The sequence below is a fragment of the Oncorhynchus gorbuscha genome, linkage group LG18 (assembly GCF_021184085.1).
Source record: "Oncorhynchus gorbuscha isolate QuinsamMale2020 ecotype Even-year linkage group LG18, OgorEven_v1.0, whole genome shotgun sequence".
NCBI lineage: Eukaryota > Metazoa > Chordata > Actinopteri > Salmoniformes > Salmonidae > Oncorhynchus > Oncorhynchus gorbuscha.
Genome location: NC_060190.1, coordinates 55,148,878 through 55,293,056, shown reverse-complemented (window position 1 = coordinate 55,293,056; position 144,179 = coordinate 55,148,878). Strand labels below are relative to the sequence as shown.

The following is a 144,179-nucleotide window of genomic DNA, read 5'->3' as shown; positions in this document are numbered from 1 at the left end:
CTGGCGGCGCTGGGCAGAAGGGAGACTACGGCAGCGCAGGAGAGGAGAAAGGCTCTGGCTGCGCTAAACAGGCGAGGCGCACAGGAGGCCTGGTGCGTGGTGCTGGAACTGGTAGTACTGGATCGAGGACACGCACAGGAAGCCTGGTGCGGGGAGCTGCTACCGGAGGACTGGTGTGTGGAGGTGGCTCTGGATAGACCGGACCGTGCAGGCGCACTGGAGCTCTTGAGCACCGAGCCTGCCCAAGCTTACCTGGCTCGATGCACACTCTAGCCCGGCCAATAGGAAGGGCTGGTATGTGCCGCACCTGGCTCTGCACCCGCACTGGAAACACCGTGCGCTCTATAGCATGACAAGGTGCCTGCCCGGTCTCTCTGTCCCAACGGTGAGCACAGGGAGTTTGTGCAGGTCTCCTACCTGGCATAACCATACTCCCTTCTAGACCCCCCCCCCCCCCCCAATAATTTTTTTGGCTGCTTTTCAGGCTTCCAACCGCGTCGCCGTGCTGCCTCATACCAGCACCTCTCCGCTTTAACTGCTTCTATTTCTTCCTTGGGACGGCGATATTCTCCAGGCTGAGCCCAGGGTCCTTTACCGTCTAATTCCTCCTCCCATGTCCAATTCTCCAAGTGGTGCAGCCTCTCCCACTGCAACTGCTCTTCACGATTAACAGGGAGAGTTGGCTCAGGTCTGAACCCTGACTCAGCCACTCTCTCTCTGCGCCCTCCCCCAATAAATAATTGGGGGTTACTTTCGGTTTTCGCTCTGCGTCGCCGTGTTTTCCTTTTTGACTCCATTCGCCTGTAGCCCTCTTCGCACTGCTGAAGCGAATCCCAGGCGGGCGCCTGCACTCTCTCTGGGTCGGCCGCCCACCTGTCGATTTCTTCCCACGTCGTATACTCCATGCCTCTACCGTCCATAACGTTCTCCTTTTGCTCCTGCCAGTTTACACACTGCTCGGTCCGTGAGTGGTGGGTGATTCTGTAACGACGTTCGTCTGTTAAAGAAAGCGAGTCGGACCGAAATGCAGCGTGTTGGTTACTCATGACTTTAATGAAAGAAAACGCGGTACATGAAATAACTGATACTAAATACAAAAACAACAGAACGGAACGTGAAACTAATTACAGCCTATCTGGTGACTACAACACAGAGACAGGAACAATCACCCACGAAATACAAAGCGAAACTCAGGCTGCCTAAATACGGTTCCCAATCAGAGACAACAATAAGCACCTGACTCTGATTGAGAATCGCCTCAGGCAGCCAAGCCTAACAACACCCCTAATCAGCCGCGATCCCAAATAATACAAACCCCAATACGAAAACAACATATAAACCCATGTCACACCCTGGCCTACCCAAACATATACCAAAAACACAAAATACAATGACCAAGGCGTGACATTACCCTTATTTGATCTGTAGAGTAATATATGTTCCCAGAAGAAGTCACCGGTGCTGTTTGGTACTACCATGGTTTTGTATGGCAGTCTTCTGTGGTTTCGTAATAGTATTGGTACTGTTTTACATTTCAGTACTTTTTCAGTCCTGAGCTCTAGTAGTACACTGTCTCCTAAGCCATGTTTGGTGGCTCTCTAAGCCAAGCAAACACACACACACACACACAGTTCTTAAATGATCTCTCTGCCCATATCAGCACTCGCTATCTTAATGTAACACTTCCTATTTTCCCAATGACATTCACTCCCATTATTCTCCAGTAAATGTTGGTGCAGGGGAGGGTTTAGGGATGAAAGCTATCTTTATGTTGTTGTTATCAGCATGAAATAATATTACGATATTAATCATGGAACAGGATGTGGGGATGAGGATGTTTGGGTTAGTTTGGTCTCTTCTCTTTTCTTCTTGGAAAATGTGACGTGTTTGTACTGAGTCTGACATCAGAAAAATCATTAGCAAAAATTTTTTTTTTTAGGTGATTTTCCATTTCTCTATTCTGTCTTTTATCCTGCAGTATTTGCAATTACTTTTGAGCGCTGTGATTCTCCCATTGTAATTGCTCACTGCATCACTGCACTGCAGAGTATTACTAAGGATACAGGTCTCATATTAAACTCCCTCTTTCCAGTTAATGTAGAGGGTTAAACCAAGTCTGGCCCCATCAAGAGACAATGTATCATATTTATCCACAGCAAAGTGGAAGTGGCAGTGCTACTGTACACCAAGCACAATTGTAATATTAAAAGGCAGTAGTGCTATAATGTACTGATCATTAATTGATGGTATACTGCAATGTAGTTGTCAATTAAAAAGGTAGTAGAAGTAGAAGTAGTAATAGTGTAGAAGTAGTAATAGTGTAGAAGTAGTAATAGTGTAGAAGTAGCAATAGTGTAGAAGTAGCAATAGTGTAGAAGTAGCAATAGTGTAGTAGTAGAATTAGTAGCAGTAGTAGTAGTAGTCATCGTCGTAGTAGGAGTAGTACTGTAGTAGTTGTAGTAAGTGTTAATAGTTCTATAACTACAGCAGTAGTGATAGTAGTATAGTGGTAAAATACATCATATATTGCGCTACTGATAATATCAGAGTATTTCTAGAAATAGATTTAGTACATATAACCCATGACATCAATCCTGTATTGTTAGCAGCAAAAATATGAGTGTGTCCTCTGAGGAGGCTGCTGGCCATGTGGAATGAATTGAGTGCACTTTCGGGTAGGCAGGAAGGCTCTGGAAGCTTGACCACAGTGTCATCAGGTTAAATCTCAGAGGCCCAAACCACTCTCCCTGTGCCCTTGACCAAGGTTCCCTACCAGGGAGGATACTTGGGAAATTAGGCCGAACAGCAGAGTGGAAGATTTGTTTAGAAATGTCAGATGAAGCCTCTTTCAACCACTTGCAGGGTGATTTTGGTACTTGCTCCAAGAGACGAATGGATGGTTGCAAATTTTTGTTTGTCGTGCATTACCAACAGCTAGATTTATTTTTCACAGTCAGCAACTGGAAGAGTCACCAAAGCCTTCGACTTTCTCATCAGTACAACACTAGATCTGGGCCTGTACATGGCTGCACTCACTAGTTGGTTGACATTCTTTAAAAAAAAAATTCTGGTAATGTCTGCTTATCCCACTTTCACTCCCATCTGAGTAAGAAGCTACCCACTGGTGTCACGACTTCCACCGAAGTCGGTTCCTCTCCTTGTTCGGGTGGCGTTCGGCATCACCGGTCTTCTAGCCATCGTCGATCCACTTTTCATTTTCCATTTGTTTTGTCTTGTTTTCCTACACACCTGGTTTTCATTTCCCTCATTAATTGTTGTGTATTTAACCCTCTGTTCCCCCCATGTCTTTGTGTGGAATTGTTTGTTGTAAGTGCTTGTGCACATGTTTACTGGTGCACGTCGGGTTTTGTACCCATGTTGGTTATTTCTTTATGCTGTTGGTTTTGCAATTAAACTGCTCTGGCTATTACCTAGTTCTGCTCTCCTACGTCTGACTTCCCTGCCACCACACTTGAATGAATCAATGTTGTTTCAACCTAATTGACCAAAATGTGATGTGGAATCTATGTTGAAAAAACATAGATTCCACATCACATTTTGGTCAATTAGGTTGAAAAAACATTGTTTTTGAAAATGGAGACCACAGGATGAAGTCATCCTGGTAACTAAATTTCAGCATAAACAACTTCAGATCTTCAACTTTATATAAATTATCAGAAAAAAAACTATAGGCTGCACAGCACCTTCAAATGTAATATTTAGTGATGTTGAATTGTGTTTGGTTGTCAAGAAATATCAACATTTGAAGGTGATCAAATGTTTGAAGGAAATCAACCAGAACTTGAAACCCTAGGCCTTTTGTATGTCTATTTGTAGTTGAATTCTGGGTTGATTTGAAGCAAATGCTATGTAGGCCTAAACATCATCCTTGATGACATATGAGTGATAAATTATAGTCACATTAAATTAGCTCTGGTAAGCCTATCCTCTGGACTGACATTTGGGTGACAACTAAACCAAAAATTCAGACATTTTTTAAAATTGGAATTTGGTTATGCTTTTAGATGGTATAGTGATAACACATTGGAAATTCAACTAACTTTTGGCTGTCTTTTTGAGTGGGTGAATATAGGTTGTAATCCCATGACCAACATCAACCAAATATTACCCAATTATCCACTTTGAAAAGAAAGAGTGTGCCGAGTGGGTCGTTCAACGCTCTGGAAGGCACATCACAGCGCTGTTGCCTGATATGTAAACATCTAACAAACATTTTTTTCCAGTAACTTCCTCTCCCTGTCGTGCAACTCATTAAATGCATCTCTTCTCTCTGAGTGCAGGAGGATTTCGGCCATGTGTCGCCTATCTCCTCTGCCTCTAGTTTGTAGGCCTTAACATGCTTTGAAATCTCCTAAAGACAGTGATCATGCCCAAATACCCATACTAGTGTACTACATACTTAGACTGCATACTATGTACTCATCGTTGCATACTATTTAGCATATACCGTTTAGTAAAAAGTAGTATGCCATGGCCGAACGCAGTAGTGGCTCCTGACTGGCTGAGTAGGTCCAGGTGTGGGTGAATTCTTCCAAATTCAACAGATACGATTCCAATACGATTGATTTCTCTAGGCTCTGAATATACTAGGAATGTGATAGTCTGAGTAGGCAGACTATCACATTCAACCTATATCTGTAGCCCAGGACTTGGTTCCATTTCATCATATTTATTAGTGAAACCAAAGTGCTTAAAATATACTGAACAAAATTATAAAAGCAACATGCAACAATTTCAATGATTTTACTGAGTTCCAGTTCATATAAGTCAATCAGCCAATTCAAATTGTAACAGCGTTCGTCTGTTGATGGAAGAGAGTCGGACTGAAATGCATCGTGTTGGTTACTCATGACTTTAATGAATGAAATGCGGTACATGAAATAACTGAAAGACGAAAACAACAAACGGAACGTGAAACTATTACAGCCTATCTGGTGAACACTACACAGAGACAGGAACAATCACCCACGAAATACAAAGCGAAACGAAGGCTGCCTAAATATGGTTCCCAATCAGAGACAACGAGAATCACCTGACTCTGAGAATCGCCTCAGGCAGCCAAGCCTATACAACACCCCTAATCAGCCGTGATCCCAAATAATACAAACCCCAATACAAAACATATAAACCCATGTCACACCCTGGCCTACCCAAACATATAACAAAAACACAAAATACAATGACCAAGGCGTGACACAAATAAGTTAATTAGGCCCTAGTCTATGGATTTCACATGCCTAGGAATACAGACATGTTGGTCACAGATATCTTAAAAAAAGGTAGGGGCATGGATCAGAAAACCAGTCAGTATCTGGTGTGACCAGCATTTGCTTCACGCATCGCAACACATCTACTTCGCATAGAGTTGATCAGACTTTTGATTGTGGCCTGTGAAATGTTGTCCCACTCCTCTTCAATGGTTATGCGATGTTGCTGGATATTGGCGGGAACTGGAACATGCTGTCGTATACATCAATCCAGAGCATCCCAAACATGCTCAATGGGTGACATGTTTGGTGAGTATGCAGGCCATGGAAGAACAGGGACATTTTAAGGTTCTAGGAATTGTGTACAGATCCTTGTGACATGGGGTTTTGCATTATTATGGTGAAACATGAGGTGATGGCGGCGGATGAATGGCACGACAATGGGCCTTCCAAATCTTGTCACAGTTTCTCTGTGCATTCAAATTGCCATTGGTAAAATACAACCGTGTGCGTAGCTTATGCTTGGCCATACCATAACCCTACCACCACCATGGGGACTCTGTTCACAACTTTGACATCAGCAAACCGCTCGCCCACACAACACCACACATGTGGTCTGCAGTTGTGAGGCCGGTTGGACGTACTGTCAAATTCTTTAAAACGACGTTGGAGACAGCTTATGGTAGAGAAATTAACATTACAATCTCTGGCAACAGCTATGGTGGACATTCCTGCAGTCAGCAAGCCAATTGCAAGCTACCTCAACATTTGAGATATCTGTGGCATTGTATTGTGTGACAAAACTGCACATTGTAGAGTTGCGTTTTACTGTACCCAGATCAAGGTGTACCTGTGTCATACTGTTTAATCACCTTCTTGATAGGACAGACCTGTCAGGTGGATGGATTACCTTAGCAAATGATAAATGCTCACTAACAGGGATGTGAACAAATTTGTGCACAACATTTGAGAGAAATAAGCTTTTTGTGCATATGGAACATTTCTGGGATCTTTAAATTTCAGCTCATGAAACAAACACTTTACATGTTGTGTTTATTTTTGTTCAGTGTATATAAATGAAATCAAATAGCCTAGTACACACCAAAACTTTTCAAATGTTCAAATCAAAAGGCTATTGCACAGAAAAACATGGACAGTTGGGTGCATCGCAAATTCAGAACAGCTGGACATCAACACAATAAGCTGAAGAACTGATCATTGGGAACGAGATAAGAATGACTGCTAAGGCTTGATCCATAATTTAAAAATTAAATTAGGTAGCCTAGCCGACAAAACTAAAACAATCCTTATGTTTAAATCAAAATCCCTGATTAACATGACATCCATAACTCAGCAACATCCCGAGTCCCCTGTTCCAGCACATTCAGAAATCAAAAGGGTTTAGATTTCATTTAAAAGCTCTGATGAAGGCCAAGAGAACAAGACATTTTCAAAACAGAAATTCACTCTGGACAAAAATATATATTTTTAAAGATTTCTCTTTTAAAAAATGCAGCATACAATGCAATACTCGTGATCATATTAAGTAGCCTAGTAATTGTTGTTCGGCTTCTTGAATAGAACTAGGGCCTATCACTCGCAGTCCACCTTTTCAGTGCATTGTGGTAAAGTGTGCATCAAATTCTACTTCATTAAGAGCCGAAATGAGAATAACATCCTGGCATTTAAACCATACTCGTTTTTTCAAAAATTCACATAGGCCTACTATAAAACATTTATATTTTTGCATACTGAGAACGCGATTGTGTCGTTTCCAGCTATTTGTTGATTTCAGTAGCGCATCCCCATAACTAATTCATCAGCTGTTGTCAAAGCCAAAATGTGTATGACATCCGGGCTTTTAACATGTGCTAGATTTTCAAAATGTTGCATACTATTAAACTGTTTTTTTTTGCATAATCAAACGCCCTACTATTTAGGAAGTATGGGAATTCAAGTACTGTTATTCGGACAAGGCCACTGTCATAAAAAGGTTGTATTGTCTCAGTACTCCACTTCGTTTAAAGAAGCACCCAAAATCTATAGTACAACAATTTGTTCACTTTCTCCCTTCTCTTTATCTCTGTATGTTTGTGTGTGTGTGCCTTCCAGTATGACTCTCATCTTGTACTCATTCCACACTTGTCAGTATACTGCTAACTTACCACTACTTATAAATATGTTAATTTGCCCCTATTCACACATGTTCAACATCTAAAGAAGCTTGGGGCCATTGTGGGGGAGTTATATCAAAGTCTATAAAACCCTAAATAAAGCATTGAGGATTTATCAATCTTCTCTAATTGCTGTTTATTCAGTTTCTGGCTGATCTGTTGAGCTTGATGATGTCGATGTTGTTTTGTTATAACTGAGGCGTGGGCAGTGACGGTCCCCTGTTGTGGAAGACAAGCTGACAGGTCAGGAGCAGCCATATGCTGCATCTTCATTACCCTGTTGTAAATCAGCAATAGTAGAAAGAGTAATGTGCTTATGTCTCGATCACACCAACAGCGGCAATGCACAAAATGTTATGCTACATCATCTGGATATGTGTGCCACAAAAGTTCAACATTCACCTTCTACCATTTCTAACCAGCCGTCTGCGTATATAATTTGATAAATCCAAAGTATGCACAACAGAACGCACTGCAACTGCCCCTGCAATGCAATGCTGCAAGGCTAACGCAGCGTGCCATTGAAAACGCAATGTCGCTGTCAGTGTGATCGAGGCATGAGGCTGAAACAAAGGTGTGATTGTCTCCATTGTATAGGTTGTTTTCTGTGAGCTACAGAAACAGCAGGATGGCTCATCATCTCCTCCTACTGGAGAGTTGATCAACTTCTTATAACAGACCTAATGCATTCGATTTTCACAGGACAGCCTTGAAATAACCCTTCAACTCTTAATCTTCCCCAACCTCGCTCTACTCATTCAAATCCTCAACTGGAAAATGTTATTTAGAAGAAAAAAGTGTGAACCTTGGTGCAAATGAAGATAATGTCTGGAGATGCGGAGGGAGAACATCTGACAAATTGCACAGCGAGAAATAAATTAATAGATTACCCAATGTCAGACTGTGACTGTGCGAAAAATGTGCTGCCACTGATAAGTATTAATCTTCACTGACTAATTGGTACTTTTGTTAAAGAAATCAAGCAGCTATGGAAAACTATTGTGTCACATTCAGGATTCATGTCAACAACCGGTCAGGAAACAAATGTCCTGTTTGTGTTTGCTTTTTTGATGTCATTAAGAGCATGTTGATATGACCGAGGTTGTGAGAGGTGTGCTTATGTTGTTATTTTGACTTTCAGGGATAGTAAAAATAACAACTGATTTATCATGTCCAAAGATTTTAAGCTGGAGCAAACAACCAAAGCTCAGCACCTGAACCTAAAAGTTCCTATAAATGTCCAGCACTCGTTGTACAAAAGGATCTTTTCTTCAGTTGCTGGAAAATCAACCAAATGTTTTTACAGTCCAAATATTGGCTGTGAAACTCTGTAAGTCGCTCTTTTAGGGCTATAGAAACTAAAGTGACCTTGAGATCAGAATGCAGTCTTCACTCTAGTAACATGTCACAAGTTGTTACCATCAGCAGGACTCTGGTATTTCCCCAGTAAGCAGAGTAGTATTGATTGGCGGAGCACTCCTTTCACACCGCTGAGTGGGAGAATGGCTGGGTGAAGTTGTTTCACAAATGGCTGTGGCAATGTTTGGAAAAAGCTAATGCACACTGGCTGTGCACCTAGCCAGACCACAGCACAATTGTTTTCTATGAGCTCAAACGAGACTAAAAATCTACCTGCTGTTGCTCAGACTCAAATCACCTCCAGGCTACCATATCACACACATACACAAACCCAGAGAAATAGGAGAGAGAGTAACCAGTCCATAGTATAATTCCACTACTATTAAGTCATAGTCAGTGTGTCTCTGGCTGTAAGCAGTGGCCTGAGTAGAACATTGAGGGGACTCAACCAACCCAGTATCACAGATTATTGTGATAGACACAAATTGCTTATTGGAAATTTGCGACAGGCACACAAATAATACTTTTTTCATGTGCAGTACACAATTTTGTATACAGTGCATTTCAATCACATATCAACCGTAGGTAACAAATGATAGGAGGGAGATTGGTAAGGAAGGATGAGTGGGTGTATAATGGAAATGTCTATTAACCCAAAGGTTGCGTGTTATAATCTCATCATGGACAATTTTAGTATTTTAGCTAAAGGCAACTTTGCAACTACTTATTACTGTTTAGCTACTTTGCAACTACTTTAGCATGTTAGCTAACCCTTCCCCTTTAACCTAACCTTAACCCTTCAACTACTTAGCTAGCATGTTACCTAAACCTAACCTTAACCCTAATCCCTAAACCTAACCATAACCTTAACCCCTAATTCCTGACCTAGCTAAAGTTAGCCACCTAGCTACCCTAGCTAACGGAATTTGTGTAATATACACAAATGCGTTATGACTAAAGGAAATCGTGTAACACACAAAAAAGTGCCAGTCATTAATTTTGAATAAGTCATTTGTGTCTATTTTAGAATAAGCCGTTATAGTGTGTTTACTCAACAGGGAACCATCTTCAACTCCATCCTCAACTCCCCTGCACTTCCTCACAAATAATACAAAATAAAAATAACTCGAATCTGTGTCACGACTTCCGCCAAAGTCTGTCCCCGCTTCAGGCAGCGTTCGGCGGTTGACGTCACCGTCCTTCTAGCCATCGCCGATCCACTTTTCATTTGTTTTGTCTTTGTTTATCACACCTGGTTTCAATCCCCCAATAACTTGTTCATTATTTAACCCTCTGTTCACCCATGGGGTTTTGTGAGTAACTGTTTTGTATGTAGTAAGGTCTGTTTATGTGGACTCTCTTTTGTATCGCATTTGATGTTGAGTAAAGTAAGTTTATTTACTCATATCTGCTGTCCTGTGCCTGACTCCTAACCAGCTACACACAGAGCTCATTACACTGTGAAATATCCTGCAGTTGGAGTTACTTCAGATGAGATGCATTTGCAATTAGTCTCATTTTGGTTGGGACAAAATACTGTTCACATCCACGTCCTTCCAAATATTCATTAAGTTTCACAGTACCCTAAAAACACATTGTCTCCCACAGTGTTTTACTTTCACAATAACTCATGGACACAAACTGCTTATGGAATCTCAAAGCTAGATAATACATTTCTACACTGGTCATTGTGAAAACTAAGACTCTCACACTGTACATCAGGCAACATTGGATGCTTCACACTCAATTAAAATTACACTCAATTACACTCAATTAAAATCCCTATTTATAAAGTCATCTGAACTTTTCACATAAGCTGCTTTCCTCACCCACAGTAACATGATTATGCTGTTTGGTAGGTGTAAGACATAGTGAACATGAGGGGAGAGGTGGAGAAGTAGAGGTAGTTGAGACGCAATAAGAGGGTGATCTACAAATCTCCTGTTTTACTCCAGTCTCCCAGAAAGAGGAATAAAGTGTCACAATTTATTACCCCGCCCACGCCACATTCATGACAGTTACAATTCATAGCAAATTACATCCAACATGTGATAATTGTGGTAAACCAGCGTGTGTACAATACAATTGACATTACTGTATAGTTGTGTTCTTAACTCTGCCTCAGATCACAGTTATGACTATGAACATAACTCTGGATCAGCATTATAATACATTTTTTTATTGAGGAACATAGGATTCTCTAACAAGAGACCTGATTTGAGGAGAGTTTAGTTAAACCCCACACCATGCTGGAGGGCTTGTAAAGGTACATTTAATCAAGGGTTAAAAAGACAGGATGTAGACCTGGTCAACCATTAAAATGTTATACTTGGTGGGCTGAAACATTCCCTCGTCTCATTTCTTAAAGGCCCCTTTTTCACTCTGTACATCTCCACAGCCGTCAGCTAGGTTAATTAGTCCCTCACCCCTGCACTTCAGAAAGGCTGTGTTTTTAACCTTTGGTCTTATATCTAAAATTGATACAGTATACAGAGTATGGAGACTAATGTGTCCATGCACAAAGGTGTGTGCCAATTCACTATGCATGTCTGTTCCCCATCCATATACTCAAACCAAATCTATGTGAAGCCTTTTTCAGTTAAAAACATACTGTATGTTCTCATAGACCTTCTTTCTTACAGAGAGCTCATTTGAGGAGTGAAAAGCCAGCTAGAGCAGCAGTTGGTGTTTGACATCCAATGCCCAGAGGGACTCTATTAGCTCAACAAATCGTTATGTAGGCCAAGAGCACAGCCAAAATATCCCTGGATCTATCTAGCTCTGCTGAGACCTGCTTTAACATACAACATCTATAGACTTTTTGTCTTTTAAGACTAAAAACCTCTCCTTGTGGAACTGTTATCCGCTCTGTGTTTTAGCACCTTTTGTGTGTGTGTCATTTAAGGTGCCATCCCTGAAATGAAAAACCCTTGTTTCAGTGTCTTACCAGAGCCATCATGGCAAAACATGGAAATTCCCTGCCACAGTTTTCCCATGTGAATGGTGAGCCTAAACATGTTGTGTTGACTGTGACTGTACTGAAATATGCTTCTCGCAGTGTGGTCTTAAAGGGAAATAAACTAAAGGCAAATTAACTTTTAGGCAAATTAAGTTCAAGGCAAGAATCATGCCCTGAGTAACCTTACCTGGGACTTGGAGACATAAGTGTTAGAGTAATATGTAAATAAATGAGACTATTATGATAGAGTAATAGTGAAATTAGACTACAAACTGTTTTGAGAGCATGGAACTTTGTTCCCCACAATTAACTAAATCATTTGAGATGAATAACTGTTTCTGTCATGAGAGACTTGTGTATTTGGTGACATCACATTTCTTTGAATATAAAATGTGAATTCTAATATATCTGGTCTTAGCAATTAGGATCTGTTCTTCGGGGTGCTGAAGTATTTAACCTGATCAAGCTAAGCTATAAGTAGACAGACGAGCAGAACCAAAAGCAGGTGAAGGGTGGGGTGGTGGTAGGGAAAAGGCTCAGCAGCAACAACGTTTGCCCAAATACTGCTGAAGATCCGATTGAATGGACTACAAAATACAGTTGAAGACGGAAGTTTACATACACTTAGGTTGGAGTCATTAAAACTTTTCAACCACTTCACAAATTTCTTGTTAACAAACTATAGATTTGGCAAGTCGGTTAGGACATCTACTTTGTGCATGACAAGTAATTTTTCCAACAATTGTTTACAGACAGATTATTTCACTTATAATTAATTTAATCACAATTCCAGTGGGTCAGATGTTTATATACACAAAGTTGATTGTGCCTTGAAACAGCTTGGAAAATTACAGAAAATTATGTCATGGCGTTAGAAGCTTCTGATAGGCTAATTGACATCATTTGAGTCAATTGGAGAACATTTTGGAGAAATGTCCTCTGGTCTGATGAAACAAAAATAGAGCTGTTTGGCAATATTTACCATTGTTATATTTGGAAGAGAAAGGGGGGGCTTGCAAGCCGAAGAACACCATCCCAACTGTGAAGCACGGGGGTGGCAGCATCATGTTGTGGGGGTACTTTGCTGCAGGAAGGACTGATGCACTTAACAAAATAGATAATATCATGAGGGAGGAAAAACATGTGGATGTACTGAAGCAACATCTGAAGACATCAGTCAGGTTAAAGCTTGGTCGCATATGGGTCTAAATGGACAATGGACAATGACTCAAAGCATACAGTCGTGGCCAAAAGTTTTGAGAATGACACAAATATTAATTTCCACAAAGTTTGCTGCTTCAATGTCTTTAGATATTTTTGTCAGATATTACTATGGAATACTGAAGTATAATTATAAGCATTTCAAAAGTGTGAAATACGTTTATTGACAATTACATGAAATTGATGCAAAGAGTCAATATTTGCAGTGTTGAACCTTCTTTTTCAAGTCCTCAGCAATCTGCCCTGGCATGCTGTCAATTAACTTATGGGCCACATCCTGACTGATGGCAGCCCATTCTTGCATAATCAATGCTTGGAGTTTGCCGGAATTTGTGGGTTTTTGTTTGTCCACCCGCCTCTTGAGGATTGACCACAAGTTCTCAATGGGATTAAGGTCTGGGGAGTTTCCTGGACCCAAAACATTGATGTTTTGTTCAGTATTTATATTAATTAATTTATATTAATTAATTAATTTATATTAATTATTTAATGTATCGTCTATTTCTTCATTAACCACGCTGCATTTTGGTCCGATCCTTCTTCTACCTCTTCGTCAGAGGAGGAGATAGAAGAACCCCGTTACACCCAACTTATTGTGGAAGCTTGTGGAAGGCTACCCAAAAAGTTTAACTTCTTGCGTCAAGCCATCCCGGATCCGGGATCGTGACTACAGCCTCAAGCCCATTACCATAACGCAACGTTAACTATTCATGAAAATCGCAAATTAAATGAAATCAATATGCTAGCTCTCAAGCTTAGCCTTTTGTTAACAACACTGTCATTCCAGATTTTCAAAAATATGCTTCTCAACCATAGCAAACTAGCATTTAGCATTTAGCATTTAGCATTTAGCATTAGCAGGCAACATTTTCACAAACATTCAATAAATCATTTACCTTTTAAGAACTTCGGATGTTTTCAATGAGGAGGCTCTCAGTTAGATAGCAAATGTTCAGTTTTCCTGAAAGATTATTTGTGCAGGAGAAATCGGTCCGTTTTCTGCGTCATGTTTGGCTACCAAAAAAAAACTAAAATTCATTCATCCAAACGCCAAACTTTCTTCCACATTAGCTCCATAATATCGACTGAAACATGGTAAACGTTGTTTAGAATCAATCCTCAAGATGTTTTTCACATATCTCTTCATGATATATCATTCCTGGAAGTCTCCTCTGTCTCAATCACATGGAGGAATGCGAGCAGCTTGGAGATTACGCAACAATTTCAACAAAGGACACCGGGCGGACCCCTGGTAAATGTAGTCTCTTATGGCCAATCTTCCAATGATATGCCTACAAATACGTCACAATGCTGCAGACAACTTGGAGAAACGATAGAAAGGGTAGGCTAATTCGTGGCGCTTTCACAGCCATATAAGGAGACATTGAAAAACAGAGCGTCAAAAATCCAGCTCATTTCCTGTTTGAAGTTTCATCTTGGTTTTGCCTGTTGCAATCAGTTCTGGGGCACTCACAGATAATATCTTTGCAGTTTTGGAAACGTCAGTGTTTTCTTTCCAAAGCTGCCAATTATATGCATAGTCGAGCATCTTTTTTCGTGACAAAATATTGCGCTTAAAACGGGCACGTTTTTTAAATCCAATAATGACATAGTGCCCCCATAGGTTGAAGAGGTTAAAGAAGTTAGGGCATATTTTGGCAGCCTGTAGTTTGGCAGCCTGTAGTTTATCTATCTATCGTACATTCATCCTTGTGTTCATTCAATCCCTCAGTCAGAACAGAACATTCTCACGTGACCAAACAGTCGAGATGAGGTTAAAAAGGTGAGATGCACCATTACTAATGTCTGTGGTATATGGCTGCACATAATGTACCTGTACATAATGTATTTAGCCATTCAGCAGACAGGGTGAATGGAACAGAGTTTTACTCCACATATAACGATTCTGCATTGAATGACTAGAATTTGTCTACCATCAACAAAATTATATTTTAACCCCTGACATGCAGCCAGATATTGTTTAATCTATGTGTTGATCATTCCTGATGTCTCGCAGTGTTGACAGAAGCTGTGTATGTTAGGGTGCTGTTGGCCACACTCCTTTTTCTGTGCTTCACCTGGTCCAAGCCCTCCATGGTACAGCCAAAGACCAAAGCCATTCCAAAGTTTTTGGGTACAGGATTATTTTATTAGACTCATTTTAGTTTCAAATGCAAACTTCGAGGAACATAGCATGGTCAACAATATTTTCTTCTTGTCTGCTCTACCATTAAAAATGTTTAGGTTTATTGAAGAGTGAACAAACTCAATCAATGCAAGTAAGTATGACACCGACAATACAGACACTAATGAATTTGATTAACCAGACATGTTTGGAAAGAATGATTAGAATGATGAGGTTCACAAACCTTCTAATGACATACTGGAACAATTTCACTTTTAGTTAGATTCAAATAGTTAAACTGAGTCTGTTGCTTTAAGTTGTCCATTATTGACCCTTTTTCACTGGTTTTCCAGTAATGCAACCTATCATCATACCCTCAGTGACACAGTGGGGTTTAGAGCACAACCATTAATAAATGCATCCTCTTTCTTGTCAATATACTCAGTGCTTTGATGCTCTCCCATCGCTGAAGGTAACTCACTCACATTAATCACAGCAATAATTTGTTATTTAATTAACATTTAATTAAACAATTAAATGAATGTAACGGCAATGTTTAAAGCAGCTGTCCTAATCTGTCGCTAATGAGCACAGTAATTCCCTCACAGTTGAAATTCCCCTAAACTCATAATCATTGCTTATTTATAATCTGAAAAATTATCTGAAAAACAACCTGCAAATGCATCCAACAAGTTTTTAGAGTCACAAGCTTTATGCAGTCATTGCGTGCTTAGAATATCACACCAAATACTACACTTCTGACTATTTTATTTATAACAATCTTTAGTTGTGTCAATAACGTTGACCCCTACCTTTTTGAGAAAACAATTATTACTTGTTCAACAAAATCTCTTTCTCCGAATAATTGTATTAGTATAAAATAATATAGTAAATGGATAAAAAAAATGGATTTTATACAGTCATTATTGCTCATCCTTATCAAGGGTGTCAATAAATTGACCCCACTGTACATCAATAATTCAGGGTGACATGAAAAAACATTTGAGTCTCATAATGGCACATTACTGTTGTATCTGTGGGGAAAATAGTTTGTCTTCTTACCGGTAGATCCAGGAAAAGTCTAAACATGTATGGCAAGGCTATCCAGTTAAAAAGCTTCCGCCTATAGCTTAGACATTAATGGCATTGCTTGTTAAAATAACATTTTTCATATTTAATAAGCCCTTAATTGTTATTAATACATTATTTTCCATCTCAATTACCAGACCAAGTTGAACAGCAAGACAAAGGAGCTGATCGTAGACTACAAGAAATGGAGGGCCGAGCATTCCCCCATTCACATCGACGGGGCTAGAGTGGAGCGGGCCGAAAGCTTCATGTTCCCCGGTGTCCACGTCACTAAGGACCTATCATGGTCCAAACACACCAAGACAGTCGTGAAGAGGGCATGACAATGCTTATTCCCCCTCAGGAGACTGAAAAGATATGGCATGGGTCCTTAGATACTTATTTTCCAACATAATTTGCAAATAAATTCATTAAAAATCCTACAATGTGGTTTTCTGGATTTTTCTCATTTTCTCTGTCATAGTTGAAGTGTACCTATGATGAAAATTACAGGCCTCTCATCTTTTTAAGTGGGAGAACTTGCACAATTGGTGGCTGACTAAATACTTTTTTGCCCCACTGTAATTGACAGCTTAGGATAGAAAACACTCTAAAGTTTTCAAAACTGTAAAAATATTGTCTGTGAGTTTAACAGAAGTGATATTGCAGGCGAAAGCCTAAGAAAAATCCAATCAGGAAGTGACTCGTATTTTGAAACCGTTGTGTTCCTATGCATCCCTATTGGCCATTGAAAGGGATATCAACCAGATTCCTTTTTCTGTGGCTTCCCTGAGGTGTCTACAGCCTTTAGACGTAGTTTCAGGCCTTTATTTGGAAGAATGAGCGGAAACGACTACATTGTGTCAGTGGCCAACTGAGGGCTCTCAGAGTGATTCTTGCGTAAAAGACAGAGGTAGCCATTTTTCCTCTCGGCCCTACTGAAAAGCCAATTGTCCCGGTTGATATATTATCGAATAGATATTTGAAAAACACCTTGAGGATTGATTATAAAAAACGTTGCCATGTTTCTGTCGATATTATGGATATAATTTGGATTTTGTTTTTTTGTCGTGACCGCTATTTCCGGTGGATTTCTCAAAATAACATGACAAACAAACGGAAGTATTTTGGGTATAAAAATAATCTTTATGGAACAAAAGGAACATTTGCTGTCTAACTGGGAGTCTCGTCAGTGAAAACATCTGAAGATCAAAGGTAAACAGTTAATTGGATTGCTTTTCTGATTTTCGTGACCAAGCTTCCTGCTGCTAGCTGGACATAATGCTATGGGCTATCGATAAACTTACACAAACGCTTGTCTTGATTTGGCTGTAAAGCATAATTTCAAAATCTGAGATGACAGGGTGATTAACAAAAGGCTAAGCTGTGTTCCGCTATATTTCACTTGTGATTTAATGAATATTAATATTTTCTAGTAAGATTATTTGGCCGTTGCGCTATGCTAATTAGTGTAGTTGATGACAATTCTCCCGGATCCGGGATGGTTTTTAAGAGGTTTTTAACATCAGAAGCCTCCTCCCTAAGTTTGTTTTATTCACTGCTTTAGTACACCCCGCCAACCCTGATGTCCAAGCCGTGTCTAAATCCTGGTTTAGGAAGGCCACCAAAAAATCTGAAATTTCCATCCCAAACTACATTTTCCGCCAAGATAGAGCTGCCAAGGGGGGCAAAGTTGCAATCTACTGCAGAGATAATCTGCAGAGTTCTGTCATGCTATCCAGGTCTGTGTCCAAACCGTTTGAGCTTCTACTTTTAAAAATCCACCTTTCCAGAAATAAGTCTCTCACTGTTGCTGCTCGTTATAGACCCCCCTCAGCCCCCTGGACACCATATGTGGATTGATTGCCCCCCATTTATCTTCATAGTTTGTACTGTTAGGTGACCTAAACTGGGACATGCTTAACAACCCGGCAGTCCTACAATCTAAGATAGATGCCCTCAATCTCACACAAATTATCAAGGAGCCTACCAGGTACAACCCTAAATCCATAGACACGGGCACCCTCATAGATATCATCCTGAACAACCTGCCCTCTAAATACACTTCTGCTGTCTTCAACCAGGATCTCAGCGATCACTGCCTCATTGCCTGCATCCGTAATTGGTCCGTGGTCAAAAGATCACCCCTCATCACTGTCAAACACTCCCTAAAACACTTCAGTGAGCAGGCATTTATAATCAACCTGGCCCGGATATCCTGGAAGGATATTGACCCCATCCCATCAGTAGAGGATGCCTAGTTATTATTTAAAAGTGCTTCCCTCAAAATCTTAAATAAGCATGCCCTATTCAAAAAATTAAGCCCTTGGTTCACTCCAGACTTGACTGCCCTTGACCAGCACAAAAACATCCTGTGGCGTACTGCATTAGCATTAGCCCCCGCAATATGCAGCTTTTCAGGGAAGTTATTAAGAACCAATATACACAGTCAGTTAGGAAAGCAAAGGCTAGCTTTTTCAAAAATAAATTTACCTCTTGTAGCAAACTCCCAAAGGTTTTGGGACACTGTAAATTCCATGGAGAATAAGAGCACCTCCTCCCAGTTGCATACTGCACTGAGGCTAGGAAACACGGTCACCACCAAAAAATCTACGATAATTTCAATAAGCATTTTTCTACGGCTGGCCATGCTTTCCTCCTGGCTACCCCTACCCCGGCCAACGGCTCAGCACCACCCATAGCAACTTGCCCAAGCCTGCCCTGCTTCTCCTTCACACAAATGCAGATAGCTGATGTTCTGAAAGGAGCTGAAAAATCCCGGGCCCTATAAAATCAGCTGGGCTAGACAATCTGGACCCTCTCTTTCTAAAATTATCTGCCGCAATTGTTGCAACCCCTATTACTAGCCTATTCAACCTCTTTTGTGTCGTCTGAGATCCCGAAAGATTGGAAAGCTGCAGCGGCCATCCCCCTCTTCAAAGGGGGAGACACTCTAGACCCAAACTCTTACAGACCTATATCTATCCTGCCCTGCCTTTCTAAAGTCTTCTTAGGCCAAGTTAACAAACATCACTGACCATTTCGAATCCCACAATAACTTCTCCGCTATGAAATCTGGTTTCCGAGCTTGTCATGGGTGCACCTCAGCCATGCTCAGGGTCCTAAACAATATCAAAACCGCCATCGATAAAAGACAGTCCTGTGCAGCTGTCTTCATTGACCTGACCGAGGCTTTCGACTCTGTCAATCACCTCATTCTTATCGGCAGACTCAACAGCCTTGGTTTCTCAAATGACTGCCTCGCCTGATTCACCAACTACTTCTCAGAGTTCAGTGTGTCAAATCGGAGGGCCTGTTGTCCGGACCTCTGGAAGTCTTTATGGGGGTGCCACAGGGTTCAATACTCGGGCCGACTCTGTTTTCTGTATATATATCAATAATGTCGCTCTAGCTGCTGGTGATTCTCTGATCCACCTCTATGCAGACGACATCATTCTGAATACATCTGGCCCTTCTTTGGACACCATGTTAACAAACCTCCAGATGATCTTCAATGCCATTCAACACTCCTTCCATGGCCTCCAACTGCTCTTAATTGCAAGTAAAACTAAATGCATGCTCTTCAACAGTTTCCTGCTCGCACTCGCCCGCCTGACTAGCTTCAATACTCTGGACGGTTGTGACTTAGGTATTTGTAGTTGTCCACATATTCTAGGTGTCTGGTTAGACTGTAAACTCTCCTTTCAGACTCATATTAAGCATCTCCAATCCAAGATTAAATCTAGAATCGGCCTCCTATTTCGCAACAAAGCCTCTCTCACTTACACTGCTAAACCCTCGTAAAACTGACTATCCTATCGATTCTTGACTTCGGCGATGTCAATTAAATATTGCGTCCAACACTCTACTCAGCAAATTGGATGTAGTCAATCAAAGTGTCATCCGTTTTGCCACCAAAGTCCCACAACTGTGACCTGTATGCTCTCGTTGGCTGACCCTCGCTTTATATTCATCTCCAAACCCACTGTCTCCAGGTCATCTATAAATCTTTGCTAGGTAAAGCCCCACATTATCTCAGCTCACTGGTCACCATAACACACCCACCAGAAGCACGTGCTCAAGCAGATACAGCTGAAGTCGGAAGTTGACATGCAACTTAGACAAATACATTTAAACTCAATATTTCACAATTCCTGACATTTAATCCTTGTAAAAATCCCCTGTCTTAGGTAAGTTAGGATCACCACTTTATTTTCAGAATGTGAAATGTCAGAATAGAATGTCAGTCCCTTCTGCAGCAAAGCACCCCCACAACATGATGCTGCCACCCCCATGCTTCACAGTTGGGATGGTGTTCTTCGGCTTGCAAGCCTCCCCCAGTTCTATTTTTGTTGATTTGCCCTTTTCGCACCAAAGTATGCTCATCTCTCGGAGACAGAACGCGTCTCCTTCCTGAGCGGTATGACGGCTACGTGGTCCCATGGTGTTTATACTTGCCTTCTATTGTTTGTATAGATGAACGTGGAACCTTCAGGCATTTGGAAATTGCTCCCAAGGATGAACCAGACTTAGCCTATCAGAAGCTTCTAAAGCCATGAGAGCCAGGCACTGTCAACTTAATATATGTCAACTTCTGACCCACTGGAATTGTGATACAGTGAATGATAAGTGAAATAATCTGTCTAAACAATTGTTGAAAAAAAATTACTTGTGTATGCACAAAGTAGATGTCCTAACCGACTTGCCAAAACTATAGTTTGTTAAGGAATTTGTGAAGTGGTTGAAAAACTAATTTGAATGACTCCAACCTAAGTGTATGTAAACTTCCCACAACTGGTCATCCCCAAAGCCAACTCCTCTTTTGATCGTCTTTCCTTCCAGTTCTCTGCTGCCAATGACTGGAACAAATTGCAAAAATCACTGAAGCTGGAGACTTATATCCCCCTCACTAACTTTAAGCATCAGCTGTCAGAGCAGTTTACCGACCATTGCACCTGTACACAGCCCATCTGTAAATAGCCCACACAACTAACTCATCCCCATATTGTTATTTATTTTTGCTCTCTTGCACCCCAGTATCTGTACTTGCACATCATCGTCTGCACATCTATCACTCCAGTGTTAATGCTATATTGTAATTATTTTGCCACTATGGCTATTTATTGCCTTACCTCCCTAAAAAGAAATGGTCCTCTCACTGTCAACTGTTTTTATTTTCAGCAAACTTAACGTGTAAATATTTGCATGAACATAACATGATTCAACAACTTAAACAAAATGAACAAGTTCCATAGACATGTGACTAACAGAAATTTAATAATGTGTCCCTGAACAAAGGGGGGATTCAAAATGAAAAGTAACAGTCAGTGTCTGGTGTGGCCACCAGCTGAATTAAGTTTTGCAGTGTATCTCCTCCTCATGGACTGCACCAAATTTGCCAGTTCTTGCTGTGATATGTTACCCCACTCTTCCACAAAGGCACCTGCAAGTTCCCAGACATTTCTGGGAGGAATGCGTTACAGGCCCTCACCCTCCGATCCAACAGGTCCCAGACGTGCTCAATGGGATTGAAATCCGGGCTCTTCGCTGGCCATGGCAGAACACTGACAATCCTGTCTTGCAGGAAGTCACGCATAGAACGAGCATTATGGCTGGTGACATTGTCATGCTGGAGGGTCATGGTAGGATGAGCCTGCAGGAAGGGTACCACATGAGGGAGGATGATGTCTTCCCTGTAACGCACAGTGTTGATATTGCCTGCAATGACAACAGGCTCAGTCCGATGATGCTGTGACACACCGCCCCAGACCATGACGGACCCTCCACCTCCAAATCGATCCCGCTCTAGAGTGCAGGCCTCGGTGTAATGCTCATTTCTTCGACAATAAACACGAATCCGACCATCACCCCTGGTGAGACAAAACCGTGACTCGTCAGTGAAGAGCACTTTCTGCCAGTCCTGTCTGGTCCAGGGACGGTGGGTTTGTGCCCATAGGCGACGTTATTGCCAGTGATGTCTGGTGAGGACCTGCCCTACAACAGGCCTACAAGCCCTCAGTCCAGCCTCTTTCAGCCTATTGCAGACAGCCTGGGCAGTAATGGAGGGATTGTGCGTTCCTTGTGTAACTCGGACAGTTGTTGCCATCCTGTATATGTCCTGCAGGTGTGATGTTCGGATGTACCCATCTTGTGCAGGTGTTGTTACACGTGGTCTGCCCCTGCGAGGAAGATCAGCGGTCTGTCCTGCCTCCCTGTAGCGCTGTCTTAGGCGTCTCATAGTATGGACATTGCAATTTATTGCCCTGGCCACATCTGCAGCCCTCATGCCTCCTTGCAGCATGCCTAAGGCACATTCACGCAGATGAGCAGGGACCCTGGGCATCTTTCATTTGGTGTTTTTCCAGAGTCAGTAGAAAGGCCTCTTTAGTGTCCTAGGTTTTCATAACTGTGACCTTAATTGCATACCATCTGTAAGCTGTTAGTGTCTTAACGACCGTTCCACATGTGCATGTTCATTAATTGATTATGGTTCATTGAACAAGCATGGGAAAAAGTGGTAAATGCTGTACAATGAAGATCTGTGAAGTTATTTGGATTTTTACAAAATATATATTTTTTAATTTTAGTTCACCTTTATTTAACCAGGTAGGCTAGTTGAGAACAGGTTCTCATTTGCAACTGCGACCTGGCCAAGATAAAGCATAGCAGTGTGAACAGACAACACAGAGTTACACATGGAGTAAACAATTAACAAGTTTATAACACAGAGAAAAAAAGGGGAGTCTATATACAATGTGTGCAAAAGGCATGAGGTAGGCGAATAATTACAATATTGCAGATTAACACTGGAGTGATAAATGATCATGTACAGGTAGAGATATTTGGTGTGCAAAAGAGCAGAAAAGTAAATAAATAAAAACTGTGGGGATGAGGTAGGTGAAAATGGGTGTGCTATTTACCAATAGATTACGTACAGACATTTAAGTCATTTAGCAGACGCTCTTATCCAGAGCGACTTACAAATTGGTGCATTCACCTTATGACATCCGGTGGAACAGCCACTTTACAATAGTGCATCTAAATCTTTTAAGGGGGGGGGTGAGAATGATTACTTTATCCTATCCTAGGTATTCCTTAAAGAGGTGGGGTTTCAGGTGTCTCCGGAAGGTGGTGATTGACTCCGCTGTCCTGGCGTCGTGAGGGAGTTTGTTCCACCATTGGGGGGCCAGAGCAGCAAACAGTTTTGACTGGGCTGAGCGGGAACTGTACTTCCTCAGTGGTAGGGAGGCGAGCAGGCCAGAGGTGGAAGAACGCAGTGCCCTTGTTTGGATTTAGGGCCTGATCAGAGCCTGGAGGTACTGAGGTGCCGTTCCCCTCACAGCTCCGTAGGCAAGCACCATGGTCTTGTAGCGGATGCGAGCTTCAACTGGAAGCCAGTGGAGAGAGCGGAGGAGCGGGGTGACATGAGAGAACTTGGGAAGGTTGAACACCAGACGGGCTGCGGCGTTCTGGATGAGTTGTAGGGGTTTAATGGCACAGGCAGGGAGCCCAGCCAACAGCGAGTTGCAGTAATCCAGACGGGAGATGACAAGTGCCTGGATTAGAACCTGCGCCGCTTCCTGTGTGAGGCAGGGTCGTACTCTGCGGATGTTGTAGAGCATGAACCTACAGGAACGGGCCACCGCCTTGATGTTAGTTGAGAACGACAGGGTGTTGTCCAGGATCACGGCAAGGTTCTTAGCGCTCTGGGAGGAGGACACAATGGAGTTGTCAACCGTGATGGCGAGATCATGGAACGGGCAGTCCTTCCCCGGGAGGAAGAGCAGCTCAGTCTTGCCGAGGTTCAGCTTGAGGTGGTGATCCGTCATCCACACTGATATGTCTGCCAGACATGCAGAGATGCGATTCGCCACCTGGTCATCAGAAGGGGGAAAGGAGAAGATTAATTGTGTGTCGTCTGCATAGCAATGATAGGAGAGACCATGTGAGGCTATGACAGAGCCAAGTGACTTGGTGTATAGCGAGAATAGGAGAGGGCCTAGAACAGAGCCCTGGGGGACACCAGTGGTGAGAGCGCGTGGTGAGGAGACAGATTCTTGCCACGCCACCTGGTAGGAGCGACCTGTCAGGTAGGACGCAATCCAAGCGTGGGCCGCGCCGGAGATGCCCAACTCGGAGAGGGTGGAGAGGAGGATCTGATGGTTCACAGTATCGAAGGCAGCCGATAGGTCTAGAAGGATGAGAGCAGAGGAGAGAGAGTTAGCTTTAGCAGTGCGGAGCGCCTCCGTGATACAGAGAAGAGCAGTCTCAGTTGAATGACTAGTCTTGAAACCTGACTGATTTGGATCAAGAAGGTCATTCTGAGAGAGATAGCGGGAGAGCTGGCCAAGGCCGGCACGTTCAAGAGTTGGAGAGAAAAGAAAGAAGGGATACTGGTCTGTAGTTGTTGACATCGGAGGGATCGAGTGTAGGTTTTCAGAAGGGGTGCAACTCTCGCTCTCTTGAAGACGGAGGGGACATAGCCAGCGGTCAGGGATGAGTTGATGAGCGAGGTGAGGTAAGGGAGAAGGTCTCCGGAAATGGTCTGGAGAAGAGAGGAGGGGATAGGGTCAAGCAGGTAGGTTGTTGGGCGGCCGGCCGTCACAAGACGCGAGATTTCATCTGGAGAGAGAGGGGAGAAAGAGGTCAGAGCACAGGGTAGGGCAGTGTGAGCAGAACCAGCGGTGTCGTTTGACTTAGCAAACGAGGATCGGATGTCGTCGACCTTCTTTTCAAAATGGTTGAAGTCATCTGCAGAGAGGGAGGAGGGGGGGGAGGATTCAGGAGGGAGGAGAAGGTGGCAAAGAGCTTCCTAGGGTTAGAGGCAGATGCTTGGAATTTAGAGTGGTAGAAAGTGGCTTTAGCAGCAGAGACAGAAGAGGAAAATGTAGAGAGGAGGGAGTGAAAGGATGCCAGGTCCGCAGGGAGGCGAGTTTTCCTCCATTTCCGCTCGGCTGCCCGTAGCCCTGTTCTGTGAGCTCGCAATGACTCGTCGAGCCACGGAGCGGGAGGGGAGGACCGAGCCGGCCTGGAGGATAGGGGGCATAGAGAGTCAAAGGATGCAGAAAGGGAGGAGAGGAGGGTTGAGGAGGCAGAATCAGGAGATAGGTTGGAGAAGGTTTGAGCAGAGGGAAGAGATGATAGGATGGAAGAGGAGAGAGTAGCGGGGGAGAGAGAGTGAAGGTTGGGACGGCACGATACCATCCGAGTAGGGGCAGTGTGGGAAGTGTTGGATGAGCGCGAGAGGGAAAAGGATACAAGGTAGTGGTCGGAGACTTGGAGCGGAGTTGCAATGAGGTTAGTGGAAGAACAGCATCTAGTAAAGATGAGGTCGAGCGTATTGCCTGCCTTGTGAGTAGGGGGAAGGTGAGAGGGTGAGGTCAAAAGAGGAGAGGAGTGGAAAGAAGGAGGCAGAGAGGAATGAGTCAAAGGTAGACGTGGGGAGGTTAAAGTCGCCCAGAACTGTGAGAGGTGAGCTGTCCTCAGGAAAGGAGCTTATCAAGGCATCAAGCTTATTGATGAACTCGCCGAGGGAACCTGGAAGGCGATAAATGATAAGGATGTTAAGCTTGAAAGGGCTGGTAACTGTGACAGCATGGAATTCAAAGGAGGCGATAGACAGATGTGTAAGGGGAGAAAGAGAGAATGACCACTTGGGAGAGATGAGGATCCCGGTGCCACCACCCCGCTGACCAGAAGCTCTCGGGGTGTGCAAGAACACGTGGGCGGACGAAGAGAGAGCAGTAGGAGTAGCAGTGTTATCTGTGGTGATCCATGTTTCCGTCAGTGCCAAGAAGTCGAGGGACTGGAGGGAGGCATAGGCTGAGATGAACTCTGCCTTGTTGGCCGCAGATCGGCAGTTCCAGAGGATACCGGAGACCCTCCACGTGGGTCGTGCGCGCTGGGACCAACAGATTAGGGTGGCCGCGGCCACACGGTGTGGAGCGTTTGTATGGTCTGTGCAGAGAGGAGAGAACAGGGATAGACAGACCCATAGTTGACAGGCTACAGAAGAGGCTACGCTAATGCAAAGGAGATTGGAATGACAAGTGGACTACACGTCTCGAATCTTCAGAAAGTTAAGCTTACGTAGCAAGAATCTTATTGACTAAAATGATTAAAATGATACAGTACTGCTGATGTAGGCTAGCTGGCAGTGGCTGCGTTGTTGACTTTGTAGGCTAGCTGGCAGTGGCTGCGTTGTTGACACTACACTAATCAAGTCATTCCGTTGAGTGTAATAGTTTCTACAGTGCTGCTATTCGGGGGCTAGCTGGCTAGCTAGCAGTGTTGATTACGTTACGTTGCGTTAAAAGAACGACAATAGCTGGCTAGCTAACCTAGAAAATCGCTCTAGACTACACAATTATCTTTGATACAAAGACTGCTATGTAGCTAGCTATGTAGCTAGCTACGATCAAACAGCTGCAGCGATCGGTTAGCTGCTCAGCTAGCTGATGTTTGAAGTTGGTGAGGGAGATAAGTCTCCAACCTCAGCGATTTTTGCAATTCGTTCCAGTCACAGGCAGCAGAGTACTGGAACGAAAGGCGGCCGAATGAGGTGTTGGCTTTAGGGATGAGATCTTTGAAAGGCAGGGTCCTGAAAAAGGGACGTTTCTTTTTTTGCTGAGTTTATTTCCTTTTTTCCTTATTTGCTAGTCTTTTCTTACTTATTAACTCTGCATTGTTGGGAAAGGGCTCGTAAGTAAGCATTACACCAAAAAGTCTACACCTGTTGTATTCAGGGTATGTGACAGATAAAATGTGATTTGAACAACCGTGAACCCAGTGTGCTATTCAAAGTGAATGCACACCAGCTTACTTTGCCTTTCTTGTAAGAAGTGTGGGCTGCTTCGATGGCAAGATGTGAGTTAATAGTGAGAGGTACTGAGAACAGGTCATTTTGGAACTGAGCACACATCTCAATTGTGAGTGACTGCCTCGATTTTCTTAGGGCTAGGCGTCCCGTCAGCGGAACACCAGTCGAATTTTGAGGGTGCGCAATTCAAATAAAAAAAAATCATAATATTAAACATTTATGAACATACAAGTATCTTATATCGGTTAAAAGCTTAAATTCTTGTTAATCTAACTGCATTGTCCGATTTACAATAGCTTTTACAGCGAAAGCATACCATGAGATTGTTTGAGGACGGCGCACCACATCAACATATTTTTCAACCAGCACAGGCTTCATAAAAATCACAAACAGCGATTAAATAATCACTTACTTTTTGAAAATCTTCCTCTGTTTGCAATCCCAAGGGTCCCATCTACAATATGCATGGTCGTTTTGTTAGATCAAATCCTTCTTTTTTCCCAAAAAGTCAATTAGGTTGACGCCATCGATTTCAGTAATCCACTCATGCAGACAAAGGAATCCAAACAGCTACCGCTAAACTTTATTAAAACAAGTAAAACTGCATTTCTATTTAATACTCAGGTACCCTAAAGTGTAATTAAACTATAATATTTTATACAGAAAGAAGTATGTTCCATAGAAAAGTACAATTAGAAAGTGCACGTCCTCTTCGTTGCAAAACTGAAAATTCTTACTCAATTTGGAAGAAACAAGCCTGAAACCTTGAACAAAGACTATGGACATCTAGTGGAAGCCATGTGAATTGCAATCAGTGAGCTGGAATTGCATAGGACTCATAGCTTTCCATTGAAAGAGCATGGAATCTCCCAAAAATTTCTGGTCTGTTTTTATTTGGATTTATGGCTACCATATCAATTGTGTTATAGTCTCATACATTATTTTAACATTTCCACAAACTTCAAAGTGTTGTCTATCCAATGGTACCAATTATATGCATATCTTGGCTTTTGGGCAAGAGTAACAGGTAGTTTACTTTGGGCACGTAAGTCAGGCAAATATTCTGAAAAAAGGACCCTAGATCCTCAGACCCCATGTGAGACCATGGGGTATGCTGGTGCGGTTGGCCCTGGGTTCCTCCTAATGCAAGACAATGCTAGACCTCATGTGGCTGGAGTGTGTCAGCAGTTCCTGCAAGAGGAAGGCATTGATGCTATGGACTGGCCCGCCCGTTCCCCAGACCTGAATCCAATTGAGCACATCTGGGACATCATGTCTCGCTCCATCCACCAATGCCACGCTGCACCACAGACTGTCCAGGAGTTGGCGGATGCTTTAGTCCAGGTCTGGGAGGAGATCCCTCAGGAGACCATCTGCCACCTCATCAGGAGCATGCCCAGGTGTTGTAGGGAGGTCATACAGGCATGTGGAGGCCACACACACTACGGAGCCACATTTTGACTTAGTTTAAGGACATTACATCAAAGTTGGATCAGCCTGTAGTGTGGTTTTCCACTTTAATTTTGAGTGTGACTCCAAATCCAGACCTCCATGGGTTGATAAATTTGATTTCCATTGATCATTTGTGTGATTTTGTTGTCAGCACATTCAACTATGTAAAGAAAAAAATATTTAATAAGAATATTTCATTCATTCAGATCTAGGATGTGTTATTTTAGTGTTTCCTTAATTTTTTTGAGCAGTGTATATTTTATGAAAAAAATGTCATTATTAGATGATAGTGCCTGCTAAATCAGGGCATCAATATTGTTGAGAAAAAATAGCAAAACGTTTGTAAATAATATAAAAATATATGCCATTTAGCAGACGCTTTTATCAATGGCTAATTCTACGTTATATCCCTTTACAAAATGCTCTATGAGCTACACAGGACCACTAATGTTATATCTTTCAAAAATGGCGTGGTAGAAAGGACTGTCAACACATACTGAATAGCTCACATTATAGACAGAAGCATGCTACATGGCAGACCAATCCAAAGTCATCTCCTGTCATGTCCAGCCCATCCATTATCACAGCCAATCAAGGCTAGCGGGAAGGTTCCTGTCTTTCTTTGTCTTTATGGATGAAATACAAGTTTGTTATTAAGGCACTTGAAAGTTCACATGTTCCAGAAGGCATTTCTGCCAGAAAAATAAAATAAATAATAATATTTATGTTCAAATGCCACTCTTGTGAAGTAGTGACGTGCGACATACGCCTAGTTTCCTGAAAGGAGTCACAATTTAACTGCAGTGTCTGTGAAAGAGCTGAATTGAGCACACAGCCTACAGATGGCAGTAGAAACTCACTATGTGGCATGGTTGCCCAGTCTGTTGCACTGAGATAGCAGAGATTACTACAATCGAATAGAAAGTCTAAATATGTATATGTAAGAGGCTGTGCCCGAACAGTCTTAACAGTCTTAACTAGCTGACTTTTCTTGCCTCTCATTCTGCATGACTTCTAATCTGAAAATGAATTAAACAATCAAATATAATTCAAGGTCAAGGCCACTCACCCATTCCGTAAGGGAGCAGCACCGGGAAAGAATACTACAGTATTCCACAGTATTGGGACATAGTCTGGAAATGTATACTGTACAGTTTTAAACAGTGTGTAATAGCTCAATGTGACACATTTGATTCATTTTAGCAGCACGAGTAGCGTTTACAACATCACGGTTGAGCTGAATATTGTCCTTGTGAATGGTGAGTTTCATTATAGAAGCCCTTCTATGTAATAGAAAAGGCATACACTTTAAAGACACTTAAAGGCACTTTGACAACTTTTGAATAGTTTTTCAGTAAGTTCATTCAAATTGTTTGTTTCTTTCAAGGTGAAAGTGGGGAGATTGAAAAGATTGATTCCGTAAACATATATTCTGAAAGTAAGTGCCTCTGGTCTCTGCATATAAACAGGAATTCAACATAATAAAAAAATACAATGTTACTTCCTGGTACTATTTTGGTGCATCCTAAAGAAATAAGCTTTAGGTAATTATCATTTTACATTGGAATTCGTAGGTACCCGGTAAATAGTGCACTGTAAAACCATGCATAAAAAATGCTTCCTGCATTTAGGTGAGGACTCGTTGGTGTTTCCTGAGGGAGATTAAACTCCAAATAATTGTTCTGGTGGCCTCAGATGATCCAGCGACAAAGTAAGTTGAATTGACTTAATTGATCCCAACCCTTCACAGTAACTCCAACTCTGGATCGGGAAAGACTAAAAGGACTTTTCTGACCAGCATCCCATTAACAACCCAATTAGACAAAATCACTGTCACTGTCACTGTCGGAGCAGGTGATATGAATGGACAGAGCCCCTTTGAGAAGGTACAGTAAGAATGTACTTTTCATTTCAAGGTTATAAAGTTGAAAAAAAGCTAATTGTATCCACTTTGTGTCAGTTAATCATACATTTTCTTGTTCGTTAGTGTACATCCTTCATATAGGTTGTGAAGAACAATGTTGAGACAAATGTGTATGATGGCTGGCCAGGTGTGGTGGAGGTGGGAGGCTGCATTCCGAGGAGGAGCAGAGAGTAAGGAATATGATGGTTGCACGGAAGAGTTCCTTTACAGAGCTGCCCTCATTATTTGATATGTAAAATATTACTTGTTGATGTCTATTTCTAGTTTACTTAAACTCTATCAGTTTATTTATCCTTTTAGAATTGATGTATGATTTTAGAATACTTGCGTATAATAAATCTATTGATTGTACATCATCTATAATCTTTGACAGATAATGTACAAAGGGACTTCTCTTTTTCCACCAGTCTTACCCTAGAGGCTGTTAAGCAAATGGTAGAAGCAAAGTTGGGAGTTAAAGTTTCAGAGCTACATGTAAACTTAGGAACGCAAGTAAGATGGAGTAAGGGAATGAGAACAAGAACAAAGACATTGTGTGTACAGTAGGAGTGAACCAAACCAAAGGTGGCCTTTGAACTCTCTGTGGGCTGCCTTAGCTGTGTCTGCAGAGCTAGCCCTCTGTGATTTCATAAGCTTGCCCGATCTGTGGCATCTGCTGCTACTGGCCAAATTCCCAAACAGGGAAAGGGAAGACACTCAGAACCCAGGGCTGTATTTCATTCAGTGAACAAGGGACAAGGGAGTAAGCAAGGGCATAAGCAATGGAGCAACTTTCTGGAATGAAATGCAGCCCTAGCAGAGCCTGAGAAGGTGAGAAGACAAAAAGACCATAAACAGCTAGAAACTCCCTCACACACACACACACACCTAGGTATAGTCCGTCCAGCCCAGTGCTGTCCAGCTCCTGAAAGTAGCCAGGGTGGTGACTGGTGACAGTGACAGCCATGACACAGTGTGCTCTCTTCCTGGCTTCCTGCTCTGTCAGGCCCAATTACCATAATCCCCCTTCTGTCCTTAAGTCCGCTAAGAGTGGGGAGTCAGCCAGCAACAGGTGGCTGAAAAGGGTCAGCTCTTCTACAATGGCCATGCTCAGAAGTCCTTCCCCTCACTCACACACATACAGTACACACACTCCTATCTCTCTCTCCCTCTCTCACACACACACACTACCCAGCCTTCTTTCTCTCCCTCTTTTTATACAATCTGACCCATAGCATGACCTTGCAATAGTTGAGATTTGATTTGTGGCATTATGGATCCCTCCTCAACCAGCCAGGACAGCCAGTCTTAAGGAACACCTTGTAAACTAGTATTGTCTGGAGTACAGTACAGCACCCCTGTCTGTTGTTGTCACGGTGCCAGAGGGAGAGCTAGGAGGCTCCTCTTCGCCCCCGTCCATCTGCCCCCTCCCTGGAGCATGCAGGAAGGGTGGACAGAGCAGAGCTGAGCTGAGGGAGAGCCTGGAGCCTGGCCCTGCCTAGAGGAGTGGAGGGACTTAGAGGAGATACACCTGAGCAGGCATACGGAGTAGAGCGACCAGCACATCCAGCAGTATGGGGGCATCTTATTCAAAGAAGGTAAGTCGACTTCCTATTCTAAGACAGATTGGAGTTGCTGTTCAACACTGTTAATTTGTCATACTATACTGCCCAAATACATCTTCTTAACCATATATATGTTTGTTTGCATATTTATTTATTTACCTGTTGATGGTGTAGTTTAGGTATAAGGGGGAGTCACATGAGTGGGCCTTTGTGCTAGACTACAACTTATAACTAAGCTGTTATCTAATTTGCTGAATACTTAGGATTTATTTGAAGACTCATCAAGAACCAAGAACACCTTTTGGCTTAAAATAGACAGAGACACTTGTGTCTGTTTACAATAATACTATATTCAGTGTATGGTAACTGTGGACATTACAGACTAACAACATAACTTAATCACTTGGCTGAACTTCACATAGAACATAACTTGTATTACTTTGTCTTATTAGCGGTTTGAATGGCAGGATTACCAACCTTGACCTTCCCATTGTTTCCCATCACGCAGCCATGCATGAATGTAACTGTGCATAATGCTGGGTATGAAGGCATTTATAGAGAATGTAAATTCTGCAAATACTCCAGAGGTTTCTCATTATCCAGGGAACCTCTTTGTTGGCTGTTGATCAGGCAGATCATGTCCAACAGAGTATGCACACTGCTGCATTCACAAATATTTGAGCTATGAGGTGGGAGACGCCTGTTTAAGGGTGTGGATTGGGGTGTGTTGACACCATGGAGCCACCGAATGTGAGCTGACAGCTGGGGTTCCCAGAGGGTTACTAGGGCATTATGGGATGCATGCATGTGTCTTCTCATCAGGGGTCTTGTGTCATATCTGAGGGGAATTTATGACAGTCAGATTAATGAGAGTATATCTGACTGATTCATACAATATATATTTCTGTGCTATGGTGAAGCCAGCCTGGAGTCAACAAGTGTTAATTTGAATGAGCTGTGAAGTTAAGAATTTTGTTAAAAGAGAACACATTACAATATCACCTACATCAGACACCTGCAGGTGCTTTACCCTCATTGATATAGATTCACTGGAGTTTGCTGCAAAATTTTTTGCATTGCTTTGTTTACCATGCCATTGTCTGTTATGTTATGAAATACAACCATCATGACATTCACAGATCTCAACACAGTGTGACTGTATCTTAAGGTATCTCTTGTCATTTTCACCAATGAAATGACTCAACCTTGCCCAACACCACCACCATTTCAACTACACAAAGTCCAAATCAGAATTACCCCCATGGGTAAATATGAGGAGGAGGCATATGCGCTCGCTCTCTATTTTTGCCCCACACATCCATTAGTGGAGGGGAGGATGGAGAGATAGAGGGAAAGAGCACTGAGTGATCGAGTGAGAGAGGGAAAGAGCACTAGGCTCTCAGAACAGTGAAAATGTCACTGCACGACCAGGCTGTAATTTCATCCCCTCTGCCAGTTTCCGGGCCCCGCTTGGCACCATGTGAATACCCGGTCAGCCTGGACCTCACAAAACAGCGCCGGTACCAGCCATCAGCCCCACCAGCACAAAACAACACTCCCTTTCACTGCGACTAGCACAGAGACCGGAGGGGAATGGAGGAGGAAACTATTTGGCTGGTGCTTCCCCTCTTCTTGTGTTGCTGGGATGGGTGGGTGTTGGGTGGTATGGCCTAAATGTAGCAAGCATAAACAACGTAAGAAGTGAGGCGTTAAGAATCATACTCACATGCTTCGCTACACCAGCTAAAGGAGGCTGTAATTATAATGAGGAAATTTTGCTCTGATTAATTTTCATAACAATTTCTGGTTATTTAATGTAATAGAATATTATGTAATAGAAAACAGTTCATTAGACAACTAGCTGTAACGTGAGAAACTATTTTTTTTTCATCTCTCCCATTGGATGGCTGGCTTAGTTTTATAAATCTATAACCTATAAGAAAACCTGTCTCAGGAACCATAACAAACTCCTCTTAATCACAGAGAGGACGAGATGGATGTAACACCATGGGGAAGAGATTGATGTAACACCAAGATATTTGATTTGGCTGCACCCATGATGAGAGCAGCATAGTTATGGCACTCCGTGTCTGCACTGATAATACTGTGATTGCTCTACTGCTATCTGGGACATCAAGTAGAGTTAAATCCGTCTTGTGCCAAAGACCCACTGAGGCAGATTAAGGCAATCAGAGAAAATCCCTGTCTACATTAACCAACGGACAGGCTAAAAATACTGGTTACCTCTTAGAAAGAGTTTTACTGTGAAGTACCTGGTGTTATGGTCTCAGGCATACAGAGAAACGATACAGTATCAGTGATTTGTTTCCTCAAGGATCTAAAGTTATCCTAAATCTTGCCATCTTCTTTTCAGACTTAATTGCAAAGTAATGTGATATAACAGCACTATAAGAATGCCGAATAACAACCATTCCTCTGTTACATTTCCTACTACACAACCAGAAGAGTAGGTTATGTGTAGGTATTTGTTGCATAACTGTTTAATTAGACTTCCAGACATATGAACAGACCCATGCAGCTATTTGGAATTATTTTCTATGCAACTGTCTGGCTCATCAAAGGGGTTCTTTAGTCACTATTGTCTGTGGCCACCAACACTGTCTAAATCAGAGAGGGAGAGAGATGTTTGATGGAGATGCAACTAGGTGGTTAGTAGCCTACAGGTCCTTAAAGTGCTGGGTCATGGCTAAGTACATGTGTGTATGTGCTACGAGTGTTTAAAGGAAAGTGTAGTGTCTTAGCTCTTATAATACAATACAATAAGAAATACTCTGAATACAAGGAATTGAACTGGAGCTTCACATTTACTAAAACGAGTTAGTACCAGAATAACATAGAACACTGCGCATGACCAAGGGTGCTCCATTCTTAAAGGGGACATCAGTAATTAACAGAACAGAAAGTATTCTGAATCCCCAAACAGTTGACAGTCAATGCACAATTGAACTAGAGTACACAGGGTACAAAACAAAACATTAACAACCTATTTTGAAATGTACTCACTACTCTCAATGTTATTTTCCATAAGTACCATTAGATCAGTTGTGGAGTTTATGTAAACAGTCACACCATTCTGATTGAGAGCTTTGGGAGTAAATCCATGCATGGGTTGAGGTGAAACACGGTATGTTTAACATCTGTATTGATCTGGCTGTAGTGAGAAAGTAAGGGCTAGGTTATCGTAGGCAGATGGCTACACAGACATAGGAAACATCCATTAGTTAAGTTTGGCACACCAGATATACTGCTTACGTATTACTCACACAGAGATGGTAATGACGCTAGGACTTCTGACTAAACCCCTCAAGACCAACAATAACCTCAGATTCTGTAATGCAACGGTTTCCTGTTACACCATTCAATGTTCAAGACGCTGAGAAAACCAGGACAAATTCCATGCTTGAAAACAAACGTGAGCTACAGTGGGGCAAAAAAGTATTTAGTCAGCCACCAATTGTGCAAGTTCTCCCACTTCAAACGATGAGAGAGGCCTGTAATTTTCATCATAGGTACACTTCAACTATGATAGACAAAATGAGAAAAAAAATCCAGAAAATCACATTGTTGGATTTTTAATGAATTTATTTGCAAATTATGGTGGAAAATAAGTATTTGGTCAATAACAAAAGTTTCTCAATACTTTGTTATATACCCTTTGTTGGCAATGTCAGAGGTCAAACGTTTTCTGTAAGTCTTCACAAGGTTTTCACACACTGTTGCTGGTATTTTGGCCCATTCCTCCATGCAGATCTCCTCTAGAGCAGTGATGTTTTGGGGCTGTTGATGGGCAGCACGGACTTTCAACTCCCTCCAAAGATTTTCTATGGGGTTGAGATCTGGAGACTGGCTAGGCCACTCCAGGACCTTGAAATGCTTCTTACGAAGCCACTCCTTCGTTGCCCGGGCGGTGTGTTTGGGATCATTGTCATGCTGAAAGACCCAGCCACGTTTCATCTTCAATGCCCTTGCTGTTGGAAGGAGGTTCACACACAAAATCTCACGATACATGGCCCCATTCATTCTTTCCTTTACATGGATCAGTCGTCCTCGTCCCTTGGCAGAAAAACAGCCCCAAAGCATGAGGTTTTCACCCCCATGCTTCACAGTAGGCATGGTGTTCTTTGGATGCAACTCAGCATTCTTTGTCCTCCAAACACGACGAGTTGAGTTTTTACCAAGAAGTTCTATTTTGGTTTCATCTGACCATATGACATTCTCCCAATATTCTTCTGGATCATCCAAATGCTCTCTAGCAAACTTCAGATGGGCCTGGACATGTACTGGTTTAAGCAGGGGGACACGTCTGGCACTGCAGGATTTGAGTCTCTGGCGGCGTAGTGTGTTACTGATGGTAGGCTTTGTTAATTGGTCCCAGCTCTCTGCAGGTCACTCACTGAGGTTGTGGACAGGTGTCTTTTATACTGATAACAAGTTCAAACAGGTGCCATTAATACAGGTAACGAGTGGAGGACAGAGGAGCCTCTTAAAGGTCTGTGAGAGCCAGAAATCTTGTTTGTTGGTGACCAAATACTTATTTTCCACCATAATTTGCAATTAAATTCATTAAAAATCCTACAATGTGATTTTCTGGATTTCTTTTCTCATTTTGTCTGTCATAGTTGAAGTGTACCTATGATGAAAATTACAGGCCTCTCATCTTTTTAAGTGGGAGAACTTGCAGAATTGGTGGCTGACTAAATACTTTTTTGCCCCAAACTGAGACAGAAAACTAGTACCTACTACTTCAACTGAACACAAGCCATTCCCAAGATTAAGGTTAAAGATTAAGCCACACACTAACCTTTCCCTGACCCATGACCCTTGGTGATACAGTGAGAAAGACACATGAGAAGGCATGTGTGAGTTCAGCCCTCTTTAGGGCATGTAAAGTACACAGCCCCCTTGAGGGATTTGCACATGGTGTTGAGTGTGTCCTGTTGGATGTGTTGTGATGAGGGAGGAAAGGGTTGAGAACACCTCAGACACAGCTTGCCCTGGCAGTGTCCGTAAGACTTCATTAAACAGGAGGAATTTAGGATCAGTCTCAGTGAGCTACAGAGATATCTGTGGATAATGGGTTTAAATATGTCCAAAACAGTAGGTTGTGTCCCTGTGAATTTCCTTATAAGGCAATTTGGAAAATATAATAATACACCGAGGTAGACACTTGTCAAAAGTGAATGAGGAGAATTGGAGGTATCTGCATCTGTTGCTATTAGGGGTCACTGAAAGTTTAAAAGGGAAGGGTTGACCTTTGCCCTCTGGGTCCTGAAGTTTGACCAAATGCTTTTGATCCATGTTGAGTTCTAACCAACCCAGGGCATCCAATCACCAGTCAATCCCTCAACCATGACGCCAACCATGTCTGGTACTGTATAAGACTCGAAGCAGGAGACTCATAGCCTTCATAATAATTACCACAGGGAGAGACAACAGAGAGAACCATACAATGTAGCTGAACTGGGCTGAACAGCTTGTGCTGTATCTGTGCTTTGCCTTTATATCTTGTAAAGCTGCAGAGGGTAATGGAACAAAAACTAATCTAACTACTACTTCAATAAACTATAATTACTGTTATTGTTATCAAGCAGACTGAAATCATCCATTTCAGTCTGTTTTTGCAACAAACTAAATGGCACTCTGCCTTATGTTATGGTAACAGTAATCATTACTGTGCTGATTAAACATCTTTCACATGACATGAGAACATTACAATGACTGTCTGTCCTTGAGATCATTAGAGTCGTCTAGAATATGCACCAAAAACAGGGGAGAATGATGTCTGTCATGGCAATAGTGAAAAGATATAAAAAGTGGAGTACCCAAAGATTCCGATAGATGCAGTAAAGAGGTCAATGGAATACAGACCGTGGGGGATAGAAGGACGCTAGATTGGTGCACATTCAACAAATCTGATCTAGCAAAGTAGATAATTATCAAATCTGTCGATTGATGTATTGTAACAGGCCTACAATGTGGTTACTAAGTCCAATTTGGATATATTTGTCTGTTTTCTATGCATAACATTTAGAAGTGCATGCTAAATACTAACTCTTGTTAGTGTAAGCTGGTAGCATCGCTAGCATACAGAAATCGGTGGTGGTAGACAAAATCGTTTTTAACTGCAAAGAAGATGATTGGTGAAGATGACATGTGTTTAGGTTGACATCCATACAAGCATTATACTCAGATTGTTACCTCAGATTGTTATACTCAGATTGTGAAATACACATGTAAACAATAGCCTAAATGTGGGTTCATTTTGCTGGGGGGGCAATGAGAAGATTTGGGATCTTTCTCCCACGGCATATTCCCCCCACACGTTTCCATGGCATTTCTATTGTTTGGGTCTAGTTCCATTGACCTATTTACCACATCTACTGTAAATCAAATTGAGCCCAACCCTGATGGACAAGCAATTGATAAGAGGCTGGCAGAGCAGCAAACCTAGACAGAAGGCTGTACCAGCCAGGCCACTCACCTTTCACCTGTGGGTCACACTTTGATCCCAGACCATGCCAGGCTGAGGCTGGTGTCAGTGCAGCCTGTGATGGAACTACAACATGTCCTGTGTCATCAGTCCTTGCTGTCAGACATCTGTACCTGGCATGTGACCCAGTGTTGTAGTACTCTAAACCGGTCTCACTGAGACACTCAATACGGTTGATCAAACTAGCATGGGCAATGATCACAAACCAGTCATAACGTGGCTAATAGGCTAGCCTATCTATTTATGTAGCAAGCTAAAAACATGGAGACTAACGTTAGTTAGCTAGCTGTTAGGAGGATGTCATGCCATTGGAGGAGTGGGTGAGTGACTGACTTTTTCCCCTCATATCGTTTTCAGTGGCTATACACAGCTAAAGATGCAGGTGTCATTTGTTTAGCTAGCAAGAGCTTGAACAACTATTATCCAGTTATCATATCTCTTGGGTTCGCAAATTCACTCTGGTTATCTACTCCAATCTCAGAGCACTTTCGTCGGAGTGTGCCAGAGAGCAGAGGAGCTGATGAATTTACAAACTAGCAAAACCCAGTTTAATATGACCAGTGTCAGTAAACGTAGGCAAAATAAGTAATAGTTAGTCAAGAAATCTCTATATAACATGTAAACAGACTAACCAGCTCTGCTACAGCGAGTAAAATGGGTAGTGAGGTTTAATTTGTGTCTGGAAGAAGCTATCTAGCAAGCTAGCCAACGTTAGCCAGTTAGCTTGGGTGCTTGGTTGGGACAAGCATGCATTAGCAGACAAGCTGCAGAAGGACGGGGAGGCTACAATTCCCCATTGTTTATCAGTGCAATATTGAAAGCCAACTAGCTGAAAAAGTTTGAGTATTTATCGAATGTTCCTTTGTTAGATTTTGGCTCATTTTGCTTTGGCTAGCATTAGTTGTTTAACTTGTTGTTGATGTGCATAACTGAGGGAGAGAGAGAGCCTACCTTTTCATAGTTGTTTCATCAATAGGACTGTAAAGATGACTTCCACATATAAGAGGACTTCCATGGTGTTTACATATATGCAGAAATCCAGTCAGGTGATTTTTTTGGGTGAATGCATTCTAATGATCTAAAGTTGCACTGTTGCAACTGCTTGTAAACACACAGTCCAGTTCAAAGTGAATAATGGAAGGCCCAGTGGCAAATGGCTTGTTTGTATAAAGCCCTACTGTAGCTCTGATTGGCTATAGCGCACCGGTATGTGTAAACTCCGGTTTTATTTCCTGCAGTGTCTATTAATTGTCCACACGCACGGCCACTTTCCCACTCTATATTGCTATAGAAATTTCACAAATGCCTTAGTACAGGTTTTGCCTGTACTAAGCCACGCAAGTTTTTTGAGCGAGAATAAAGACGACTTTCGAGTAGTAAGACATGTATAAATGCAACAGATACCATAAATAAGAAGGGGCTAGAAGTGTCTTATATGGTGAGCTACCGTGCGGCTAGGACAGGCAAGCCCCATACAATTGTGTAGGACTTAATTCTTCCTGCTGCCATGGATATGGTGGATATGGGGGGACAATGCTGGGGGGGAAAGGCAAAAAAACTATACAGACAGTGTCTTCATCAAACAACACTGTTTCACGACGCATCAGTGACATGGCAGGAGATGTTTTGAAACAATTGCTGCTTCGCATACAAGCCTGTGAATTATATGTGTTACAGCTGGATGAGTCAATAGACGTGGCGGGCCTGGCACAGCTCCTGGTATATGTCCGTTACGTTTATGGGGGGTCAATTAAGGAAGAGGATATTTGTATACATGAGAGGATATTTTTAAAGTACTGTACAGCTTTGGGACATCAAATGGACGGTCAATGGTGGTCACGATGTGATGGTGTCTGTACTGATGGTGCAAAAGCCATGACAGGGAAACATCGTGGAGTGGTAACGCACGTGAAAGCAGTTGCTCCCGACACCACTTGGGTACACTGCAGCATCCACCGAGAGGCTCTTGGTGGCAAGTGAATGCCTAACAGCTTGAAAGATGTTTTGGACACTACAGTGAAAGCAAGGTCCCTGAACTCTCGTGTATTTTCTGCATTATGCAATGATATGGGCAGCGACCATGTAATGCTTTTGCGACATACAGAAGTGCGCTGGTTATCAAGGGGCAAAGTATTGGCACATTTTTTGAATTGAGAGACGAGTTTAAAGTTATTTTACTGACTGTAAATTTTCACTTGTCTAACCGCTTGCATGATGACGAGTTTCTCACACAACTGGGCAATCTGGGTGATGTTTTTTCTTCCCTGAATGATCTGAATCTAGGATTACAGGGACTCGCCACAGCCATATTCAATGTGCGGGACAAAATTGAGGCTATGATTAAGATGTTGGAGCTCTTCTGTCTGCATTAATCTGTTGCGACGAGCAATCCCATATCCGGGATCTTAAGTATAGCCTCAAGCTCATTAGCATAAAGCAATGTTAACTATTCATGAAAATCGCAAATGAAATGAAATAAATATATTGGCTCTCAAGCTTAGCCTTTTGTTAACAACACTGTCATCTCAGATTTTCAAAATATGCTTTTCAACCATAGCAAAACAAGCATTTGTGTAAGAGTATTGATAGCTAGCATAGCATTAAGCCTAGCATTCAACAGGCAACATTTTCATAAAAACAAGAAAAGCATTCAAATAAAAGCATTTACCTTTGAAGAACTTCGGATGTTTTCAATGAGGAGACTCTCAGATAGCAAATGTTCAGTTTTTCCAAAAATATTATTTGTGTGGGAGAAATCGCTCCGTTTTGTTCATCACGTTTGGCTGAGAAAAAAACCCAAAAATTCAGTCATTAGAACGCAAACTTTTTTCGAAATTAACTCCATAATATCGACAGAAACATGGCAAACGTTGTTTAGAATCAATCCTCAAGGTGTTTTTCACATATCTATTTGATGATAAGTCACTCGTGGCAGTTTAGTTTCTCCTCTCTTCAAAATGGAAACATGCACGCACCTGGAGATAACGCAATAGTTTCGACGGAGGACACCGAGCGGACACCTGGTAAATGTAGTCTCTTATGGTCAATCTTCCAATGATATGCCTACAAATACATCACAATGCTGCAGACACCTTGGGGAAATGACAGAAAGTGTAGGCCCATTCCTTGCGCATTCACAGCCATATAAGGAGACATTGGAACAAAGCGCCTCCAAAATCTGGGGCATTTCCTGTTTGAAATTTAATCTTGGTTTCGCCTGTAGCATCAGTTCTGTGGCACTCACAGATAATATCTTTGCAGATTTGGAAACGTCAGAGTGTTTTCTTTCCAAAGCTGTCAATTATATGCATAGTCATGCATCTTTTCATGCCAAAATATCTTGTTTAAAACGGGAACATTTTTCATCCTAAAATTTTAATAGCGCCCCCTAATGCATAACTGGTTAAACTTCTCTAGGAAAGGGGGCAGCATTTGGAATTTTGGATGAAAAGCATGCCCAAATTCAACTGCCTGCTACTCATCCCCAGAAGATAAGATATGCATATTATTAGTAGAAACTCTGAAGTTTATAAAACTGTTTGAAACATGTCTGTGAGTATAACAGAACTTATGTAGCAGGCGAAACCCCAAGGACAAACCATTCAGTTTCTCTTTTTTTTAGGTCACTCTTTTCAATAAGATTTCATTGGGAATCCAAATTTCTAAGGGACTTGCTTGCAGTTCCTACCGCTTCCACTGGATGTCACCAGTCTTTAGAAATTGGTTGAGGTTATTCCTTTGTGTAATGAAGAAGTACGGCCATCTTCAACGAGGGTCACTTCATGTGTACTGTTTGATAGAGGCGCATGACCAGAAAGCATGCGTCAGTTTGTTTTCTTCCTGTATTGAACACATATCATCCCCGTCTTCAATTTTATCGATTATTTACTTTAAAAAATACCTAAAGTTGTACTACAAAAGTAGTTTGAAATGTTTTGGCAAAGGTTACAGGTAACTTTTGAGATATTTTGTAGTCACGTTAAGCAAGTTGGAACCAGTGTTTTCAAACGTGCCAAATAAATGGACGGAATTAATCGAACAAAAGGACCATTTGTGATGTTACATTTTTATTTCTGCATTTTGTGACGCGCCTGCAGGGTTGAAATATGTTCTCTCTTTTGTTTATGGAGGTGCCAACAAGAGAGCCTCATCGAAATTGCAACAAGCGGTTCGGTGAAAATTGTATTTAATCAGAGGACACTGCCATATTTCTGGATAGGGCTGCGCTCAGAGTTTCTTGCCTTAGCAAATCGTGTTAAGACACTGATGCCCTTTGCAACCACGTACCTATGTGAGAGTGAATTCACGGTCTTCACTAGCATGAAAACTAAATACAGGCACAAACTGTGTGGAAAGACTCTCCAATTACAACCCAACATTGCAGAGTTATGTGCATCCTTTCAAGCACACCCTTCTCATTAACCTGTGGTGATTTATTCACAATTTTTCATGAACAAATAAGTTTTCATATGTAAGCTGGCTAAATAAAGTGCAAAATTATTGATTATTGTTATATTATTATTTGTGCCCTGGTCCTATAAGAACTCTTTGTCATTTCCCACGACCCGGGTTGTGATAAAAACACTCATTCTTATGTTTAATAAATATATTGTATAGTGTGTATGTATGTATGTGGCAGGCTTACAATGGTGGCAAAAAAACAACATTTGAGAGTGAGCTGACCCTGGTACTAGAGGGGGTATGCAGCTGGAGGTTGAACATTTGAAGGGGTACGGGACTATAAAAACGTTTGGGAACCACTGCCTTCGTATACATAATTCCCCAAAATTCTAAGAATTTATGAAATCTTGAAAATGACCATATGTGACCGAGCTCCTCGATTTGGTCCTATCTAGAAAAATGTGATTTAACAAAAATACATTGGATAAAAGTAGAGAGTTGGGGCAAGAAAATGTCATGTCATACACTGCAGTTGAGGAACAACAGGAAAGTAATTCTGCTTTGTAATTTGATAAACTTCTAACTACACTTTTGAGAAAATGGCCTTTGAATGTAATGGTACACCTACACCTACTGGAGAGCTCTTCTTGGTTTACACCCATTCAGCATCGTTCACACCCTCTTAACCCTTAGCCCCACCAATCTCTTTAAAGATTCACAGTTGGCCATGTGGTAAACACACGCTACATGAAGTTTATTTGTCACATGCACAGGATACAATCACCAGGGCAGTGATTGGGGACACTGCCCTGTGTAGGGTGCCATCTTTCGGATGGGACGTTAAACGGGTGTCCTGACTCTCTGAGGTCATTAAAGATCCCATGGCACTTATCATAAGAGTAGGGGTGTTAACCCCAGTGTCCTGGCTAAATTCCCAATCTGGCCCTCAAACCATCACGGTCATCTAATAATCCCCAGTTTACAATTGGCTCATTCATCCCCCTCCTCTCCTCTGTAACTATTCCCCAGGTCATTGCTGCAAATGAGAACATGTTCTCAGTCAACTTACCTGGTAAAATAACAAATAAAAACGGTACACTGAAATGGTTAATTGCATAGTAGCCATATCAAAAACAGAAAGTGTCCAGATAAAAATATTTTATAATTATTATATGACGCTCACCCTACACATGTCTCTAAATTGATGGGACATGTGAAGGAAATGCTATAACCATCCCCCGGCCACATCTAGCTGTGTATGGGTCACTACTGTCTAGACATTTACGTTCAAATGCCGCTCCTGTAAAGTAGTGATGTGCAACATACGCCTGGTTTCCTGAAACCAGTCACATCTTAGTGGTCGGTTGTCAGAAAATGTTTTAAAAAGTGTCATATTCTTCCCAGTGGTGTACATTAAAAGATTTTAATGAGATTTCAAGTTGCTAAAATGCTGTCAGTTCCACTTTAAATGCTACAATGTTTCACGCACGTAAGTTATTTTCAAAGAGATGGCGAACAACAGTAAGCACGCTGTAATAAAAAAACAGTTTCACTCACCAGATGTCAATCATTTGAAACATAACTTCTTGTTGAAAGTTATTCTTGAAAAGGCAGTTGCTAACAAATTTGCAACAATATCCTTTTTGATAACACCTACTGCAGCCGCTGCAAACTAGCCAACAACAAAAGCTAGCTAAAAGTTTCCATATGTTTTAGTAAAAGCAATCCCACCCCCACAGTCAAAATGTGATAAGTTGATTCCACTGTCACTCCAAAATGTTGCCCTAATATAGTTGAATGGCAGATGTCTTTATATAGCTAGCCAATGGCTGACATTGCTAGCTCGATTTATCTCCCCAGTGACCAGCAAAGAAAAATCCTGATTGGATATTGTTTTCTATTCAGTGTTAACCCTTTCCTTTCCAACAAAAACTGAACAGATTAAATCAGATCATTGAAAAATAATAATATAATTATTATAATTACTGTAGAAATCCTTAAACCTTCTCTGAAGGCGTAGTAGGCCCATTGTTCTCCACTGTGTTTGGGTTACTAATCATTTGTAGACCCTCTCTATTTTCCCTCAGCATACATTTTTTCACTATTCTGAATGTCTGAAGAATCCATACATTGTTCTGAAATATGAACACAGAAATATTGGACATGTTGAACTCTGTTATGGTGGTGATTTGAAAAAATTACAGTCATGGTCTTGAATTGGACTCTCATTTTTCTGGTCTCTGTCTTGCCTCGGTCTCGAACCCCTTGTCCCCCTCCTGGTCTCGGTCTTGAATTGGTCTTGCTTTAGGTGGTCTCGAACACAACACTGATGTGACCTACAGGGGCCCAGCTGCAGATTTATAGGGCCAGGTGGTGTTTGTGTTTACCTGCATGGCCCTGTCCTCATAACAAGCTCTTCTGGCTCCAGCATATAGGACATTATACTGAAAACAGTTCAAATCCCTCAGAGATCTGTTTATTCACTGAAGCATATGGTTAGTGCCCGACAATTACATGACCTGAAATGGTACTGTAGCTGTAATGAGCTTAGTTATCTTTAGCGTGCCTTGATCTGAAGTTAATTACTGCCACCACGATCTGTAGAGAGCAGAGAAGTATACCTGTTTCTCCACTAGGTGGCAGACTCAACTCAATCTGATCATGTAAGAATCTGAATCAGTACCATTGGGTTTATTGTGTGTTGTTGTTGTTGAGTGTCTGTTCGTGTACGTGTGCGTGTACATGTGCTTGTGCGTGTGTGTGTGTATCGTGCATGTTAAAGCCTGTTGCAGGAAAGGGAACGCTTTGTAGTTTACAAGGCCTCCCAGATCTGAATGTTACATCTTAAAACCATCTGTAAAACATTGTGTTCTGTCTAAGTGCATTATTTTTCCTTCCTGGAGGGTAGCTGGAATAGTGGAACATGGTTCATGTTGAGCTGTGATGACCTGTGGTGCAGAATCTGCCTTCCTGAGAAGACAGGGGGAGGTGAGAGTGACTAATGTACTGGCCTGAGGTGGGCACTGTCCCTAAGAACTGATCTTGGATCCGCTTCATGGCATGGTTCCCATCTTTGTTGTGCTGTGACCATCGAAGGCTGGGATTCAATCCGACCGGCAGTAGATCTGGGGCAGCAGGTAGCCTAGTGGTTAGAGAGTTGGGCCAGTAACTGAAAGGTTGCTAGATTGAATCCCTGAGCTGACAAGTAAAAATCTGTCGTTCTGCCCCTGATCAAGCCAGTTAACCCACTATTCCTAGGCAGTTATTGTAAATAAGAATTTGTTCTTAACTGACTTGCCTAGTTAAATAAAAAATAAAATAAAAAATACAAATCTGCGTTACAGCGCACTTGGCATTTAACGGTAATTTCCAATTGAGCCGACATATGCAGCATTTAATGTGATTGCAGTCTCCGTGAATGTGGGAACATTGTCTTATAGACTTATTTAGGAAAAGATAAGGACAGAGAGGGGCATGGAAAAGTGTATTTAGTAGCACAGACACATGCTGGTGACAGGCCCTTCAGCAGTGTACAACATGGTCAGTGTTTCAGTTTGCCCACTGATTACTCCAGTTAGGATTTGGAAAAGCTATGTTAGTTCCTTGGTAAGTCAGGATGTACATGAGGTTTGTTTTGGGTTGCTAACTGGGTCTCTATTTACAGGGTCCTGACTGTTTTTGTTTAATGAAAACTTTGGGTGGGTTTCAAACCGATCGTACTTTGCACCTTTTAAATAAACAATGCATTTGTTATGGTGAGTGAGCGTTGCGCCTTTTCCTTTTCAATGTCTTACTACAGGTGTCAGGTTCTAAATCTGCATTTTGGAGAGTATGTCAAGCCAACAATCTCTGGGGCAGTAGTTCCCTCTGTCTCATCTAATGATAGTGTCCTGAATGCCACTGACAAGCTCTCTCCTTTTACTGCGCTTTCATCTCACTAGGAGAGCACTACGTTAAGGGGCTCATGTGACTCAGGGGGGCGTAAAACAAAAACAGTTGGTGAAGGCTGTCACCTTTCACCTTTCATCTCACTAGGAGAGCACTACGTTAAGGGGCTAATATGACTCAGGGGGGCGTAAAACAAAAACAAAACCTTTCACATCTCACTAGGAGAGCACTGGGGCTCATATGACTCGGGGGCGTAAAACAAAAACGTCAAGGCTGTCCTTTCACCATTCATCTCACTAGGAGAGCACTACGTTAAGGGGCTCATATGACTCGGGGGCGTAAAACAAAAACGTTTGGTGAAGGCTGTCACCTTTCACCTTTCATCTCACTAGGAGAGCACTATGTTAAGGGGCTCATATGACTCAGGGGGGCGTAAAACAAAAACAGTTGGTGAAGGCTGTTACCTTTCACCTTTCATCTCACTAGGAGAGCACTACGTTAAGGGGCTCATATGACTCGGGGGCGTAAAACAAAAACGGTTGGTGAAGGCTGTCACCTTTCATCTCACTAGGAGAGCACTACGATAAGGGGCTCATATGACTCAGGGGGGCGTAAAACAAAAACGGTTGGTGAAGGCTGTCACCTTTCATCTCACTAGGAGAGCACTACGTTAAGGGGCTCATATGACTCAGGGGGGCGTAAAACAAAAACGGTTGGTGAAGGCTGTCTCCGACATCTGTCTGTTTGCTCTGACCTCTGCTGCTAAAAAAATACATTGAAACCTAAAGAATATATCTTGCCTCCCCCCCCGGTCCAACGCTGTGAGCGCACCTAGACAGGGCACATCATGGACATGCTTAAGAGTCTGTGTGTTAAGCTCCCTTCTTCGCACTGCTGGACCGTTCACTCATCGATGATTTCCTCCGTTCGCGGGGCCAGGGGAGGGTTCCTCCTCGGAGTGCGCCAGGATTTTTGAGAGTGGGGGGGGTACTGTCATGTTTGTCATTTATTATCATGTCTTGTCCCTGTGCTCCCCATGCTATTCGTTTCCCTCTGCTGGTCTTACCTTTGGTTCTTTCCCCCTCCTTCTATCCCTCTCATCCCTTCTCACTCTCTCGCACTCTTCTCTCTATCGTCTTCCTGCTCCCAGCTGTTCCTATTCCCCTAATCATCATTTAGTCTTCCTGGACACCTGTTCCCCGATCCTTTCCCTGATTAGAGTCCCTATTTATTCCTGTAGGTTTAGCGTTCTGATTGGGGACAGTAAAACGTAGGGAACACAGTGTACTGTACTGAGGCAGTGTCAGCTACAAGACTTGATTTTGTAATTAGAGAAATGTATATTTAAATGTATTTATTTATATCCATGGTTGAAATTACTCGTGTTGACACAGTGTCCAATATTCAAATATTCAGTAAGACTCTATTCAAAAGGATAATCCAAACATAATCATAACTTTGTGTAATTATCATGATATACTCACATTTTGTGTGGGTGCATGTGTGCCTGCATACATGTTTGCGTATGTGTAACTGAGTGCTTAACTGGGCGTGAACGGATAATCAGGCAATATCAAGGTTATGGTTAAGGTGCGGGTTCAAGTTAGAGTTAGTAGTTGGAAGGTGCATTGCGTGTGTACTTTTCTAGCAACCTTACTCTCCTGTCCACGTCTTCTGCTAACAGCCTGTGTCATCTGGGTAACCTGACTACCCTGAGGGGTGAAACCAGAGCACCAGATCACCGGATCAGGGTCCAAATTGATTTGACAAAAAAAGGTCAAACCTCTTTGTCTCACCCCTTATTATAGGGTTAGAGGTATAGAATCACTTTCTGAGTCTGCTTAATAAAACATGAGGGAAATCAAACAGGACTCTGATTGGAAAGGTCAAATGACCACTAATGGTAATGAGACACTGGGCCAGGGAAAAACACAACACAACAAACACATTCTAGACCCAGGTCAGCCAGCCTGCACAGTAGGGACTTGGTCCAGTGCTTCCAGAACGGATTTAGACCAGGAATCCTCCAACTGGGATTTCTGGAAAGTTAGCAGAATTTTGCAGCCCTACTGAGACCTGTTTGGATTTAAATGTCCACTTGAAGAGGCAAGCCACGAACCTTGATACACTCCTGGGGCAGGAAAATTAAGAGGATAAAGTTATGGACACTCATAATCACCGAGATCAATACGGAGCTTACTGTTCTTTATTCACACAGCTCATAGACGTTGTGAGGTGACTCATCAATGAGAGAGGGGTTTATGCAGTGTGGCTGTAAATATGGAGTTTTTATTCCCTCTAAGCTCATTTAAAACTTGACTCAAGTGTTATTAGAACAGGCTTTGCTTCTTATATCTTCTTAGTGAGCCCCTGGGAATCATAATACTGCTTAGAGCAACTATGTTGTACTTTAAAGCAATGAGAGAGAGCATGAATATTAGGAGCAATGTGTTGTAGAAAAAATATATTATTTCCATTACTATTACATTTTACACAACATAAATGTATTCCATTTACCAATTGAAAAACTAGTCTCTAGACATTATCATGACTGAAGCCTCTATTTTGATCATGTTAGAAAAAATATCATGCATAATAGTACATGATACAATCAACAGAGTTTAGGTATTTTCCACGTGAGGTCATCTATTATTCATGTTTGTTGCTGTTTGTCATATTTACAGAACATTTTTTAGAGTACATGAGGAACACCCTGTCCCAACACAGTGACAGAGACACATTTAGGAGAAAGAGATCATTCATTCCCTCCCCAAACCTCCATTCCCCCAAACTCTCCATTTCCATGCACGACACAGAATTTACCCTGTACCCCACCAGTGGATTAACAGAAATGCCCCCACCCCCAGTAATGCCAGGGAGGTAGGGGATGGGGGGGACTCAAGACAGTAAGGGCCTTGTCACCAAACCAAGCCTGAGAAAGCCTCTCCTAGCAACCGTAGACGGCAACACAATATCCTTTCACACAGCCGAGAGGGCGTCCAAAAGGACCTTTGAATGGAGCTCAGCTCACCCCTGTGAAGAGGCTGTGCTGCAAGGCTTCAGTATGGACAACCAGGCCTCTGGGGCCCTGTCAGAGAGAGAGGGATGGGGAGGGCGAGAGATGGAGGGGGAGGGAGAGAGAGAGAGAGAGAGAGAAAGAGAGAGAGGGAGGGAGGAGAATGATGAACAGGAAGGGATGTGGGGAGCAGAAGGAAAGGGGGAGGAGCAGTAACACAAGGGGTGTAGAGGTATGGGGAAGAGGAGGGATACAGGTGAGGAGGAGAAGGGAGAGAGGATGGAGGAGGAGGATGAACAGGAAGGGGTGTGGGGAGCAGAAGGAAAGGGGGAGGAGCAGTAACAGAAGGGGTGTAGAGGTATGGGGAAGAGGAGGGATACAGGTGAGGAGGAGAAGGGAGAGAGGATGGAGAAGGAGGGTGATGAGAGGAATGGATAGAAGTAAAAGGAGTAAGAGGAGTAGAAGTGAGAGAGATGGAGGAAGAATGGAAGGGTGAGAGTGCCAGTTTAATGCCTGCTGTCACTGTGTGCCAGTGGCCTTTAGCTGTTTATAGCCCCCAAACCGGTAATGTCCATTTAAAATCAATGAGGAGACACTAATGACATCACAAGCATGCTGGACGGATGTGAGAAATGGCAATGATCAGGGTCTGATGTATCGTCTGAACCCATTTCTATTTCTCTCCCATCCCACCCATCTCTCTCTATTCTTCTTTCCCTCTCTCTACAGAAGACGTATAACATCAACCAACAGCAGCAGCAGCAGCAGTGTGTGAAAAACGGAAAGCACAGGAATGGCAGAGGTACGTCTGCCCCTCTCCGGTTACTGTGTCATGGAACAATAACATGCCTGGGAAGTAAAGCCAAGCATCTCTGAGTTACCATCTTGTGTTATCACTGCCTCTCATTGTACACAGCAGAGTAATGGACCTGGCCCTCCAAACGCTGTGACCATACCAGCCAGGTAGAGGTACTTCCGCACACTTGGCACGTTTGGCTGTCCACTGGTCTGGTTACACTGTTTGTGTTATGTATAAAAAAGGTTTTTTAAAGGGCTCAAAGCATCCAGTAAGAACCTTAAGAGTCTTAAAAGAGTCTTACAATTTAGTGCCTGTGCTAACATGATAAACTCTGATTACGTTGATTTTGTGAAAGGGATTTCGTGGTACTCGACATAAACTAAAGTGTCCAACTTTGAGATCAACATGTCTTGGAGAGTTTTCATCAGTGCTGAAGAGATTTACATTTCTTCCTAATCCCATGTCTTACTTTGTTGACAAATTTAGGATATTTTTTATCAAAAGCATTATTTATAGCTAACAAATAAGTCAGTAAACACCTTGTCACCTGTCACTCAGTTATTTTCTATAGTGGTAAGTGGACCTCTCTTTGTCAGGAAAAAAATATCACATTGATACTGACATCCCTCATAATCTCTATCTAGCTAACACTGTATACATTCTACATCCCCTTAAAGCAGAAGCATTGGGAAAGCCATGTGTAGATGAACAGCCCAGTGTGCTCTCTCCCAGTACTGCCATCCTGGCTACTGTACTACACTGCTGAGTATGAAAGCACCCAGATGATTTATGGTTAATATGAGCATTAGACGAGAGAGCTTAAGCCTTCTGCTAATCCTACCAGCTACAGACCACTGAGGATCAGAGAGAGGGAGAGAGAGAGGAGTGAGAGTGTGAGTGAGAAAGAGGGGATAGAGTGGAAGATTGAGAGAGAAAAGAGAGGGAAGGAAAAAAAGAAAGAAAGAAAGAATGGAGGAGAGAACTAGAGAGATTGAGAGTAGGGGAGAGAGGGAAAGTGAGAGCATAGAGAAAAAGACAAAAGAAAAAGAGGGAGAGAGAGTATCTAACAGCAGGCTGGAGACAGAGGGGAGAGGCAATAGATAGAGTAATAATATTAGAGATAAAGAGAGTGAGAGAGAGAGAGAGAGAGAGAGAGAGAGAGAGAGAGAGAGAGAGAGAGAGAGAGAGAGAGAGAGAGAGAGAGAGAGAGAGAGAGTGCGATGGGTGTGAGAGAGGGAGGGGCGGGCAGTGGAATGCCTGGGGGTCATGTGACTGTTTACTCTAGCCTGGGCAGAGAAGCATGCTTAAAGGAGTGCTGAAGCAGGACACACACAGATACACCCGGACACAGAGAGAGGGAGACAGACAGACAGACACCAAGAGAGGCATGGCACAAAGAGTCACCCACAGTCACAGCCTGTTCCCTTCTGGCCAGGCTGAGAGGACCAGGGACGTACTGGTCAAGTCAGGTAAGACCCATGCAGAGCTATGCTCCACTCTGTCACTATGACAGAACAGCAGGGCTGACACAGAGGCTTTGGCAGAATCAGATTTCGCAGGACAGTGGTTAATATGTTCTAGGCTCTGTTTATTTATGGGAAAGGGAAATTGTGCAAGTAGAGAGAAGGTGGGGGAACAGGAGGGAACTTTGTAGATACTAGATGTTGTTATCTGCTACAATTGTCTCTACTTATGGGGGAGAAGGTATTTTAGACAAATTTAGGAGGGCTCATTGTTTGGGCCTGGAACAGACCAACATGAACTGAAATGTACTGTACATATATGTGTACTTGAGACACAGAAAGCATCAGGGGGCGGCAGAGGCAGCAGGGTAGCAGGGGGCACCTGGGGCGGCAGGGTAGCCTAGTGGTTAGTGCATTGGGCTAGTAACCAGAAGGTTGCAAGTTCAAATCCCTGAGCTGACAAGGTACAAATCTGTCATTCTGCCCCTGAACAGGCAGCTAACCCACTGTTCCTAGGCCATCATTGAAAAAAAGAATTTGTTCTTAACTGACTTGCCTGGTTAAATAAAGGTAGAAAAAAAGATCAGTTTCATAGAAAAATCCACTGAGGACAGGTAGCTATGTCTATAACTTATGCATTGGTACAGCAGCACAGATTGTCATGTTAACAGTTTGGGAACGATGTGCTGGACACACCAAGGTATCACCGGGCACAATGACTTCACATAGCAAGAATAATTCAGATAATGTAATTATAATGCTTAAGCAGGATTTGCTTGTTTTGTACTCTTGAGTCTTGGGACATTACATGTTCTTTGTGTAGAAGAGCCATCTGTCCTTCAATTGGACAATACAGGACCACTTACAGTTGAAGTCAAAAGTTTACATACACCATAGCCAAATACATTTAAACTCAGTTTTTCACAATTCCTGACATTTAATCATAGTAAAAAATTCCATATTGGGTCAGTTAGGATCACCACTTTATTTAAGAATGTGAAATGTCACTATAATAGTAGAGAGAATTATTTCTTTCAGCTTTTATTTCTTTCATCACATTCCCAGTGGGTCAGATGTTTACATACACTCAATAAGTATTGCCTTTAAATTGTTTAACTTGGGTCAAACGTTTCGGGTAGCCTCCCACAAGCTTCCCACATTAAGTTGGGTGAATTTTGGCCCATTCCTCCTAACAGAGCTGGTGTAACTGATTCAGGTTTGTTGCTTCTTGCTCGCACAAGCTTTTTCAGTTCTGCCCACATATTTTCTAGGGAATGAGGTTAGGGCTTTGTGATGGCCACTCCAATACCTTGACTTTGTTGCCCTTAAGCCGTTTGCCACAAACTTTGTCCATTTGGAAGACCCATTTGTGACCAAGCTTTTAACTTCCTGACTGATGTCAGGGGTGGCAGGGTAGCTTAGTGGTTAGAGCATTACACTAGTAACTGAAAGGTTGCAAGATCAAATCCCCAAGCTGACAAGGTAAAAATATGTTCTACCCCTGAACAAGAAAGCTAGCACACTGTTCCTAGGCTGTCATTGAAAATAAGAACGTGTTCTTAACTTAGTTGCCCAGTTAAATAAAGAAAAATGTCTTGAGATGTTGCTTCAATATAGCCTCATGATGCCATCTATTTTGTGAAGTGCACCAGTCCCTCCTGCAGCAAAGCACCCCCACAACATGATGCTGCCACCCCCGTGTTTCACGGTTGGGATGGTGTTCTTCGGCTTGCAAGCCTCCCCCTTTTTCCTCCAAACATAACGATTGTCATTATGGCCAAACACGTCTATTTTTGTTTCATTAGACCAGAGGACAATGCTCCAAAAAGTACGATCTTTGTCCCCATGTGCAGTTACAAACCTTTGTCTGTCTTTTTCATGGCGGTTTTGGAGCAGTGGCTTCTTCCTTGCTGAGCGGCCTTTCGGGTTATGTCGGTATAGGATTCATTGTACTGTGGATATAGATACTTTTGTACCTGTTTCCTCCAGCATCTTCACAAGGTCCTTTGCTGTTGTTCTGGGATTGATTTGCCCTTTTTGCACCAAAGTACATTCATCTCTAGGAGACAGAATGCGTCTCCTTCCTGAGCGGTATTTTTTATTTTATTTTACCTTTATTTAACTAGGCAAGTCAGTTAAGAACCAATTCTTATTTTCAATGACGGCCTAGGAACAGTGGGTTAACTGCCTGTTCAGGGGCAGAACGACAGATTTGTACCTTGTCAGCTCGGTATGACAGCTGCGTGGTCCCATTGTGTTTATACTTGCGTACTATTGTCTGTACAGATAAACCTGGTACCTTCAGATGTTTGGAAATTGCTCCCAAGGATGAACCAGACTTGTGGAGGTCTACAATTGTTTTCCTGAGATCTTGGCTGATTTCTTTTGATTTTACCATGATGTCAATCAAAGAGGCACTTAGTTTGAAGGTATGCCTTGAAATACATCCACAGGCACACCTCCAATTGACACAAATGATGTCAATTAGCCTATCAGAAGCTTCTAAAGCCATGATATTATGTTCTGTAATTTTCCAAGCTGTTTAAAGGCTCAGGCAACTTAATGTATGTAAACTTCTGACCCACTGGAATTATTTGTCTGTAAACAATTGTTGGACAAATATACTTGTGTATGCACAAAGTAGATGTCCTAACACTTGTCAAAACTATAGTTTGTTAACAAGAAATTTGTGGAGTGGTTGAAAAACGAGTTTTAATGACTCCAACCTAAGTGTATGTAGATTTCCGACTTCAACTGTATGTGCATTTTAAACTGATCAATGGCAGCTCCGTTGTCATATGTCTCAAACGTATTGAGCCACATTTCGCAAATGATGTGGGTTCACTTGCAGTATCTGGATGTCTTGTTTATTTAAATAGTATAACACTGGGTTCACCTCTAAGGTATGGCTGAGTTGTGATCAAGTCAAATAAACTGTGCTGCCTGCCGTACATGTTTGAACAGTTATCAGGGGATTGTAACTGACTGTCCTGAGTACAGAAACAGAAAATAGTGTACTTAAACAAGCACACCATGTACTGGGGTCCCTTATTCAAGCAGCATGTCTGTACTGTTCTGTCTGTATAACTGATTCATTCAATTCCATGAAGTTTACTGTATGTTCTGTATGATTCTGCTGGCATGTCTGGTTAGTGGCCTAACGTGCGTCCTCGTTGGCTTCTGCTGTTATGTTAGACCCTTGCCTATTTGAATGATAATGACTTCATGGAGCCTCCGTCTGAATTTCATGGTGTGTCAACAATCTGTATTCACAGTGTATTCTGGGAAAACAACTCCCCCGCCCTGTCCCTTGGGAGACTGGGTGCTTTGGTCATCTTAGGGGCTAAGCCTGCGTTGCCACGACGACAACCAGTGTTCTGTTGTATACTATCTGAGAACCCTTTAACTCTCAGATTTTTCCTCCCAAGGAGCATAGCGTCATAAAATGAGACAGGAATTAAATCATTTCCCTACCCATCTGCATTCACCTGTTGGGGTAGCAGTGAAGTAAATATCACATAACAAATGTGAATGTGCTTTGGCAAAAGTCAAAAGGAAATAGTTGGTTGACAGACCAAGCTATTTCACCATAATTTCCCATACTCATTTATAATCAAACGATGTGTAGCCTGCTTTGACTCCAATAACCACTTACTCAGAATATGCAAACATAACCTAATAGTGACATTATAAAGCATTTCAAAGAACAAACAGCGACTCAAATGGCATTTTACCTTAAAATGGTTTACTGCAAAGATTGTGGAATAATGAAGATTGAAAAGGCTCCTGTTTCTCTAGCCACTCTGCTGTAGCCTAAGCCTCATCCCCTGTCATAGACACCCAGAGGAAAATATGATTTGCCATACTCCTCCAGGGTTATAAGAGATCCATCTAAATGCATTGTGCCAATGTAACTGGATGATGGACTCAGTGCACACAGATATTATTAATTTACCCAGGGTGCACTGAGATGACATCTAGCATGTCCTAAATGTCAAATCAATACAACCACAGCCAGGATTATATGACTCAAGAACTACCGAATTATCGTACATGTCTGTCTCTTATGTGACTAGGGTTGCAAAGGAAGTGTATTTTACTGGAAATAAATGTTTTACATTTACCAGTAACCTACCAGAAATTTGTAAATGTTCAAGGATTTTATGAAATCTATCACATCTAGTGGCCCTTTTGCGAACTTCAGATTTTTACAGTTGTTAGTAATTATCTTTGGTCCTCTACGAAATAATTCAATACGATTAAAAAAAAACTAATAGAATTACAAAGCTCTAAAACATCATCCTAAATATAAACCATGAACTTAGTGAATACCATTGGTATTTAATATGAGTCTTTCAGCAAGAAATATAAAAAATTACACAATTGTATTTATTTTTTGGAAGGACAGGGAGACAAGAAGCAAGTATAGGGAGGGGACGTTTAATAAATAACCGACATGAAACAAACAAGGACAGCATCTTGACTGGAAGCATAACGTCAATAATGCTGACACGGGGATCAAACCGAGGAACAGACAGATATAGGAGGGGCAAAGTAATGGAGTCCAAAGATGTGCTGGTGCGCGTAATAATGGTGTCGTGTCTTTACAATCATTAACTAAAGACTTTTAGTTTTTTATCAAAGATTCTCTGTAATTAGCATTTCGTGATTAACTAATCAGGCAAATGTAAATAACTAGGAAGTCAGGGCACCAAGGAAAATATTCTGATTACAAAGTTATAATTTTCCTAGTACAACTTTTCAGATATTTTAATATCTGATCAATTAGTCTTCTTAATTAATGAATTATTAATTTTACCTCACGTTAGTCTCATTCCAAATGTCGTAAATGGTTGGCTATCTGCACAAACCAAGTCTTCACTATGAGTCATCCATACATCAATTGTCTTAAATCATTTATTTACTAACTTAGTAATTCACAGAAATGCATAAACAAACAGTAGATAGTTATAAGGAAATGATAACGGAGTTTCCCTAGTGGGATAAACCGGCATCGTGGCTTGGTGTACAAAAGGGAAGTGGGGGTCGACTGAGATAAGACACAGAGTTGATAATTATAACAATTAAAATGCTAATCCTTTGCACATGAATGCTCACTCATTCGGGAACAATTTCAATCAATCCATATATTTACGCTCTCAGTGTGTCGTCGGGATCTCAGCTGAAAAGTTTGTTTCTGTTGGAGAGTTTGTCCTCCCTCTCTGTCATGGTTAGAATGGATAGTTCAGAGTGACATTCATTCATGTCGTTATAGGATAGATGGTTCGGTGGTTGTCGGTCTTCGCGTTCAATGATACCGAATTCCTAGACTTGTTCTTATTCTGTGGGTATCGATAGTCTAAGAGTTTAACCATGTGGGATGGTTAAAAGATTCAGCAGTCTGGTCTCAAACCTTGGTCCTCTCGTTATCGAGGTAAGCTGGTCTGCAACCTTTGTCCTCTCGTAATTGAGAGCAACATGGTCTGTTGAGAAATGCTCATGGTGGGGGTTTTATTCGGAATTGCAGAAAAAGCTGTCTCATGACGTCAGGTCCTAAATGTGCTCATGGGCGGTCCTCTGATTTTGTCATGTTTGTCATTTATTATCATGTCTCGTCCCTGTGCTCCCCATTCTATTCGTTTCCCTCTGCTGGTCTTATTTGGTTCTTTCCCTCCTTCTATCCCTCTCTCTCCCCCTCCCTCTCTCACTCTCTCGCTCTCTCTTCTCTCTATCGTTCCGTTCCTGCTCCCAGCTGTTCCTATTCCCCTAATCATCATTTAGTCTTCCCACACCTGTTCCCGATCCTTTCCCCTGATTAGAGTCCCTATTTATTCCTTTGTGTTCCGTTCCTGTCCCGTCGGTTCCTTGTTTAGTATTCACCATGCTGTGATTGCGTTTCGCCCTGTCCTGTCGTGTTTTTGCTATGATTGTGTATCGCCCTGTCCTGTCGTGTTTTTTGCCTTCATCAGATGCTGCGTGTGAGCAGGTGTCTCTGTCTACTACGGCCTGCGCCTACCCGGCGACCTGCAGTCTGTGGCCGCTTCTCCAGTTATTCCCCTCTACAGACTAGAGGATTTCTGTTATTCCCTGTTTGGACTTAAATAAACTCTGTTTCTGTTAAGTCGCTTTTGGGTCCTCTTTCACCTGCATGACAGAAGGAACCGACCAAGGAATGGACCCAGCGACTACAGACGCTCGTTACACTGCCGTCAAGATCCAAGGAGCCATGCTCGGCAGACACGAGCAGGAATTGTCTGCTGCTCGCCATGCCGTGGAGAACCTGGCCGCTCAGGTTTCCGACCTCTCTGGACAGTTCCAGAGTCTACGTCTCGTGCCACCTGTTACTTCCTGGCCTGCCGAGCCTCCAGAACCTAGGGTTAATAACCCACCTTGCTACTCCGGGCAGCCCACTGAGTGCCGCTCCTTTCTCACGCAGTGTGAGATTGTGTTCTCTCTCCAACCCAACACATACTCTAGAGAGAGAGCTCGGGTTGCTTACGTCATTTCACTCCTTACTGGCCGGGCTCGAGAATGGGGCACAGCTATCTGGGAGGCAAGGGCTGATTGCTCTAACAAATTCCAGAACTTTAAAGAGGAGATGATTCGGGTTTTTGACCGTTCAGTTTTTGGTAGGGAGGCTTCTAGGGCCCTGGCTTCCTTATGCCAAGGTGAACGGTCCATAACGGATTATTCTATTGAGTTTCGCACTCTTGCTGCCTCTAGTGAGTGGAACGAGCCGGCGCTGCTCGCTCGTTTTCTGGAGGGACTCCACGCAGTGGTTAAGGATGAGATTCTCTCCCGGGAGGTTCCATCAGATGTGGATTCTTTGATTGCTCTCGCCATCCGCATAGAACGACGGGTAGATCTTCGTCACCGGGCTCGTGGAAGAGAGCTCGCATCAACGGTGTTTCCCTGCTCCGCATCGCAACCATCTCCCTCCTCTGGCTTTGAGACTGAGCCCATGCAGCTGGGAGGGATTCGCATCTCGAATAAGGAGAGGGAACGGAGGATCACCAACCGCCTGTGCCTCTATTGCGGAGTTGCTGGACATTTTGTTAATTCATGTCCAGTAAGAGGCCAGAGCCCATCAGTAAGCGGAGGGCTACTGGTGAGCGCTACTACTCAGGTCCCTTCATCTAGATCTTGTACTACTATGTCGGTCCATCTACGCTGGACTGGTTCGGGTGCTACATGCAGTGCTTTGATTGACTCTGGGGCTGAGGGTTGTTTCATGGACGAAGCATGGGTTCGGAAACATAACATTCCTTTCAGACCGTTAGACAGGCCTACGCCCATGTTTGCCTTAGATGGTAGTCATCTTCCCAGTATCAAATTTGAGACACTACCTTTAACTCTCACAGTATCTGGTAACCACAGTGAGACTATTTCTTTTTTGATTTTCCGTTCACCGTTTACACCTGTTGTTTTGGGTCATCCCTGGCTAGTATGTCATAATCCTTCTATTAATTGGTCTAGTAATTCTATCCTATCCTGGAACGTTTCTTGTCATGTGAAGTGTTTAATGTCTGCCATCCCTCCCGTTTCTTCTGTCCCTACTTCTCAGGAGGAACCTGGCGATTTGACAGGAGTGCCGGAGGAATATCATGATCTGCGCACGGTCTTCAGTCGGTCCCGAGCCAACTCCCTTCCTCCTCACCGGTCGTATGATTGTAGTATTGATCTCCTTCCGGGGACCACTCCTCCTCGAGGTAGACTATACTCTCTGTCGGCTCCCGAACGTAAGGCTCTCGAGGATTATTTGTCTGTGTCTCTTGACGCCGGTACCATAGTGCCTTCTTCTTCTCCGGCCGGGGCGGGGTTCTTTTTTGTTAAAAAGAAGGACGGTACTCTGCGCCCTGCGTGGATTATCGAGGGCTGAATGACATAACGGTTAAGAATCGTTATCCGCTTCCCCTTATGTCATCAGCCTTCGAGATTCTGCAGGGAGCCAGGTGCTTTACTAAGTTGGACCTTCGTAACGCTTACCATCTCGTGCGCATCAGAGAGGGGGACGAGTGGAAAACGGCGTTTAACACTCCGTTAGGGCATTTTGAGTACCGGGTTCTGCCGTTCGGTCTCGCCAATGCGCCAGCTGTTTTTCAGGCATTAGTTAATGATGTTCTGAGAGACATGCTGAACATTTTTGTTTTTGTCTATCTTGACGATATCCTGATTTTTTCTCCGTCACTCGAGATTCATGTTCAGCACGTTCGACGTGTTCTACAGCGCCTTTAGAGAATTGTCTCTACGTAAAGGCTGAGAAGTGCTCTTTTCATGTCTCCTCCGTTACTTTTCTCGGTTCCGTTATTTCCGCTGAAGGCATTCAGATGGATTCCGCTAAGGTCCAAGCTGTCAGTGATTGGCCCGTTCCAAGGTCACGTGTCGAGTTGCAGCGCTTTTTAGGTTTCGCTAATTTCTATCGGCGTTTCATTCGTAATTTCGGTCAAGTTGCTGCCCCTCTCACAGCTCTTACTTCTGTCAAGACGTGTTTTAAGTGGTCCGGTTCCGCCCAGGGAGCTTTTGATCTTCTAAAAGAACGTTTTACGTCCGCTCCTATCCTCGTTACTCCTGACGTCACTAGACAATTCATTGTCGAGGTTGACGCTTCAGAGGTAGGCGTGGGAGCCATCCTATCCCAGCGCTTCCAGTCTGACGATAAGGTTCATCCTTGCGCTTATTTTTCTCATCGCCTGTCGCCATCTGAGCGCAACTATGATGTGGGTAACCGTGAACTGCTCGCCATCCGCTTAGCCCTAGGCGAATGGCGACAGTGGTTGGAGGGGGCGACCGTTCCTTTGTCGTTTGGACAGACCATAAGAACCTTGAGTACATCCGTTCTGCCAAACGACTTAATGCCCGTCAAGCTCGTTGGGCGTTGTTTTTCGCCTCGTTTCGAGTTTGTGATTTCTTACCATCCGGGTAGCAAGAACACCAAGCCTGATGCCTTATCCCGTCTGTTTAGTTCTTCTGTGGCTTCTACTGATCCCGAGGGGATTCTTCCTTATGGGCGTGTTGTCGGGTTAACAGTCTGGGGAATTGAAAGACAGGTTAAGCAAGCACTCACGCACACTGCGTCGCCGCGCGCTTGTCCTAGTAACCTCCTTTTCGTTCCTGTTTCCACTCGTCTGGCTGTTCTTCAGTGGGCTCACTCTGCCAAGTTAGCTGGTCATCCCGGTGTTCGAGGCACTCTTGCGTCTATTCGCCAGCGCTTTTGGTGGCCGACTCAGGAGCGTGACACGCGCCGTTTCGTGGCTGCTTGTTCGGACTGCGCGCAGACTAAGTCGGGTAACTCTCCTCCTGCCGGTCGTCTCAGACCGCTCCCCATTCCTTCTCGACCATGGTCTCACATTGCCTTAGACTTCATTACCGGTCTGCCTTTGTCTGCGGGGAAGACTGTGATTCTGACGGTTGTCGATAGGTTCTCTAAGGCGGCACATTTCATTCCCCTCGCTAAACTTCCTTCCGCTAAGGAGACGGCACAAATCATTATTGAGAATGTATTCAGAATTCATGGCCTCCCGTTAGACGCCGTTTCAGACAGAGGCCCGCAATTCACGTCACAGTTTTGGAGGGAGTTCTGTCGTTTGATTGGTGCGTCCGTCAGTCTCTCTTCCGGGTTTCATCCCCAGTCTAACGGTCAAGCAGAGAGGGCCAATCAGACGATTGGTCGCATACTACGCAGCCTTTCTTTCAGAAACCCTGCGTCTTGGGCAGAACAGCTCCCCTGGGCAGAATACGCTCACACCGCTTCCTTCGTCTGCTACTGGGTTATCTCCGTTTCAGAGTAGTCTGGGTTACCAGCCTCCTCTGTTCTCATCCCAGCTTGCCGAGTCCAGCGTTCCCTCCGCTCAAGCGTTTGTCCAACGTTGTGAGCGCACCTGGAGGAGGGTGAGGTCTGCACTTTGCCGTTACAGGGCACAGACGGTGAGAGCCGCCAATAAACGCAGGATTAAGAGTCCAAGGTATTGTTGCGGCCAGAGAGTGTGGCTTTCCACTCGCAACCTTCCTCTTACGACAGCTTCTCGTAAGTTGACTCCGCGGTTCATTGGTCCGTTCCGTGTCTCCCAGGTCGTCAATCCTGTCGCTGTGCGACTGCTTCTTCCGCGACATCTTCGTCGCGTCCATCCTGTCTTCCATGTCTCCTGTGTTAAGCCCTTTCTTCGCACCCCGTTCGTCTTCCCTCCCCCCTCCCGTCCTTGTCGAGAGCGCACCTATTTACAAGGTACATAAGATCATGGACATGCGTTCTCGGGACGGGGTCACCAATACTTAGTGGATTGGGAGGGTTACGGTCCTGAGGAGAGGAGTTGGGTTCCGTCTCGGGACGTGCTGGACCGTTCACTCATCGATGATTTCCTCCGTTGCCGCCAGGATTCCTCCTCGAGTGCGCCAGGAGGCGCTCGGTGAGTGGGGGTACTGTCATGTTTGTCATTTATTATCATGTCTCGTCCCTGTGCTCCCCATTCTATTCGTTTCCCTCTGCTGGTCTTATTTGGTTCTTTCCCTCCTTCTATCCCTCTCTCTCCCCTCCTCTCTCACTCTCTCGCTCTCTCTTCTCTCTATCGTTCCGTTCCTGCTCCCAGCTGTTCCTATTCCCCTAATCATCATTTAGTCTTCCCACACCTGTTCCCGATCCTTTCCCCTGATTAGAGTCCCTATTTATTCCTTTGTGTTCCGTTCCTGTCCCGTCGGTTCCTTGTTTAGTATTCACCATGCTGTGATTGCGTTTCGCCCTGTCCTGTCGTGTTTTTGCTATGATTGTGTATCGCCCTGTCCTGTCGTGTTTTTTGCCTTCATCAGATGCTGCGTGTGAGCAGGTGTCTCTGTCTACTACGGCCTGCGCCTACCCGAAGCGACCTGCAGTCTGTGGCCGCTTCTCCAGTTATTCCCCTCTACAGACTAGAGGATTTCTGTTATTCCCTGTTTGGACTTAAATAAACTCTGTTTCTGTTAAGTCGCTTTTGGGTCCTCTTTCACCTGCATGACAGATTTAGTTCAACTCAAAAGGAAATTGGAGTTTCCTTCATCAAACAGTCCAAAATCACATTACACAATTTTACAAACAGTATCATCCTCAGTCATTCATCTTATACAACGATTAGATGTAAACCTCATATCTGAGGCTATTATATAAACAGCGTTATGGTAATGTGGCCGTATTGCCTCCCATGAGTTTCACAAAATTGTACCAAACGGACCAGTTCGTAGCTGGATTCTTCACCAATCTTTTATACCTTCTCCAGAACCTAAATGTTAGTCGGACCTCAAGTTCTGTGAGGCGGAAGAAATTCCTTTGTTCTCTTCTATGAAAACTCTACTCTCTCTCTATACTGTGGCCATGAGGAGATAATCTCCTCCAGGATTTTACGACCTCACTCTGACCACAGCAGCCTGGGTGTAGGAGACAGGGAGAGGGGGATGGGGCTTGCTGTACCCAAAGAGGGAAACGTCATGACAATGGGCAGCCTAGTGCCCTCGAGCGCCAGGGAGGGGAAGGAGGAGTAGGCGTGACAGTACCCCGCCGCTAGTGGCGCCACCCTGGGTGAGCCTGATGGGCTTGCCGAGACATGAGAGTTGGCTGAGGCGTGGATGCCCGACGAGCCGGCTGAGGCGTGGGAGCCCAATGAGTCGGCTGAGATATCGTGTGTGACTAAATAGTTAAAGATCATTACTATATCTCCTGTGTTGGGCCAATGAGTTTAATTTTGTAAATACCGGATCTCTATGGCAAGATACATCATTCACTCAAGTTTAGTAAAAATCGGCCCAATACTTTCTGAGAGAACGCGCGTTACTAACGAAAAAATGGATGAATGAATGGACGGAGACAGATTTAAAAGTTATACAAGTATGAATTACCAAATTTACGATAGATTGTCATAATTTTCTGTTAGTTACCAAAATGATTCCGGTAACATTGATAAACGACAGGTAGCTTTGTAACTCTATATGTGACACTGCATGTCTGTCTTGATCTTTTGAGGGAGACTTGTCTATTTTTATGAAGGATAAGCAAACATTCCACACAGAACTTTGTCGACTTACATTGCATAACAAATTATACAACTGGCCTTCCTTTTATGTCTGTTGCCAGCCTGGTCTCATAGACAAGTCGTAACATAGTAAATGTAAATCCGGGACACTCAAATTAGTATGATACGTAACGTTTGGTGTGGTTACATAAGACAGATTTGACCTTTTATTTTACTAGGCAAGTCAGTTAAGAACAAATTCTTATTTTCAATGACAGCCTAGGAACAGTGGGTTAACTGCCTGTTCAGGGGCAGAACGACAGATTTGTCAGCTCAGGGATTTGAACTTGCAACCTTTCGGCTATTAGTCCAACGCTCTAACCACTAGGCTACCCTGCCACCCCAGTTAGTTAACACAGTGTCCAAAGAATGGCAAGAAGTATACAGAATGGTATCGTCTGCGTAGAGGTGGATCAGAGAATCACCAGCAGCAAGAGCAACATCATTGATATACAGTATACAGAGAAAAGAGTCGGCCAGAGAATTGAACCCTGTGGCACACCCATAGAGACTGCCAGAGGTCCGGAGAACAGGTCCTCCAATTTGACACACTGAACTCTATTTGAGAAGTAGTTGGTGAACCAGGCGAGGCAATCATTTGAGAAACCAAGCCTGTTGAGTCTGCTGATAAGAATGCAGTGGTTGACAGAGACGAAAGCCTTGGCCAGGTCGATGAAGACGGCTGTACAGTACTGTCTTTTATTGATGGCGGTAATGATATAATTTAGGACCCTGAGCGTGGCTGAGGGGCACCCTTGACCAGCTCGGAAAACAGATTGCATTGTGGAGAAGGTACGGTGGGATTCGAAATGGTCTGTGATCTGTTTGTTAACTTGGCTTAAGAATATTTTAGAAAGTCAGAGCAGTATGAATATAGGTCTGTAACAGTTTGAAGAGGGGGATGATAGCGGTAGCATTCCAATCTTCGGGGATCTCAGACGATATGAAAGAGAGGTTGAACAGGCTAGTAATAGGGGTTTCAACATTTTTGCCGGATAATTTTAGAAAGACAGGGTCCAGTTTGTCTAGCCCAGCTGATTTGTAGGGATCTAGATTTTGCAGCTCTTTCAGAACATCAGCTGTCTAGATTTGGGTGAAGGAGAAGTGGAAGGGCCTTGGGCATGTTGCTGCAGGGGGTGCAGAGCTGTTAGCCAGGGTAGGGGTAGCCAAGTGGAAAGCATTGCCAGCCCAAAAAAATGCTTATTGAATTTTATTGATTATCGTAGATTTATCGGTGGTGACAGTGATTCCTAGCCTCAGTGTAGTGGGCAGCTGGGAGGAGGTGCTCTTATTTTCCACGGACTTTACAGTGTACCAAAACTTTTTGGAATTAGTGCTATAGGATGCACATTTCTGTTTGAAAAAGCTAGCCTTAGCTTTCCTAACTGACTGTGTATATTGGTTCCTGACTTCCCTGAAAAGTTGCATATCGCAGGGGCTATTCGATGCTAATGCAGAAAACCACGGAATGTTTTTGTGCTGGTCAAGGGCTGTTAAGTCTGGGGTGAACCAAGGGCTATATATGTTCTTAGTTCTATGATTTTTGAATGGGGCATGCTTATTAATTTATGATGGTGAGGAAAGCACTTTTAAAGAGCAACCAGGCATCCTCTACTGACGGGATGCGGTCAATATCCTTCCAGGATACCCGGGCAAGGTCGATTAGAAAGGCCTGCTCGCTGAAGTGTTTTAATTTGTGTGAGATTGAGGGCATCTATCTTAGATTGTAGGACGGCCAGGGTGTTAACCATATCCCAGTTTAGGTCACCTAACAGTATGAACTGATAAATGACTATTGTAGCTTGAAACAGCTGATTTTTTATGGAATATCTATGTAGGCGTACAGAGGCCCATTATCAGCAACCATCACTCCTGTGTTCCAATGGCATGTTGTGTTAGCTAAGTCAAGTTTATCATTTTAAAAGGCGAATTGATCATTAGAAAACCCTTTTGCAATTATGTTAGCACAGCTGAAAACTGTTGTCCTGATTAAAGAAGCAATAAAACTGGCCTTCTTTAGACAAGTCGAGTATCTGGAGCATCAGCATTTGTGGGTTCGATTACAGGCTAAAAATGTCCAGAAACAAAGCACTGTCTTCTGGAACTCATTTGTCCATTCTTGTTCTGAGAAATTAAGGCTATTCCATGCGAAAAATTACCAAGAAACTGAAGATCTCATGCAACGCTGTGTACTACTCCCTTCACAGAACAGCGCAAACTGTCTCTAACCAGAAAAGAAAGAGGAGTGGGAGGCCTCAGTGCACAACTGTCTAGTTTGAGAAACAGACGCCTCACAAGTCCTCAACTGGCAGCTTCATTAAATTGTACCACCAAAACACCAGTCTCAATGTCAACAGTGACGAGGCGACTCTGGGATGCTGGCCTTATTGGCAGAGTTGCAAGGAAAAAGCCATATCTCAGACTGGCCAATAAAAATAAAAGATTAAGATGGGCAAAAGAACACAGATACTGGACAGAGGAACTCTGCCTAGAAGGCCAGCATCCCGGAGTCGCCTCTTCACTGTTGATGTTAAGACTGGTGTTTTGTGGGTACAATTTAATGAAGCTGTCAGTTGAGGACTGGCAGTTTGTAAGTAAGCATTTCACTATAAGGCGAATACGTACGTGACAAATAATATTTGATTTCATTTGAACCTTTTTAGCTAACCCTTTTCTAACCCTAACATAACTCCTGAACTTAACCCTAACCTTAATCCCCAGCCAAGCTAACGTTAGCCAGAATTTGTAACATATTGTAAATTCAGCAAATTCATAACATATAATAAAAATTGTAATTCGTATCATACGAATTTATCATACGTAATGGGTCTTCGACAAACACAAATTAATACATACCATACGAAATGTAACATATCATACTAAATAGAGTGTCCCGGAATTATGTATGTAACAATACGAAATTCTCTGAGACCAGATTGTTGTTGCTGGTCAAAACGAATGCACAGGAAAACAAGACCAGCACAATATGTTGCACATACAGATGTGAATGTACACCCAAACAGTACAATACATACTCTCAGCATGCATGTTCATTAGTATGTCCTGTAAGTGTTACAGTATAGCCATAGAGAGGGTATGAGTATTAGTGATTGTGTAGGGATCCAGCAGAGAGCTGGAGCACAGTAAGCTGCTTTAGACATCGCTACTGCTTTAGAAACCTCTCCCTCCATTTACCTCCAAGGCATTAGAAGGCATCTGTGATTACAGTGAGTCTGCATTGCTGGACCAGCGCTCATAAAAAAAAACAATTACCCTGGGCTTCTCTTTCTCTCTCTCTCCCCCATTCTATTTCTTTCTACGTGTCCCTCCCCTTCTGTTGCTCACGTTCTTTTATGACCTTTTTATCCTGTCTCTCTCTGTTCCCCTGTCTCTTTCATTGTAATACTTCTGTTATCTCCAGCTCTCTGTGTATTGCTCTCTTTCTTTTGATTACTTTCTCTTTCATTTCCTCCTCTGTATTGCTTTCTCTCTTTCTATTACCTTCTATCTTTCCCTCTCTATGAATTGCGTTCTCCCTGTGCTCTCCCTAATGCCCTATTAATCCTCAGACAAATGACACAGTCTGGATCACATGTTTCTGCTGTTGTTCCTTCAGAGTTACTGCAAGTTACTGCACTGTACAAGGCTAAAAAGCAATAATTGTACTGTAGTTGTCAATCTGCTGTTAGTGGCATTCTGTCAGAATGAGAATGAGGCAGATAAACAAAATGGCCCAACTAGCATTTCAAGCAATGGCCTGAATTCATTTACCTGTATTTGCTAATGCAACACAGGAACCAGATGTATTTTTCCATCTAAAATGTGTTGATGTGTTTGTTACTGTTTCCAATGCCCAAATCATCTCCTGTTGGCTCCAGCCTATCAACAACCTGTCACGAGCCCTGATTGGGAAGAGCTGGGACAAGACAACCACAGCTCATTTCATTTTTCTGAAATATTAAGTAGCAGAGATCGTATCTGGTTGCACTTGAGAAAGAGTCATTGTTCTGAGCTGGCCTGCTTGCGTATGACATATGATCTCTCTCCAGAAACACTCTAGCACATATCAGGTGCCTCTTAATCTGTCTGTTCTGATGGAACAAAACCCACTGAAATATGGAAAATACAATGGGAAAATACAATGGGCTGGGACATTTGGTACAGACATTACGAAACCATGTCTATGCTTGAATGTATCTTTGTATGTTCTGATGGGACCATTCACATTCTAACAGCGGAACCAGCATTCTATGAATGATCCTATCACTTCCATTGAGAGTGCTGCAGAATGACTAAATCCCATGCACGTCACAGATGTCACTGAGGGAATGAGTGGTAGTTGCCCCACCTTTATGGAGTCCCTAATAATTGATGCAGAAAGTTAAAGCTCGGTGAACATGACATTCCCAAAGGGGGTTGCTTGCGTGCATGGTTTACAGTGAGAAAAGAAGGTGTATCCTAGTGTGTCAGCATCTCAACCCACAGCAGAGAGGGGAAAGGGGATATGGAATTTCCTCTAGCTCTAAAGAACACAAACGGAGCCAAGTGCCTGGCGGCTCACCTGCCCTTGCTCAGCTGCTGCCCGGCTACTGTGTGAAAATGAGCAGGATCCAGAGATTTCCCCATGATGGGACTTTGGAACCTCTGCTATGGGCACCTTCCTGTTACCTTCAGTCATGCCTCAATTTCTAGGATACGTTTCCACTGTTTGTTTCTTAATCACTAACACTGGTGTCTTTCTCTGTCCATTTCTCCTGTCCCACCCTCTCTCCTCCTCTCTGTCATTCAGCGTCAGCCTATGCGGACCTGCAGTGGGAGCAGCAGCCCAGGCAGGATGGGGGCCACCCACCTCAGGACTACCCTCACAGGGACCACCCCCCCGTGGCTGGCTATGTCCCCCAGCCAGATTACATGGAGGGAGATGATGATCTCATCAAGCCCAAAAAGCTCCTTAATCCAGTGAAAGCCTCCAAAAGCCACCAGGAGCTCCACCGAGAGCTGCTCATGAGCCAGAAACGGTACAACTCCCACCCAACAGAGTCCCATACAAGATCTAAAACTAACAGATGATTTAGCTTATTATCCAACAATCTAGCTATTGGTATGATTTCAACACTTTCACTGTGCTTGTTTGCATGTTTATGCATCTGTGTGTGCACACAGACAGTCAACCTGACAAGTCATTCAGAATTCTCAGCCAAGCCCTCTGTAATGTTTTGCCTCACATATACTTATATTATATCACAGAGGATGGATATTTCCAACCGTAATTCCCAATTATAGATTCATATGATATGATATTTTAGGCACATACCCATATCATGGCATTACGTAAATAAAGAAATACAGGATTTCTAGTGATCACTGTACATGCCTCAACATGTATGGATTTACATAAAAGGAGAAGTACATTCGAAAACATAAACATTAGTCATGAAAGGTCAGATGACAAAGGTGTAATCTAGCTTCTCATTTATATAAGCCAAAGGTACTGTATTGTAACAACATAACAAACAGAAAGGATAGGTTTAAAAAGGGTCATAATGATCTAAACAAAGTGTGATCGTAGGCAGCATTCCCATTTACCCTCTCACTGCCCCTCTAAAATGCTTTCTGAAAGTGGTATTGGTCATCCACTCACAACATAGGCTAGTAAGTACACTTAAAAGTTCCAGAAATATTTCGCTAGCTACTGCAGCACTGGAAGTAAGAGGACTGTTCAAAGCAGCAGATGCCTCCCTTTAAACTAAGGAAGCAGGATATATTCAGCATGCAGGTTTGGGTATGGGGGATGGAAGGGGAAAACACCCCCTATTTAAAATGTCTCAAATAGGAATTCTAAATGGGCTTCAAAGAATCAGCTCTGTTTGGAGTTTGGTATGAAGAAAAACATGCCAGCATTTAGGAAAAATTTGCAAGTTCATTACAAGTCCAGCTGTGATTGTAATAGTGGTGGGGTGAACAGAAAAGTGTGGTTCAACTTTATACTGCTGCTAAGCATTCTAAATAAATACTGCACAGACAGTATATGGCATATCAAATAGCAACTACCCAAACAGAGCAGTATTTTCTCTCCATTGAAGCCTGTCGTCTGTCTCTCTTGATCAACATCTCTTTAATTAGCAGGCCCATTAGAAGCCAGTTGTTGCTAGGTGACAGCCCACCACGATCCTGTCCCTATCACTGAGTTGTTGGGATCTGGGCAAATCCCCATGGCTCCAGTACTCCAACCCTCCATGAGGTGACAGTGGGAACTCAGACCCTTAAGAGAGTGGGCAACAGAGGACCGTTTATGCCCCTCCAGCCCTGCTGTTTCACTGCCATTGAAGAGTAGGCCCATTGAAAACCAGGCTCTGGAAGTAAAAATGACATTCTTCTAGTGTTCTTCTTGTTTGTGTCATTATGCAGTCGGATTTCTCTTTATAATCATGGTTTTCAGTGATCATAAACATGAATCCTAATATTCTCTAATACGCAAGAAAAATGTCATTGTAGAATGCCGTAGAATGCCGTAGAATGTCAAAGATTGCCATTGCGCGGAAACCCAATTTCCAGGAATATGAAATGCAGTATACAACAGGCAAATATCTCCCTTATCTGCTCTTAACTTCCCTTTCTGTAATCTCTCTACAGTACGATAATTTCCCGTCTTATCTGTGTGGTGTGTCTGACCTGTATCTGAACTTGTTTACTCTGTAGCATTGGTCAGTTAATCAGTCAGGCGCTAAATAGGTTATAATAACAATATCCTACAGAAGAGCCAGACCAATCAGTCATAACCCACTAGTCTACTAATAAATCATTCATTGTGAAGCAAATCTGGTAGAAAAGGACATGCATGTCACATCTGCTGTCTGTCTATCTTCTAGTAATATGACTCTTATCGAATATATCCACATCCTAGTATTGATCTGACAGAGAGAAAGTCACAGTACACTAAAACCTGGAGTGTAATTAGTGTGAGAAATGGGAAGAATATAAAACATAAATGTTAATAGATAAATATAGCAGAACATTCAAGTCTAATTTACAGTATCCAATATCTTCCCACATAACAAATACTACAGTTTACTATAGAACACTATAGTACTTCATTTAGAATTCTATAGAATTCTGTAGTAAAACTGTAGTACACCGTAGAATCCTATACTCCACACTGTAGTATCAAATCAAATCAAATCAAATGTATTTATATAGCCCTTCGTACATCAGCTGATATCTCAAAGTGCTGTACAGAAACCCAGCCTAAAACCCCAAACAGCAAACAATGCAATGCAGGTGTTGATCACGTAGTGCTTACTTTAGAATGTTTTGATCGATTGGACTGCTGGCCAGCTTTACTGCTAGCTGCTAGCCAGAGGTGGTTACATGTACTTCAGTACATTCTGGTGGCGGATGAATGGCACGGCAATGGTCCTCAGGATCTCGTCACGTTATCTCTGTGCATTCAAATTGCCATCGATAAAATGCAATTGTGTTAGTTGTCCGTAGCTTTTGCCTGCCCATACCATAACCCCACTGCCACCATGTGGCACTCTGTTCACATGGTTGATATCAGCAAACTGCTTGCCTACACGATGCCATATGGACGACAAGCATGCAGATGAGTTTCCCTGAGTCCGTTCCTGACGGTTTGTGCAGAAATTCTTCAGTTGTGCAAATCCATAGTTTCATCAGCTGTCCGGGTGGCTGGTCAGACAATCCCGCAGGTGAAGAAGCCGGATGTGGAGGTCCTGGGCTGGCATGGTTACACGTGGTCTGTAGTTGTGAGGCCGGTTGGACGTACTGCCAAATTATGATTATTTATTTATTACTTACATGATTCTTATCGGAATTCCTACCTTGATGTTTATTCCATGCTGAAAGGTGTCTGATTTGCATACGAGTAACATGATTGATAGTGACATTTCAATATTGTTATTTGACTGTTTTACCACTTACCTGATCCTCTTGATATTTCCTTCTGAGTTAAAAATAATTAAACATCACACTTGGTGTAAATATTTTTAGCAAGCATTCACCATCACATGTACTTGAAATTATAGTGACATTCATTTTCATTAATGTTATTAATTTACCTTTTTATGAAATTGAGCACATTGATAGATATTAAGTCAACATTGAATAGGACCGTAGTTTAAACTGTACAACCTACACACACACATTCAGAGGTAAGCTGGCAGGGTGTCATGCTTTCAATTAAGCATCTACATGTATCTACTGGGCTTGGGTTGGCACTGCTACTAGTGCTAAAAGGGGTACGGCTAAAGCCCAGAACAGGCCATCTGTGTTGGGCACCATGACAGAGAGAGAGAGCCCTTACAGCGCTGGGAGATCAGCCACACCACTGGGATGGGAGTGCAGGTCATCAACTTGAACAGTCTTTCTCATTCTTACTGAGTGGTCTCCATTTTCTCTGATTGCTGTTTCGCTACCTCTCTCGTTCACTCTCTCACTCTAGATAAGTATTTTTGTGTCATTGAGCATTGATGACCAATACACGCAGTCAGTCAGGAATGCTAAGGCCAGCTTCTTCAGGCAGAAGTTTGCATCCTGTAGCTCCAACTCCAAAAAGTTCTGGGACACTGTGAAGTCCATGGAGAACAAGAGCACCTCCTCCCAGCTGCCCACTGCACTGAAGCTAGGTAACACGGTTAAATCCATGATTAACGAAAAATTCAACAAGCATTTTTCAACGGCTGGCCGGGCCTTCCGCCTGGCTACTCCAATCTCGGCCAACAGCTCCACCCCCCCCCCCCCCCGCAGCTACTCGCCCAAGCCTCTCCAGGTTCTCCTTTACCCAAATCCAGATAGCAGATGTTCTGAAAGAGCTGCAAAACCTGGACCCGTACAAATCAGCTGGGCTTGACAATCTGGACACTCTATTTCTGAAACTATCCGCCGCCATTGTCGCAACCCCTATTACCAGCCTGTTCAACCTCTCTTTCATATCGTCTGAGATCCCCAAGGACTGGAAAGCTGCCGCAGTCATCCCCCTCTTCAAAGGGGGAGACACCCTGGACCCAAACTGCTACAGACCTATATCCATCCTGCCCTGCCTATCTAAGGTCTTCGAAAGCCAAGTCAACAAACAGGTCACTGACCATCTCGAATCCCACCGTACCTTCTCCGCTGTGCAATCTGGTTTCCGAGCCGGTCACAGGTGCACCTCAGCCACGCTCAAGGTACAAAACGATATCATAACCGCCATCAATAAAAGACAGTACTGTGCAGCCGTCTTCATCGACCTTGCCAAGGCTTTCGACTCGGTCAATCACCATATTCTTATCGGCAGACTCAGTAGCCTCGGTTTTTCAGATGACTGACTTGCCTGGTTCACCAATTACTTTGCAGACAGAGTTCAGTGTGTCAAATCGGAGGGCATGCTGTCCGGTCCTCCGGAAGTCTCTATGGGGGTGCCACAGGGTTCAATCCTCTTTTTTCTGTATATATCAATGATGTTGCTCTTGCTGCGGGCGATTCCCTTATCCACCTCTACGCAGACGACACCATTCTATATACTTCCGGCCCGTCCTTGGACACTGTGCTATCTAACCTCCAAACGAGCTTCAATGCCATACAACACTCCTTCCGTGGCCTCCAACTGCTCTTAAACGCTAGTAAAACCAAATGCATGCTTTTCAACCGTTCGCTGCCTGCACCCGCACGCCTGACCAGCATCACCACCCTGGATGGTTCCAACCTTGAATATGTGGACATCTATAAGTATCTAGGTGTCTGGCTAGACTGTAAACTCTCCTTCCAGACTCATATCAAACATCTCCAATCGAAAATCAAATCAAGAGTCAGCTTTCTATTCCGCAACAAAGCCTCCATCACTCACGCCGCCAAACTTACCCGAGTAAAACTGACTATCCTACCGATCCTCGACTTCGGTGATGTCATCTACAAAATTGCTTCCAACACTCTACTCAGCAAACTGGATGCAGTTTATCACTGTGCCATCCGTTTTGTCACTAAAGCACCTTATACCACCCACCACTGCGACTTGTACGCTCTAGTCGGCTGGCCCTCGCTACATATTCGTCGCCAGACCCACTGGCTCCAGGTCATCTACAAGTCCATGCTAGGTAAAGCTCCGCCTTATCTCAGTTCACTGGTCACGATGGCAACACCCATCCGTAGCACGAGCTCCAGCAGGTGTATCTCACTGATCATCCCTAAAGCCAACACCTAATTTGGCCGCCTTTCGTTCCAGTTCTCTGCTGCCTGTGACTGGAACGAATTGCAAAAATCGCTGAAGTTGGAGACTTTTATCTCCCTCACCGACTTCAAACATCTGCTATCTGAGCAGCTAACCGATTGCTGCAGCTGTACATAGTCTATCGGCTTATAGCCCACCCATTTTTACCTACCTCATCCCCATACTGTTTTTATTTATTTACTTTTCTGCTCTTTTGCACACCAATATCTCTACCTGTACATGACCATCTGATCATTTATCACTCCAGTGTTAATCTGCAAAATTGTAAGTATTCGCCTACCTCATGCCTTTTGCACACAATGTATATAGACTCCACTTTTTTTCTTCCTATTGTGTTATTGACTTGTTAATTGTTTACTCCATGTGTAACTCTGTTGTCTGCTCACACTGCTATGCTTTATCTTGGCCAGGTCGCAGTTGCAAATGAGAACTTGTTCTCAACTAGCCTACCTGGTTAAATAAAGGTGAAATAAAAATAAATAAATAATGTCTGAGGTGGTAGATGTAAGATGAAAGGGGGAAAAAAGCATGGACCACAACACAGAAAAAAACATGTTTTGTTTCAAATGTCAATGCTGTTTACAATGCTGAGTAGTAAGAAAGGACTGTGAATATTGATTTTTGAGCAGTGAGAAGGTATAGAGGAGTCAGAGATCCCAGAGTATGTTATGAATAGGACTATGGATGACAACAACCAGAAAGTAATATAGTGGACTCAAATATTAGCCCTTTCACTGTGCTATTCTTGTCCTGTGCTTGGCGATCAAACTATATCTTCTACAGATTTTTTGGTAGTGTGTTTCTTTCATAAACTATCTACAGTACACAGGCTACTGCTATAAACTGTGCGTGCGTGCGTGCGCGTGCGTGCGTGCGTGCGTGCGTGCGTGCGTGCGTGCGTGTGTACACCGCTCTGACTTATTTGATGAGCAGGGACAAAATGAACAAAAACACTAATCACACCTCAATAGCAGCCCTCACTCTCTCTACCAAACAAAAACTACGGTGACTGCACCTCCCTAAGGGGGCCAAAGGCACGAGATTAATTGAATTAGCAGTCTCAAAGAGGAGAGGTGAGAGGAGGGTTACAAAGAGAGCTCAACACTTTCTATCTTATCCTGAGTATAATGGCATTTCACTGAAGAGGTCTGATGTGAGATATTGGGGGGAGATATTGAATGAATTCTTGATGAGTTTTAGAGGGCATATACTGTGATTGAATAAACTCAAAGTTGATTAACAATTGAGAAAGATGGTTTTCTTCCTTTCGGATAAAACAAAACAAGGCTCCCACCACCAAACCTCAGCGGTGTGCTTCCTGCTGTCTTTTTCTGTCTAATAAGAAAACAGGATCCTAATTAATCTGGCATCACCATAGAGATTTAGAGACAAACACCGGTCTGTGGATCACAAGTCCCGTAGCCCTTGTTAGGACTACAGGAGCATTTATGAGCAGGGAAATAAGCTTTACTTCTATGCAATTGTTATTTGCTAAAATGCAACATAATCCTTTTGCATTTTATTTTTGTCATATTAATATAATTGAATCCTGAAAAAAAATCAATGGGTGAGCAGTGGTGTGTATTTATGGATGTCAAGGGGAGCCAGGTTTCCCCCAAAATTTGACCAAGAAAAAAGTATTTTAAAAAACATACACAATAATTTTTTTGATCTCTGAGTTTTACAAATGTCCTTCAAATCGCAAGAGGCTGAATATACAGTATCTCACTGGAGAAAGCATCCGAACTAACAAAACTGTGCCCCTGTCTCAGTATGTGTTGTCCATATAACTGACGCCGTCAGGTCGAAAAGGGTATGACACTGTTGTCAGCAAGCATTTGGCCTCCCTTGAAAACAAAATATATCAAATATAGCCAATCAGCGTTAAGCTAAACTGAGTGAGCTCAGCTGTGAATAGTCCTGGCACACCAAAAAAAAGGGAAGCCAGTTTGGATTTGGCTTCACACCAATCACATTACATCTGAAGCCAAATGTCATTGACAGAAAAAAAACTTGAATTGTTGCGTCTCATTGTGTTGCTGTCCTCAGGTGGCTAGCTGGCTAGCTAAAATCGTCCTTTTCTTAAATTAGACAGGAATATATATAGGGATTTGGACTTGTGGTTTTACCTAATTCTCCATAGTAGCATCTACATGTGATTTATAACGCAGATTCCGATCAAACCATTAATTCATACATTGTGCCCCTGGCCAGAGAGGATGGAAGTGCAACATGTGGTTAGATGTACTAGGCTAATGTTACCTAGCTGGGCTGGCGCATCGTTGCCCATGAAAGGCAGTTAGGCTAGCGAGCAAGCGTAGGAAAACAAAAACTAAAAGTATGTACTGTGTGACCGAGTTATAGACCATTTAGCAGTGGTGTAAAGTATTTAAGTTAAAATACTTTAAAGTACCACTTAAGTAGTTTTTGGGGGTATTTGTACTTTAATTTAATATTTATAGTTTTGACCATTTTTACTTTTACTTCACTACATTTCGAAATAAAATAATGTACTTTAACTCCATTCATTTTCCCTGACACCCAAAAGTACTCGATACATTTTCAATGCTTGGCAGGACAGGAAAATGGTCAAATTCACGCACTTATCAAGAGAACATCCCTGGTCATTCATATTGCCTCTGATCTGGCGTACTCACTCAACACAAATGCTTAGTTTGTAAATTATGTCTGAGTGTTGGGGTGTTCCCCTGGCTATCTGGTTTGCTTAATAAGGAATTTGTAATGATTTATACTTTTACTTTGACTTTGACTACTTGAGTTATTTTCTATTAAGATATCTTTACTTTTACTCAAGTATAACAATTGGATACTTTTTCCACCACTGCCGTTTAGGGAACATAAAAGAGGAGGATGGTGTTGGCTTTTCTCTACAATTAGGCTGAGTCAACATGTTTTTTCTTTGCATGAACACACACACACACACACACACACACACACACACACACACACACACACACACACACACACACACACACACACACACACACACACACACACACACACACACACACACACACACACACACACACACACACACACACACAAACACAAACAGAAATCAGTAACATGGTAACATGGACAGTCACATCATATTTAGCTTACGTTGATTGGAGTAAATCGTTATTGGTATCTTTTAGTTGTAACTGTATTAGACTAAGCATAGGTGTTTAGATGATGTTGAAACATTATCATGGTGCTGGAAGAGTGGCAGCAGCTCCTGTTTTCTTTGCAACTTGCGGTAACTCTCTGTGGTTCTAAATCAATAGTTATTTAGTGGTTTGAAAATGTCAGAAACATTAACTTGCTCTACCATGCTGTATGTCACGTAACTGTTTGTGGACTTCACCGGACAGATGTTGAATTTATTCTGCTCACTGTGTCTTCTTATTGTCTCAGCCATAGGCCTATACAGTTGAAGTCGGAAGTTAACATACACATATGTTTGAGTCATTAAAACTCGTTGTTCAACCACTCCACAAAATTCTTGTTAACTTCTTAAGGTATAGGGGGCAGCATTTTCACTTTTGGATAAATAGCGTGCCCAATTTCAACCTCCCGCTACTCATGCCAAGAATATAAAATATGCATATTATTAGTATATTTGGATAGAAAACCCTCTGAAGTTTCTAAAACTCTTTGAATCATGTCTGTATAACAGAATAACAGAACTTATGTAGCAGGCAAAACCCTGAAGACTAACCGTTCAGATTTTTTGTTATTGAGGTCTCTGTCTGTTCAGTGAGTTCTCATTGGGAAACGATATTTCTTAGTAACTTGTTTTCAGTTCCTACCACTTCCTCTGGATGTCACCAGTCTTTGGAATTTGGATGAGGTTATTCCTTTGTGCAATGAAGAAGTACGGCCATCTAGGAACTGCGTAATACTGTTGAGAGTTGCGCAAGACTTGAAAAGTAGCTTGGTTTGTTGTCTTCCTGTATTGAACACAGATAGACCCGTCTTCAATTTGATCGATTATTAACGTTTAAAAATACCTAAAGTTGTATTACAAAAGTAGTTTGAAGTGTTTTGGCAAAGTTTACAGACAACTTTTGAAATATTTTGTAGTGACGTTGCACAACTAGGCAGGGTAGCCTAGTGGTTAGAGCGTTGGACTAGTAACCGGAAGGTTGCAAGTTCAAATCCCCAAGCTGTCAAGGTACAAATATGTCATTCTGCCCCTGAGCAGGCAGTTAACCCACTGTTCTTAGGCTGTCATTGAAAATAAGAATTTGTTCTTAATAACCTCTTAGAGCAAGGTGAGACGCTAGTGGAAATGCAAATGTGCAACGCCAAATGCTAATAGTACTCGCTAAAACTCAAACTTTCATTAAAACACACATGCAGGGTACTCAATTAAAGCTACACTCGTTGTGAATCTAGCCAACATGTCAGATTTTTTAAATGCTTTTCGGCGAAAGCATGAGAAGCTATTATCTGATAGCATGCAACCCCCCCCCCCCCGAAATACCTGAAGGGTACGTAAAACAAAAGAATTAGGGTAGCCGGCGCTACACAAAACGCAGAAATAAAATATAAAACATTCACTACCTTTGACGAGCTTCTTTGTTGGCACTCCTATATGTCCCATAAACATCACAATTGGGTATTTTTTTCGATTAAATCCGTCCATGTATACCCAAAATGTCCATTTATGAAGCCCGTCTGATCCAGGAAAAAACAGTTTTCCAAAATGCGACATAATTTTTTTTAAATTAAAAAAGTTGCCTATAAACTTTGACAAAACACTTCAAACTACTTTTGTAATCCAACTGTAGGTATTAGTAAACGTTAATAATTGATCAAATTGATCACGGTCGATATTCTCTCTTTCATAACTTCCTCCGGTGTACCTGATGACAGGAAGTGCCTATTCTTCATTTCACCAAGGATTAACTTCAACCCAATTGCCAAGACTGGCGACATCGTGTGGAAGCTGTAGGCTTTGTAAACTGGGCGCTATCTATTTTCCCTTGCCATAGACAATACAGACAACTGGTGGAGGGATGTATATATTTTTCTTTTGGTGAACAGTTTTCCTTGGGGTTTTGCCTGCTACACACGTTCTGTTATAGTCACAGACATGATTTAACCAGTTTTAGAAACTTCAGAGTGTTTTCTATCCACACATACTAATCATATGCATATACTATATTCCTGGCATGAGTAGCAGGACTTGAAATTTTGCGCGATTTTTAACAAAAAGTTGAAAAAATTCACCCGATCTTTAAGATTAACTGACTTGCATAGTTAAATAAAGGAAAAATTAAATAAAAATTTGGAAGCTGTTTTTTTCTGGATCAAACATGCCAAATAAATTGACATTTTGGATATATATGGACGGAATTTATCGAACAAAAGGACCAATTGTGACGTTTATGGGACATATTGGAGTGCCAACAAAAGAAGCTCGTCAAAGGTAAGGCATGTTTTATATTTTATTTCTGCATTTTGTGTAGCGCCTGCAGGGTTGAAATATGCTACCCTCTTTGTTTACTGTTGTGCTATCATCAGATAATAGCTTCTTATACTTTCAGCAAAAAGCCTTTTTAAAATCTGACATGTTGGCAGGATTCACAATGAGTGTAGCTTTAATTTAGTATCTTACTGTATATATGTGATTTAATCAAAGTTAGATTTTTATATCATTTTATTTGAATTTACCACTCTGCATTTTCCCTGGCTTTTGGTCAAGTGGGATGCAAGCGTCCCCTATACCATAAGAAGTTAACAAACTACAGGTTTGGCAAGTCGGTTAGGGCATCTACTTTGTGCATGACACAAGTAATTTTTCCAACAATTGTTTACAGGCAGATTATTTAACTTCACTGTATCACAATTCCAGTGGGTCAGAAGTTTACATACGCTAAGTTGACTGTGCCTTTAAAGAGCTCAGAAAACTCCATAAAATGATGTCATGGCTTTAGAAGCTTCTGATAGGCTAATTGACATAATTTGATTCAATTGGAGGTGTACCTGTGGATGTATTTCAAGGCCTATTTGCTTGACATGATGAGAAAAATGAAAGAAATCAGCCAAGACCTCAGAAAAAAATTGTAGACCTTCACAAGTCTGGTTCATCCTTGGGAGCAATTTCCAAACGCCTGAAGGTACCACGTTCATCTGTACAAACAATAGTACGCGAGTATAAACACCATGGGACCACGCAGCTGTCATACCGCTCAGGAAGGAGATGCGTTCTGTCTCCTAGAGATGAACATACTTTGGTGCGAAAAGTGCAAATAAATCCCAGAACAGCAGCAAAGGACCTTGTGAAGATGCTGGGGGAAACAGGTAGAAAAGTATCTATATCCACAGTAAAACAAGTCCTATATCGACATAACCTGAAAGGCCGCTCAGCAAGAAAGTAGGCACTGTTCCTGCCATAAAACTGCCATAAAAAAGCCAGACTAAGGTTTGCAACTGCACATGGGGACAAAGATTGTACTTTTTGGAGAAATGTCCTCTGGTCTGATGAGACAAAAATAGAACTGGGGGAGGCTTGCAAGCCGAAGAACACCATCCCAACTGTGAAGCACGGGGGTGGCAGCATCATGTTGTGGGGGTTCTTTGCTGCAGGTGGGACTGGTGCACTTCACAAAATAGATGGCTTCGTGAGGAGGGAAAATTATGTGGATATATTGAAGCAACATCTCAAGACATCGGTCAGGAAGTTAAAGCTTGGTCGCAAATGGGTCTTCCAAATGGACAATGACCCCAAACATACTTCCAAAGTTGTGGCAAAATGGCTTAAGGACAACAAGTCAAGGTATTGGAGTGGCCATCACAAAGCCTGGCCTCAATCCCATAGAAAATGTGTGGGTAGAACTGAAAAAGTGTGTGCGAGCAAGGAGGCCTACAAACTTGACTCAGTTCCGCCAGCTCTGTCAGGAGGAATGGGCCAAAATTCACCCAACTTATTGCGGGAAGCTTGTGGATGACTACCCAAAATGTTTGACCCAGTCAAACAATTTAAAGGCATTGCTACCAAATACTAATTGAGTGTATGTAAACTTCTGACCCACTGGGAATGTGATGAAAGAAATAAAAGCTGAAATAAATCATTCTCTCTATTTTTCTGACTTTTCACATTCTTAAAATAAAGTGGTGATCCTAACTTACCTAAAACAGGGGATTTTTACTAGGATTAAATGTCAGGAATTGTGGAAAAACTGAGTTTACATGTATTTGGCTAAGGTATATGTAAACTTCCGACTTCAACTGTATATCAGGTTGTCAAGCAATATTATCTAACACGATACAGCAACCAACGCAATTATCACTACACATAGGTTATAATATGGCTTTTTTCCCTCAGTGATTTTACCCACACACCACTGCTTTGGGTGAGGAAAGGATGTTGTTTGAGAGAGCAAAATCAGAACATAGCATTTAGCATGATTAGAGGTCCCTCTGCTGGAGACAAGAGTAAAACACTGAAGTTAAATTAAAATGCAGATGACCTTAGTAAATACCTTCTCTCTCGGTCTCTCAGGAGTGGCGGTGTTGGGATGGAGTCTAAGCCGGAGCTGCAGCGTGTCTTGGAGGCCAGGAAGAGGGAACAGATCATCAAGCAGAGGAAGGAGGAAGATGAGGCCAGAAAGAAGATCTCCCCTCTGGAACAAGAGCTCCTCAAGAGGAAGGAGAAGCTAGAAGAGGTAGGAGAGATCATCAATCGGTCAATACAATTATATTGCTATAGAGCTTTTTACAATTTAATCTAATCGTAATTGATTGAATTAACACCCTTTTGTTTCTGATTCAGCTGGAGAAGGAGCAGGGGAAAAAAGAGGAGACTGTGAGAGCCCCAGAGTTTGTCAAGGTCAAGGAGAACTTGAGACGGACGTCCTTTCACAATAATGGAGAGAAAGAGGTGTAGGGACAAACCGGTCCAAGTATACCATTGAGTTGGAATCTGCTGAAGTTTGTACACTTGTGTGTATTATGCGTGTGAGTGGACACAGAACAGCTGTGTTGTGTTGCTCTGACTGCACCACTCAAGACAACAGCAAGGAACTTCTACCTACAAGGACTGGTCGGCAAGCCATGACACAATGCCTTCACTAACCCACTCAGAGCAGAGACACAGCGGGAGAGACAGAGAAGGAAGGTTGACTCTGCAATGGCTACTGTTACAGGGATAGGTCAAACTGTATCTGTGATATCTCAATCCAGAGTAACTGACATGAGAGTGAGTGTTAGGGTCAAAAAGGACAACCTGGACTCGGGGGTAGACGTAACATAGTAAACGTAATTCTGGGACACGCCAAATAGTATGATATGTTACATTTCGTATGGTATGAATTAGTTTGTGGATGTCCGTCATGCATTTCGTATGATATATTACGAATGACAATTCATACGATATGTTACGGATTGTAATTTGTACAATATGTTAAGAATTTGCTGAACATATGATACGAATTCCAATTTGTTTTCGCTAACGTTAGCTAGGTGGCTAGCGTTAACTAAGCTAACGGTTAGGGTTAGGGGTTAAAGATAAGCTTAGGAGTTAGGTTAAAGGGTTCGGGTTATGGGAAGGGTTAGCTAACATGCTAAGTAGTTGCAAAGTAGCTAAAAAGTAGTAAATACCTGCAAAGTTGTTAATTAGCTAAAATGCTAAATGTTGCCCATGATGAGATTTGAATACACAACCTTTGGGTTGCTAGACATTCGTGTTATAGGCCTACTCATGCATCCCGACCAACCACCCTACTTTTGTTTTGACCTTAAGTAACCTTCTGTCTTATGGAACCATACCATACCAAACATAACATATCATACAAGTGTCAAATGTACGTTTACTATGTTACTTCTAGTCTATAAGATCAGGCTGAAGAAGAGGGGAGAAGCTATTCACTAGTGGATGTAGTGTTCCGTACTGCAATGACTCTAGAAACAAGGACACGTAAGGTGTTAAGAGACAAAGCCAAAGTTGGTTGTTTTTCTCAAGTGTGTAACAAAGCAGTGGTCACTTTTCATCTTAGGCTGTGTATATCCAATAGTAATTCTCTAGGTTACCGTATAAGAAGCACACTGTACCTGCACACACAATCAGTACAGATTGTTAATAACAGTAAACAATCAAATGTTCCTCCTACTAATGGCATTTATCTGAAATTCAAGGTCACATGTCTCAATGTGAAATCTCTCACTGAGAAAGCACCTATCTCTAACAGTGCCTTCCTACCTCTAGCTGCATGTCATCCTAATCAAAAAGTTCAAACCAACGCTATCTTTATGAAATGGTGGTGCGTGTATCGCTTATACCAACGGTATACTATCAAACCACATGATCTGAGGAATCAGATAAGAGTATTTGTACAGTATGTAGGTGAGTGTGAGTGGTTGTGTGAATGCATGTTGAAGACACAAGAGACTGACAGATATGGCGGTCCTTTGTAGCTCAGTTAGTAGAGCATGGCGCTTGTAACGCCAGGGTAGTTTAATTCCTGAGACCACCCATATGTACAATGTATGTGCGTGTGAGATTGTATAAAAGCATCAGCTAAATGGCATACGTTTTATTAAAGATTTTTCTCTAACCCCATTTCACCATTTTTTTGTAACATATACATGTTTTGAAAAGGGATATTTATGTTTTGTGCTTAAGGTCTGAGACCAGGTAGATATTCTCACATTTGTAATTGCATCACAGCGCTTTTTAAATAGTATTATGTAGCGATACAAAATCAAATGCAATCATTTGAATCTTATTTCCATAAGGCACTTTAGAACATTGAAATTATGTATCTGAACATTTATTTTACCAATCAATTATGCATTTGTCATTTTTGAAATGTCTTTAATATGTTTTTATCCTGATTGCATATAGATGGCCATTTGTATTTTGGTGTTTTTTGCACCAAATATTGTTCTACTTGTATGAAATATCTGCCTTTACTGACTCCTGAAGCCACTTAAGATGTTTAATATTACAAAACTGCACATGTTATAAACATGAATACATTATCTCATTTCTTTTTCAGTCTCTTCATTGCATAGAAGCATGAATATATTAATGTATGAATATTTCAATAGCTTTCACAATGACAGAATGATTGTTATGAATAACAAAGGTTTGTACTTCAAATTACTATGGTACATGTTTGAGAAGAGAGGTACAAAGAGTTGGAGAAAATTGTATTCCTTTCTAAGAAAATAAATAAAGGACAAACACTGCATTGATAGTTGCACTGTGACTTTTCATTTGGTCTGATAATGTCTGGATCATTCCACAAAAATAGTGGCTTTCCTGTCGCCCGCCTTCACCACCTGGAAATCACTTAAAAAGGTCAGATAATAACACAAAATACATTTTTTTTGTTTTAATTTTAGTGTATTATTGTTAATAAAACATATGTAAGACAGTTACATTGCAAAACATTATTGTATACATCATAGAACAGGGTTTCCCAAGCTCAGTCCTGGGCCCCCCCTGGTTGTACGTTTGTTTTGGTTTTTGTCCCAGCACTACACAGCTGATTAAAATAATCAGGTTATTTGAATCGGCTCTGTAGTGATAAGGAAAAAACCAAAACGTACACCCAGGTGGGGCCCCAGGACAGAGTTTGGTAAACCCTGTCGTAGAACACGGTCAGTTTTATGAAAATGGCTTGTCCCTCGGGTCATGAGTCGTAGTTTAGTGACATATTATTGAGTTAAAATATATTGTTTTATGTCATAATACAAAGGAAAGTATTACAGTTATTTAGTAGATTACCTGAAAAACTAAAAGATCAACTAAATATTGTAAATAATTTACAGGGAATAGTTGTCCCTCAATTTCATGCCACTGGTGGTACATCCATTATAAAAACAGCCATTTAAAAAAAAAACATTCTTTCCAACTAATTCCTGGGTCAAAGGTTCATTGGAGGTGGGGCTGTTATGAAAAGCACATGGTGAGTCTGCACTCTCTCTTCATATGTTAGCAACTTGATTATTAATTTGGTAATTCCATGAGAAGCATAAAGATGTGTCACTGGTGTTACACAGTTTATACTAAAGGGAACAGGAAATTTTATTCAACTAATTTATCAAATCACATGATTAAGTCATTTATTTACAATTTAAGTACTGTGGTTTGAACAACTGTGGCCGCCTTCTTAGATATTATATATTTTCTGCAGATTTGTCACTGGTGTTACTGTTCCTGCTGGATGTAATAGAATAGTCTGAAGATACTGTCAGTGGTGCTATTATAGAAAAATGTGTTTTGTTTAAAACCACTTAAGCCTAGGGCTGTATACTGCCCCCGTTGGAGAAAGTGCGTGCCCATAGTAAGCTGAAAATATTTTCCCCCAAAATTGCTAATATATGCATATAATAATAATTATTGAATAGAAAACACTCTAAAGTTTCTAAAACCATTTAAATTATGTCTGTATGTAAAGCAGAACTCTCAGGGCAGCCTTTCTCCCAAACTCTCTCTTGTGGAGAGAAAAGTTGGGTCAACTTTGACGTCATCGCCCCCACCCTTCCCAGGCAGCTACCGATCTGGGAACAGTATGTATTTCTTCAGCGCGATGCCTGCTTTCAAATGGCGCATTCATTGTGAGAATCCCATGAGCCCTCGACGTTTGGCGGGCGATATTGCTTGTGTCCCTTCGAAAAACATGCACTCTATTGCACGCGGCCGATTTGGAGTACGTTCTTTTCCATGATCCAGCATTTGAAGCCGGTTTGTCTGTTCGCGCTGATCTTTGTTCTACATGCTAAAAACATCATAAAGCTCGATTTGTCACATAGTTTGACCAGTTTAGTCGACATATAATATGTAAATTGGAAGTTTTGATGCGCAAGAGTGCTGGACCAGAAGTCATTTTGGATGCATTTCAGCTGAAGCTGTTAGCATATGCTAATACAGAGACACACAACGTGAAACCAAATGATGTATTGGGTAAGTATGACTCCTTCTACGTCTTCTGATGGAAGAACATCAAAGGTAAGGGAATATTTATGTGGTTATTTTGGGTTTCTGTGGACTCCAAACGCAGAGGAGACATACTGCTAATATCTGAGCGCCGTCTAATTGTATAGCCCAGTGAACGATGTCTGTAACGTTAAAAATAAATGTAATACAGCGGTTGCATTAAGAAGAAGTGTATATTTGTAAATATATGTAGAACATGTATATTTAGTCATGTTTATTGCTTGTTATCTGACGTTATCTGTCGGAGCTATCATCATTTCTCCGGACATTTGAGTAGCATTTTTTGAAATGTCGTCATTGTAAACAGAGATTTATGGATATAAATGGCATATTATTGAAAAAAAAATGTACTGTGTAACATGTAATATTACTGTCATCTGATTAAGATTTTCAAAAGGTTAGTGTATTGTTTATTTTTTAATCCTACTTTAAAATTGTATTTTTTCTGGGACAAAATGGCCGCCGCTTGTCTTTTGTTTCGGTGGTGATCTAATATAAATATGTGCTATGTTTTCGCCGTAAAACATTTTAGATGAACAAGGTGTTTATCTTTCATTTGAGCTATTGGACTTGTTAATATGTGGAGGTTAAATATTTCTAAGAATATTTTTTTGCATTGTGCGTTATGGTAATGAGCTTGAGCCGTAGTCACGATCCCGGATCTGGGATGGGGAGTTCTAAAGTAAATTATTACTCATTTTAAAAAAAAATCTATATTATCAAATACCTTTTCTGTCTTAATTATATATGCAAAGTAAATAGTCAAATTACTTTCTGGAAAGCCTGAATTGTCATTAAAATATACAGTATGTAACACAAGGCAACACAATAATTTTTAAAATGTAATGTAGTAGAAAATATAAAAATACATTAAGATTGAATTCATGTTGATAAAGGGGCTTATTATTATCTAAGTCAAAATAAATCAATAATAATAGAACAACCCGTCTAGACTCATCGATTGTTTATTGAATGATGTTGAACAGGAGATTAATAATATTATTTGGTGAGCTAAGTTACAGAGACAAACACACAAAGTTCTAGAAAGTTTTAGCAAACAACGTTCCATCAGTATGCATCATCAGTGACCCTATTGGGTCCATTTAGGGAGAGCCAGGGAGCTGTCTCTTTTGCCAAACAACCTCAGTGCACTCATTCCACTTCCTATATAATGTTACAAACCAGAAAATGAAACGTGAGTAGCAGTGTCAAGGCTGGAATTCTGAACTGGTGACACCTGAACAGGTAACAAACCAATTCCTAATATTGAGTTGCACCCGCCCCCCCCTCCCCATTGCCCATTCACCCTCTGAATAGCACACATACACAAGCAATGTCTCAATTGTCTCAAGGCTTAAAAATCATTCGTTAACCCGTCTCCCATTCATCTACATTGAAGTGGATTTAACAAGTGACATCAATAAGGGATCATAGCTTTCACCTGGATTCCCCTGGTCAGTCTATGTCATAGAAAGAGGAGGTGATCTTAATGCTTTGTACACTCAGCATAGATTCATACTACACACACACATCTCAACTGATCCTACCAGACTCTTATTATACTGCTCAATTTATACACTTGCCCCCCCATCCCCCCATCCCCAATACACATGTAAATATTGGAATATAAATAGTGCCTTCCAGTATTATACTTATGCTAAAATGTTTATTTTATTCTACTGCCATTTACATTATGTTCATATTCATATTTTTGTTTATGTCTTAATGTTGATGCATTGTCGAGAAGGAACCTGCAAGTAAGCATCTTGTTGGACAATGTATACTACATAGTGCATTCGGAAAGTATTCAGACCTCTTGACTTTTTCCACATTTTGTTATGTTACAGCATTATTCTAAAATGGATAAATAAAACAATTTCCTCATCAATCTACACACAATACCCCATGATGACAAAGCGAAAACAGAAATGTTTGCAAATGTATGTAAAAAAAAAACGTATTTACATAAGAATTCAGACGCTTTGCTATGAGACTCAAAAATTGAGCTCAGGTGCATGCTGTTTCCATTGATCCACGAGAGGTTTTTACAACTTGATTGGAGTCCCCCTGTGGTCAACAAAATTGATTGGACATGCTTTGGAAAGGCACACACCTGTCTATATAAGGTCCCACAGTTGACAGTGCATGTTAGAGCAAAACCAAGCCATGAGGTCGAAGGAATTGTCCATAGAGCTCCGAGACAGGATTGTGTCGAGGCACAGATCTGGGGAAGGGTACCAAAGAAAATTATGCAGTATTGAAGGTCCCCACGAACACAGTGGCCTCCATTTTTAGATGGAACAAGTTTGGAACCCCCAAGACTCTTCCTGAAGCTGGCCACCTGGCCAAACTGAGCAATCAGGGGAGAAGGGCCTTGGTCAGGGAGGTAACCAAGAACCCAAAGCTCACTCTGTGGAGATAGGAGAACCTTCAAAGAAGGACAACCATCTCTGCAGAACTCCACCAAATAGGCCTTTATGATAGTGTGGCCAGACGGAAGCCGCTCCTCAGTAAAAGGCCGCTTGGAGTTTGCCAAAAGGCAAAAGGGATCTCAGACCAAGAGAGAGAGACTTTTGAAAAAAGCTGTGGAGTATAATTGAATACTAATTTACTTAGTTCTATCACTATCAATAGTGGACATGTTATTTGTTGTCATCGAATAATAAATTTGATAGTTAAGTAACTTAAGATATTATTCCTAGATAAACACAGCAAAAAAAGAAACGACACTTTTTCAGGACCCTGTCTTTCAAAGATAATTTGTAAAAATCAAAATAACTTCACAGATCTTCATTGTAAAGCATTTAAGCACTGTTTTCCATGCTTGTTCAATGAACCATACAGGGAGACAGGACGGACAGCTGATTGTCCTCGCAGTGGCAGACCACAGGATCGGTACAGGATCGGCACATCCAAACATCACATCTGCGCGACAGTTACAGGATGGCAACAACAACTGCCCGAGTTACACCAGGAACGCACAATCCCTCCATCAGTGCTCAGAATGTCTGCAATAGGCTGAAAGAGGCTGGACTGAGGGCTTGTGGGCCTGTTGTAAGGAAGGTCCTCACCAGACATCACCGGCAACAACATTGCCTAGGGGCACAATCCCACCATCGCTGGACCAGACATGACTGGCAAAAAGTGCTCTTCACTGATGGCTTGCAGTTTTGTCTCACCAGGGGTGTTGGTCGGATTCACGTTTATCGTCGAAGGAATGAGCGTTACACCAAGGCCTGTACTCTGGAGCAGGATCGATTTGGAGGTGGAGGGTCCGTCATGGTCTGGGGCGGTATGTCACAGCATCATCAGACTGAGCTTGTTGTCATTGCAGGCAAGCTCAACGCTGTGCGTTACAGGGAAGACATCCTCCTCCCTCATGTGGTACCCTTCCTACAGGCTCATCCTGACATGACCCTCCAGCATGACAATGCCACCAGCCATACTGCTCGTTCTGTGCGTGATTTCCTGCAAGACAGAAATCAGTGTTCTGCCAGTCAGTGTTCTGCCATGGCCAGGGACGAGCCTGAATCTCAATCCCATTGAGCACATCTGGAACCTGTTGGATCAGAGGGTGAGGGCTAGGGCCCCCCAGAAATGTTCAGGAATTTGCATGTGCCTTGGTGGAAGAGTGGGGTAACATCTCACAGCAAGAACTGGCAAATCTGGTACAGTCCATGAGGAGGAGATGCACTGTGGTGTTTAATGCAGCTGGTGGCCACACCAGATACTGACTGTTACTTTTGATATTTACCCCTCTTTGTTCATGGACACATTATTCCCTTTCTGTTAGTCACATCTGTGGAACTTGTTCAGTTTATGTCTCAGTTGTTGAGTCTTGTTATGTTCATACAAATATTTACACACGTTAAGTTTGCTGAAAATAAATGCAGTTGACAGTGAGAGGACGTTTATTTTTTTGCTGAGTTTTTATTCAGTACTGTGTTTTTCTTTTTGTTAGATCTGCTGAGGAAATACACAGCTTCTGACTTCCTGAGACCAGTGAGAGAAAAGTGTGCTGCAGGGTGTTTCCCTGCACGCTACAGTATGGAGGACAATGAGGCTGAGGAGCTAGTGGAGGCCGACTTCTTGAGTTCAGGCTGGCAGACACACATTGAAGTATAGACAGTACATATGGGTCACTCTATATCATAGTATTACTCAAATTTCAAAATACTGCACTTGAGACCAGCAAGTAGAATGGCTTAGTTAAAGCAAGAACTAATCAAATCTGTTTCAGCTAACTGGGTCTCTCCTGAAAAATTGATGTTTATCTCTGTAACTATTTGTTCCGGAGTTCTAAATTGAGCAGCTGCTGAAAAATGAGCTCCTGTATATATTGAGATTTAAATGGTTTTTTAGAGTGAAGTACATCAACAAAATCAAGAGAAAACTGCAAGACTCAATAGAAGACAAAACAAGGAACAAACCAAAAAGACAGGCTTTTGAAAAATTAACTATTTTTCATAAAATTGTACAGTTATCTTAGCTAGCTGAATTGCTAGCAGAATTGTTTACTTGTTGCTAAGCAGTTGCTAGGGACTCTCCTGGAAGAAGCTAGCTAGCTTACAAAGAATAACAACAAAAAATATCTAGTTAACAGAAGAAAGGAAGACAAAATAAGGACAAAAGAAGGACAGAAGAAAAAGGAAAAGAAAGAGGACAACATAGTGAAACAGTCAGCACTTCTATTGCAACTTGTATTTCGTCGTCCTAACGTAGTCTACACTGCTATCTGCCCAGCAGCTAGCCAGCTAGCATACGTCCACCGTCTACCGAATAGCAGCACTGTAAAAACTATTACACTCAACTGAACGACTTGATTAGTGTAGTGTTAGCTAGCTACATAGTTGTCTTTGCTGTCTTCGTATCCAAGATAATTGTGTAGTTTAGAGCGTGTAGTCTTAGAGTGATTATCTTAATTTACTGAGGTTAGCTAGCCAGCTATTTGTCGTCCTTAACGTAGGAGACACTGCTAGCTAGCCAACAGCTAGCCAACGTCTACTGAATAGAACTTCCGCACTCAACAACCTGGTCGCATTCCGCTTCGCTCCACAGGTAGTATCACATTTTTCATTTCATTTCATTACAGCACAACGGTTTGATTTGTTTGATCGTAGCTAGCTACATAGCTAGCTACATAGCCGTCTGTGTATCAAAGATAATTGTTGTCGTTCTTTTAACGCAACGTAACGTAATCAACACTGCTAGCTAGCCAGCTAGCCCCCGAATAGCAGCACTGTAGAAACTATTACACTCAACGGAACAACTTGATTAGTGTAGTGTCAACAACGCAGCCACTGCCAGCTAGCCTACAAAGTCAACAACGCAGCCACTGCCAGCTAGCCTACTTCAGCAGTACTGTATCATTTTAATCATTTTAGTCAATAAGATTCTTGCTACGTAAGCTTAACTTTCTGAACATTTGAGACGTGTAGTCCACTTGTCATTCCAATCTCCTTGCATTAGCGTAGCCTCTTCTGTAGCCTGTCAACTATGTGTCTGTCTATCCCTGTTCTCTCCTCTCTGCACAGACCATACAAACGCTCCACACCGCGTGGCCGCTGCCACCCTAATCTGGTGATCCCAGCGCGCACGACCCACGTGGAGTTCCAGGTCTCCGGTAGCCTCTGGAACTGCCGATCTGCAGCCAACAAGGCAGAGTTCATCTCAGCCTATGCCTCCCTCCAGTCCCTCGACTTCTTGGCACTGACAGAAACATGGATCACCACAGATAACACTGCTACTCCTACTGCTCTCTCTTCGTCCGCCCACGTGTTCTCGCACACCCCGAGAGCTTCTGGTCAGCGGGGTGGTGGCATCGGGATCCTTATCTCTCCCAAGTGGTCATTCTCTCTTTCTCCCCTACCCATCTGTCTATCGCCTCCTTTGAATTTCATGCTGTCACAGTTACCAGCCCTTTCAAGCTTAACATCCTTATCATTTATCGCCCTCCAGGTCCCCTCGGAGAGTTCATCAATGAGCTTGATGCCTTGATAAGCTCCTTTCCTGAGGATGGCTCACCTCTCACAGTTCTGGGCGACTTTAACCTCCCCACGTCTACCTTTGACTCATTCCTCTCTGCCTCCTTCTTTCCACTCCTCTCCTCTTTGACCTCACCCTCTCACCTTCCCCCTACTCACAAGGCAGGCAATACGCTCGACCTCATCTTTACTAGATGCTGTTTTTCCACTAACCTCATTGCAACTCCCCTCCAAGTCTCCGACCACTACCTTGTATCCTTTTCCCTCTCGCTCTCATCCAACACTTCCCACACTGCCCCTACTCGGATGGTAATCGCGCCGTCCCAACCTTCGCTCTCTCTCCCCCGCTACTCTCTCCTCTTCCATTCTATCATCTCTTCCCTCTGCTCAAACCTTCTCCAACCTATCTCCTGATTCTGCCTCCTCAACCCTCCTCTCTTCCCTTTCTGCATGCTTTGACTCTCTATGTCCCCTATCTTCCAGGCCGGCTCGGTCCTCCCCTCCCGCTCCGTGGCTTGACGACTCATTGCGAGCTCACAGAACAGGGCTCCGGCAGCCGAGCGGAAATGGAGGAAAACTCGCCTCCCTGCGGACCTGGCATCCTTTCACTCCCTCCTCTCTACATTTTCCTCCTCTGTCTCTGCTGCTAAAGCCACTTTCTACCACTCTAAATTCCAAGCATCTGCCTCTAACCCTAGGAAGCTCTTTGCCACCTTCTCCTCCCTCCTGAATCCTCCTCCCCCTCCCCCCCTCCTCCTCTCTGCAGATGACTTCGTCAACCATTTTGAAAAGAAGGTCGACGACATCCGATCCTCGTTTGCTAAGTCAAACGACACCGCTGGTTCTGCTCACAGTGCCCTACCCTGTGCTCTGACCTCTTTCTCCCTCTCTCTCCAGATGAAATCTCGCGTCTTGTGACGGCCGGCCGCCCAACAACCTGCCCGCTTGACCCTATCCCCTCCTCTCTTCTCCAGACCATTTCCGGAGACCTTCTCCCTTACCTCACCTCGCTCATCAACTTATCCCTGACCGCTGGCTACGTCCCTTCCGTCTTCAAGAGAGCGAGAGTTGCACCCCTTCTGAAAAAACCTACACTCGATCCCTCCGATGTCAACAACTACAGACCAGTATCCCTTCTTTCTTTTCTCTCCAAAACTCTTGAACGTGCCGTCCTTGGTCAGCTCTCCCGCTATCTCTCTCAGAATGACCTTCTTGATCCAAATCAGTCAGGTTTCAAGACTAGTCATTCAACTGAGACTGCTCTTCTCTGTATCACGGAGGCGCTCCGCACCGCTAAAGCTAACTCTCTGCTCTCATCCTTCTAGACCTATTGGCTGCCTTCGATACTGTGAACCATCAGATACTCCTCTCCACCCTCTCCGAGTTGGGCATCTCCGGCGTGGCCCACGCTTGGATTGCGTCCTACCTGACAGGTCGCTCCTACCAGGTGGCGTGGCGAGAATCTGTCTCCTCACCATGCGCTCTCACCACTGGTGTCCCCCAGGGCTCTGTTCTAGGCCCTCTCCTATTCTCGCTATACACCAAGTCACTTGGCTCTGTCATAACCTCACATGGTCTCTCCTATCATTGCTATGCAGACGACACACAATTAATCTTCTCCTTTCCCCCTTCTGATGACCAGGTGGCGAATCGCATCTCTGCATGTCTGGCAGGCATATCAGTGTGGATGACGGATCACCACCTCAAGCTGAACTTCGGCAAGACGGAGCTGCTCTTCCTCCCGGGGAAGGACTGCGCCATCACGGTTGACAACTCCATTGTGTCCTCCTCCCAGAGCGCTAAGAACCTTGGCGTGATCCTGGACAACACCCTGTCGTTCTCAACTAACATCAAGGCGGTGGCCCGTTCCTGTAGGTTCATGCTCTACAACATCCGCAGAGTACGACCCTGCCTCACACAGGAAGCGGCACAGGTCCTAATCCAGGCACTTGTCATCTCCCGTCTGGATTACTGCAACTCGCTGTTGGCTGGGCTCCCTGCCTGTGCCATTAAACCCCTACAACTCATCCAGAACGCCGCAGCCCGTCTGGTGTTCAACCTTCCCAAGTTCTCTCACGTCACCCCGCTCCTCCGCTCTCTCCACTGGCTTCCAGTTGAAGCTCGCATCCGCTACAAGACCATGGTGCTTGCCTACGGAGCTGTGAGGGGAACGGCACCTCAGTACCTCCAGGCTCTGATCAGGCCCTACACCCAAATAAGGGCACTGCGTTCATCCACCTCTGGCCTGCTCGCCTCCCTACCATTGAGGAAGTACAGTTCCCGCTCAGCCCAGTCAAAACTGTTCGCTGCTCTGGCTCCCCAATGGTGGAACAAACTCCCTCACGACGCCAGGACAGCGGAGTCAATCACCACCTTCCGGAGACACCTGAAACCCCACCTCTTTAAGGAATACCTAGGATAGGATAAAGTAATCCTTCTCACCCCCCCCCCCCTTAAAATATGTAGATGCACTATTGTAAAGTGGCTGTTCCACTGGATGTCATAAGGTGAATGCACCAATTTGTAAGTCGCTCTGGATAAGAGCGTCTGCTAAATGACTTAAATGTAAATGTAAATGTCTATATTGGCCATAAACACTGCAACCTGGACTCAGGTAAAATCAAGGACACACAAATGAGCGTAATGTGTTACATTTGGTATAGTATGTATTAATTTGTGCATAATACATGTATTTTTATTTAACCTTTAGTTAAGTCAGTTAACAAATTCTTATTTACAACGACGGCCTACCCAGACCAAACCCCAACTAATACTGGGCCAATTGTGTGGCACCCTAAAGGACTCCCAATCACGGCCGGTTGTGATACAGCCTGGAATTGAACCAGGGTCTGTAGTGACGCCTCTAGCACTGAGGTGCAGTGCCTTAGACAGCTGCGCCACTCGAGAGCACAATCCATATGATATGTTACGGATTACAATATGTTCAAAAGTTGGAATTTGTTGTGGCTAATGTTAGCGAGGTAGCTAACGATAGCTAGTTGGCTAACATTAGCTAGACTATGGGTAAGGGTTAGGAGGGTTAGGAGTTAGGTTAAATGTCTAGAGTTAAGGGAAGGGTTAGATAACATGCTAAGTAGTTGCAAAGTAACAAAACAAGTAGTAAGTAGTTGCTAATTAGTTAAAATGCTAAAGTTGTCCGTGAGGAGATTTGATCACACAACCTTTGGGTTTGCATTATAGCCCACTCATCCACACCAACCAACTACCCTCCGTCCTTTTGTTTTTGCATTAAGTAACCTTCTGTCTTATGTAACCATACCTAACATAACATGTCATACTAATTTGAGTGTCCTGGATTTTCGTTTACTATGTTGTATCTAGTCTATGAGGTCAAGCTAGACTGACAAACATTACTCTGGAAGTTGAACCTCCAGGGCAGTGGTGCAGCTCCCACTACTGTGCTCTGACATACAGAGGAACAAAGACAGCTCAGGACATTGACCCTGACGTTGGTACAATCTGTTTCATTTGCACCCGCCTCAAATATCACATTAGATTTCTAGTATGAGAATCGTTACTTGTCCTGAACTTGAACAACTGTGGCTAACTCAACAGACAGTAGTAATATGGAGTACTTCATATTCTGTAATACATTAAAGCCTGCTATGTGTAGCACAATTTGTGAGGATTACATTACTTTTTCAATTCACATGAGGACAGTTCAAAGATGCTGTTGAATGGCGATACTGTGGCAGTGGTGAAATCGTTAAGTTACAAGTTTTTCAAACTTTTGATTGAAAAGAAGGTGCACAGTCCATAATTTTGTTTTCTGTGTCTTTTTTTCAGAGCCCTAGCAGTGGGGCTATGCTGGAAGGCTCAGAGATGTAGCCCTGGGGTGTAATGTAGCATAATCAGGCCAGGCCAAGGCCAGGAAAGCTGGAGCGGAGAGAGAGAGAGGAGAAGCTTGGGTCTTATCTATAATGAATGACACAATGGAAGGCCAAATATTCCACTTTATTCACCATTATCTCTTGGGGTGGGAGGAACCATTAAACATTTAAATACAGGAAGTATATAACTGCAAGGTCTTTGTGAAATATGGATGTAATTCTAATATTGTTATTCTATCTGCTTTGTCAAACCATTTGATTTATGATGTGGTCCTTCTGTAGCTCAGTTGGTAGAGCATGGCGCTTGTAACGCCAGGGTAGTGGGTTCGCCACCCATACGTAGAATGTATGCACACATGACTGTAAGTCGCTTTGGATAAAAGCATCTGCTAAATGGCATATATATATATATATATGATTTGTGCGTTTTCAAAGTATTTTTTATTTATTTCAACAAAATAACTTCTAACACTTGTTTTATCAGTTAACCTTAGAAAGGTTATATAAATGCCTTATTGGTGCTTTGTAAGAATGGTGCTCACTTAATTTATTTAGCAAGTTATCATTGTATCGTCATAGATCTTAAATTGCATAAGTACAATTATTTAGAAGCCATGCATTGTCTAAAAAAAACTATTTTTCCATTTGAAAGTTAAGTGGTAAAGCATGATCTACAAGAGAAAACTTGAAGTGCAATAATAATATTATGTGATGCATTAGAAAATGTTCTTTTTGCAGATTTTGCTGAAGATTTTTTGTAGAGTAATGTTTTGGAATGAGCCAACTCCCAAGTAAAATTGTTTACTTATGGGAATTTATAATGTACAATTAAATTCACCCTAGACTGTATTACCTGTACTTAAACATCCAGCTTACTGGTTTAGAAATAAATAGGCAGGCCTACCTTGATATGTCTGTGTCAAGATCTCAATAAATGAATATTTGAACCAATTGCTGTCATTTGTCTCAGCCTCCAGTATTTATGCTGCAGTAGTTTATGTGTCAGGGGTCTAGGGTCAGTTTGTTATATCTGGAGTACTTCTCCTGTCCTATTCGGTGTCCTGTGTGAATTTAAATGTGCTCTCTCTAATTCTCTCTTTCTCTCTTTCTTTCTCTCTCTTGGAGGACCTGAGCCCTAGGACCATGCCTCAGGACTACCTGACATGATCCCTCCTTGCTGTCCCCAGTCCACCTGGCCGTGCTGCTGCTCCAGTTTCAACTGTTCTGCCTTATTAATATTGGACCATGCTGGTCATTTATGAACATTTGAACATCTTGGCCATGTTCTGTTAAAATCTCCACCCGGCACAGCCAGAAGAGGACTGGCCACCCCACATAGCCTGGTTCCTCTCTAGGTTTCTTCCTATGTTTTGGCCTTTCTAGGGAGTTTTTCCTAGCCACCGTGCTTCTACACCTGCATTGCTTACTGTTTGGGGTGTTAGGCTGGGTTTCTGTACAGCACTTTGAGCTATCAGCTGATGTACAAAGGGCTGTATAAATCAATTTGATTTGATTTTGATTTGTATGTGGTGTCTTAGATAATAGCATTCCCCCAATCTACATAACTAATTAAGTGCAAGGCAATATTATTTCACATGAAGAGAGCAATGGAAAGAGCTATGTAAGCTTGTAAAGAGGAAAACACAATATCTGCAATATAGAATGAAACATCAGTACCTCGGAAGGCAAATTCCCTTTTTGAGAAATCAGTAAATGAGAAGAATATGTGTAAATCTAAACTCTGCTGCCATCATCAGGCAAAAGATGAAACCATGCTTAGAACCATGAACCAGAAAGGAATGTCCCAGATTTCTGAAAAGATAGAATTACTGTCCTAAACAATACATAATTAATTCTCACTGGAAATTCCTTTTCCTACCAGGAGAGAGAAACCACATGTGAATCCAACCTACCTGCATCTGTCCATTGTTGTCCCCAGCTCAGTGTATGAGATTATGTACATTATGTATTTTATTTGTTTTGTTTCCTGTTTGGATCACAGGAAGAGTAGCCATCAGCTTTTGAGGATCCCAATAAAATACTAAATACAAAAAATACTAAAACATGTTGACAGGGGGGCTTGGCAGGTCCAGACAAGGATATCAGGGAGAACTACAGTATAGACACCTAACACTGTGTTCTGACACTGTCCCTACCTGTTGCTGGTGAGATGTTCCTTGGAGAAGCCAGCCAGGAAAGTATGGAGGCTTGTCAGCTATACTGTGGGAGAAGAAATGCTCGAGAGAGCTGGGAAAGGGACCAAGTCTGGAGTTGGGCTGGGCTGGGAATGGGAGAGGAGTTGTAAGGATGGAGGTCTGAGAAATAGGAACACCACAAAAACAAACAGGAAGCACAAAAGGTACTTTGATTTTCTAGAATGTAAACTGCTGGCGCCATTGTTTTATTTTATTGAGTTAGGGTGTTAGTCCCATGAGATAAACATGTAAAACAGTACTATGGACCAGAGCACTCAAAAGGATGTTGTACATTCATTTTCTAATGAGTGTGTCGTCTGTCGGTTGGAAAATAACATATAACACGGTTGGCTGCCGCTATCTACTATGCTACTGCCACAAGGGGGCAGAAACACGCTGTAAGTATTTGCCGCTATAATTCCTCTCAACTCTCAAATGATGTATTTTCAGATGTTGCTGTCTAGTAATGGAACAGTGAAGTGTAAGGTCGAATTCCTGACAGATTAGATGTGCACGCATTGTATTGTATGTATGGAATGATTCAGAAGGGTTGGGTTAAATGCGGAAGACACATTTCAGTTGAATGCATGCAGTGGTACAACTGACTAGGTATACCCTTTTCCCCACCCACAGAACACAACTGTGAAGTGTTTACGCACATATTTGCGTCGTAGGAGCTCTTATTTTGGGACTTTGACTGTGGGAAATCACGTCCCCAATCAGCCTATTGTTTGTATTGACATTTGTATTGCACTGGACAGCCTTACCCCATTTCATTGATCCCCAATCCTTAGCTATCAGTCTACTCAGTACCCAATTGCTTTTTTTTCCCAAAGTCCTCCTCAAGAGTTATCAGGTTCCCAAACATCCAGGTCGTATTGTTTTTCCTCTGGAATAGTGTTCAGTACACATAGTAGGTTGACTGGTACAATCAATGTGGTTCAATTCACAGTGGTTTCAGAGTCCCGCAATAAGAGCTACGACACTAATGTCCTCTTGGTGTCACTGATACCCCATCCACAATCCATAAGTAAGACTGTACAGTGAAATAAAGTATGTCCCCAATGCAATTCTAAAATCGAATTCATCCAGTGTGATTAACAGATTTTTTCATATTAACAACTTATTGTTTTTGTTGAATTTATATAAGAACATTCCAACCTTGTTTAGGATGATTTATTCCATTCTCCATTATGACATGATTCCACTATTTGTATTCATTTGCATCAATTTCAATGAGACTTATTTTTGAAGGCGAACTGCAAATTCCACTATTATAGATACTCCTTATTGTGGCTAGCTTCGCATAGGTGGGTCAGATCACTATTAATCAAATAAGGACTGTCTTATAAAGTAAGGGTATTTGAGATGATGACGCCTAGCTAGATAGTTAGCAAGCTAACTATAGCTACTGAAAGAGATTGTCGTTTTGCTATGTTTTTGGGGAAGAACATTGTTTGCATCCATCAACTAGCTAGTTTATTTATAACCAGCACTGTCCAGAGCTTTGGGATGTGTTTGCATGAAATAGGAGTGATGGTATTATCAATGTGTAATATTACGTCAAAAATTCATGGATGTGTTAAATTATTACGTGAAGTGCAGCCATATTCAGGTCCTGATTGGTCAATAAGCTTATTTGATGCATAAAATAGTGTTATTTGACACGTCAAATAGTGATATTTGACTTGTATATTTTTTGACATGCAAAGACCCAAACGGTGTTCCATATGTATCAACCAAAGGTTCCGTGCCATGTCATCAACTGTGCAATCTGACATCAAATTGCTATACACCTATCCTGCCATTATGAGATCTGGAAAGCGTCTACAATATTTTTGGGCCACTGGCATACCACTCACCCCGCAGACCCGGCAAGGGTCCAAAGCCCCTGGACATAGGTTTATCTCGATTCAAACTCAAAAGTTGTTAACCTGCGCAGACATTGCATGCATTAACCAATGGTTGTGTGACACGTCATCGACTGTGCCGTCAGGCACCAGATTGCAGATTGGAACACAACCAAAAATTCCATGTGACATTATTGACAGCCAATGACCTAACCTGTTGGCCTAGGCAACTCCATCCACATAAATATTAATTTGCTGAATCGAAATAAAGTATATGTTTTAAACTAGGCTAGACTACTCACCAGGAAATGAGATTGGAACTTTTATTTTAGTGGCTCCATGAAATGCTACTGTTGACAACTTGACACTCTATAGTAGTGTTACCCAACTCCAGTCCGAAAGTACCAAAAGCACACGTTTATGTTGTAGCCCCGGTGGTTTGGAGTTGAGAAACACTGCACTATAGCATTGATATTTAAATCTTACCCCTGAAGAGCTGAAGTAATTTCCTCCTGGGTTTCTATTTTACCTGATAATTAATTGCACCCACTTGTTGTCAGGTCTAAATCAGTCCTAAATTAAAGCAGAACAAAGCAGTGGAACTGGCTTTGAGGTCCAGATTTTAATTTGAGAGTACTATAGCCTGAAATATGCCAAGGGCTAGGTTAGATAGTCCTACAGTACATATTAGGTTACGTAGGCTTAATAAACCTTACCTGGACATAGGGCTAATAAACCTCACCTTAAAAGGATAGTGCGAGATTTTGGCAAAAATTAGTAGAGACAGGAGTCTTATAAAATGTGTCCAGCTGCAGGGAGTCAGCATTGAATTTAGAAAATGCTCATTTATTAAAATAAATACTTTTTTGTCGATAGAGGAGGAAGGGAAGCGCTACTAAGGTACACAATAGTACATTTTGGTAGACAGAAGGTGCTCTTTGGTAAAAGGCGTGAATTGGTCATCAAAAATAAAGGAGGACCAAGGCACTCTTCATATAATTAATTAAAATGACTTAATTTGTATGGCATGTTCAATAGAATCAAAGTTTTAAAAATCTGACGCTTTTCGGCTGCATGGCCGAGTACAAGGAAAAAATACAATGTCCTCTTTTGAACAGCTTTTCCAGTGATCCCTAAATTGAAGAGGGAGTGGTTGCAAAATTGATTGGACACACCGTGTAAGCAATACTATACACATTTAAAAAGTGAAAAGTATGTTATCAAAAAATTAAACTACGAGTTGAAGTATCAGAATGCAGAAGGTAGTTCTAACCTTAAATATGACTGGGAGAAGTGTCAAGAATAAGAAAGCAATATATTCCGTAGTACACTAGAACACAGAAAACGTGGACAAAAACAGTCTAAACATAGGTGAGGGCAATTGAGCAAAATGTCCACTAGATGACAGCAAATGGACTTATCACAACCCTACAGGAAGGGTGAGAAATCCATATCTTCATTTAAATCAGGGTACTTAGTGGCCTGTAGTTTGTAAATCCCAAAACTTTCCCTTTAGTTTAACTGTTTAAGACGGTCCCCTTTTCTAATTGAGGCCGGAACATGATCAATACCCATAGGGAGGCAGGGTTGCCATGGTGTAAGGTCTTGTAGTGCCTGGCCATGTGGTAATCTTCATTGCCTACCCTTATGGCGTACTTGTGTTCTGCTAAGCGGTCTTGGAGGCTTCTCTTTGTCCGTCCAATGTAGAACACCTTGCACTGTGGACATTCCAATATGTAGATGGCATGAGTGGTTTTGCAGTTAATGAAATGCTTGACGTAATAGTCCATTTTAGAAGCTGTGTCAACAAAATGCTTTTTTTGTTCCATGCAGTAGTCCAACAATGTCTGAGAGACATGTCTGTTATCATGACATACAGCACTTTGGAATGGACACTCAATGAGAACAGACTTGAAACAGATAAGATGGCAGCGTACACTTTGTTGGATTACTTCATGGAGCAAAAACGTTTTTATTTTCATAACGGAGCATTTTAAACATTTAAACGGACCCCATTTTGAGACTCCTGTTTCCACGAATTGAGGACAAAGACAGCATCGCCAAGCTAAGGTTCTTACAAAATTCCCTGAGCTACAATAAACAGTACCTATCCTGTAACTCTTTTTATATATTTTTTTAAATTTAACTAGGCAAGTCAGTTAAGAACAAATTCTTATTTACAATGATGGCCTACCAAAAGGCAAAAGGCCTCCTGTGGGGACGGGGGCTGGGATTTAAAGAATAAATACAAATAAATACAAATATAGGACAAAACACACATCACAACAAGGGAGACAACACTACATAAAGAGAGACCTAAGACAACAACATAGCATAGCAGCAACACATGACAACACAACATGACAACAACATGTTAGCAACACAACATAGTAGCAGCTCAAAACATGGTATCAAATCAAACTTTATTTGTTATGCGTGCCAAATACAACAGGTGTAGACCTTACAGTGAAATGCTTACAAGCCCAAACCAACAGTGCAATTTAAAAATAAAAAAAAGTTAGAGACAGTAGTGGAGAAGGTGGAAAGTTTTAAGTTCCTTGGCGTGCACATCACGGACAAACTGAAATGGTCCACCCACACAGACAGCGTAGTGAAAAAGGCGCAACAGCGCCTCTTCGACCTCAGGAGGCTGAAGAAATTTGGCTTGTCACCAAAAACACTCACAAACCTTTACAGATGCACAATCGAGAGCATCCTGTCGAGCTGTATCACCGCCTGGTACAGCAACTTCTCCGCCCACAACCGTAAGACTCTCCAGAGGGTAGTGAGGTCAGCACAACGCAACTCCGGGGGGCAAACTACCTGAACTCCAGGGGACCTACACCACCCGATGTCACAGGAAGGCCAAAAAGATCATCAAGGACAACAACCACCCGAGCCACTGCCTGTTCACCCCGCTATCATCCAGAAGGCGAGGTCAGTACAGGTGCATCAAAGCTGGGACCGAGAGACTGAAAAACAGCTTCTATCTCAAGGCCATCAGACTGTTAAACAGCCACCACTAACATTGAGTGGCTGCTGCCAACACACTGACACTGACACTGACTCAACTCCAGCCACTTTAATAATGGGAATTGATGGGAAATGATGTAAATATATCACTAGCCACTTTAAACAATGCTACCTTATATAATGTTATTACCCTACATTATTCATCTCATATGCATACGTATATACTGTACTCTATATCATCGACTGCATCCTTATGTAATACATGTATCACTAGCCACTTTAACTATGCCACTTTGTTTACATACTCATCTCATATGTATATACTGTACTCGATACCATCTACTGTATCTTGCCTATGCTGCTCTGTACCATCACTCATTCATATATCCTTATGTACATATTCTTTATCCCCTTACACTGTGTATAAGACAGTAGTTTTGGAATTGTTAGTTAGATTACTTGTTGGTTATTACTGCATTGTTGGAACTAGAAGCACAAGCATTTCGCTACACTCGCATTAACATCTGCTAACCATGTGTATGTGACAAATAAAATTTGATTTGATTTGGATTTGACTTAAGGGGGCTGAATAATTTTGCACGCCCAATTTTTCAGTTTTTGATTTGTTAAAAAAGTTTGAAATATCCAATAAATGTCGTTCCACTTCATGATTGTGTCCCACTTGTTGTTGATTCTTCACAAAAAGAATACAGTTTTATATCTTTATGTTTGAAGCCTGAAATGTGGCAAAAGGTCTCAAAGTTCAAGGGGGCCGAATACTTTCGCAAGGCACTGTATATACATATAATAATCATTGTAAAAGAAAATGAATTAGTCAGTGTACTGATAAAACATTTGGTTATGATTGGGAAACAAGCTATACATTTAAACCCTACATGTAAATGTAAATAAGAAGAACTACCATGTGGGTAAAACATTTAAAATTACATAGAGTCATTTGAAAAATATTTTGATGACTATTTTCAAATTATAAGGAAGGAAGACCTTCCTAACCAAATACGGTTTGTTTTGTGTCTCTGTTTTTGTTCCCAAGTGGGTGTACTGACGAGAGATTTATATTATGAATGGGTGATGTACCCTATCAGCCTGACTGGCTGCACTGGGTGATTGAATAAAGAAGGACATATTCTCCAGTAGTAAATTGGCAGACGTTCCGGTATTGGTTCTAATACAAGGTATCAAATACTAACGACTCTCCGGGGAATTGGGTATCACTACCTTAGAACATTTTTAATTGACATATATTAGAGCCCTGAGTGAGTTAATCTAAACACTCTGGCCACGGTCAGGAAGAGGTCAACTATAAAAAAGCCATAGAGGCAGTAAAAGAAGCGCAAGGGTATTCTAGTAATTTGGCTCTAATATGAAAAAAATTCCAATCATGGATAAAATTGGGCAGCATTTCCCTACTGATGGGAAATATTCGAGAGCAGATATAAATGTATTGCTTTAACCAATTATGGCAATCTGTTAATTACACTATCCTTATGAACCACATAGCAAATCATTACAGCAATATGTACTGGTAGTATATGTTAGCTAGCTACCTAACGCTAGTTGGCTACTAATACATCGAACTTTCCAGTATATTAACTACAATTGAAGTCGGAAGTTTACATACATCTTAGCCAAATACATTTAAACTCAGTTTTTTCACAATTCCCAACATTTAATTCCTAGTAAAAATTTGCTGTCTTAGGTCAGTTAGAATCACCACTTTAATTTAAGAATGTGAAATGTCAGAATAATAGTAGAGAGTGATTTATTTCAGCTTTATTTATTTCATCACATTCCCAGTGGTTCAGAAGTGTATATACATTCGATTAGTATTCGGTAGCATTGCCTTTAATTTTTTTTACTTGGGTCAAACATTTTAGGTAGCCTTCCACAAGCTTCCCAAAATAAGTTGGGTGAATTTTGGTCCATTCCTCCTAACAGAGCTGGTGTAACTGAGTCAGGTTTGCAGGCCTACTTGCTCGCACACACTTTTTCAGTTCTTCCCACAAATTTTCTATAGGATTGAGGTCAGGGCTTTGTGATGGCCACTCCAATACCTGGACTTTGTTGTCCTTAAGCAATTTTGCCACAACTTTGAAAGTATGCTTGGGGTCATTGTCCTTTTGGAAGACCCATTTGCGACCAAGCTTTAACTTCCTGACTGAAAAGCATCCCCCTTTTTCCTCCAAACATAACGATGGTCATTATGGCCAAACACTTCTATTTTTGTTTCATCAGACCAGAAGACATTTCTCCAAAAAGTAGCACCATTGTCCCCATGTGCAGTTGCAAACCGTAGTCTGGCTTTTTTATGGCGGTTTTGGAGCAGTGGCTTCTTCCTTGCTGAGTAGCCTTTCAGGTTATGTCGATATAGGACTCGTTTTACTGTGGCTATATATACTTTTGTACCTGTTTCCTCCAGCATTTTCACAAGGTCCTTTGCTGTTGTTCTGGGATTGATTTGCACTTTTTGCAACAAATTACATTTATCTCTAGGAGACAGAATGCGTCTCCTTCCTGAGCGGTGTGAATGCTGCGTGTACCCATGGTGTTTACACTTGCGTACTATTATTTGTACCGATGAATGTGGTACCTTCAGGCGTTTGTAAATTGCTCACAAGGATGAACCAGACTTGTGGAGGTCTACAATTGTTTTTCTAAGGTCTTGGCTGAGTTATATTGATTTTCCCATGATGTCAAGCAAAGAGGCACTTAGTTTGAAGGTATGCCTTGAAATACATCCACAGGTACACCTCCAATAGACTCAATTCCTATCAGAATTTTCTAAACCCATGACATAATTTTCTGGAATCTTCTGACCCCCTTCAGTTGTGATACAGTGAATTATAAGTGAAATAATCTGTCTGTAAACAATTGTTGCAAAAATTACTTGCATAAAGTCATGCATAAATTATATGTCTTAACACACTTGCCAAAACTATAGTTTGTTAACAAGAAATTTGTGGAGTGGTTGAAAAACAAGTTTTAAGGACTCCAACCTAAGTGTATATAAACTTCAGACTCTAAATGGTATAGTCGTTGTGCGTTCCCATCGGACATTGTTAATTAGAATGCTATATAAATTTGCTCTGGCTATCTGCTCAGATTTCAGAGCACTCTTGTCTGAATGTAACAGAGTGCAGAATAACTGATTCATTTACGAACGCTCAACACTGTTGAATATGGCCAGTGTCAGTAAACGTCGGGGGAAAATAACGTAATTAAATTGTTACCAGCAGCACAGTTAGTCATCAAAGCTTTGGATAACATGGGAAAAGCCAAACCAGCTCTGCTAGTGTGAGTAAAATGGTCTGAGTGAGGAGGTATTCTCTTATTTGTGTTTGGAAGTAGCTAGCAAGCTAGTCAACTTAAGCCAGTTATCTTGGGTGTTTGGCTGTCTTGGGTGTTTGACTGCCAATGTAAGGTCAGAACGCTCTGATCAACCCTGCTCCTCGTCCAGGGCGGGCAGTGTTCGCTCTGACCATTCTGAATTTCTAAAACACCCGAAGTTGTAAAATGTCTAACAAAAAAACTTCTAACAAGCTAGCAAGAGGCTGCATAGCAACAGCATCAACCTCCAGTAGACATGCAAAGCTCAACTGAAAGGTTACCGTTTGTTTGCAGTCTTTTAAGTAGCAGAAATCTATTCTGAGGAGGTTGCATTGTTAAAAGAATCTGAGAATAGGATTAAACAGTCACACTGGTCTCTGAAATCACAGAGATAATCCTTCCTTTATGCAGTTGCTGCTTTCTAATTTCTTAAGCTATCTGAAAAATTAATCTCCCTTGTGTCACGCCCTGGCCATAGAGAGGCTTTTATTCTCGATTTTGGTTAGGCCAGGGTGTGACTAGGGTGAGCATCCTATGTTCAGTTTCTATGTTTTGTATTTCTTTGTTGTTTGGCCGGGTGTGGTTCTCAATCAGAGGCAGCTGTCTATCGTTGTCTCTGATTGAGGACCATACTTAGGTAGCTTTTTCCCACATGGGTTTGTGGGTAGTTGTTTTCTGTTTTGTGTGTCTACACCAGATAGAACTGCTTCGTTTGTGCCGCTTTGATAATTTTTGTTCTAGTGTTCGGTTATAATAGAAATTATGAACACGTACCACGCTGCACCTTGGTCCTCACCTTCTTCCACCAACAGCCGTTACACCTTGAGTATTAGACTAGGATACAATGAATTAAAAGTATAAAGTATATACTCAATAATGATATAGTATACCGTATATTATGCGAGTATATTGATTAAATGTGTACATATGTTTTGATAGCAAGTTTGAAACCTGTTATCAAAATGGATATTGGGGGGTTAGCAGAAAAATATCGAAGCGTAGGGCGATAGATCTGTGTTATATGTGAAAGCACAACTATTGAAACAAGAGTTAACATATTTAGAGGTTTTAATCTCGTGAGATTTATTCTGAAATTTGATTTAGAAAATAGATTTATAGAATTGACGAAAGGGAAGAGGTGAGTCACGAGTAATTAAAGTGGACTCCCGCTGAAGAGATGTTTTGTTTTGTCTGTAATTTAAACCTTTTGTTCACCTGGTAAAGTAAAGTTAGACGGAAAGACAGAGGTAGAGTATACTGTAGTAGAGATTGAGAGGGCTTCTGAGTTAAGGGAAACAGAGATGTAGACTAGTGACGTTAACAAGGGTAATTAGAAAGTAAGAATTTCTCATTTGAATTGTTTGGACTGATTAAGATTTAGCAAAATGGAAATGAACTAAATGTTTATTTTCTCTCCCTTTGAAATGTTTCCAGAGGCTGTTGCAATGGGAGAGTAGTTAGTGAAATTCAGCAGTTCTATAAAAGTGTAAAGTTATCAGATCCGGATGTAGAGGGAGCTCCCAAATAAGTAAGATCTGGCATTTGGTTTGTTTGTTTTACCACACGTTTTACCAGCACATGCACACACAACTCACTGGTTATGAATATGTGTTAAGTGGTGTTATTACCATGTTTGATTTATTGTGTGGTTTTTTTTTGGGGGGGGGGGGGGGGCAGTTGTTTACTGGGTATGCAGAATGATGGAAATGTTTGAAATGGTTTTAAATGGGTTCGAAATAATAGGGAAAGAAAACACTTAATGGGGTTGAATGACCTTTGTTATGACTTCCTAGTGATGCCTGATCACCCTCACTAGAAAGACTGAAGAGATTGGGTGAGATTTAAATGCGCTATGTAAACAATAATAATTAGGAAGAAGTTTATAATTTAGCAGTAGTCCTATGTGTGATTTGGAACACGAAAAGGAGATAGAGAGAGGGCGTTGCTCCTGAATGAGGAATGACACCTGTCTCTAGTCTATTATACTATTACCTTATGGAATATAATTATTTCCTTATGGAGTTATCAAGAGTTGTAATTCTAATTTGATTTGTTATTCTAATTTGTTTATTTTTCATTTAACAGGCGGCGTTGTTGTTTTTAATTACCGTCCACTGGGACCTTTGGTAAATATGCAAATTTGTTTCTTCACATGTCTGCCTATGAAAGGAAGAAACGTTTTTCCCACCTCTAGTTTAATATGAATAAGTGTATTGCTCTTCCTGTGTTGTTTGTTGTTGTCTTGCTTCCATAACAAATCTCATCAGATTGGGGTTGCTGTATGGTCGGGATGACTCCCTAAGGATTGGCCCTCAAACTCCCTGACCCTGTAACTTTGCTGTGAGATCGCCAAGATGATAGAGGAGTATAAGCCAATTTGGGGGGAACCTTTACACAGCATCCAGTCAAAGTTATCATCTGCCTTTTCTCTCATGCTTTTTCTCTCAGGACTGCAACATGACTCCGCATGGAGAGAGATCCTGTAAACTTCTCTCATGCTGCTGGTGTACTGTTAGCTAAATGGACATGACATAATGGACTGTAAAGGACAGTGGCGGCTCAGGTGCAAAGCATTATCAAGTGCCATCCACTTTGAACATGTGCCATTGGAAGGAAGAACTGAAACACTATCTGAAGAAGAACATGAAGACACGACAGAAGGAGAAGTGCCGGGAGGAGGAGGGGGGGTGGTCAACCGTGCCCATAATTGTTTATTTGGGGTATCAGGTGGATTATGGAGGTCTGCAGACTGCAAAATGTACCGCTAATTTAGACTAAGAATGCATTGAGCTACCAATCTGTCAGTAACATGCCACTAATGACAGTGTAAGACGGGGATAGACGGGGGCTGTAATGAGAAAAGTTAATACTGGTAATAAGTAGTACAAACTGTATGGTCCCCTGTTTGTAAATACACATTCTAACTATGTTGGTGTTGAATTTGAGTGATAGACTCAACATGGAGCGTTGAAGACTGTCATTAATATTAGGGGTTTTGTTTTACCATCAGAATTCCAATGTTAAATCGCACCAATACATATGGCTTTCTGGATAATACAGTACAATTGACTTGAACATGTTTTAGTATGTTAATAACTATGTAAGTGGACTAGCAGTAGTGACTAACGTGTTATGGGTCAGGTAGAATGAATAACTGTGCAAAATGTATTTGTAGCCGGAGGCTAAGTGCATACGGGGACAGAATGTTTGCATAAGAGTGTGCCAAATGATAGGTGAACATTGCTGTACATTCATACCCCAGGGTGAGGGTAACTTTACTATTGTAGTGGAACATCTGAAAAAGCTTAGTGGTGATCTCGCAAAAGAACACCAACCAGACAATGATTGGAATTTCATTTGGATGGGTTCAGTAATTATTTTGTGTAATGGGAGCTACAATATTTAATTGGTTGATTTATGGCTTAGTTATTTTTTTATAATAATGTGCATTATAACTTGTGTTAAGGAATTGTGCAGCCATGCCATTACTGACCCCTGAGGGAGACGCCTCAGAACCCTATTTACCTGATTTATTTCCTATGTCTGATTACATGTCTGAAGAAGACGATAACAATCCATAACAGCAAGGTAAAAACATTGAGTTAATGGTGCAGCATGTCCATAGGACATGGTCACGGCGAGGGTTATGTGAATAATGCTCCCAAGGTAGCGTTCAGGGCCTACCGTCATGGTGACCCTGTGGCAATATGGACAGTCTCATTGAAGCGAAGTATGAAGTATGTACTGATGTTTAAATTCATATGTTCCTTTCCCCCTTCTGAGAATGAATTGCACTATGTGAAGGGTTGAAACTCAATGACAATGGAGGACATTTACAATTGTAATGTACTAAGTGTAAGAAAGTCTTTCCTTTTCCCTCTTTTCCCTCATGTTTAATGAAAATGCTTGTAAGTAATGTTCTCAAAAGGGAGGAAATGTTGTGGAAAATGACATAATTAGTCATGCGATCCTATGTTTTACTGTTTAAAGAACTGTCTCTTGTTATATGCTTGTTATATGTGTTTTTTTTCTAACCTGATACAAACTTGTCTTTGTATAGTTAAGGTTAATTTAGGTGCGACCTCAGCATGTGACATCCCGTGGGTTTGCTATCTACAGAAATTCACATATATTGAAACATGCAGAAAGGAGCACATTATAGTGTGTGCTGTTGTGAATGCAGTTAGACGGTTAAGCCGCCAGGCTATCAACCTAGTGCTATCTTAAATCTGCACAGAAAACGAATAGCCTTTTACACACTATCTGCTGACTGCTCTTAATCCCGATATGGCAGAGGTTGAAAAGCCATAAAACAAAAAAAGTTTTCTCAACAACAGGTTTTGGTCAATAATATCAAAGGCTGCACTGAAATCAAACAGTACAGCTCCCACAATCTTCTTGTTATCAATTTCTTTCAACCAATCATCAGTAATATGTGTCAGTGAGGTAAATGTTGAGTGCCCTTCTCTATAAGCATGCTGAAAGTCTGTTGTCAATTTGTTTAGAGAAATAGCATTGTATTTGGTTAAACAGTTTTTCACAACAGTTTGCTAAGAGCAGTGAACTGATTGGTCTGCTGTTAGAACCAGTAAAGGCCACTTTACCACTCTTGGGTAGCGGAATGACTTTGGCTTCAGTCCAGGTCTGGGGACAAACACCTTCCTCTAGATTCAGATTAAAGATATAACAGATAGGAGTGGCCATAGAGTTAGCTGTCATCCTCAGTAGCCTTCCATCTAAGTTGTCATTGCCAGGAGGTTTGTTATTATTGATCGATAACAATTATTTTCCACCTGTTCCACACTAACTTCAAACTTACGATGCTTCTCTTTCATTATTAACTTTTCATGCATGAATACGATGGATCACTGTTTTTTTTGCCATTTACTGCATGTAGGTGGTAAAGTGAATTTGCATAGATAACAGTTTTTCAATTGCTCATCAATCCATGGAGCCTTAACATTTCAAACAGTCAGTTTCTTAACAGGTGTTCTGTCCTGTCGATGCACGGAAAACCCAGCCAACTGTATATTATCTGTGTCGTTATGCAGTTACGACTCTGTGAAAAATAAGATATTACAGTTTTTAATGTTCCGTTGGTAGAATATTCTCAAACGGAGCTCCTCAGACTCCGTCCAGGTCTCATGTGGAGATTCTGCAATTCTGTCTACAATGATGTTGTTCAATTCACATACAGCACTAATGTCCTCTTTCAATGACTTACAGATTGTTGTCATCCTGCTTTTTTCCTGTTTAAACTCATTGTGCTGACCCTGGGAGAAATGCAAACTGTCCTTCAGGTCCTGGACTTCTCTTGTCAGTTCGTCCATTATTTTATTAGTTAACTCCACACGTATTTGAACACAACAGTTGAAGTTTTTTGTGGTTGTTGTAAGAACTGCTTGTAGAACGATTTTTGTTTGTTTCAAAGATCCTTCACCTGTGACAGCAAGGCCAAAAAAATAACCAAGGACATCAACCAGCCGAGCCACGGCCTGTTCATCCCACTGTCATGTAGATGAGGTCAGTACAGGTACATGGGTTTATTTATGTTGTGTTTCGTATTGGGGTTTTGTAGGAATTGGGATCGATTGACAGGATCCCTGGACAGATAGCAGAGGTCCCAGAAACTGATGGCAACCGTGTCGTGCAATTCAAAATCAAAATATAGCTAGCTAGTTACCAAACCTTTCAAATAGAACACTTTTTCAAACACTTTTAAAATGTTTTAAACCAACAAACCGAGCGCTGCCTCATTCCTCATTCAACAGGAAGTGATGTTGCGTAGGAGGGAAGGAGGGAGGGAGAATAATGTTGATGTTTATGATAAAAACTTATTGTGTTTAATATAGTACTGGCTATATGCCGTGGCAGAGCCAGGGTGAAATTCCCCTTTAAGAAATTATTGTGATGGTGGAATTCTCCAGTGTCAGAAGGTGCAGAGGATTTTTTCCCTAGGCCTATCGGTACTCTGGTTTCATCTCTCTATCGTTTTTGTCTTAAGTAAGCTACTGTCATACTAATTTCAGTGTCCTGGATTTACGTTGGCCAAATGTTACCAGAAAAGTAACATATCACACTAAATGGAGTGGCACAGATTTTTTGACTGCTGATTGAACTGAAGGAGCCACGTGGCTGATCAAACGGCTCTCTTTTTGTGTCACTCGACATTAAAAGGGACAGGAATCCACATGCTTATTGTGGCTTGATTTTGGAGGATTAGAGACGAAGAGGGGACTCACTGATGTTCACGCTCCTACATCAACACCAAAAAGCCTGAGATTTAAACCGGGTAATGCATGTTGAAAATATAAACCCTTCGTCAAATTATACAACAGTAGGCTCTAGTGTAATTTTAAAAACATGGCCTAGGCCTATTGGTGTAAAGGCCTGCCTCAGGCATTAGATCTGCCAAAAGGAAAAATGTAGACCCTTTGAGCCATCTTTGCCTAGGCCTACTATTTTTCTGCATTGTTGGCATGGGTTAATTCATCACTCACCTCTAATGAGGTAATCTTGTACCCAGGAAGGGGGATACCTAGTCAGCTACACAACTGAATGCATTCAACCTAAATGTGTCTACCGCATTTAACCCGAACCCTCTGAATCAGAGAGGTGTGGGGGGGCTGTCTTAATAAATGTCCACGTCATCGGCGACCAGGGAGCAGTTGTTGTTGGAGGTTAATTGCCTTGCTCAAGGGCAAAACGGTCGATTTTTCCACCTTGCCGGCTCTGGGATCCAGATCAGCAACCTTTACTGTCCCAATGCACTTAACCGCTAGGCTACCTGCCACCTCTTGGAAGAGATTACTAAAGAGGAGATAACTGGGGAGTTGTTCTGCTGGGAAGGACATTCCCATGATCAGTCTTGCAAAGTAACTAAGCGCTTCTTTTACAATTTGCATAAAACATACCGTTGGCTACACATATTACATATTATAAATGTAAACTTGAATAGGCAGCTTGCTACGTTTTAACCACTACCTCCAGAGGTAGTGCACGACAGTCACCTGACAGTTGCCCTCCTTGAAGCAGTGCAGCGTAAACAGAATTGCCATGTTGAGCCAACACTCCTAAAGTATAAATGGTACTAACAGTTTTTGAAACAGCTGAAATGTATGGACTTTCTCCTAATATTTGAGACTTGTTTTATTGAGTTTTTACCTGAAATTGCAGTAACAGCCTGTTGTCACTGGCTGCACTGAGCCGTGTAAAACTATGGCAGCCGATCCCCACCACCAAAAACATGTAAAATGTAGATCATACAAATGGGATATGTTTAAAAAAATGTATAACATTGTGTGGTGATTACAGAGGTGGCACCACAGGTCCCAGAGTTGTGAGGGTTAATTTGTTTTAACAGGGCTGAGCTTGTTGTATGCATGGTTGCATCATGCAGGCCTTTTGCATCTGTAATTAAAAAGATACCCGTACTGTATGTCATCACTATTGTGTTGATTGATTAATTCCAGTCAACAATTGTGGATTAAAAAGGCCTAGGTATCTTAGCCACCCAAAGTTTGAGTATGAAACAAATTTGATAACATTCACATTTCTCAGAACACAAATATTTTAGGCTATGAATACATAGCTTTCTCTATAAAAACATTACGTTTCCCCTGGCCAGGCCCAGATGGGATCAGAGCGCATAGGCTTCTCTAAGCTACCTGCAGCTGTGGTTGTTATCAGTAGGCTACAGTTGATCAGACTAATTGTGGTCGGCTATGGGTTTCCATATAACAGCTCCTCGCACTGAATTCACTTATACCCATGTTTTCAGTCCAATTTGATATTGATATTTAAAACACGAAGTGTGGTTTCTTGTAATGTTATAAGGTCGGCCTACTGTACTTATCTTAGTATGAGAGGGTTAATGGTACATTTTTGATAGGCTCATGTTACTTGATGAAGACATGCTGTTAGTAACTCTGTGATTTTGTCTTGAAGCTAAAATGTAATGAGTGTAGCCTATAGCCAAGAAAATAAACCCTTTAATTTTCTCCACATAATTGTGAATTGTTGCATTATTCAAGAGTGCAATATGTTTTGGTCGTATTATTCATTAGTGTAATATTTTAGAAAAAAGTCCCTGTCATAGATACGCTAAAGAGGTCAATAGAACTCGACCAACGCAATAGAATTGCCATGGAAACGTGTAAGGGAAAAGGCCTTGGGGCAAAGATCCCGAGTCTCCTCATGGCCCCCCAGCAAAATGTGCCTACATTTAGGTTTATATTCATGTGTATTTCCCACTATGTTGAGGTAAAAATGTGAGTATAATGCTTGTATAAATGTCAATCCTAACACATGTTCTTGTCATTGTTACAAATCAAATGCATTATAGTTAAAAACGACTTTGATTACCATCACGATTTCTGTATGCTACTGTAGCTATGCTAACCCGCTATACAAACGGGAGTTAGCATTTAGCAGTCAAATCTTCTAAACCTGAAAAGGGACTTCTACATATTATGCTGCGAAAACAGCCAAATAAACTCAACAAAAAAAGAAACGTCCTTTCACTGTCCACTGCATTTATTTTTCAGCAAACTTAACATGTAAATATTTGTATGAACGTAACAAGATTCAACAACTGAACAAGTTCCACAGACATGTGACTAACAGAAATGGAATAATGTGTCACTGAACAAAGGGGGGTCAAAATCAAAAGTAACAGTCAGTATCTGGTGTGGCCACCAGCTGCATTAAGTACTGCAGTGCATCTCCTCCTCATGGACTGCACCAGATTTGCCGGTTCTTGCTGTGAGATGTTACCCCACTCTTCCACAAAGGGACCTGCAAGTTCCCAAACATTTCTGGGGGGAATGGCCCAAGCCCACGCCCTTATCCAACAGGTCCCAGACATGCTCAACGGGATTGAGATCCAGGCTCTTCGCTGGCCATGGCAGAACACTGACATTCCTGTCTTGCAGGAAATCATGCACAGAATGAGCAGTATGGTTGGTGGCATTGTCATGCTGGAGGGTCATGTCAGGATGAGCCTGCAGGAAGGGTACAACATGAGGGAGGAGGATGTCTTCCCTGTAACGCACAGCGTTGAGATTGCCTGCAATGACAACAAGCTCAGTCCGATGATGCACCGCCCCAGACCATGATGGCCCCAGACCATGACGGCCCCAGACCACACCGCCCCAGACCATGATGGACCCTCCACCTCCAAATCAATCCCGCTCCAGAGTACAGGCCTCAGTGTAACGCTCATTCCTTCAACGATAAACGCGAATCCGACCATCACCCCTGGGGAGACAAAACCGCAACTCGCCAGTGAAGTGCACTTTTTGCCAGTCCTGTCAGGTCCAGCGACGGTGGGTTTGTGCCCATAGGCGACATTGTTGCCGGTGATGTCTGGTGATGACCTGCCTTACAGCAGGCCTACAAGCCCTCAGTCCAGCCTCTCTCAGCCTATTTAGGGCAGTCTGAACACTGATGGAGGGATTGTGCGTTCCTGGTGTAACTCGGGCTGTTGCCAGCCTGTACCTGTCCCATAGGTGTGATGTTTGGATGTACCGATCCTGTGCAGGTGTTGTTACATGTGGTCTGTCACTGCGAGGACGATCAGCTGTCCGTCCTTTCTCCCTGTAGCACTATCTTAGGCGTCTCACAGTACGGATCTTGCAATTTATTGCCTTGGCCACATCTGCAGTCCTCATGCCTCCTTGCAGCATGCCTAAGGCACGTTCACGCAGATGAGCAGGGACCCTAGGCATCTTTCTTTTGGTGTTTTTCAGAGTCAGTAGAAAGGCCTCTTTAGTGTCCTATGTTTTCATAACTGTGACCTCAATTGCCTTCCGTCTGTAAGTTGTTAGTCTCTTAAAACCTGTTAGGGATAGGGGGCAGCATTTTCACTTTGGATGAATTGCGTGCCCATAGTGAATTGCATTCTACTCTGTCCTAGATGCTAATATATGAATATTATTATTGCTATTGGATAGAAATCACTCTGAAGTTTCTAAAACTGTTTGAATTATGTCTGTGAGTATGACAGAACTCATAGGGCAGGCAAACTTCCAAACAGGAAGTGGAAATTGTGAGGCTGGTCGAATTTGAAGTCATCGCCTGTCCACATCCAAGCAAGATATGGATCTGTTCGTACTTCCTATGCCTTCCACTAGATGTCAACAGTCAGTAGAGCATGGATTGAAGTCCCTAGTGTGATGTTTGACCGAATGGGAGGGGAATGAGTCACTGGCCTGGCAGAATGCCATTTCTTGGTTGCGCAATTTTCTGTTGATATCGCCTGCATTCCATGACTCTGTAGACAAAAACGAATGCTCCGGCTTGAACGTTATTGGATATATATGAAAATAACATCCTGAAGATTGATTATCTTCTTAGTTTGACCAGTTTATTCGATCTGGAATATAACTTTTTGAAGTTTTCGTCCGAGTTCGCCTGGACCAGCGCCAGCTTTTGGACATGTGATTTAAACGTGCTAGCAAAAGCAGCTAATTGGACACTAGTAATGGACATTATGGAACAAAACAATGATTTATTGTGGAACTAGGACTCCTTGCACTGCATTCTGATGAAAGATCACCAAAGATAAGGGAATATTTATGACGTAATTTCATATTTCTGTTGACTCCAACATGGCGGAGAAATATTGTGTACCTCTGAGCGCCGTTTAAGAATCTGACAGCGGTTGCATTAAGAACCAGTGTATCTTTAATTATATGTAAAACATGTATCTTTCGTCAAAGTTTATGAGGAGTATTTCTGTTATCTGACGTAGTTCTCTGTAATTACTCTGGATGTTTTGGAGGCATTTCTGAACATGGCGCCAATGTAAACCGAGATTTGTGGATATAAATATGCATATTATCGAACAAAACACAAATGTATTGTGTAACATGATGTCATATGAGTGTCATCTGATGAAGATTATCAAAGGTTAGTGATTCATTTTATCTCTAATTCTGTGTTTGTGACTCTATCTTTGGCTGGGAAAAATGGCTGTGTGTTTTTTTGGATTTGGTGGTGATCTAACATAAATATATGTTGTGTTTTCGCTGTAAAACATTTTAAAAATCAGACACGATGGGTAGATTAACAAGATGTGTATCTTTAATTTGCTGTATTGGACTTGTTAATGTGTGAAAGTTAAATATTTCCCAAAAATATTTTTGAATTTCCCGCGCCACCACTTCAGCAGAATGTTGGGGGGGTTCCGTTAGCGGAATGTGTGTCCTAGACAGGATATTAACAACCGTTGCACAGGTGCATGTTTATTAATTGTTTAGGGTTCATTGAACAAGCATGGGAAACAGTGTTAAAACCCTTTACTGTCATGTTTTGTCTTTGGTTATCATGTCTTGTCTCTGTGCTTCCCTTCTATTCGTTTCCCTCTGCTGGTCTTATTAGGTTCTTTCCCTCTTTCTATCCCTCTCTTCCCCTCCCTCTCTCCCTCTCTCCCTCTCTCTCCTTATCGTTCCGTTCCTGCTCCCAGCTGTTCCTCATTTACTCTTTTCACACCTGTCCCCTATTTTGCCCTCTGATTAGAGCCACTATTTCTCCCTCTGTTTTCCGCTTCTGTCCTTGTCGGATCCTTGTATGATGTTCGCTGTTCTGTGTCCTTGTCTCGCCCTGTCGTGTTTTGTCTTCTTCAGATGCTGTGTATGAGCAGGTGTCTTAGTCTGCTACGGTCGGTGCCTTCCCGAAGCAACCTGCAGTCTATGGTCGAGTCTCCAGTCAGTCCTCGCAACTACGAGTGGATTTCAGTTTTTCCTGTTTTGTTTTCTCCTTGATATATCCAGGATTATTACTTTTGTCATATACTGGAATGAAGACTCTGTTTTCGTTAAGTCGCTTTTGGGTCCTCATTCATCAAGATCCTGTACTACCATGTCGGTCCATCTACGCTGGACCGGTTCGGCTGCTTCATGCAGTGCCTTGATAGACTCTGGGGCTGAGGGTTGTTTTATGGACGAAGCATGGGCTCGGAAACATGACATTCCTCTCAGACAGTTAGGGAAGCCCACGCCCATGTTCGCCTTAGATGGTAGTCTTCTCCCCAGTATCAGATATGAGACACTACCTTTAACCCTCACAGTATCTGGTAACCACAGTGAGAACATTTCCTTTTTGATTTTTCGTTCACCTTTTACACCTGTTGTTTTGGGTCATCCCTGGCTAGTATGTCATAATCCTTCTATTAATTGGTCTAGTAATTCTATCCTATCCTGGAACGTTTCTTGTCATGTGAAGTGTTTAATGTCTGCTATCCCTCCTGTTTCTTCTGTCCCCTCTTCTCAGGAGGAACCTGGTGATTTGACAGGAGTGCCGGAGGAATATCATGATCTGCGCACGGTCTTCAGTCGGTCCAGAGCCAACTCCCTTCCTCCTCACCGGTCGTATGATTGTAGTATTGATCTCCTTCCGGGGACCACTCCCCCTCGGGGTAGACTATACTCTCTGTCGGCTCCCGAACGTAAGGCTCTCGAGGATTATTTGTCTGTTTCTCTCGACGCCGGCACCGTAGTGCCTTCTTCCTCTCCCGCCGGAGCGGGGTTTTTTTTTGTTAAGAAGAAGGACGGTACTCTGCGCCCCTGCGTGGATTATCGAGGGCTGAATGACATAATGGTTAAGAATCGTTATCCGCTTCCCCTTATGTCGTCAGCCTTCGAGATTCTGCAGGGAGCCAGGTTCTTTACTAAGTTGGACCTTCGTAACGCTTACCATCTCGTGCGCATCAGAGAGGGGGACGAGTGGAAAACGGCGTTTAACACTCCGTTAGGGCATTTTGAGTACCGGGTTCTGCCGTTCGGTCTCGCTAATGCTCCAGCTGTTTTTCAGGCATTAGTTAATGATGTACTGAGAGACATGCTGAACATCTTTGTTTTTGTCTACCTTGACGATATCCTGATTTTTTCACCGTCACTCGAGATTCATGTTCAGCACGTTCGACGTGTACTCCAACGCCTTTTAGAGAATTGTCTCTACGTGAAGGCTGAGAAGTGCGCCTTTCATGTCTCCTCTGTCACATTTCTCGGTTCTGTTATTTCCGCTGAAGGCATTCAGATGGATCCCGCTAAAGTCCAGGCTGTCAGTGATTGGCCCGTTCCAAGGTCACGTGTCGAGTTGCAGCGCTTTCTAGGTTTCGCTAATTTCTATCGGCGTTTCATTCGTAATTTCGGTCAAGTTGCTGCCCCTCTCACAGCTCTTACTTCTGTCAAGACGTGCTTTAAGTGGTCCGGTTCCGCCCAGGGAGCTTTTGATCTCCTCAAGAAGCGTTTTACGTCCGCTCCTATCCTTGTTACTCCTGACGTCACTAAACAATTCATTGTCGAGGTTGACGCTTCAGAGGTGGGCGTGGGAGCCATTCTATCCCAGCGCTTCCAGTCTGACGATAAGGTCCCTCCTTGCGCTTATTTTTCTCATCGCCTGTCGCCATCGGAACGCAACTATGATGTGGGTAACCGCGAACTGCTCGCCATCCGCTTAGCCCTAGGCGAATGGCGACAGTGGTTGGAGGGGGCGACCGTTCCTTTTGTCGTTTGGACTGACCATAAGAACCTTGAGTACATCCGTTCTGCCAAACGACTTAATGCACGTCAAGCTCGTTGGGCGTTGTTTTCCGCTCGTTTCGAGTTCGTGATTTCTTATCGCCCGGGTAATAAGAACACCAAGCCTGATGCCTTATCCCGTCTCTTTAGTTCTTCTGTGGTTTCTACCGATCCCGAGGGGGATTCTTCCTGATGGGCGTGTTGTCGGGTTGACTGTCTGGGGAATTAAGAGACAGGTTAAGCAAGCACTCACTCACACTGCGTCTCCGCGCGCTTGTCCTAGTAACCTTCTTTTCATTCCTGTTTCTACTCGTCTGTGTCATGCAGGTGAAAGAGGACCCAAACGCGACTTAACAGAAACAGAGTTTATTAATGTTCAAAACGGAATAACTGAAATCCTCTAGATTTGTAGAGGGGAAAACAACTGGAGAAGCGGCCACAGACTGCAGGTCGCTTCGGGTAGGCGCAGGCCGTAGTCGACTGAGACACCTGCTCACACGCAGCGTCTGAAGAAGGCACAAAACACGACAGGACAGGGTGATACACAATCACGGCAAAAACACGACAGGACAGGGCGAAACGCAATCACAGCATGGAATACAAAACAAGGAACCGATGGAACAGGAACGGATCACAAAGGAATAAATAGGGAGTCTAATCAGGGGAAAGGATCGGGAACAGGTGTGGGAAGACTAAATGATGATTAGGGGAATAGGAACAGCTGGGAGCAGGAACGGAACGACAGAGAGAAGAGAGAGCGAGAGAGTGAGAGAGGGAGGGGGAGAGAGAGGATAGAACCAAACAAGACCAGCAGAGGGAAACGAATAGCATGGGGAGCACAGGGACAAGACATGACAATAAATGACAAACATGACAGTACCCCCCACTCACCGAGCGCCTCCTGGCGCACTCGAGGAGGAATCCTGGCGGCAACGGAGGAAATCATCGATGAGCGAACGGTCCAGCACGTCCCGAGACGGAACCCAACTCCTCTCCTCAGGACCGTAACCCTCCCAATCCACTAGGTATTGGTGACCCCGTCCCCGAGAACGCATGTCCATAATTTTATGTACCTTGTAAATAGGTGCGCTCGACAAGGACGGGAGGGGGGGGAGGGAAGACGAACGGGGGTGCGAAGAAAGGGCTTAACACAGGAGACATGGAAGACAGGATGGACGCGACGAAGATGTCGCGGAAGAAGCAGTCGCACAGCGACAGGATTGACGACCTGGGAGACACGGAACGGACCAATGAACCGCGGGAGTCAACTTACGAGAAGCTGTCGTAAGAGGAAGGTTGCGAGTGGAAAGCCACACTCTCTGGCCGCAACAATACCTTGGACTCTTAATCCTGCGTTTATTGGCGGCTCTCACCGTCTGTGCCCTGTAACGGCAAAGTGCAGACCTCACCCTCCTCAGGTGCGCTCACAACGTTGGACAAACGCTTGAGCGGAGGGAACGCTGGACTCGGCAAGCTGGGATGAGAACAGAGGAGGCTGGTAACCCAGACTACTCTGAAACGGAGATAACCCGGTAGCAGACGAAGGAAGCGAATTGTGAGCGTATTCTGCCCAGGGGAGCTGTTCTGCCCAAGACGCAGGGTTCCTGAAAGAAAGGCTGCGTAGTATGCGACCAATCGTCTGATTGGCCCTCTCTGCTTGACCGTTAGACTGGGGATGAAACCCGGAAGAGAGACTGACGGACGCACCAATCAAACGACAGAACTCCCTCCAAAACTGTGACGTGAATTGCGGACCTCTGTCTGAAACGGCGTCTAACGGGAGGCCATGAATTCTGAATACATTCTCAATAATGATTTGTGCCGTCTCCTTAGCGGAAGGAAGTTTAGCGAGGGGAATGAAATGTGCCGCCTTAGAGAACCTATCGACAACCGTCAGAATCACAGTCTTCCCCGCAGACAAAGGCAGACCGGTAATGAAGTCTAAGGCAATGTGAGACCATGGTCGAGAAGGAATGGGAGCGGTCTGAGACGACCGGCAGGAGGAGAGTTACCCGACTTAGTCTGCGCGCAGTCCGAACAGGCAGCCACGAAACGGCGCGTGTCACGCTCCTGAGTCGGCCACCAAAAGCGCTGGCGAATAGACGCAAGAGTGCCTCGAACACCGGGATGACCCGCTAACTTGGCAGAGTGAGCCCACTGAAGAACAGCCAGACGAGTGGAAACAGGAACGAAAAGGAGGTTACTAGGACAAGCGCGCGGCGACGCAGTGTGCGTGAGTGCTTGCTTAACCTGTCTTTCAATTCCCCAGACTGTTAACCCGACAACACGCCCATAAGGAAGAATCCCCTCGGGATCAGTAGAAGCCACAGAAGAACTAAACAGACGGGATAAGGCATCAGGCTTGGTGTTCTTGCTACCCGGACGGTAAGAAATCACAAACTCGAAACGAGCGAAAAACAACGCCCAACGAGCTTGACGGGCATTAAGTCGTTTGGCAGAACGGATGTACTCAAGGTTCTTATGGTCTGTCCAAACGACAAAAGGAACGGTCGCCCCCTCCAACCACTGTCGCCATTCGCCTAGGGCTAAGCGGATGGCGAGCAGTTCACGGTTACCCACATCATAGTTGCGCTCAGATGGCGACAGGCGATGAGAAAAATAAGCGCAAGGATGAACCTTATCGTCAGACTGGAAGCGCTGGGATAGAATGGCTCCCACGCCTACCTCTGAAGCGTCAACCTCGACAATGAATTGTCTAGTGACGTCAGGAGTAACGAGGATAGGAGCGGACGTAAAACGTTCTTTTAGAAGATCAAAAGCTCCCTGGGCGGAACCGGACCACTTAAAACACGTCTTGACAGAAGTAAGAGCTGTGAGAGGGGCAGCAACTTGACCGAAATTACGAATGAAACGCCGATAGAAATTAGCGAAACCTAAAAAGCGCTGCAACTCGACACGTGACCTTGGAACGGGCCAATCACTGACAGCTTGGACCTTAGCGGAATCCATCTGAATGCCTTCAGCGGAAATAACGGAACCGAGAAAAGTAACGGAGGAGACATGAAAAGAGCACTTCTCAGCCTTTACGTAGAGACAATTCTCTAAAAGGCGCTGTAGAACACGTCGAACGTGCTGAACATGAATCTCGAGTGACGGAGAAAAAATCAGGATATCGTCAAGATAGACAAAAACAAAAATGTTCAGCATGTCTCTCAGAACATCATTAACTAATGCCTGAAAAACAGCTGGCGCATTGGCGAGACCGAACGGCAGAACCCGGTACTCAAAATGCCCTAACGGAGTATTAAACGCCGTTTTCCACTCGTCCCCCTCTCTGATGCGCACGAGATGGTAAGCGTTACGAAGGTCCAACTTAGTAAAGCACCTGGCTCCCTGCAGAATCTCGAAGGCTGATGACATAAGGGGAAGCGGATAACGATTCTTAACCGTTATGTCATTCAGCCCTCGATAATCACGCAGGGGCGCAGAGTACCGTCCTTCTTCTTAACAAAAAGAACCCCGCCCCGGCCGGAGAGGAAGAAGGCACTATGGTACCGGCGTCAAGAGACACAGACAAATAATCCTCGAGAGCCTTACGTTCGGGAGCCGACAGAGAGTATAGTCTACCTCGAGGAGGAGTGGTCCCCGGAAGGAGATCAATACTACAATCATACGACCGGTGAGGAGGAAGGGAGTTGGCTCGGGACCGACTGAAGACCGTGCGCAGATCATGATACTCCTCCGGCACTCCTGTCAAATCGCCAGGTTCCTCCTGAGAAGTAGGGACAGAAGAAACGGGAGGGATGGCAGACATTAAACACTTCACATGACAAGAAACGTTCCAGGATAGGATAGAATTACTAGACCAATTAATAGAAGGATTATGACATACTAGCCAGGGATGACCCAAAACAACAGGTGTAAACGGTGAACGGAAAATCAAAAAAGAAATAGTCTCACTGTGGTTACCAGATACTGTGAGGGTTAAAGGTAGTGTCTCAAATCTGATACTGGGAAGATGACTACCATCTAAGGCGAACATGGGCGTAGGCTTATCTAACTCTCTGAAAGGAATGTCATGTTTCCGAACCCATGCTTCGTCCATGAAACAACCCTCAGCCCCAGAGTCTATCAAGGCACTACATGTAGCGCCCGAACCGGTCCAGCGTAGGTGGACCGACAAAGTAGTACAGGACTTTGATGGAGAGACTTGAGTAGTTGCGCTCACCTGTAGCCCTCCGCTTACAGATGAGCTCTGGCTTTTACTGGACATGAATTAACGAAATGTCCAGCAACTCCACAATAGAGGCACAGGCGGTTGGTGATCCTCCGTTCCCTCTCCTTATTCGAGATGCGAATCCCTCCCAGCTGCATGGGCTCAGTCTCAAAGCCAGAGGGGGAGATGGTTGCGATGCGGAGCAGGGAAACACCGTTGATGCGAGCTCTCTTCCACGAGCCCGGTGACGAAGATCTACCCGTCGTTCTATGCGGATGGCGAGAGCAATCAAAGAGTCCACATCTGAAGGAACCTCCCGGGAGAGAATCTCATCCTTAACCACAGCGTGGAGTCCCTCCAGAAAACGAGCGAGCAGCGCCGGCTCGTTCCACTCACTAGAGGCAGCAAGAGTGCGAAACTCAATGGAATAATCCGTTATGGACCGTTCACCTTGGCATAAGGAAGCCAGGGCCCTAGAAGCCTCCCCACCAAAAACTGAACGGTCAAAAACCCGAATCATCTCCTCTTTAAAGTTCTGGAAATCGTTAGAGCAAACAGCCCTTGCCTCCCAGATAGCTGTGCCCCATTCTCGAGCCCGGCCAGTGAGGAGTGAAATGACGTAAGCAACCCGAGCTCTCTCTCTAGAGTATGTGTTGGGTTGGAGAGAGAACACAATCTCACACTGCGTGAGAAAGGAGCGGCACTCAGTGGGCTGCCCGGAGTAGCAAGGTGGGTTATTAACCCTAGGTTCTGGAGGCTCGGCAGGCCAGGAAGTAACAGGTGGCACGAGACGTAGACTCTGGAACTGTCCAGAGAGGTCGGAAACCTGAGCAGCCAGGTTTTCCACGGCCTGGCGAGCAGCGGACAATTCCTGCTCGTGTCTGCCGAGCATGGCTCCTTGGATCTCGACGGCAGTGTAACGAGCGTCTGAAGTCGCTGGGTCCATTCTTTGATCGGTTCCTTCTGTCATGCAGGTGAAAGAGGACCCAAACGCGACTTAACAGAAACAGAGTTTATTAATGTTCAAAACGGAATAACTGAAATCCTCTAGATTTGTAGAGGGGAAAACAACTGGAGAAGCGGCCACAGACTGCAGGTCGCTTCGGGTAGGCGCAGGCCGTAGTCGACTGAGACACCTGCTCACACGCAGCGTCTGAAGAAGGCACAAAACACGACAGGACAGGGTGATACACAATCACGGCAAAAAACACGACAGGACAGGGCGAAACGCAATCACAGCATGGAATACAAAACAAGGAACCGATGGAACAGGAACGGATCACAAAGGAATAAATAGGGAGTCTAATCAGGGGAAAGGATCGGGAACAGGTGTGGGAAGACTAAATGATGATTAGGGGAATAGGAACAGCTGGGAGCAGGAACGGAACGACAGAGAGAAGAGAGAGCGAGAGAGTGAGAGAGGGAGGGGGAGAGAGAGGGATAGAACCAAACAAGACCAGCAGAGGGAAACGAATAGCATGGGGAGCACAGGGACAAGACATGACAATAAATGACAAACATGACAGTCTGGCTGTTCTTCAGTGGGCTCACTCTGCCAAGTTAGCTGGCCACCCCGGCGTTCGGGGTACACTTGCTTCTATTCGCCAGCGGTTTTGGTGGCCTACTCAGGAGCGTGACACGCGCCGTTTCGTGGCTGCTTGTTCGGACTGCGCGCAGACTAAGTCAGGTAACTCTCCTCCTGCCGGTCGTCTCAGACCGCTTCCCATTCCTTCTCGACCATGGTCTCACATCGCCTTAGACTTCATTACCGGTCTGCCTTCGTCTGCGGGGAAGACTGTGATTCTTACGGTTGTCGATAGGTTCTCTAAGGCGGCACATTTCATTCCCCTCGCTAAGCTTCCTTCCGCTAAGGCAGGGGTGTCAAAGTCAAATGGACGGAGGGCCAAATAAAAAATTTAGCTACAAGCCGAGGGCCGGACTGTTCGAATGTTCATTGAAAAATTTTTAAATGACGCATATAGTCTAGTGAACCTAATTGAACCTACGGAAAACCTAACAAATATATTCCAATATGATCAGATAAATAAAGCAATATTTTCTTATGGCTCTGTCAGTAATCTTTAATTTTCAACAGACACAAAAGACAAATTTCCTTTATATAAAAATCCCCATAACATGAACATTAAATGAAAGAAACCGGTATTCAAGGCACCATCAGTAGCCTATATTTTCTATTTTAGCAAAAGTGGGCTAAATTTACTTCAAAGAAAAAAACAATAATAGCAATTTTCTATCATCCACTCAACTGAAATATTTTTAAAATATAATTGGATTGAAATACAATAAAATAAAGTGCAAAAATCTATTAATCAAAAACAACACTTTGTTTAAGGAGAAGTAACATGCAGTGAAAACAAATATTAAACTTTAACTTTTAAACTTGAACTGAGTAAAAACTCTAAATATGTGATTGCACAGTAATGTTCACTTGTTTGAGGTTGAGGGTGATACTTGGTGGTGTCCCATCTTTTCCACAAGTTCATCAATGTTCGGGGTAAGGCTCTGAGCTGAGGAAATCCTCAGAATTGAGTGGAGGTGTTCAGCAGTAAGTCGACTTCTGTGTGATGTTTTGTTCAAGTTCATCAAAGAAAACAGTTGTTCACACAGGTATGTGCTGCCAAACATAGACAACGTTTGAGCAGCCTGGATGCGCAGCTGGGGCATTGTGTCGGGGAGGAAACGGGCGAACTCCGCAGCACCCACTGCCGCATATTTTGCCCTCAGTGCATCATTGCATTGGAGGTCAATCAACTCCATTTGGAGGTTTGGTGGTGAGCTTTCCACGTCAACAGCAAATGGGTTACCGAGCAGTTCCAACCTGCTTTTTTGTGCTTCAAAGTCAGCAAATCGGCGTCGAAAGTCAGCGGCAAGCATACCTATTTTATCAGCCAACTGTGCGCTCGGGAACGCACTGGTAGAGAGCTTCTCTTTCATGGTCTGGCAGCTGGGAAAGTGGCTCAAATTTTCTTTCCGCATCTGCGTCTCCCACGGAGTCAGTTTGGTTTTAAATGCCTTCACTGTACTGTACATATCAGAGATGACACGATCCCGACCCTGCAGCTGCAAGTTCATTGCATTCAGATGACTCGTAATGTCACACAGAAAAGCCATTTCACACAGAAACATTTCGTCTCGGAGTTGTGTTGTGTCTTTCCCTTTGCTGTCCAAGAACAGACAAATCTCCTCACGAAGCTCGAAACATCTTTGAAGCACCTTTCCCTGGCTTAGCCATCGCACCTCTGTGTGATAAGGCAAATCACCATGCTCCGTTTCTAACTCCGTCAGAAATGCCTTGAACTGGCGGTGATTCAAACCTTTGGCTCTGATAAAGTTAACTGTGCGCGTGATGATGCTCATTACATGCTCCATTTTCAAGGCTTTACCGCACAACGCTTCCTGGTGTATGATACAATGATAAGCTGTCAGCTCACCTGTCGCGTTTTCCTCTTGCATCTTTTCCCGTATCTTTGCCACCAGTCCGCTCCTGTGTCCACACATCGCAGGTGCTCCGTCGGTTGTCAAACCCACGAGTTTTTCCCAAGGCAGCTCCATCTCATTTACACATCTTGACACCTCTTCATACAAATCATGCCCCGTAGTTGTGCCATGCATAGGACGTAAAGCCAAAAACTCCTCTGTCACGCTTAGGCTGGAGTCCACTCCGCGGATGAAAATTGACAACTGGGCAATGTCAGAAATGTCGGTGCTCTCATCCACAGCCAAGGAATATGCAATGAAATCTTTTCCCTTTTTCACAAGCTGCTCTTTTAGATTGATGGACAACTGGTCTACTCTCTCGGCAATGGTGTTTCTGCTCAGACTCACATTTAAAAAGAGTTGCCTTTTTTCTGGGCAAACTTCGTCACAAACTTTAATCATGCAGTTTTTGATGAAATCCCCCTCCGTAAATGGCCGGGCTGATTTAGCGATCTCTTCTGCCAAAATAAAACTGGCCTTGACAGCAGCCTGGCCTTTTTCCATGTCCATATTCTTGTTTTTGTCCGCGTGTTTCGTTTCAAAATGTCGTCTCAGATTATACTCTTTCAGTACCGCCACACTTTCTCCACACGGAAGACACACAGGTTTTCCAGCTACCTCCGTGAACAAATACTCCGACTCCCACCTTGTTTGAAACCCCCGGTTCTCAGTGTCCACCTTCCGTTTTGCCATTTTTGATGGGTATCTGAAAGTTAATTTTACTGTGATGCTGACAACTGCTGTGCCAATAAATATTGAAATGAAGCAGCCTACTGCTCGGTGCGTCACCGTTGCATTGTGGGAAATGTAGTATTGGTGCGTGTAAAAGATCTGCGGGCTGCCGGCTTGCTGCGGTCTGCGGGCCGGTTCTAATAATAAATCAAGATCATCCCAGGGGCCGTAAAAAACCTTCTCGCGGGCCGGATGTGGCCCGCGGGCCTTGACTCTGACATATGTGCGCTAAGGAGACGGCACAAATCATCATTGAGAATGTGTTCAGAATTCATGGCCTCCCGTTAGACGCCGTTTCAGACAGAGGTCCGCAATTCACGTCACAGTTTTGGAGGGAATTCTGTCGTTTGATTGGTGCTTCCGTCAGTCTCTCTTCTGGTTTTCATCCCCAGTCTAACGGTCAAGCAGAAAGGGCCAATCAGACGATTGGTCGCATATTACGCAGCCTTTCTTTTAGAAACCCTGCGTCTTGGGCAGAACAGCTCCCCTGGGCAGAGTACGCTCACAACTCGCTTCCTTCGTCTGCTACCGGGCTATCTCCGTTTCAGAGTAGTCTGGGGTACCAGCCTCCTCTGTTCTCGTCCCAGCTCGCCGAGTCCAGCGTTCCCTCCGCTCAGGCGTTTGTCCAACGTTGTGAGCGCACCTGGAGGAGGGTGAGGTCTGCACTTTGCCGTTACAGGGCGCAGACTGTGAGAGCCGCCAATAAACGTAGGATTAAGAGTCCTAGGTATTGTCGCGGCCAGAGAGTGTGGCTTTCCACTCGTAACCTTCCCCTTACGACAGCTTCTCGCAAGTTGACTCCGCGGTTCATTGGTCCGTTCCGTGTCTCCCAGGTCATCAATCCTGTCGCTGTGCGACTGCTTCTTCCGCGACATCTTCGTCGCGTCCACCCTGTCTTCCATGTCTCCTGTGTCAAGCCCTTTCTTCGCGCCCCGTTCGTCTTCCCTCCCCCCGTCCTTGTCGAGGGCGCACCTATTTACAAGGTATGAAAGATCATGGACATGCGTTCTCGGGGACGTGGTCACCAGTACTTAGTGGATTGGGAGGGTTACGGTCCTGAGGAGAGGAGTTGGGTTCCATCTCGGGACGTGCTGGACCGTTCGCTGATTGATGATTTCCTCCGTTGCCGCCAGGGTTCCTCCTCGAGTGCGCCAGGAGGCGCTCGGTGAGTGGGGGGGTACTGTCATGTTTTGTCTTTGGTTATCATGTCTTGTCTCTGTGCTTCCCTTCTATTCGTTTCCCTCTGCTGGTCTTATTAGGTTCTTTCCCTCTTTCTATCCCTCTCTTCCCCTCCCTCTCCCCTCTCTCGCTCTCTCTCCTTATCGTTCCGTTCCTGCTCCCAGCTGTTCCTCATTTACTCTTTTCACACCTGTCCCCTATTTTGCCCTCTGATTAGAGCCACTATTTCTCCCTCTGTTTTCCGCTTCTGTCCTTGTCGGATCCTTGTATGATGTTCGCTGTTCTGTGTCCTTGTCTCGCCCTGTCGTGTTTTGTCTTCTTCAGATGCTGCGTATGAGCAGGTGTCTTAGTCTGCTACGGTCGGTGCCTTCCCGAAGCAACCTGCAGTCTATGGTCGAGTCTCCAGTCAGTCCTCGCAACTACGAGTGGATTTCAGTTTTTCCTGTTTTGTTTTCTCCTTGATATATCCAGGATTATTACTTTTGTCATATACTGGAATAAAGACTCTGTTTTCGTTAAGTCGCTTTTGGGTCCTCATTCATCAGCATAACATTTACGATGAAGATCTGGGAAGATATTTCAATTTTTACAAATTATCTTTGAAAGACAGGGTCCTAGAAAAGGGACGTTTCTTTTTTTGCTGAGTTTATATCCAAATCGGACGTAAGTAACCACATTGTGGGCCTGTTACAATACATAAATCATGACAGATTTGACAAGTATCCACTTTGTTAGATCAGATTTGAATGTGTGCCAATCTGAACAATGGGATTATCTGCGTTCCATTGACCCCTTAACCGCATCTATTGTTGAATCGTTTGTGCCTACTGGCTGGTGGCTACTGTGATATTTACTGTAAATTTGAACTGCCGACCAAGAATGCCACATTGCCAGACACGACGAAAGGTAAGGCAAAGATTTAATGGAAATTGAAAGTAGAATTGTCTTTTGCTCCTCAGACTCTCCTTCAAATCAAATTGTATTTGTCACATGCGCCGAATACAACAGGTGTAGACCTTACAGTGAAGTGGTCCTTCTGTAGCTCAGTTGGTAGAGCATGGCGCTTGTAACGCCAGGGTAGTGGGTTCGATTCCCGGGACCACCCATACCAAATGTATGCACATGACTGTAAGTTTTATAAAAGCGAAAAATAAATATAAGTTACTTACAAGCCCTTAACCAACAATGCAGTTTTAAGAAAAATAAATGTTAAGTAAAAAATAGATAAGTAATAAATTAAAAATTAAAGTAACAAATAATTAAAGAGCAGCAGTAAAATAACAGTAGTGAGGCTATATACAGAGGGTACCGGTACAGAGTCAATGTGTGGGGGCACCGGTTAGTTGAGAAAATTGAGGTAATATGTACATGTAGGTAGAGTTAACGTGATTATGCATAGATAATAAGAAGAGAGTGACGGCAGTGTAAAGGGGAATACAGCCTGAATCGAAAATACTTTGAAGTACTATTTTTTTGGAGCATCTGTATTTTTTACAACTTTAACTCCACTACATTTGTAAAGAAAATATGGACTTTTTACTCCCATACATATTCCCTGACACCCAAAAGTACATGTTGCATTTTGAATGCTCAGGAAGGACAGCCAAATGGTCAAATTCCCACCAGGGGCATCATTTCAGCTAAACCTAGGGTATAGCAAAGTGTATTTTTATTTTATCAAATTGAAGCTCATTTACTGCATTTTTACAGAATTTTGCAATTTGAAGAACAGCAAAAACAAAATAAATTCACTGAAGCCATTATCACTTTGTGTTGCTGTAGCTTCATTCACCTCAGTCAATATGGGACATAACATTCTACAAACACATGTTAAACAAGAATTAGCTGGTATGTGTCATGTCATGTCAAACAGCAGTTACCTAGCCAACACAATCTACTACAGCCATCTTTACCTCTGCACTGTTTTCGAGAAAAAGTTGCACTATTCCCTGCATCTGCATTATGAGCTCTCCATAAAGTAGGCCAGCCATATAAACAGCCTTCCCTCCTGCTCCCAGGTGTCTGCATGATCCTAAAGTCAGCCTTTTAATACTGCTGAACTGCATTTTCCTTTTAATCGGAATTGGAATGATTTCAGTACCCTATTTCAAATTGTTGGTGGATCCCCAATTGATTTTACTTGGCCCACCAAGGCAACTTTTATTTTTGGGGGGAACATAAAAGGCTATAAAAACGCCAGCAAATCAGCTCTACAGTATGTGATTTTAATTTCAGAAATCTTTTCCGAAGTATTCCCACACATAATAAAGAGATATATGTGATCGTATACAAATGCAAGTAAGGCTTGAAATCATATTTTTTTCGTCACATATTTTATCTGTTTTGGCTTCTTGCGGTCAATTTGCAGTCTATAAATGATTTTTTATTATGTTCTGGCCCCTTGACCATCTGCTCAAGAAAAGAATTGGCCTGCGTCTGAATCTATTTGATGATCCCTGAGCTAAGGTAATGGCGCCTGCTCAAATATTGTGTTCGTAAATTATGTGAGTGAGTGTTGGAGTGTGCCCCTGGCTGTCCGTAAATAAATTAGATAAACAAGAAAATTGTGCCTTCTGATTTGATGTATGGTAATTACTTTTACTTATTAACTTTACTCAAGTATGAAAATTGAGTACTTTTCCCACCACTGTACTTATGTACATTTAAAACCCGATACTTTTGGACTTTTCCTCAAGTAGTATTTTAATGGTATCTTTACTTTTACTCAAGTATGACAATTGAGTATTATTTTTTACATCACTGCCCATGACAGAGGTGCAATGCTGGGATAAAGGCATGATGTTACATGTCATTGTAGCAGGCCTACTGTTCCGCCTAGGGTCGCTTCAGGCTGAGACATTTAGGAAATGTATTATTGAACTCTGACCTAATGTTAGCAGCAACTCATCTATCTTTCAGACACCAGAGTGATTAGAAAGTGGTCAAATATTGTATTTCTATCAGCTTCTGGTGGTGTAATTTGTGGGCCACTTCCCACCTCCTTGTGTCTCAGAAGTCATGTCCCCAGGGGGACATCGTTTGTCTCTGTGAGAAGGATAAGGTAGCTGTTGCAGGATTTGCTGATAATTAAGTTGTAAATTGCAGGTGCTTATTACCAAATAAATATAAGAGGAATATAGAAATACACCCAATATGATGTAACATTGGAAATGTATAGAAATAGCCTATACTAGACAATGGTCTGCAAATTGCACATTTGGAGGATTGTAAAATGGGCATACCATTTTTTTATAGGCTCTCAGTTTTTAAACATGATGACACGGTAGATAACGCCTGATGACACCCTGGATGTCTGATCGAGAGAGGTTGAGTAATATAAAGTGTTAGGTAATAGACAAAGTGGAGAATGACCTCTATGGAGGCTGTCAGAATAGTGCACCCTTAGCGGAGTTGCCAACAAACGGATGCATCCGGTTTTCAGGCATACAACCACTTCGACCTAGCTTCCTCTTCAGCAGGAAACCAGATGTGGGCCCTCCGTTCAGACTTCTTTTTACGCCTGCTATTTTAGGTTAGAATAGAGTGTCAGATATAAAGCGCACTCCGCGCCTCTGAGCGCCTCATTCTATTCTACGGGATACAGGGGAGCTGCGCGTAATATTAGATCATCACTCACAGTGTAGCCTAGCGTGCAGGAGGGAATGAGGGAGGACAGAGGGGTTTGCATGAGAGAACTGAATCAATAAACTGCTGCGGAGCTATTATATTTGACTGCAACAACTGAGTGACTATATGTCACATTGGTGCTGCGCATTTGCACACAAGCCCATGGAATACAGTCCTGTCGGACAGTTTGATGAGAAATCACTGGTCCTGTAGCGCTCACCCATCACTGCCACAGAATTACGTTTCATAGAAGCTGCAATCGAGACCCGCAGTTGCCTGCCATGGGTGCTATTTTGGCTTTGATTCTGGCGACCTGTTTGAGCGGAGTTTGGGGATGCCAGTTGCCCCATGACTGGAGACCACAGACGGAGGCGTGCCGCGCGGAGCTCGCAGAGATTATCGTTTTCGCCAAGGTGCTTGCGCTGCACAAGGACTCATACAGTGTGTACAACTACTTACCTTGGCAGTATGACACAGACCTCTTCTTCTCTGCCGAGATCGAGCTGCAATGCGACCAGGCGTGGGGCAGCATGCTGGAGGTCCCTGCTGGTTCCCGGTTCAATGTCACCGGGCTGGGCTACTTCCCCTGTTACTCCTATAGCGCAGTGGAGAACAACTCTTACTATTTCTTTTTGAGGTAAGATACATTGACATCCTGGTGTTGGAGGTGCGTTCATCACTGTCAAGTGTGGCGGTGTTGTAAGTCAGAAATGACACAATCATAATTCTACAGAAAAAAGGCATACAGTGATTTGATTGTGTAATTGCAAGAACTTGTGCCTGAACCTTACATTTCCAGCTGTTATTCTTTTTTACAATCACAATGAGAAACTTCTGTTCGATGAATACTTGGTGAAATAGAGTTGAGAGTGATGTTCTGGCCCTTAGGATTCTCTTGGGATGCAAACACAGCAAGAATAATAACCCAAACCTGCTGTCTGTGTGTGTGTGTGTGTGTGTGTGTGTGTGTGTGTGTGTGTGTGTGTGTGTGTGTGTGTGTGTGTGTGTGTGTGTGTGTGTGTGTGTGTGTGTGTGTGTGTGTGTGTGTGTGTGTGTGTGTGTGTGTGTGTGTGTGTGTGTGTGTGTGTGTGTGTGTGTGTGTGTGTGTGTGATATGAAGCGTGTTATATGGAGTAGCTAGATTGTGAGATTAAAAGCAACAGATTGAAAAGAGGATCAGGTACCAGTCATTCTGAAGTTGCAAGTTGACAGATGCATGATGCACATTTGCTCAGATGTCACACCTGTCACAGGTCCTAATGTGGGGAAACAGATGGAGAAACAGATGGAGAAACAGATGGGGAAACAGATGGGGAAACAGATGGAGAAACAGATGGAGAAACAGATGGAGAAACAGATGGAGAAACAGATGGGGAAACAGATGGAGAAACAGATGGAGAAAGAGATGGAGAAACAGATGGAGAAACAGATGGAGAAACAGATGGGGTACAGATGGGGAAACGGATGGGGGAACAGATGGAGAGAGAGAGAGAGAGAGAGAGAGAGAGAGAGAGAGACGAGACTCGGCACAAGCACCACCAGTGAATTTGACCCAAAGTTAACTTTGTCTCACATATTATAGGTAAAACATCTGTTCTACTTTGTGATAGTTAAAATACCTTACACAATTTACAGCATATCAGTAGATTTGTTTCCACAAAGGCAGGTTTCATAATGTGAGATGATTGACACCTTAATACTTATCTCCCTTGGTTTTAGAGTGGAACAACACGTCAGTCTTTGAAAAAGTGCCCATGGCATTCCAGCTTCTATAATTACAGAGTCTGACAGTTCCCAACAGCTTAGGGGAGACCCTTAAAGCTGGAAGTTTAGGCCGAGGGTATTATCTCCACACCAACCACAGGCTGGATGGGAAGTCCTTTGTATCCCAACCACAGAACAACCCTGATGAATGACACCAGGCCTTCTGTTCTGAGAGATGAACTTGTGCCGACAGGTTTAACTTGTCTCATGTCCTGTGTTTCTTTCATTCTCAGCACCTAGAACATTTAAGTGCACATTCTATTAAAGAGTATTTCAAAGGAATTCCAGTGTGGAGTATTCAGCTATTCCGTATGGAGATTCACGGCCAAGTACAGTAATGACTGTGTGTTTACATAGTCAGGGGGAGAGTGTGTATATGTGTGTTTTGTTCATGAGTTGGATGGCCAGCTACATTTTGTATTGTTTTTTTGAAGACCCCAGGTTCACAGGCACCCTGCTGCCAGTCAACACACACACACACACACACACACACACACACACACACACACACACACACACACACACACACACACACACACACACACACACACACACACACACACACACACACACACACACACACACACACACACACACACAAAACTTGTGTGTTCTGTTTGAGAGGAAAGGTTTATGGTGTCACTATGTAGCCGTTCTCCATCACTGGGAAACCCATCAGGCCTCTGGGTTTTTTCTGATCTGAAAGTCTCCTCATCCTGAAACTACAAACCATAGGGATTAGCCCTGCAATCAGCCAGGAGGCCCTGGAAGGAAACAACCTAATAAGGATCACAATAAGACACAGACATACGGGTCCAAGGATTCAGTGTGCCATGAAAACTAGAATAAAAAATCCTACGTATACATGAAAAGTGTGTTAAACTGTCACTCAAAGTTACATAAAAAGCCTATATTAGAATATGCCTCCTTTGATGCATCTCTGGACTACCTCTCTCCATTAGGATGCCGGGATGGAGGGGGGGGGTCCTGTCTGAGCCCCTATTGTTGCTCTGCAGCTTCTCAGCTAATCTTAGACCTCTGTCATAAACATTTAACAGAGGAGTCTCCAGTTCCAGAATGCATTGTTCTCGTTGTTCTGCAACGCTGGCACTCTCAGGCGCTGAATCAGCAAGCTAATGCTGAAAAGTTTCCATCAGAGTCTCCAGTGAGCTCCCATTTCCTGTTAAAGCCCCCCAAACGACACAGTCTGAAACAGCCTCCCCAATCAATCACGGCTATGAGTGCTCAGGACAGGACATAGGGGAGTTTCGTATATGAAGAAATGCAACAAGGAGTCTCCCACAGGACCGAAACTGTAGACTTGTTGATTGGTCTGCCTGTCAGTGCCAAATGTAGTCATCTCAATCCCATAACATTGTTGCTTGTCTGCTGTTAAACAAAGTGAAGGACAGATTATTATTCTTGGTGATTCTGTGAGTAGAATTTGTGGGTTAAGGCTTTACAGTTCATGTCTCGGTTATGACTTAATAGTTCATCACTTGCTTTCATCTAGCCAAATGGAGTGAAGGGGTCATGACAGCCATGCATTCTGAACTCTCAAGGATGTCTCCACAAGTTCAGTCAATAAATGTCAATGCAGTGGTGGTGCTCTGGCGAGCTTGTAAGCCTCAAGACACTCAGCGGCCTGCCCCTAGAGAGGGCTACTTTCATTTGGAAGAAACCTCCTTCCCTATGTTTTAATTCCAAGAATCACCAATCTGAAAAAATATAATAGGTGAAAGTACTGAGAACAATAAACAATAGCTATAATCTCTCTATTGTGTTCAGTTCACTTATGTACTGTAAGCAGGACAAGAAAGGATGCTTGCTTGAATAACTGAGAGACACAGCATAGTGCTACTGGGGGAATTGACTCCAGAGTGTCTGCCTTAGTCTCCATTACCATGGAGAGAGCTTGGTATTTGGCTCAGGTATATTGCACATCCCAGCAGTTCCCCTTTTGTTTACTTCCTCCTTTGACTCTTTGGTGTGTGGCTGAACCATGAACCAACCAGCCAGCTGGTTCCATTTTGACAGGGCAAAAACTCACCAGTCAAACTGTCACAGAAAAGCAAAGAAATAGGAGACAGGCTGCATGGAAACATTAATTAAACCAACATGCTCTTGACTAAACAAGGTTAAGACTAGATGACAAGCTTTCCTAGGGAGGACCAGGTTTTTTGTGTGGAGGAATGGGAGAGTGAGGGAAGTGAGCTCTGTTTAAAGTTGGGGAATTTGAGAGTGGATGTGAAAAAGGGTCTGATAACCAGTAGACGTGTACGCTCTCTGGAAGCCATTAGGGTTTGAAACACAGGATAATCCCTATAACTGCTGTTCCATTGACTGTACTGTTTGCAGTTGATACCTTATGCTGAGAGTGTAATGGAGATAATATGTTGGTTTAGCAGAACTTTTACAATATAGCTGGCTAATACAGACACAGCATCCAGGATAGCTAAACCAGCATAGACATTATTTTTCTTAAGATATTGTTTTTTTCTACAACCATTGACTGGGGAACTGTTTGTGAATGTATATGTCATGTGGTTAGGACATAATTATGTGTCTGCTAAGTGCCACGGAATTTGTAGAAGCTGAGAAGAAATTGAAACCAGTGGAAACATTGGCCGTTAAACTGCATTTACTAGTGCTGGTTGACATTACTGCGCCATCTGGGAGTATTTGGTTGGTTTATACATCGAGTTGTAATCCTATAGGGACCAAATGTCTCGAAACTTACATGCTAGACTTGTGAAGTAGGGGAAACACTGGCCACAACTCTCAACATGCAACAGAGCAGAGAGAGACAGAGAGTGAGAGAGGAAGGGATGGAGGGAGGGCGAGAACGATTGAGTGAGGGATGGAGGAAGGTAGAGAAAAAGAAAGAGGGACAAAACATACTGTTTATGAAATATATAAAACAATCCACAAAGCCATGCTTGTCAGGATGGGGAAGGATTCATGTCTCAGGAGCATGGAATTAATAAAAACCAGTGCATCAGTTATTGTTTTGAGGAAGATATTGGTTCCAGTGTCCCTCAAAATGTGCAGTGAAATTAATTTCAAAGCCATTAAAATGAACACACACACAGCCATTATCAGTGGTCATGTCCATTGTGAGTATTATCTTGTGTCTGTGCTAAATAGTCTGGTAATTAGAACCATGTGCATTTTTGGGGCCAACAGTACAACACAGAGTGTTATTCCCTCTGGATCCTCTCTCCCCATACACATCATTCTCAGGGTTGACCATGTGTTGCCCCTGCTTACATTCCAGTGCCATAGTAGTTCATCATTATCAACATTATGAGTGACCCCCCCACTGTAGGGACAAAACATCAGGCTGTCTGGGTCAGACAAAAACATACACTTGTAAAAAAAAATACTCTTTGGATCAACCAACAAAAAAAAATTCAAGTTGCAATCCATTTTTTCAAAGCTCAACTTACTTTCCCCCTTTGGTAAAACCTAATAAATAACCTAAATCCAAACTAATATTTAATGTAAATACAACCAATTTTATCATATTGTTCCAAGTAGATTTTTCCATTTGATATTACCTATACAATTTGGGTTACAAGCAATTAAATACATTTCCTGTATCAATAAATTCAGTTGGTACAATAACAAGAAATCATTACTCATATCACATTCTTTACATAGACTTTCACATCAAATGGTAGCTAGCTTACCAATGAAAACTTTACCAAGCTCTTTAGTATCATTGCAAGCAAGTATCATTACAGATTCAGTGCTGGCAGTGTACATGTTCTACTTTGTGTCTTGTTGTTACTATCATTACATGTGAAGACTGTTATTTTATCAAATCAATTCTCTATGTATAATTATTATTATGTGATTAAACTAATCAGGTAAACTTTAATCAACTAGGAAGTCGGGGCACCATGGGAAAATGTTTATAGTCTCTACTTCCCAAATCGACTCTTCATGTAATGAGTGCACTGAGAGTCGGGAAGCAAGTTCAGGGATTGAGTGTTTTAATAAATAAAATAAACAATGAACACAAAACATAAACAACGCACCGACATGAAAACAGAGTCAATAACACCTGAGGGAAAAACCAAGGGGAGAGACAGATATAGGGAAGATAATCAAGGAGGTGATGGAGTCCAGGTGAGTGTCATGAGGTACAGGTGCGCGAGACAATGGTGACAGGTGTGCGGGATAATCAGCAGCCTGATGACCTAAAGGCCAGAGAGGGAGTATACGTGACACTATATTTTCATTTTTCATTTCTTATCGAGTACAGTCTTCTATTAATTATTATTAATCTTTTCCTTCTGTCAGTCTCATTCTAAACTTTGTAAAATTATTGGTTATCTGCACGAACCCTAGCATAAATTATGAATCTGCAACATATGTACAAATTGGCTTAATTATTTATTTACTTACTAACTAAATAATCACAGAAATACATAAAACAAACACTAGGTATTGGTTAATAACAATGATGGAAAAGTCCCCTAGTGGGCTAAACCAGCTTGGTGGACAAAAGGAAAGGGGTGGGACTGAGAAAGAGTGGGAAAGACCAAATTGATTCAGTACACACAGTCTATAATTATATTCATTGAAATGCTAATCCTTTGCACATGAACGGCCGCTCATCCAAGAATAATTGCAATGTATATATATTTACGCCCATATGTCGTTGTTGTCTTCTCTGTTGGAATGCTCGATCATCCTGTAGGATTATTCAGTCTCTGCTTTTTATGGTTGAAGAATGATACTTCAGAGTATCATTCAGAAATGTTGTCATAGAATAGATGTTTCGGCAGTTGTCAGTATTCTCGTTCTAGATTTACGTAATTTCTAGCTGCAGACTAGTAATTATACGTCTAAGATTTGCTCTTATTCTGTGGGGATCGATAATCTCAGAATTGAACCATTTCCAGCCGTGTAGCCAATGCTCCACGTATAGTATTGTCCTTTGGTAGAGTTGTAGTTTAAACCACTTCACACACCAGTGTCACCCAGTATGCTTTGGTCTTAGAAATTCAACCATTTGCAAACTTAGCTTACACTGGGGTTTTATACGTTTCAGTAGAAAAGGGCGGTTCCATGATGCCGATGTAATGTCTATGCTCACGTGGTAGTGGCCACTGACTAGTTAATCTTCATATGAAAATCCATCCTGTCATTTAGAAGGTTAACATCACATCTTTTCACAAATAGTTAAATATTTAATTACATATGTTTCACAATATTTAGATGTAAACCTGACAGCTTGGAAATATACACTTTAATAAGAGATACCATTATGTGTGTTTCCTATCCTTCATCAGTACTTAAGACCTGTCATATAGTCACAAACTGTGGGAAGATAGCACCCTCCCCCAGGGCACACCGTGACATTCACATAGAGAATCCAACATAACATAACAAAAATATATTAATTAATTAATAATTATTTTTTATTCCAGACAAATTAAATAGAATAGGTTGAATGAAACAAAACATAATTTTAGATTATACCAATCAGTAAAAGCCATCCAACTTTTTACAGTGTAGAGCTGACAACACACAAACACTCATGAGGTACCTTTTTATTTTGTATTTTTGTGCCATCATCGATTTTCGTTCATCACCCCCAAAACCCCAAGTATGCAAACACGTATGCTGCCACTGACCAACGTTTTGATGGACAGAGTAACAATAAAAGCTTTTAATGTCCCACAAGGGAGACAAGATGGAGTCCAGATGTATGGACTGCCTGCTGTCGAGGGTCAACCTCCAAGCTAACACTTCCGCCTCAGTCTGACACACTTCTAATAGCTGGAGAAAATGTGACCCGGGTGGATTGAAGGTCCATTCCAGTTTTACTCGAACAACATTAAAAATAACAGCTATAAGACTGCATGAGGGTTTTCTGTGTGTGTGTGTGTGTGTGTGTGTGTGTGTGTGTGTGTGTGTGTGTGTGTGTGTGTGTGTGTGTGTGTGTGTGTGTGTGTGTGTGTGTGTGTGTGTGTGTGTGTGTGTGTGTGTGTGTGTGTGCGTGCGTGCGTGCGTGCGTGCGTGCGTGCGTGCGTGCGTGCGTGCGTGCGTGTGTGAAATTCAAAAATTGCATCTTAATCTCCTGTCTATCTGTGTTCCCCAGGATGGATGAGAACTACAGCATTATCCCCCACGGGGTTAACTTCCAAGACCCAATCTTCCCAGACACACCAGAGAACCACCGCATGTTCGCCAGCCTCTTCCAGTTCTCCAACTGCACGGCCGGAACCATGGTCCACAGCTACACCCCAGAGTGGGAGGCTCAGGAGGACAGCCGGGTACGAATTCAACTAACCTATCACTCCGGTTTTTATGTGCCGTTGTTAAGAAAGTCAGAAACAGCAACTCCTAAACAGCAGCTCCTAAACCACCAAAGAGCAAGACTGGCAAGAAAAACTGCCAAGGTTGGAAGAATCTCATCAAAGCACATGCAGGAAACCTTTGACAGCCACACTAATAGACAGCTGATCAATTTTCCTTGCTATTCCCCCTTAATCCATTTTGGTCCCTCCATGGCTGAGGTAGCATTCAGCGTACTATGTCCTAGCAAGTCCTCCATGATCACTTGCACTTGAGAGCCCAGTAAGGATTAACTAAAGGGCAGTGCTGCAGAGTATTGTATGTTATGCTTAACCTAAACTTAACCCCCAATCAGGGAACTTTGCCTATCATGAAAGGGATCTCAATAGGAGCCCCCACTTCACAGGGGATGGAAATGCATGCTATCCAGAAATCATTCTGCTAATGGTGGCTTGTGGTTAGGGCTAACCACAGTCTGCAAAGGTCCAGTGAGGAGAGGCTTGTAAGTGTAATATGTTCTTGGTGTTTGGGAGACCAGAATTATTTGGGTGGTGGATAGAGGCCCTGCTCTGATCAGTAGTTGGTCCATGCAGTCAGAATCCCCTTGGTTTGTGCTTCTCTTTCATGTGTGTCAATGCAGGGTAGAGTATGTTGGCTGTAGAGCAGGATGTGGGATGTGGCTGAGAGACAGGGAGCAGCAGGCTTTTTAACCATCTATGGGGTTTTCTACTATGAGCACAGAACTTACATTCATTAGACTGTACTGCCTGTACCTGAGCCTTTCATACCGATGTTATGGTAGGTGGGCAGCCATCAGTTTAGTGAAATTATTGGATCAGTTTCAAAGCTCTGTCTCGTGGTTGGCGGGACATTGTTGCTCATAAAATCCAGATTGAAGTAGTTTGTGGGAAAAGTTTGCCTCATACACATTGTAAAATACCTAAATGCTAATTAACATACCGATGAGTATGAAGTCTACACATTTCTACATAACATATCCATGGCTCAACTCAACATTTCAGTGTCAATTTGCAAGATAAACACTCGTGATCACGTCATAGTGTCATGCATAGTCCCTCAATAGTTACTAATAATCTGGCATTTCAACGTCTCTGGATTCCATTAATTGAACTCATGATTTACACCAGTCTTCTCTGTTTCCAATCATGTGCTGACTACACATAAAAGCCTTCTGTCTCTCTGACAGAATAAGAATGGGCTTATGTTTCCATTAACGACCACATCTCAGCTCAAATCTGTAATCAGAGGCAAAGCCAAGGTAATGCACAAAGTAATTTGTATGATTACACTCTTATTATTAAATATCTGAATGGAATGGCTAGGCCCACAGGTTGGACTGCTGGACAGCATAACGCAGTCATGTTGTCATCATGCCACACAGACATGACTGTGACTGTTGTGTAAGAGTGACAGTCTAGGGCCTTCACATGTAAAACTAATGGAAATTACCCAACACACATACTGTCATGATTATAGTCGTGGATTTCCTGGGTTAGACTGAAATTCTCATATGCCCACTGGGATACTCTTAACTGGGGCACACAGCTGTTTTCCCTCAAAAACCTTGAAGATGTCCCTCTGCTAACGTGGGAAAATGTCCCAGTAAGACTGGAAATATATTTCTTACTGAAATATATTTCTTACTGGATGAGTGTCAAAATTGCATGTTATGTCTATGTTTCTGTTGAGCCTGGGTCTCTACCATTATGACCACAGTGATAAATCGTCCATCTGCCACTTCAGATTAGTTTGTTGGTTTGGTTGTGTAAACAGTTGAATGTATTACTATTTTTAAAACTGGGTTGTCTGCCATGGAAAAGATATGATAGGGATAGCATTCAGACTTTGGAAGCACGCACACCAACTCCGTAGCTATGGTGCAGGTGTGGACCATACGTGGGAGGTAGATGCTCAGATCACAGTCCAGATATATTCACAACTCCAGACATGTTCAAGGGCAATTAAATAGGTATGTGTCCACAATGGAGCTTGGTTTAGGAAACCATGGTCTGTCCCATAACAATGGTAGGGAGATGTGGAGATAGGTACCTCTGGTCTGAGTGAAACACATACCCAGTTAAAAAAAACAGCTCCACCTCTCCTTCCATCTAGTTTTGTTACCTGGAATTTGTTGTTTAGGGTTATCTGCTGAGTGGCCTGGTTGGTCTTGAGGTAATACCGCAGCCGCCGACACACATACTGTATCTACAGTGTCGGCATAGGTTTGAATCCGGCTTACTGCCCTTTCACACAACCTCTCTCTATCTTTTCCGACGGCCATCCTCTCCCTCTATATGTTCAATAAAGTCAGAAAATACCTTTAAAATCTTTTTACAAAATGGTTACCTGCTGAGCCGTTACAACCTTTTCAATATCACTATCGCAATCTAACGCTCAGATTTCTTTTTTAAACATGACAATAACCACATTTTTTCAAACGTTAACATAATGAAACCAGTTCTGTAGGTGTGAGGTTTGTGAAGTTAGCCTAATATATTCAATCAACTAAAATAAAATTGTATTTGTTACATGCGCCGAATAGAACAGGTGTAGACTTTACCGTGAAATGCTTACTTACAAGCCCTTAACCAACAATGCAGTTCAAGAAATAGAGTTAAGAAAATATTTACAAAATAAACTAAAGTAAAAAATGAAAATAAAAAGCAACACAATAGAATAACAATAACAAGGCTATATATAGGTGGTACCAGTACAGAATCAATATTTGGGGATATAGGTTAGTTGAGGTAATCTGTACATGTAGGTAGGGGTAAAGTGACTATGCATAGATAATAAACAGTGAGTAGCAGCAGTGTAAAAATAAAGGGAGTGTGTGTCAATGTAAATAGTCTGGGTGGCCACATGATTAATTGTTCAGCAGTCTTATGGCTTGGTGGTAGAAGCTGTTAAGGAGCCTTTTGTTCCTCGACGTGGTGCTCCGGGACTGCTTGCCATGCGGAAGCAGAGAGAACAGTCTATGACTTG

The 144,179-nt window shown here is 42.7% G+C and overlaps 2 protein-coding genes and 1 long non-coding RNA gene across 5 annotated transcripts in view; all 3 read left to right on the top strand.

Annotated features, from left to right (window-relative positions):
• Positions 1–31,485: 31,485 nt before the first annotated feature.
• Positions 31,486–84,410, top strand: si:ch211-236d3.4 (protein FAM107B). Of its 2 annotated transcripts, XM_046313049.1 has the most exons (5): positions 31,486–31,906; positions 50,419–50,491; positions 68,773–69,001; positions 81,722–81,884; positions 81,992–84,410. In XM_046313049.1, the coding sequence occupies exons 1-5, from the start codon at positions 31,883–31,885 to the stop codon at positions 82,103–82,105; spliced, it is 603 nt and encodes a 200-aa protein (XP_046169005.1). In that variant the 5' UTR covers positions 31,486–31,882; the 3' UTR covers positions 82,106–84,410. The 2 variants fall into 2 exon arrangements, with proteins under 2 accessions (XP_046169005.1, XP_046169004.1); XM_046313048.1 differs by lacking the exons at positions 31,486–31,906; positions 50,419–50,491 and adding an exon at positions 51,767–51,957.
• Positions 84,411–106,254: 21,844 nt separating this feature from the next.
• On the top strand, positions 106,255–108,969 carry LOC124003162. 2 transcript variants are annotated; one of them, XR_006833190.1, is made up of 3 exons: positions 106,255–106,329; positions 108,448–108,488; positions 108,630–108,969. It is a non-coding gene; the product is annotated as an uncharacterized LOC124003162 (long non-coding RNA). The 2 variants fall into 2 exon arrangements; XR_006833191.1 differs by lacking the exon at positions 106,255–106,329 and adding an exon at positions 107,810–107,890.
• Positions 108,970–132,934: 23,965 nt separating this feature from the next.
• The window catches only part of LOC124004001 (coiled-coil domain-containing protein 3-like), a 24,970-nt gene continuing 13,725 nt past the window's right edge, over positions 132,935–144,179 (top strand). Inside the window, exons 1-2 of the mRNA XM_046312719.1 lie at positions 132,935–133,735; positions 140,977–141,151. Of these exons, the coding sequence (XP_046168675.1) occupies positions 133,380–133,735; positions 140,977–141,151 (531 nt within the window). The 5' untranslated portion in view covers positions 132,935–133,379. The remainder of the gene's footprint in view (positions 133,736–140,976; positions 141,152–144,179) is intronic.

Coding starts and splice junctions, on each gene's coding strand:
- si:ch211-236d3.4 (XM_046313048.1), top strand. CDS start 51,789: ATGCTTAAAGGAGTGCTGAAGCAGGACACACACAGATACACCCGGACA. Junction 51,958..68,772: donor GGACGTACTGGTCAAGTCAG/GTAAGACCCATG, acceptor TCTGTCATTCAG/CGTCAGCCTATGCGGACCTG. Junction 81,885..81,991: donor GGAAGGAGAAGCTAGAAGAG/GTAGGAGAGATC, acceptor TTTCTGATTCAG/CTGGAGAAGGAGCAGGGGAA.